The 144179-nt window shown below is 39.2% G+C and overlaps 1 protein-coding gene and 1 pseudogene across 12 annotated transcripts; one reads left to right on the top strand and one right to left on the bottom strand.

Moving 5' to 3' along the window:
- Window positions 1–74720: 74720 nt before the first annotated feature.
- On the top strand, window positions 74721–135823 carry TRIQK (triple QxxK/R motif containing). 12 transcript variants are annotated; one of them, XM_085053189.1, is made up of 7 exons: window positions 74892–74913; window positions 75715–76010; window positions 77035–77126; window positions 93051–93156; window positions 93649–93729; window positions 122696–122781; window positions 132716–135823. In XM_085053189.1, exons 4-7 carry the CDS (start codon window positions 93108–93110, stop codon window positions 132827–132829), a joined length of 330 nt encoding a protein of 109 aa, XP_084909315.1. In that variant the 5' UTR covers window positions 74892–74913; window positions 75715–76010; window positions 77035–77126; window positions 93051–93107; the 3' UTR covers window positions 132830–135823. The 12 variants fall into 12 exon arrangements, with proteins under 12 accessions (XP_084909323.1, XP_084909325.1, XP_084909322.1 ...); XM_085053190.1 differs by lacking the exon at window positions 74892–74913 and adding an exon at window positions 75163–75315 and having other exon boundaries at window positions 75715–75806; XM_085053187.1 differs by lacking the exon at window positions 74892–74913 and adding an exon at window positions 75163–75315.
- LOC146442226 (proto-oncogene tyrosine-protein kinase receptor Ret pseudogene) lies at window positions 83983–85952 on the bottom strand (annotated as a pseudogene).
- Window positions 135824–144179: the final 8356 nt, after the last annotated feature.

The following is a 144179-nucleotide window of genomic DNA, read 5'->3' as shown; positions in this document are numbered from 1 at the left end:
AAAACCCAAACCAACCAATATTTAATAAATGGAAAGGACACTATAGACTAGAAGCCTTGGAGCCTACAAATTTAATAAAGAGACCCAAAGAGGGGGAAAAAAATCTGTTTAGCAAGGCTAAGAACACTGGAGGTCTAATTTTTAAGTGGGGGCTGGTGTCATGCTAGAATGTTAACAACACAGAGAACTTGAATGGTAAAGACTGATAGAAGATTAGAATCAGTAATATTACAGGATTGGGATCACTAGGCCCCACCTCTGTGTATTTATGACCAGCAAGTCTCTGCTCAGAACCACTTTCATCACTGCAGCTCTCATGACTTTAGCCTGTGAGTTCAATTGACAATACACAGAAATTTTACAGAGATTTTGTCTTAATATTGGGCTGTGTTGTAATTGAAAAATGAGACCCTGAGAGAGCAATTGCAAGGGTCACAGAGGTCCTGAGAAGTCATATACAGGGAAGTTGTCATGTTAATGAGCCATTTTGAGTCATCCTGTGTTCAGAGCATTCATAAATAATTGGGATGTAAGTACAAAATGAATATAAACATATATAAAATAGCTTCTAATCTGTAAGTATATTTATTTGAATTTCAATGCTCATTTTATACTCGTGAAATGACTACTGGCAACTTTTCCTGGTAATGGAAAAGTAGACAGAAAAAGAAACACAAGGGTGAGAAAGTCAGACAGAGTGATACACAAGGCTTGGCAAACTGGTCAAGACAAAGAAACCACATTTCAATATAGAAAAATGTGGAGAGACAAGCAGGGATAAGAAAGGTGGCAAACTTTCACAGCAGTGGATCTGGCAAGTGATGCCTCCAAAAGTAGTGGTCTTAGGCATAAACAGTTCAAAGTGAGCTCCAAATCTCAAGCTGTTGCAAAACAGTGAATGTAATCACTGAATCGCAAAGTAAGCAGTATCTACAGCACTGGCTTTATGATGGACACATTTCAAAAAATATGTTTGAAAATTCAAACAGAAATTAAATACATTTGTATGCATGTGTATATGGAAATATACATACATGTTTCTCAAGCTAGACAGCAAACAATTTGCATTTGCAAGCTTCGACAGATCTAAATTATTCTCTTGAGAAAGAGACTGAAAGATCACATGAATTCTCTAGATTCATCTTCAGCCTGACAACATATTGGGGACTCTTCAGGAAGGAATCTGGGATCTCTAAGTTTCAAGAAAATAAAAGGTAAGGGACAAAAAATTATCATTGGAATAAACTGAAAATTGAGAATTTTCTGTGTCTTGACATACTTTTGGTCATTACCACTGTTCAGGAAAGTATCAGAGCAAAGGGTTTCCCTGCTCTGAGTCCAGGTAAATTATTGAAGTCAGAATAGGAGTAACTGGATGTGGGGCAGGGGAAGTAAAGCAAGGCTCTCAGCAGAGCCTGTAGCAGATGAGTTAAGTGCAGCAGTGGTTACTTCTTCCTTTGGGGTAAGGTGTGAGATTACAGAGGAAGCACAAAAAGAGGGAACAAGTAAGCTGTTACCACCACTAACATGAATAAATGTAGTGTGTGTACCTGGGGCTGCAGAGCCTCCAGTTCTGTGCCACTGGTCTGGCTCCACTAACCCAGCCAAGAATGGAAATAGAGTTCATAAAGAGGAGGACAGGAGGGTGTTACTGTCATCAATATGGAAACAGCTGGATTAAACTGGGGAGGTTTTGCCCTTTAGCCTCTAAATATATGTGGGGTAACAGGAACTAATTTCTACTTTTGGTCCTCCCCAGCTGTGAGGAGAGTTACATTTGAACAGATCTTGGCTGTGGAAAATCATGCTGCCTGTAAAGGCAGGGAGTCTTACACACAGTCAAAGAGGAGGCAAGAGGAGACTCATAGAGGACTAGTACTAAAATCCAATTTCAGACAGTGAGCATGAATTTTGTTCAGAGCAGGACTCCCACAGGAACTGCCCAGATGCAGTTGGGGTGGGGACATCCCTTGATCCAAAAAGAACAGCCAGCATTCAGCAAACACTGTGCCGTGTTTCCTTTATTTTAAGTTTAAATTAGTTTGTCTCACTTCTTTTGATCTGTGATTGTGACTGTCAAAAGAAATCCCAGTGGTAAAGCTCACCTTGTGCTCCTACATGCTGTGTGTCTCTGAAACCATCCCAAAGCTCAGTTCAGGAGAGACATCAAAGGTGTCCCTGCTTGAACTGAAGCAGGAGTGTTGTGTTAGAGCTCTTGTGAGTTGGAGTCTGTAAAGTTTACCAGTCACCTTCAGCAGGTGTTATCAGTGCAAAATTTTTGGGTTAGATGTAGCTTTGTCCCTAAGATCACTAGCAGAGTCTTCTCTTAGTTTTTTTCCTAGAATATCAAAATATATTTCATAGGGTGTTGGGGTATAAGCCCTGCTGTCAACTAAGCACCACAGAGCTGCTTGCTTGCTCAGCCTCCCCAGGGAGATGGGGGATACATTCAGAAGAGTAAAAGTGAGAAAACTTGTGGGTTGAAATAAAGATAGTTTAATAGGTCAAATAAAAGCCCCATGCACAAGCAAAGCTAAAGAATGAATTCATTCACCACTTCCCATGGGCAGGCAGGTGTTCAGCCCTCTCCAGGACAGCAAAGCTCCATCAGGCCAGGTTACTTGGGAAGAAAAACACTGTAATTTCAAACATTCTCTCCTTCCTACTTTTTCTGCCTGCTTTATATACTGAGCATAATACCATAGATTATGGACAACCCTTTTGGTCATTTGGGGTCAGCTGTCCAAGATATGTCCCCTGCCTTGTGCACCCCCAGCCTGCTCACTACTGGAGTGGGGTGAGCAGCAGAGAAGGCCTTAACTCTGTGTAAGCCCTGCTTGGAAATAGCTAAAGCATCCCTGTGATCATCAACACTGTTTCCAGCACAAATCCAAAACACAGCCCTACATTAGCTGCTATGAAGAAAACTAACTCTACTCCAGCCAAAACCAGCACATAAGAAAAGTAAATGGTGTTATGTAAATGACTTAGACCTAGGAGGAAAATACTATCAGAGGTTTTGTTTCAGCATAGTGTGAAAAAACGTCAGAAGCATTCCCATCAACACTTGTCACACAGGAACAGGAAGAAGTTATCAGGTCTGAGACAGACAATACAAATTGGTACATATACCAGCAAATTCCCTGACTTTCTTTTTAACAATTTCTGGCTGTTAAATTATCTAAAAGCTGCTTTACAAATCAAAGACTGCAAGATGCCAATAGCAGGGCACCTTGACATTTGTTTAAACTTGCACTGGGAATGTTACATAGAATCCTTCAAGAAATATCATTTAAATACATCTTCTGTTCATTTAAGTGGAAGAACACTCACTAAATTTCTAGCATAACACTATATTTTGTGTTAGCTCATAAGCTTTAAAACCATAAAGGAAATAGTTCAAAACTGTCAAATATTTACTCTCACCTATGGAATTAGCTAATTTTTGTATTCTCTTGTTTATTCTGTGAAATTCAGACAGTCAATTTCACTTTGATTTGGAATTATTTTCACGTTTTGATTTTAGCAAAGCTAGCAATATCTGTTTTCCTTACTGAGCTTTTCTTAAGCTGTTAAACCCTCAGCACACATTAGCTAGAAGGTCATCTTTGCATTAACATCACTTACTTAATATTGTCTCTGATATCTCTTTTTAGACCTGGAACTCCCATATGCTTTTACTTGATTATGTATAGTTTCTCTTGAATAAGAAACCATCACATGAGATGTTTTGACAGAATTGGGCACCTGGTTCCTTAAATTATAATTTAGCTCTTTAATCTGTCAGTGGAGGAGAAAGAGGTGTCTTCTGCCACTCCAGAGGCTGTGTCACACAGATAATAGCCCATTACAGCTACCAGTAAAATAATAGCTCAGTGAAAAGAGATCTGTGTTATGGAGCTAACCTCAGCTGACAGAGCATGTAGGAGCCTGCCATTTGGGTGGAGAGAGATGGGGAAGAGGAATGTTCCATTTCTCCCTTTTAAAGGAAGTAAGAAATATCAGCCAGAAAAACTTACCCTAATTCCAACGAGGACAAATAAACTCACCTTTTGGCCAGTTCTGTGGGTCTGTTATTGTAGTGGAACCTTGTAATTACAATATACATTATGCCACTTTCGCTAAACTGTGGTTATATTTTGGCTTGAGGTCTGCAGCTCCAGATTTAGCTGCAGACTATAATATAAGGTTGCTGAGGGGTTTTTTGTGCATGCATGTGTGTTTTTGTTTTCCCTCAAGCAAGAGATTTCCTTTCTTTTAATGGATACCGTTGTGCTCTTATAAAAAGGTCTGCATGAAAGTGCTGTGATCTGGCTCCCACTGCATACCCCAACAATGAATCAGGGCATAGATATTTAGGATCACAAAGGCAAGTGGGAGGTATGCTGCTACACAGTAGATGGCACAGAAACTGGTGTAAGGCATTAAAACCAAAGGGGAAAAGTGTTGTTTTAAACCTTCCTAAGGGGAGCTCTTTGACCCTGCTAATTGATAATAATAAAGTGTGAGAGAAAGCAGACATCAGTAGTTGTAAAACATGCTTCTGTTAAGAAAGCTGAGAAAAAAAAAAAGACGTTAAGTTTCAAAGCAACTGTTTACATCTATACTTGCAATGGGTTTGGAGTGCAGTGAAACCAACCAGTGCACCATAGAATTTCTGATTTATCACAGCATCATGAGGCAAGCATGAGTTGACAAAAGATAAATGCTGCAGACTACATCAATCAGAGTTCTTTGGACACGAAAGAATTGTTTTTCAGAGAAGCTCATCAAGTCACTGGGAGAGATTGGCACTCATGAGTGGTGCTACAAATTTCTCAGTGGACCTGCAGTAGGAGCTGGTTTTGCTGAGGTCTATGAGACCACTCTGCTCAGAGCCAAGGCAGTGCAAGAAATGTACCACAAGGCATTCTGAGTCAACAGTTCTGCAGAGACAAAAATGACATTCCCCTGCTTAGAGAGTGCTTGCTGCTTGCACAAGCAGCCAGTGTATTGGGACAGTGGACTGTGTATTGAAATGCTGATCAATCCATATGATATCCAGCCATTAATGCCTTGTATGATGGTGCAAGAGAGCAATGTGCTCAGAAGTTCCAATGAGTGTGTATGACATCTGCTCAGTAGGTCCCAATGGACTTTATGCTTACCAGCCAAAGAGCTTTTTTGGGAGGTCATACATGTGGTGAGTGACCTGAGCTTTTCTGTTCTGAGGCAGATTGCTACTCTGATTTGTTTTAGGGTCACTTTGAAACATCCACAACTGCTGAACAAACCTTTGGGATGTACATTTGACAGAGGCCAGTTTGCCATGAACATATTCAACATGGTCAGAGTCTTCCTACATACTTTTAAACTCTGAAAGTATGAAACCTATGAAACCTCTGAAACCTTTTTTTAAAGGTTTAATACCTGGCACTGTACAAGGGTGTAAAGTGTGTGCTAAGAAATAACTAAAGCAAGTAGTTCAGCTGTAACTGTAAATGAAAATCATTGAATCATGTCAAGCAGGTTACTAATCAGAGATACAGGAAGGGCATTCTTCTTAATTTGCACTGGGAGATAGACAAGGGAGCACCAACAAGTCAGAAGAATTTACTCCATTCTGAATTACTGATGAATTAGCCCACTGGCAGTATATCTTGAAGCTAATGCTATTGAGTATTGACTTTGAACCCTACTACTGTGACTCAGTCTGGGGGAGGCTTGCAGAGAAGTGTGGGCTGACATCATCAGATATGTTACAGATTTCATGTTTCAGGCTGGTTCCAGTTGCTCTGAACAAAGGTCATAATAAACTTCTTTCTTGAAGGCAAAATAACTGTGACTGAAAAGACTGAAATGCTGGGCAGGATAGATGGAGCTGCAGGAGCCCAAAATTCCTTTCATGGGTGTTACTCTGACATCCATGAGGTTCTCATCTAGCCAGGCAGCATCAAGGGTCCCACCACCTAGCCAGATGATACCACGCTGGGGGTGGAGACACTGGAAAATCACAGAGGAAGCCAAGATCTGCCTCGCAGATCTGCAGTCACAGCTTTCATGGCTTTGACATACGCCTTGCTAGATGAAGAAAGCCCTTGTTTGCCAATGGAATGATGTAAGGCAATTTCACAGCTTAATTTCTCACCCTCCCGGTGGAAGGTGGAGACCAATCCTCCCGTGGTTAATCGAGGGGCCATGATTTGCCAAGACTGCCTTTATAGTGAGTCTAGGCAAGGGGCTGAGAGTGCCCTCTGCTTCACCTTGCAAGCTGCTGGGAGGAAATCATGGAGGAAATCTCTCCCAGGAGCCTCCATAGCCACTCTTCTTGCTGCTTTTTGACATAAGTTGCTTTTAACAAGGTAAACACTGTTATGTTTCCAGCAACACATGTGCTCAGGGAGCTAGAAAGCATCAGGGGTTCCTGAGCAACATCACAGTAAAATCCATGTCTGAATAGGGCCTATCTCAAGCCCTCAGCCAAATTCAACTTCTTTCTGAAGAGTGCCTTCAAACACTTTAATTGAGGTTTCTACCTTTTTGCTCCAGTGAGCTGGAACAGCAGGAATGATTTGCTGTGCAGAGATAAAGAGGAATAGAGGTAAAATATAGTGACCCAATCCCAGCACCACCAGGAGGTGCCTCTTCAGTCAAGCAGCTCTTTCACAGATCTCATCCTTCTCTTCTGTAGCTGGACTTCACCAGGGGTCAGTCCCCTCCCATGACTCCTGGTCTCACAGTCACACAACACATTTGTAATGCCTTAGTTTTGTGTAAAGTAGGTAATTTCTCTTGGCAAGGATGTGATGAGTAATAGAATCCTTGGCCATGGGGAAGGGAGTCAGCCTTGGGCGCTGGGGATGCAGTGGGGATTCTTTGGCAGTGGTGTGAGTTGATTTGGGACACTGAAACTATACTGGAATAGATGACTTTGAGCAGCAGAAAAAAGTAGAAAAGGAAGGAGAACCTGGATTTTTTTGGGGCTTCTCACCTGCTAATTTTTTTTAAATAATGGCCACTTTCCAATCTTGAGTGGCAATAAAATCAAAATGAAGAAAAGAGGGATAGAGGAGAGGATAAGTCTTGGAAAGTTGCTCAGGAAATTCAGTCAGGAATCCAGCTTTGGGACAGTATCATTAATTTGCACAAGTGACAGAAAACTTGTGTGAGATTCTGCCTTTTTTAGTTAAAGAGATCAATCCTGAAAAGAAAAATGTAAAAGCTCAAAGATCTTTGAACTTTAAAGCCCACACTTATTTTGCTATCTAAAAGCTCTTAGAGGTTTTGCAGTCGTGAATGGATGCACATATTTCCATAAGTGCTGGATGCTTCTGAGGTGCCTCCCAATCCCAGCAGTAAGGATACACACCCGTCCTCCTCTCACTGAAACACCAAGATCTTCTCCAAGCTGCACTATTTATCCCTGTTTTCCTCCTAAGCAAACTCAATCTTCTTGCAGGTTCAGGTGGAGACAGAGTGACCTCCAAGGGCTGAGAGGAAGTGAATCTTTGGCGGTTAGGATATGTAGTGTCCTTGGAAAATTTTAGGTGCAAACCATAATACAGCCCAAGGCTGTGTTGTGTTTCTCATGTAGTCTCCGACTTTGGGGATTATGCTGGCTGCCATAGCTGGGGGGTGCCCCCAGAGTGTGTTTTGGCAAAGCTGTGCTGCCAAGAAGTGTGAGCGCAGTCCTAAAGACTGGCTGCTGGGCACAGAGCCAGGCTGGAGGCCTGGCTCCCTGCACATCCTCCCAGAGTGAGAAAAGGAAAGACTTTTAAACAAATCAAGTACTTTGATCAAAATCAAGAAATTTTGTGCTTTCAAATTTTGTTTTATTAAGCCATGTTTCTGATTTTAGGCCAGCGTCCCTCATGATCCAAAGGATTACATTTTGCACTCTTAATTCCTTTATTCAGACAGGTTTATTTTGCGAGCAATTAAAATTGGAAAATTATTTTGAACAAAGGGAAGCAGAGGGAGAGAGAAAATGAAACCATTTCAAACCTTTAGAGATGGAAACATTTTTTTTTCTGCTAGGAACTCTGCTTGGACTCCACCAGATGTGAGGGCTGGCCCCCAGTGGAGAACAAACCTTGCCCTTTGATGGGATGCACTGAGGTCTCAAGGAGGGACTGTGAGATTTTCTGCCTCTGAGCCCCAGCTGTCACTTTTTCTGCCACTGGGATGAGTTGGGCCAATGGCAGCTTTGCTTTTGCTGTGGATTTTGTGTAGGGGGTGTTCCAAAAACCTGCTGATGGTAGCAGGTTTAAAATCCCTGGACTCATGGATAGAAATGACTGCTGGAGCAAACTGAGCACATTAACCATCTATTCCCTTTTCCATAGGAGGAAGCCCCTCACACTACAATAGTTCTAATTGTTGCCCTGATTATTTACTCAAGACACCATTTTGTTCTATTTTGTGCCTTGTTTATGTTTCATAGCTCAGTACTGGGCATTTCCTTTTCTTTCTAAAATTAAAATCTTAGCATTCACATGCTTATTCTGTGACATATAAATCTATATCTCTTTTTTACACAGAATATGCACTGGAACTCCATCTCCAGATTCAGTGGTATTTATTAATAGCAGAGAGGCAACTCAAATCTCTAGGACTTCTCCAGTGAGGGAAAGGTAACAGCCCTTTGCATCGTGGTGCTTCTCCTCTAATTCTAAACACATGTAGGATGTCCTCTCTTCCTCTGTGAAATGAGTGAGGAAGCTTTTTCTTTTTCTTTTTTTTTTTTTTTTAACTTTACTGAGATAAGCAATTTGCATTGGCACAGACAATCTGCTCTGTTAAGAATCTGGCACCATTTACAGTAGCTGGAGCAAGAGACTCAGCAGTAGATTAGTGCTAATTTCTCTTCACACAAATAATGGCACTGATGACTCTTGACCATGTGACAGGTTTGTGAGTGATGAGCCTTGAGACTCCAGTAGTGACACTTTTCTTTCTCCACACTGGTAAATTATTCATTATTGGTGCAGCCCTGGGAAAACATAAAAAAGAAAGAGCGGGAGAGAGGAGGGATTATGTTGCTAATGATAGAAACTGCTGACAAGTCCATTGGGGTTGGGGCTGGGGTTGGAAAGAAAGATTGCAGTATGTGGGCAGGTTGAGGCGTTGTGTTATACCCATTTCAGAATATAATATTCAAGGTTCATTTCAATAATATTCCTCAGAAATGAAAGCAAGGATAAGTGTTAACTGGGTAATTTGGGGTCTATGTGTGTGTGTGTGCATGCAATAAAAGTGCAGGTGCTGCTGCTTTGCACCTTGATTCAATTCTGCTCATTCTAAGGTTTTTCACTCTATTTATGTGAAAATCCCTCTGTGCTTTCAGTACACTCGTTATTTGTAGTGCTTCTGAATGAACACTGTTAAACATTTTCTTCATTCCAGCCCAGGACTGGATGTAACTGAAGCAGGACAAAGAATTTCCCAGATAGAGAATTGGTGAGAGACTGAGTTAGGGTTTGCTGAGACCTATCTGAATGAAAGAGCATTGTTCATGTGGAATCCCATGGCTGCTCCAGCTGATATGTATTGTGCTGCTTGTGAATCACCACGGGTTTGAGGTGTGTGTCACTCCTGCACAGCTTAGCTGCTGAGGCACTGATTAATCAGTACCAGACCTGTCCAAGTAAGACAATGTGGCATTTTACTAGTCTTTAATTCCTAGCTGCTAATTTGCCATGTTCTTCCTTTTCTTTTGGAAAAGTACAACACTGGGTGCCATTTTTCCCACCAGCCTATGTGCAGTGCTGACTGTTTTCAACAAACCCCTATCTGAAGCATCTTTACTGCACCTAAAGTTATTCTGCTTCCTCTTTGCTCCCATGGGCACAGATAAAAAGTAACCAAACCAGGGGCAGTGGCAGCCCAAAACCTGGTCCTACAAATCTTTGTATGCAGGAAAAGAAAGGCCCACACTTCAAACAGAAAGGGATGATTGAATGGAAGGAAAATTCCTAATCTATTTGTCTAGAGCACCACTCCAGTGCTCAATCCCTCGATGCTGTTATTAAGTCAACCTGAACACCCATTTCAATAACTGATTTGTGCATGATTCACAGAAGACATGTGATGTGCTCCTGTATTTCAAGGAGTGTTGAAGTTGCCCTTTCACAGTGGGTAGGTAGCAGCACCTGGGGTTCCCTGAAGCAGTGGTGAAGACCACCCAAATCTGGATGTGGAAAAAGGATATCAAATTCCCAACTGCTTTCAGCTGCTCCATGAGAGCAGAGGAGTTGGCTAAGCAGCTTCAGGTGCTCCCAGCCTGGAGAAGACACCTCTTTTCAGGATGTGCTAAGATATTTTCTGAAGGAGACAGAGTTTCTTCCACATTACCCACCCCCTCACATTGAGCCACGGCAGTTTTTACCCACATTTCTGTGAAGTGTCCATCTCCAGTGCAGCTCTCTGAATGTCAGGAGCTATTTCAATCCTCTCTAGGAAGAATTCCTACATCTCCCATCTGTGTCTGCACCTGATGGCTGTCTGTCATGTTGAAGTCTAACCAAGAGAGTGCTTGGAGCACAGAGAGCAGCCTCGCCAACCCTCCACACTGCATATAAATGCACAGCTTCACTCTCCTGACTATAGCACTGTTCTCTGGGCACAAGAGCTCCTTTCAGATGAATTTATTCTGTTCGTGTTTTGCATCCCATCCCCAGAAGGTGATTCAATGCCAGATCCCACACTGCAGGTGAAATGGTCCCACTCCATCTCTGAGCTTCCTCATGGCAAGATCAGAGGAGAAAAGGCAGTTGTCTTCAGTACCTCCAGACCCTAATCTATATCAAAGCACCCCGGGGGATATTGCAGTCTCTCAGTATCCCACAGGGCCCTCACTGCCTCTGCCCAGCTCTGCAGAGATGTTCAAGGCCAGCACAGCTGCTCTCAGACCTGGAAGGGCTCAAAAACAGCAGCAAAGCAGGCAGTGGGCTGATGAAGGGGAAAGTTTTATGAAAACAAATTAGAACAGGAAGCCAGGAAGTAACAAACAAAATCATCAATGGGATGCTTTCCCTCCCTGTATTCCCATCCTTTGTGTCCTTGGTAGTTCCTCGATTCTTGCTGTGCTTGCAAGGGAAAAGAGGAAATAAAATCTCAATATTGAGTCCTTGTTGACTGGAAAACAGAAAATACTTCCATACTTGAACATATTCTGATGCTAAATACAGCCCTGGTGGGTTTTTTCACTGCTCTCTTTCCTTTCTTTTTTTTCCCTTGCAATGAATTTTTGCAAAGAATTGCTAAATTCACTCTTTTTTTTTGTTTGTTTCAATCGTTGTTTTAAGATAGTGACTTCAGAAAAATAACCAATCCCTCATTCCAAACTTTGCTTTTTAAATATAATAGATGGTTCATGACTCAAAATAAATCCTTCGCCACTACTCTAGTAGAAGCAAGATGAAAAGAAAAGAGAACCAGGGTTGGCTCGGTGTCCAAGGGAGTGAGACAGGCACACAGGAGCCTCCTTTCTGCTGCAGGCTGCCTTTATTGGCAACAGCAGCAGTAAATAAACCCACCAAACAGCCGTGAGCATGATGGGGGCAACTGAGAAGGAATCTTGTCCATCCACTCCGAGTTATCAGCTTTTACCTGTGCCGTGGGAAAAGGTGACATGGTGCTGCCATACCCCACATTCCCATCTGCTTCCAGGAGAAGTGTGAAGCAATGGTCCCTGTATATTTTTCTGGGGTCCTAGCTAGCAGCTTGCACAGCTCAAAGCAATATTTTTTAATATAGTTGAAAGATAAGCACTTGAAAAAAGGAGGCAGATGAAACAAGTGCTTAGAGCTCCTTGCTACTGTGTCATCATAACTATGCAAATCTGCAAAAGAATTGATTGCTAAGCAGAGCAAAGGACAAGTTATAAACATGTTGTTCTGTTTAATCGTGCAGGTGCTTTTGTACACAAATATTTGTCAGCCAAACCCTGGGAAATGTTTATTCCTTAAGTCTATAAACTAGAATAAGAAGAAAAAGAAAGCGATGACACTGTTCTTAGATAGTGGAAGCCAGAAGGAACTCCATTTTTCATTTTTATTACAACAGTAGAGAGTTTTTTTCTTTTTCTCTCTTTTTTTTGTTTTTAAGAAGTTCTTCAAGGTGATTCATAGTGTTGGTACTTAAAGAGATATATGAGCCCAAGGCTACCCATCTAAAAAGCCTGAGAAACTAACTTCAAGGAGAGATCTCTGAACAATCCATTTACACAGATATGCTGCTACATCTGGGTGGGTTTGCTTATTTATTTATTTTATGGTCAAAGTGATATGAAAATGCAGGATTGGCTGAGTGCTGCTTAAAGTTTGAGCTGATGTCAGAAAGTGCCAGGGAAAATGACAGGGGAAAGTGCATCCCTTATTCATCTCATGCAATGATGGCTGTTTTGTTTGGAACCACTGAAATGATGCAAATAGAGCTATTTTTTTAATGTTTCACAGCAGTCTCTTCCCACGCTCTGATGCTCAAAAGGGCACCCCACAGACAAAATTTGATTTATGCTATTTTTGATTTATATATGTGTTTTTGTTTACTTAGATTATGTAGCATTTTTTTAATATCTTTGCAATTCCCTTACCCATGCAGTATCTTTGTGCTATTAGTATGTATAGCAGACAAATATTTATCTACTATATGACCAGCCATTCTGTCCAATTTCTGAAACATTTAAAATATACCAAACTGCTTCAACACCAAAAGCATTCTAAAAAAACAGCATCAGCAAAACATCAAGTTGGTTTGGCCAATAATTCAATAGCAGCCGTTTATTTGCTTTGGATTTGTTTTGTTCTGTGTGTGTTGTGTGTGTGTAAGTAGGATGAGGTGTTTTAGTCAAGAAATAGGGGGGGAAGCAGGGCTGAGGTTCTTTATCCCCTTCTATGCCTGGCCCAGGATTTACACCACATATCTGAGACACTGGAGGGCAATTGCTGTATGAGGCACTGGACCCTGGATATTCCCCCAGGCAAAGGGCTGATGCAAAATGTGGGGATTGCTTGATCTGCCCTGCTGGCACTTTGCTAATGAGGATAAAAAATATTCACTATACTGGGCTCTGAAAATCAGATACCTCATCTCCCTGCTGTTTCTCAAACATCTCTGTGGGGTGGGTTAGCAGGGGTAATATTTGATGTAGGAGCTGCATGTAGCATCAACAGGAAGGGTGAAGCAAAATTCTGCCTAGGAGAACTTGGTAGACTGTTGCTGCTGATCATTCCCTGAAAAAAATATGCTCAGGTACATCCCAGGAAAGAAGGGGACAGATCCTGAATCTGCCATCTCTCATGTTCTTGGATCTCAGATATGTACCAAAGGGAGAACAGGGGAGGAACTGGCATTTCTGTGGTTCCTTGGTCTCCTTTTCTTAGAGACAGCAAAACAAAATGTGCATTTTTTATGTACTTAGAAGTGAACCTTACACTCAAGTCAGTGTGAAGTGATTTGGTGAGACTTGTATTCAGAAGGACATATGAACCAAGGGTCAGTCAGTAATCAGCCCCATCATATAATATCAGGTCAGCAGAGAGAAAACAGCGAGGGAAAATACAAATCCAAAGAGTGTTCAAACTGCCAAACTGACCAGCAGTGTCTGTAATCTGCCTTCTGTGGGTAAGGGATATTTAATGATGCACTTACAGCAAGGGAGCAAGTTGGACCAGACTGGCTTCCAGGCAGGCCCTAAGAAATGGAAAAGCAGAACATGCTTCCAAAAACTTCACCTTTAAAATTACATTTCCATGGACTGTGAGGCAAAAGATGTATATTGTTCCTTTTCAACACTCTTCATACCTTCTGTGAGATTAAATATTCTATGGTCACAACATACAGGCAACTTGGGGTGGCCGATTAAGTATTTCAGTTATTGCTCCATACATGCCCCTGTTATTTTTCTCTCTTGCCAGCTCGAGGTAATATCTTGATCGCCACCAGTTTGTTTGATGTCAGGACCAGCACAGTGCTGGCTTGACATGTGCACTAAGCACTCTGACAGCAGCTAAGGAAGTTCATTGACGCTGGTATGGCAAGAAATGAATGGACTCCAGAAGCAGTAAAATGCACTCTTAGTACATCACAGTAGAGGCTTCACTTTCCCGTGAGATACTGGGCTATTACTTGTCTGTGAGACACACTTCAACACATCGTGTCAAACGGCAGAATCATGAGAAAACTTGCAAAGTATTCCCATTAAGGCTAATTGATTTTTAAATACTCTATTATCCAAAGTTGGCATCTAATTATTTCTTTCAAGATCCTGACACGTTCCTGGTAGTCACAAGAAGCAATGATTGTTCAGGATGTAGCGCTGTGGTGGGCAGCAGAGCATCCGTCTGAAAGGGAAAGATGAGGCTTTTTATTTTTTTTTTACTGACTTGTCTGAGGCTGCTGCAAGAGGAATTGTGGTGCAGTAAAAGATGTGTGAGATGAACGGATGGGAAGCTTGGGGATGTAGTCAGGCTCCAGCTGGACTAAGATTTCTATACAGAGATCAAACTGTTCTGGCAGATAATTTATTACCTTTCTCAAACAAATCAGGTTGGCCTTAGGGTCGTTAATGTTTATAGTAAAGTCCTAATTAAGCAAATATAAACCTTATGCTCAGCAGAGATCACATTAAAAAAGAAAATAACCACAGACCCTTTCTTGTACTATCCTCTCCCTCTCATGATGACAATATTAATTGACTAACAGCAACAGAAATTAGATCAAATGGTGGAGATACATCAGGGCCAACCAGGGTTGCTGTCTACAGCAAGTACAGATTAAATATGGTGAGACACCCAGCCTGACTCTCCTCTGGGTTTTATTTTGAGCAGTTGTCTCTGTCTGCAAAAGAATGGTGTGAAATGCCATTAAATGAAGAAGCTGCATTTCACGTTCTGCAAATGACTTCCCAAGGTGTCTGTGCTCTGGGACCAGCGAGTGGGAGCTGCTCCCTTCTGCTCCTCCCAGTGCTTGTGTCCCAGGCAGCTTGCCATTGGGAACTCCTTCTGGTTTTAAGAAAGTGATAAAGGAAGAACAAAAGCAAGTATTCTGCAATGATTTCGCCCCCATATGACCATACATGAATACACCGCTCTAAAAACGGACAGTGCATGTGTGCTCTGTAGAGAGAAGTGACACAACATGTCAGCTTTGTAGCAGATGGAAGACTTCTCCCTATTAAAACACAGAAAAATCAAAATATTCTATCTACATAGACCATTGCTGTAAAATATGGTCATGTAGCTCATATTTAATTGCAGAAAAAGGCAAACAAGCTGAAATTGCTCAGATTTTAACAATTTGTTCTTTGGGATAGTACAATTTCTTCTCAATATCCTGACTTGCCATACTTGTTGCTCAATGTTCACTCATGCAGGCCAGCCAAAAAGAAAGTATTTCCACAGATTAAAACTGCCTCAAACACATATGGGTTTGGTTTAAAAGAAATAGATGGAGTTTGAAAGTATAACTGTTTCAGGAAATGAAATACAGTTTTGCGTTTTTGTAAGGTCTTTAAATATTTTATGAAGTACCAATGTTTGCTTGTATTTTTTTTTTTAAATACCCTCTTATGTATTTTATTATGTACTTTAGTTGGAAAGACCCCAAAAGGAGGGGGAGAAAGAATCTTACACCTATGTACAGAACTGAGTTACCAACCTGTACAATTATAAGAGGAATATAAGGACACAATAGCAAATACTGTTAATTTATTGTCTTTATTTGTTACACACATTTCTTTGATTAAAAATATACAAATAGTTGGTAAGGGAACATTGCCCTGAACAAAATGAAGTAACTGTGTTGTCTAGGTATATGATAAATGTTCTGTAACAGTGTCTTTTAGTCAAATTGCCTAATTACCTTTGCTCTTTATCTGGAGACACTCAAAAGAATGTCTTCAGGACAAGTGACTATGTTGGGCTCATTACAAGTCTTCTGTACCACATGAAGGTAAGTAAACAGGTAAGCCCAAACCAATTTTGGCATCCACATGCAGAAGCACACACTGTAACTACAAAACAGCATGTTCTGAGTCTGTGTTTTCTCTGGGTAGTAGTAGCAAGAACACTGTGTTCATTTAAATTAAACCAGTTCCTTGGATAATAACAAAGTAATTAAAGAAGCCACTGAGGAAAAAGAGCCAATTTATTTGAATCATGTTCATAAAAACTACAACATGAGCCTGAAGGTAGAATATAATGTAGTTAAGATGGCAGATTGATGATTTTTAAAAATGCATCTTGATATTAATTTAAATTATTGTCTCTAGTCCGAGAATAGTAATGGATGTGAATATTTAATTTTATGATAGGAATGATTCCTTCAGTTAAGCCAAACTCAGATAAAAAAGCTGTGATGCTTGTTGTAAGTCCACTTGGTCTCCAAAACAATATATTAAAATCTGATCATTTTAATGCATTCCTATTTCCATAACTCTCACCACAATTGCAAGAAATGCAGGCACTTCACTAGATGAGCTCAAATCAATATTGTTTGATCCTGCGATATGTTAAATGGAGAGCAAGAAAAATTGCACTTGAAATCATGGGGAACCTTCTATTCTGTAAAAGGTCCCCTGTGCCGAATTTAAGGTTCTCCTATCAACCATAACTACAGGCTTACACAAGGGAGAAAGGAAAGGTTTAACATTTTGCAGCTCTCCAAAGTTTCACTGGTGCTCCTCACGTTCATTTTTGTTATTCATTCATTGAATCATGGATGATAAAACATTTTTGCTAGCCATTTCTTAACAGGCTGCCTAAAGAATGGGCCAACCATAATAGCCTAACATCAAAACACAAATCAGGCTGACTTATTTAATTTTCTGTAACCAGGACAAGGTGGTCTTACATGTCTGTTCCTTCTACCTATGCTATCCAACCTCAACATGGGAGTGATGTACTTTTGTTCAGGGAAACCTCTTACTTTGGGAATAGCAGGCTTCATCTCCACCAGAGATCTGTAGCCTTTGGTAAAATGTTTATTTTTATTATTTTTAATGGTAAAAAACCAAGTTTTGAGAGAGTACCAAGGTGCAAAAGAGCCACAGAGACAACCATAACAAGTGGTAACCTGTGAGTGACTCTGTAACCATCTCCTGTGTGCTTCTTTGGGGCTCACCCTGAATTGCAACATGTAAAAAAATTCTGTTGATTTTTAAAAAATTTTGCTAATGAAATTTTAGCAATTTTGTTAGCAAAACGTCTCCTGTGCCCATGTGCCTGTGCAGTAGCACTCTTATGGAGATTTCCCTTGCTACCCCCAAGCTTGGTGGTCCCAGTGCAACTGAGGGGATTCCTGGGCTCTAGCAAATTAGATAGCTTGCTAATTTAAATTAACATTACACCCATGTGACAAGGAGTCAAGGATCTGAGGATTTATATCAGTACTATATCGCTGCTTTATCATTTAGGCAGAAATAACTAATGCTTAATTCAGGGAGGGAATCTCAGTATTTCTAGCAGTACCCAAACTCCGTTTTTTTTGCCCTCAATAATCTGTCCTGAATACATTATTTCAGTTCATCTGCCACCTACCATCAAACCTGGTATTCTAAGGCAAGCTCATACAAAATCCACTTACAAGTTTATTCATGTTAATCCAGGGTCACAGGCGGCACAGACACAGGCCAGGGCAGGATGCTGAATCTGTCTCACTGGCACTGATGGATGACTGGCACAGAAGGTCTGCTGCTGTCAATGGATACAAGGGAGAAATCCATTCTTATTCTCCTTAATATCTTTGCAGTATTTGGCACTGTTGACCTTATGTCAAGTCTGACAGGTGGCATGAATCCAAAGTGAGTCTTCAAGCAGACAAAGACCCATTCTTTCTCTAGTCCCTTTCAATGTCTACATGAATCCAGCTACAAAGTGAACTGGATTTAAAAGCCAGTGATATACAGATGGCACAGAACTGTACTTCACCTTCCCTACATATAAATTCTTTGTTATCACTGAGGTTTCTGAGTGCCTGGATATGGTCCAATGCCTTGATTTTCTAAAATAATGACAATCTCTGCAGCAGGAATAACTTATTACAATGCAGGACACAAAGCTTATCCATGCAGCAGAAAGCCAGACACAAATAGTATTTTAGCCATGGAAAATTCTTTTAGGTTTCTGATTATGAAACCAAAAAGAAAAAAATAGTTTTGTGTAAAATGTTACAAAGAAGATATTGGAATGACACATGCAGTAATTTTTGAGGATAAAATAAGACATAGATTTATTGTCCTGAATATTTAGGGTATAAATGGATGCTTCAGTATTGCATTTGTGTTTCCTTATGGACAGCAAACAGAAATGTACATGCCCAAATCTACACATGCTCAAACAGGGGTCACAGACCCAAGCATGTCAGAGTTCAAGAAGTGTTTGGACAATGCTCTCAGGCACATGGTGTGATTCTTGGGGTGTCCTGTGCAGGGCCAGCAGTTGGATTTCAATGGTTGGGATGGGTCCCTTCCAAGTCAGCATACTCTATGATTCTATGGTAAATACTTTCACCATATTGCAAATCACACTCTGATGAGCTGCTTTATTACACTCCACCACTAAGCATTACATACTGATTGACGACAGTTAAAAGCTGGCCCCAAAATCTCATCTGCCTGCCCAAAGCAAAGTCAGTGAACATTTCATAATAAAGTTCTGCCTTGCATCATATACGTTTTAATCCAAAATAGCAAGCAAAGGGGAATATGAAACCAAAGAAGTGCTCTGGGTCACTGCTACTCTGTCTTACCTCCTTGCATTTCAAACCATAGGTGTCCCACACTGAGCAAAACACAGTGTCAGATTTGTTGTCTAAATTTAGCTTGGTTCTGTTCAAGCCTGGGATTTGTTTTACAGTTGAACTGAAGTTAAATAGGTGAAGTTCTTTGTCCTTAACCCTGGCACTTGCTAGGTATGAACCAGTGTCCACAGAGCTTCTAGAACAGGGCACAAGTAAGTCATAGTTCTGAAAAGTTTTGCTCTTTGCCACATAATTAATTCTGGGCTAATTTTGACCTATTAGGCCCACCCCACTTTGAATTCTGTATATATTAATAAGCTCATTGCATTTCAACTTGACAGAACAAAGTATTTCAAGAGACAAGACTTGACGTGTGCATCTGGCTGGGGGTAAAGGCACATGGGATGGGCTTGCAACTGAGCAACTGCCAGCTCACCATCTGGTATGATCTGTAAGGGAGGGTGATGTCAAAGTGCACCCTCCTTGCCAGGTCCTCTGGAAATTTGCACCTGCGTCTCAGGACAGGACAACTTCAAGAAAAATAGTTTCATTATCTAGAACTGCTTTCTTACTCTCTGCTTAACAGAGCCCAGGCCTGTTTTTTCTCAAGACCTCTTTTAAGACTCATTTTCTTTCTCAGGTGTTGTTTTTCCTTTTTTTTTTTTTTTCCAGAGAAGGTTTTTGTGACAGACAAAGGCTTTCTTGCATTGATGAAGCAGGTTTGGCTACACCAGCTAACACAGGATTAGCATCTGTCTAGCAACAGGGATGCTCTGTGACATGTCTCAAGGGCAGCTGTAGAAAGAGTACCTTGTACAGGGATTTTATACATCTCTGCTTAAGAGTGCAACCTTCTGTATGTGCAGTCCATATATACACAGGGTGAATAGTGTCCCTTTGTAAAGTATTTCTGTAACTTTCTTTCTCTCACCTCTGCTACCTAATGGTTCTGCTGTTTTTCAGGCTCTCTATATCCATCCAAGTGAGACAGGATTTCCTGTAAAACTAACACATCTGGAGTTGCCTTTTTTTTCAATTTCAGTGGGGCAATTTATTTACATATTTTAAAATATTCCCTTCATTAAGCTCTTACACAGGGTCTACCATTAAAGTTCCTGCTACCTTTGGCAGGAGGTGGGTTTTACAAGTATGAAGAGCGCCATGAAAAGACAGTTTCTTTTCCAATAATTGCATCTAATTAAGGATTTCAAGTTTTCTGAAAGCCTTGCTGTTCCCTCATATTCTGTGAGCCTTTTCTTCTCTGCTAGTATCATCCACAGACTTTTAAGAGAGTAAGGGTGACTATGCTAGTCAAGGTACCTGGGCCCCAGGGGTGCATCCACAGCCCTCTCTGGCCCTGCCTCTCCTGGGGTCTTTCCCCACACCAGACCATGACCCAGGACCTCATTTCAGCTCAGCCCAGGGCTAGCAGACCCTGCCCTGTGCCATGTGGCAGCTCTGCCCTACCCAAATTTGCCTCTTCTTGTTTTGCCTTACCACTGATTTTTGCAAGATACTCCTTGGAAATCAATTAAGTTTTAAACCTTGCTGATATGATGTCAAATATTCTCATTATTCATAAATACTTCCAGTTCTCTTCTAGAAAGAGAAACCCAGTGCTACTATATACTTTATTTTATTTTTCTTCTGGTTTTAGATTTGTAGACTAGCTGTACTTTGTGATAGGTAAAATCAGGTAAAACACAATTAACACTTCAATTTCATGTGCAGTTATTATAATGCCCAAAACAGGATGGCGAATTATACAGGTAATGTACTGCAGTACACACCAATATTTCCCTCAGAATGCTTCTTCCCTACATGTGAACTTTCTTTTCCTATATGGGGTGCAACAAGCCTAGCATAGACATAGAAAACACAGGCAGGATAGACGCTGCAGCTAGCTCAGTCTCCAGTGCTAATAGATGTCTTGGTGTTTTGTTACACTGCATTTCAGAAACATTGTATGATCCCAGGCATTGGTTTTAAGGTGTCAGATAAGGGTTCTGCAGAATTGAGTTTTGCATTCACCCTTTGCAGCTATTGTTTCACTGTCATTGCCACGTGTGGGAGACTGAACAACACAATGGTGTGCTGGATTCTGTACTTCTTGACACTCACTGAAATCTCATTTCCAGAAATATATGTGTACTGCTTTTTGGTCTTTGGTAACAGGAAAACATGGTTTTCAGGACAGAGGAAATAAACAGCCAGCATACCAGGTGATCACAAGGAATACTAGCTTAACCTTTGATTTGCCAAGCCTTTACTAGTAGTGTTATTTCCAGTTAACTACTATTCCCTGATTTGCAAGCATTTATCAGTAGTATAATTTAATCTCATATTGTTTTAAGAATGTTCATTTTAACCTAATAGGTCTTTTTCTTTCTGTTATTGCCTATGCTTTTGTCATCTTCCTAGCTGATTCAGACTATTCAGTTTACCAAACAGCCAGCAGTAGCAGACAAAATGATGAATATAGCTTATAATCATTGCATGCAGTAAATAAATAATAACTGACAACAACTAATTAAAAACCCCAATAAATGATTAGCCCAGAGTTTATGTGGAGCAAACTCACATTTCCAGTCCAAAAACTTTGAGCTTCTCTTTGATAGTTCAGTGACTTTAGTTGCCAGTGATCACAATGAAAAATCAGGAATGTACTGGGCTGCAACTCAGTTGTGTTCACACTGTAAACTGCAGGCAGCATTGTGCAGTACTGAAATGGTCACCCCTTTCTGGGACAAAGTAGTGGAGCAAAATAACAAGAAACCTCATCAATAGGGAAGTGCCATGGGATTAAATGCTACCAAACTGTTTCACACACCCAGCCATTACTGATTTCACCTAAAAATACAAAATGGACAATGCTTTCCCCTCTGCAGAGTCTCTCAGAAGACTGATAATTGTATTTGGCTAGGTTTGAAACACAGTTTAAGTGAGAATGGATGCCTTTCTGTGTCCTTCAGGAGTAAGTGCCTGGGACCCAGACCAGTTGCTAACAACTGCTCATGTGTATGACTGAGAGACACATAGGTTATTTATAGATGCCAGAAAGCAGAATTTTAAGCTTGGAGGTAATTCTTACACTTCAAAGCACGTTTTGGAACTAAATATTTAAATTTCCTTTTCCCTAGAGAAAAAGAAAAGAAACTCAATAAATTTTCCCTGTGGAAATTTGATTTTGCAGAAACTGCTTTTCTGTCACAAAAGATTGTATTGAAAGGGCTCTTGAACTGCTCTGGGTGCTCACATGAAAGTAAGGAAGAGAATCTGTATCTGCTTAAGTATTTCACATGAATGGACAGAAAGCCTTAGATTATTTTTCAAGAACAGAACAATTCATTTTCAAGGGCATTTATTTCTCTGCATCAAACTAACATGAAATTAATTTATTCCTCTTTTTTTTCTTGTTTTTGCATAGTATTAATTTTTTTAAAAATTTAATATTAAAGTTTCTTTTAAAAACAAACAGTCTAATTGTTAAAATAACTGCTCAGAATTGTTCTGTGTAGTAATGTGTGAATAAGGAACTAACATGACACAGCTCACAAAGTTTGCTGTTGAGTATTTCGCGGTAAGGAAAACATATCAGGTTTCCCTTCACATAGGGTTAACACCATATGAACGAATCTCTAAGTGTAGCTGATTTCATTTATTGTAACATGTTTTAACTTTTGTCATTTGTTGCTTTTTCCATTGGCCATATGCAGTAAGTTTTTTCAGCTGTTTCACCTCCTTCTCCAGAACAGGTTTTTTAAAGGGCTGAAAATAGTGGCTTTTCCCTGTGACAGTAAAATCCTCATTTATTAACCTACAGCAACTAAATCACTCAAAGAATGTGGCCAGAATTTAGTAACATGAAGAACCCCTGCCAAGGAAAATTCAATGGAAGTATAATGATTTGATCATTATAAAGATGGTAACAACTACAGACACTCTCACAGCGCCACTTTACCTGTTTGGAGAGACTATGTAAGGCAGCTGTCTGCCCAGAATTTACCACTGACCCAAGGAACAACAAGGAATAAGGTGTCTTGCCCTCTCTCCACACTGATTTCTCCCACCATTCTTTGTCTGCTTGGCTTGTTAAAATAATTCACATTTTGTATTATGTGTTTGTGTAGCATCTTTTACACAGTTAAGTTCTGCTTACAGTTAGAGCTAGCAGGTGAAATCAATCTGTAATTAATGAAGGTAAGAGGTGTTCTTCAGAAACACCAAAAATTTAGAACCTTAAAAATGGCAATTGCCATTCTTAAAATATTAGTCTTCTTGCATGGGAAATGTGTACAGGAGAAATAAATCTGTGGGAATTGCTCTGAAGTCCGCAGACATTATACCTTGTTGTTACGCTATGTGCTATGGATTTTGTTCTAGTTTGAGTCTAACTTTGCCTCCTAATTCACCTACCATGCACATAACTGACCTCCACAGTTCAAAGCTGGCAGTCCTTTGCAGAAGGAGAGTCTGAGGAGATGTGGTTCACCATTGTGCTATGATTTGTTTGAATGGGATGGAGAGTCAGCTGACTGGATGCTCACGAGTTTTATTGCAATGTTCTTTTGCTTACTTTTCCAGTTTCTATGGAGAAGTATAGGGAAGACAAATGGGTGCCTCCTTCCTCTCAGGAGTCAAGGCAAGGCAGAGCACGTAGGCAGCAGACTTCCTTCTGCCTTCATTGCCACCTCCCACTTGAGAGCACCACTGGTTGTGGAGCACATTTCTTCCTCTCCATCTGTATCTGCTGTCACAGAGGTTGCTTTAGTGGCCTGAAGAACGGACCAATGTCAGAGGAGCTCATCTTGATCAGCTCTGCCTGATCAAAGAGGCAATCACTGCCTCTCACTTTTACTACATCTTGCCCACGTAAGCCATTCTTCATTTAAGATAAACTGATTGACTGATAGCAGTAATTTTGGTGGAGGCCTTGTGATTGCTAGAGCACAATTCTTTTCAGAGGTGACCAGCAGAGCATGGAGATCCTGGATTTGACTGAGGAGTGGCCATTTTGAGTGGTTCCTTCTCTGGTGAGATATGCCTTTAAAAACTTGCAGTATTAAATTTTCACAGATTGAAGAACTGCAGTGCAGCATATGCAGAGATCATGAACTCCTCCTGCTGTGGCCACAGACTTGCAGAGAATGGCTCAAGTGTTGCCAGTCTCACACTCACAGACTCAAATTAAAGATTGATTCTTTGAGCCTTCTGTCAGTCCTGCTTCCTGACACTGCACACAGAATAAATTACCTCCATGCTCTGTGGCTTGTTCCCAATCTCATTCTTTCTCCCATCTGAGAGGGTTTTTTAGAACCCCTTTTCCACAGCATATCATATTATAATGGAATAAATTCTTTTTGTTCCATTTTTTTTTTTAATGGACATGCTGGGAAGTGGATTTATGTTTGGTTTTGAATTACGGCTTTCTCGAGCCTAAATACATGGGAAATTCAAACATTGCTTATCAAAAAAGGAATAATTTCAAAGCAGTGTAAATACTCTGAGTTCATCTGCAACAAATCCGTGCAGCCAGAAAACTTGGGTATCACTCTTTCAGGCCTGTAACCCAGGATCCAGGCACAAGTAGATAGAAAATTTACTAATCGGCTGCACAGTGAGGCATGTCCTCTGCAGTGTTTCCATGTGCCTGATAGCACATATGAAAAGTAACTGTACCAAATCAGATGGGTTAGAACAAGACTTACGGGGTATTTAGTGAGCCAGTTTACCTCTTGGGAATGCTCTCCATGAGACACCCAGGGCAGAAAATCCATTTACAATTGTGCAGTTGCCCTGGAGTGATAACAGGATATCCATGATAACTCAGTTTGCCAACTTGTTACTGGGCAAAGCTTCAAGCTGCTCTCGATTCTGGCCTTCCCTTCAGTTTTGGTTACTCTGATGTCTATGGGAAGTGTCACAGCTGACATCTGGAAGTGCTGAGTGAAGAAACCAGGCTGAAGCAGCCACAAAATGGGAGCAATGAGAGGACTCTGTCCTGAAACAGCCTTCTAAGAGCTTCCTTTGGCCTGATAAAGTGTACAGCCTGAAGGGGCATTAGATTATCTCACTGGTTCTCCTAGTTCAAATGGTCTATTAACCCAGTCCTGCTCTATTCCCCAGTAACCCTGGTACTGAGAGTTGGAGAGTTGACCATTATTTATGACAGGGTGGCCAATCAAGCACCTTCCAGGCATCCAGTGTGGGCTAAGTTTCCAAGAGACAGAGGCTCTACCTCAGTGGTTTGATCATTCACAGTGTTAAATGTTACTTTATATTGTCAATATACTCGACTTCAGACATTATTTTCTGTTAGACTAAATTGGGACTTTAATGGATTCTTTGGGATTTATCATCCAATCATCACCCTAGTCTACATGCCATTAGTCAGTCTATGTCTTAATTAAGAATCTGAATGAGTCACAGTATTTTCTAGCATATCTTCTCTAGCCTTCACCTGAAGCTTAAGACTTTTTTCAAACTTTAAATTTCCAATTTAAAACTGTGTGCACAGGACCTGAACACATTTCCCATCATTAATCATTTCAGCGTTCTGGAACATAACACCTCTTTGGCCCATCTAGCTACAAAGCTGAAACTAGATTCCTCCTGGCATTGCACTGAAAGCTCTTGACTAATTTATCTTTGTTTTCTACCCTTGAATCTTCTTCTGAGTCCCTAGCTTCCAAGGTGTCATCTCTCCTCCTGCAGATGAATTCTTCCTTCTTCTTAAATGTAAAGAAGATGTAAAACAGTGGGTTCAAACAAGTAAGCAGTCCAGATAACTTTGAGTGTCTTATTCTCATAATCAAAGGAACTATGTAAAAAATGTCTTCTTTGGAGCATTAGAGAAGTGAAAAGTCTTCATTGCATAAGTGCACTCGGGATTGAAAAACTGAAACAAAAATATTTGTAGATATTCACAGATTCTCATCTGGCATCTTATCTCTGGATTTCCAAGGAGGTGTGGAGGTGACTCCTAAATATGTGGAACATTGCAAAGCCAAAAAAATTAGAAATTTAAAGGACTGTCTGACTAAAACCATAACCTCTTGTATTTAATGCACAGTTTATGGATAAAAAATAGATGTGATTTTGCTGATTTTCAAGCTATATATTTTCTTACCCCTTTTCTCCCTCCCCAGTTTGATAAAATTTACTGAAGTAACGCATGAACATTTCGACATTGTGACAACCATGGTTAAAAACATGCAAATTCAATGAGTGGTTGCAGAGAAAGAGAAATGGAACATTACTTTAAAAAAAATCCCAGACATCCCAGAAAGCAGTCAAATATTTATGCAAAATGAGTGTAGCTTTATACACTGGCACTGAACAACACAATGCTCTGTCTCACACAATACTGTCATTCATGTGCATACATACTGCCACAGGCAAAAGTCCCACACAATGTATTTTTATACAATTGCTAGCATATTTCATTACAAGTTGTTTTTTTAATTCCCTTATGCAGGGGATTCTCATGATAGAGACATTCTGTCTCCCTAGAGTTTCCTAAAAGGAAGAAGGGTTGCGATATAGAAACTAGAGAAAATTATGGAATGAAACATTAAATTTCAGTTTTAAATAGCATTAGCAATGAATAATGTTATAGCAATAACAAAGGAGATGAAAAGAAACTTTTTCTTCCCTTAAGAAAACACACTGAGTTCTATTGTGTGTTCTCAGAGCTATCATACAAGCAATTAAAAATACAATGCAAAGTAGAAGAATTGTTAGTATTAAATTTATAATACACGGCATATTAGGACTTTGAAATCCGTTAGTGTAAATAAGAACTGGAGCAAATTTCTGCAACTGAAACACAGAGCAGAATGACCTGTCTACCTCAAGAAGCAAGTACCTGGTATCACTTTACCTACCCAAGTAACAAGTGATATAATGAGAGGAAATGGCCTTAAGCTGCACCAAGGAGGTTTAGATTGAATATTAGGAAAGATTTCTTGACTCAAAGTGTTGTCAAGCATTGGAACCATCTACCCAGGGAAGTGGTGAAGTCACCATCAGTGGAGATATTTAAAAGATGCGTAAATGTCACGCTTGGGGACATGGTTTAGGGGTGGGCTTGGCAGTGCTAAGTTAATGGTTGGACTTGATCTTATAGGTTTTTTGCAACATAAATTATTCTACAATTCTACCCGAAAAGAATATCAAAAGGAAAGTTTCCAAAGACTTACAATTTGGGGAAGGCTAAAGAAAAGCGTATGAAATGCTTCACTTTAGCTGTCTTGAATGTAGTTGTGATGCAAAAGCCATGGCTGAACACACAACAATCATATGCATGAGCTGAATCTTGGACTGTGTGTTTTCTATTAAACTGAAGCCCTGTGCACATCGTGGGCAGTCTTTCCAGGTCACTGATAGTACTTGGCCTCAATGCTCCTTGTTGCAGCACTTAAAAGTCCTGTGAGTGAGGAAGGAATTACATATACCAGAAAATTATGTGGTTTTCCCTGTTTTACCCTCCCAAACTGGACTGCCGCTCTTCACTCAGCATGGCTTAGAAATCAGAAATATGGGAGCAGTGTCTGGTTCTTTCCTGTACAAGACTGATAATTTCCTTAGGAAAAAAAATAAAACAAATCCTCTGTGGAAGCATCTAGTGAGGAACCAGCTGTTTGTTCTTCTTTGAGATACCAGAGACAATGAAATGATGAAATCTGCACACAAGACAAAATCTGCTTCATAAATGAATAAAACATTGCTTTTAATTCCTCTGTGGGGGCTTTTCTGTGAAATCCAGGTGTCCTTTCCATTGAAATTCTCAGAAGAGGAAAAAATTACACTATTCATTACTCCAGGCACAGCATTTGCATAGAACACTTTTCACACCGTGGCTCTTGTCAAAATATCCATTGCTCTGCCACATCAGCTCTCTACCACTATGTACTACTTGTGACACCCTGACATGTGTTTCCTATGTCCACTACCCTCCAGCATGCTAAGCATCCTATACCATGCATCCTCTTCCCTGTGCAGGATGGTTGAGATTTTTCTTCCTTCCTCTTCCTGGAAGCCATTTTATCCTGCTTAAAATCTATAAATCTGTATGAAAATTTCAGGTCTTTATTAGAAGGGACAGACTGAATGATTTGAAAGTGGACTCCCTTCATAGCATATTTTTGTCAGATCATTTTTGTTTGACACTTTTCCCAGTGGTTCACAGATACTTGTTTTGGGGGGAGCCAGTTTGTTTTGTTAAATTACAGGGCCTTCACATGGATTTCAGTGCTACTGTGAAGCACAGAATAGGTAGGGTTTAAACAAGCCAGTTCCTGTAACTTCATGCCTTTTAAATGCGCTACTCCTCTTTTATATCCTCTTAAATCATTGATGTACACATCACTATTGAACATCCCATACTTTACATTCCTCATGTAGTGACACAGGACACTTACAACAGTGAGAGCTAATTAAAGCTACAGGGTAAATCTCTGACCCTGTTGAAGTCAAAGGGAGTTTTGCATCTTACTTCAATAGAGCAAGTATTTCACCCTGAGGCCCCTTCTGTCCCCCTATGTCTTTCTGGCTGTTTGTGCAAAAAGTCCTGGAGAGTATCAGGTCTCAGAGAGCCAATTAGACAGAGACAGCTGTATAACAAAGGTTCCTCATGCCAGTGTGGAGCAGGCAGCCCTCTGCCTCCAGGAATCAGACCCAGGCTGGAAGAGGTCTGAGCTGAGGTGGAACTGTGACTCCAAGTGGCAGCCCCATGAGCAGAAGGTAAGGGTAGACAAGCTGCTCTGCTGATGCAAGGACATAACTGGGCAAAAAGCTTCATGAAAGGCACTGAAGGTTAGGGGGAGAGGCAGGAAGCTGTGTTGCCAGGGCAAGTGATCTGAGCACTTGAAAGCCAAATGTTTCTCTAATTGCTATTTAAAGGGACTGTGCCTGACCAGGGGTCCCTAACCTTCCCCACCGTGTGGGACACACAGCTCCCCCCAGTCACCACTGAGGAGCAGTACACAATGGCATATCCCCTGGGAAGGACCAGATGTCCTACACATGCAGAGGACAGGGGATCTTTTGCTTTTATTTTCTACTTTCCCACGGGCTTCTCAACTCAGAAGAGAGAATAGGTTGCTGGCTGGAGAAATTATTCCTGCAGTGGCAATCCATTCCGAGTTGTTCTGTGTCCCATGGAGTCCTTCAGCCTCTCCCAGCTCACTTAACAGAAGTGCACTTTCCACATAACAGAAAACAGGGTCCCAGACATGGCTAGAGCAGTGGGTTGATCCATTTCCATCTCTGTATGACAGAAATTAGATGCCACTTGAGATCTCTAATCACCAACACCACTGGCCCCTGGTTTGTAAAGCTTTAAAATGTGACCTACAGAGATAGGTGCTTGCATGTGCAAACTGTCCAAGCAGATTGCTCCTGGGAAGATTGTGGACTGGTCTGAGTAGCCCAGTGGGATTAGCTGCTCCAAGTGTAAAGCTAGGTTTTGAAGAATGTAAGTATATTCTGATCTGAAATATTGAATTAAAGCAAAATTTCTTCTTGACATATTTTGTTTCAACACAAAAGATTTTGGCCTTAATATCAGACAGTACATTGCAGATCATGCAATGGGAGAATCATAAAATAATTACAAGCTATTGAAAGAGTGGGTGGAGATACTGGTACTCACAGAATAGTGCATTTGGACTACTGTTCTTGGACCATGGTCACACTTGCTGTAAAACTGAACCAAGAGAAGTAAAAGAATCCTTGAATGTGGTATTAGATCAAGGCTTTTTGGAGGTTTTTGAGATACTTAAGCCTTATGAAAACCTGAATCAGACATTGTTCACCTTCCAAATGACTATGCCGTTGCCTGAAGGCCTCCTTGGTGCTTGAAGTTCCTTGTCGATTTTCATACTTTACTTTTCTCTGTGGGAATTTAATGGGAATAAACAGTGTTCATTTTGGGACTCTTGTGTTTGAAAAGGTCAGGTCCAATTCTATGATTCTATGTATTCATCTTTACAAAGAAGTGTTGTGTTGAGTCTGGACACAGAAAGACAATGAAAGCTCTTAAAACTGGTCAAAGGAAGACATGGACTCATTTATCCAGTTAATTTTGTTGTTTTAAGAATGACAAAGTAGTGCTTTTGAAAAATCTTTGCTGAATTGCCTTGAGGAACCTTAGCAAAATCAAAATCAATATACTTGTAAATACTTAAAAAGCCGACCATGCCATGATGGCATGAAGTTTTTTGTCTCCATACTGCAATCATTGGAGAGGATGACATAGAAGAGGAGCTCCATTGTATTCTTATCAAACATTTGGATTTTTTTTCTGAAATGTTTTATCAACATAGGGGTATGTTAGTCAGAAAGCAGCTCAGGTTCAGAAAAATAAAGTTATCAAAATGAATGACTGCAAGTTTATCTCTCCTTGACAGTATTTTGGTGAAATGCTGGAGCATTCAGGAGCATTGGGTAAACTGGAAAGAAATAGGTCTATTCTAGGCCACATTAACTGCAGAAGAGTTGTTTAATAATCCCCTTACAAATACAGACCAAATCATGAGATTACGTAAACAGACCTTCCATTCATTTTCTTTCTAGTTCTATTGCTAGCTAAAAATATTAATACTCTTTTTTTATGATGATATGTTTTGGGATGCAGTAAGCATTAGTTTTTCTTCTAGACAAGCACAACTGGGACACTATCAGAACACCATGATAGATGGTCAGAGGTATCTATAGCTAGTACTACAACAGCCTTTATTCCTGGCTGTACAGGCAATAAGACTTTCAGAAAGGCATTTCAGGTGCATCCTGGTGAAAAGATTTTTAGCCAACAGGGCTAAAAATGGGCTAAACAGGGCTATTGGTCACCATTTTTCCTGTCAAAGTCACTCTTGATTACCTCTTGAATTTAGCAAGCATCTGAGTTGCAGAGCTCAGATAACTTGCAGTCATCATCAGCAGCAATGGGGTTAACTGAGTGTAACTCTAAGCAGAAACTGTTAGGCCAAACTCAGTCATCTTCCACAAAATATCACCACCATGCAAGGTATCTCATGGAATGGCCTTTTATTGTAGCAAATTATGATGCATTGAACCACATGGTTTCTTGCCAGTCTTAATTTCTGTCATGTGGTACTCTGCTTTATGGATGATAGAACCAACTTTCCAGAGATACCAGTCTCCACAAGTCCAGGAACCTGCTAGGTACAAGCTTTGTCAAACTAAGTATGTTCTGAATTTCTGAGACCACCACAGTCTTCAGACCACAGCCTTCAATCATGTGATTGTATTTTGTTCTTGTAAGGTGACAGTTATACCCATATGTGATTTTGATAAACAACGTGAACAGCATCTTGTTTTGCATACCTTGTTGGTGGCTTTTTAAAAGAAACTCTGAAATTATAATAATAGAGTCATCTACTGGGAAATGTAAAATCATATTTCCTTTCTCATATATTTCATACTTTTCTGATGAGCACCACCCAAAACCTGGTCTCCTCAACTTTTGAAAGGATTGATTTGCATCATTGGATAAAGATGGTTCTGCTGCCCAGAGTGCCATCTCCAAAACATTTGTTCTTTCCGCTCTTTCTAGGTATTATAATGAAGTGCTCTGGAGTAATCTAAATTATGTAAATACTCTTTCCTATCAAGTATTCTTCTCATCTATTCCCTTGGAGCTAGATTAAAACAGCATAGGAAGTGTGCTTGATATTCCCTCTAAAATTCTATGCACTTAAACTGTACTTTTTCATGGCTTTTCTACTGGAATGAATTAGGCAAAGCAGAATTAACCTTGTCAGTCACCAAGTCAGTTTCTATGACACAGAGTGCTGTAACTAAGAATACAGAAATAACAAGAGAGCCCCAATGCATTCACCCTCCACTGATTCCTGCATGGAGTATGTAAAGTGCTTTGGGGTGCTCTGAGGAGATAGACCCAATATAAATGTAAAGTAATAGTTAGCAAAGAAAAGCCTTTTTGCCTGGAAGTGAAGGGCAAGGGAAAGCATTCTCAGGCAAAAAAAAAGTTTCACGTCCAAACCTATGTATGGTGAGGGAAGCTCAGCACCAACCTCAGACACAAAAGAGAAGCACTGAGCTGCTGACTGAAGTGTGTGGACTGAGCAGGAGTCTGAGTGAAGGAAATAGGCTGCTTTAGCACTAGGCAGAAGAAAAGTGAGAGACCAGAAAGATGAAGTGACTTAGAAGGGAGTGAGTATGTACAGAAAGATGTGGAAACTGAGTCCATTTGATGGTAAACCAGCTCGAAACCCAGAGAACAGTTGCCAGATCTTCCTGTTCTGGCTAATTTAGTCTGGTAAAGGCAGATGATAAATGGGAGCAAGGCAACCATGTGCTTCTGAAAGTATGATATCTGCCTTTCTGCTGATATAAGACCATAGGAACACCCTCTGCATTAGAAAAGGAAACAATTCTAATTTTATATGCACCTTATCTCTTTCTCTCTTGGCTGTCCTAAAGTCTGAACATTTACCAGCCCCTCAAGCTGCAGTTGTTATTCCCGTCATATGTTCCTCAAAAAAGAGCAGGATGGATGCAGAAGACACTTGGGATGCTCCTGATGATGGTCTTGAAGTGGAGAAAGACTAACTACTTCTCAGACTGGGGCAATCAGAGAAAAGGGGAAGAATGAGATGAAACACCAAGTGTGAACTGTTGAACAATATTGTTAAACATCAGTGTGTGACAGAGTGCAAGGGGTTCTGTGTCAGAGACACTCTCCCAGCCTGGTCCATGCTGATATTGAGCACAGATGGCAGTTGAGATAACAAATTAGAAATCCTACAGTTGGCTTCAGCACACTGACTAGTCCCAGGACTACTATTTCATCTGGTACTAATTCAGGAACCTCTGCATCACACCTTGTTGCATGGTAAAGACAGGGCCATGGCTCACTGGCTACCAGGAGCTCTGCCAGTACAGTTCAGTGACACATTTGCTTTAGAAACTCATCTGAGTTCCTTATTAGTCAGGCTGTTCCTGGAGTAACTTGCTGAAAACTATTCCTGCAGCACACTTACAAGGGAAGACAGATTCTCTGAAGCAAGAGCTGAGGTTTTTGAATTTTTTTAAACTAAGCTAACAACAATTTCCAAAACTGTAGGGGTTTTAACATTATCAAACTTTCTTCTCCACCCTCAACTTTGTGTTTTGAATTGACTGTGTTCCTACTTGGTAACTGAAAAGATGATGCCCATTAGGCTTTGTAAAATTCATAGACTCATATCACCTACTATAGAGCTCTTTTGTGACAGGATGTTCCCCAGATTGAAGATAAAGTGGTAATGGTATAAACATTATGTTATCATTAGTAACTAACCATTTCAGTTTTGTGGTGTTGTTTTCTTGCCACATCTGATTAATGGAGAAAGGAAGTCCTGAACACCCTGAATGGGAGCTTGGGGGGAAATATTCCTCTTTTTAGGACATTTTTCTTGCAAAAAATTCAGTGTAACTCAAACAAAAAACTAAATATTAATGCAGAGCTGATTGGCATAAAAAAAAGGGCCTATAGTCAGATGAAGGGTCCAACAAGGCTCCACATATAATTGCTTCCAAAGCAAAATCTGATGACCAGAAGATCTGTCCTATAAAATTTATAAATTAAGTAGATACAACTTTTGTATCAGAGACCAAGTAGTCCCCATAAACACTGGAGCACAAGATGAACTCAAATATTTTTGGCAAACTTTTCTTAATTCTGTCTTTCTAATAATGACTAAAGCAATGAAAGAATCCTTTGGTGGAAGGAAAGGAGATTAACTTGAGCAAAGAAGAACCTTCAAGAAGAACATGTTGTTTCAAAAGGGCTTGCCTTCCTGAGCTTTAAGGGAATAGGCTAGTTTTCATTACAAAATGTTGCCAAATTAGATGAAAACATATCTCAAAATACTTTTTGTTCTGTGAATGCATGTTTGTGTAACAGCAGCAGCATTGTTATTCTGTGTCATCCCTTGTTGACAAGCCTGTTTGAGTTCCAATAATGGAAAACTATCATGTTGATTTGCTTCAGATTAACCTCATCTTCTTGTCATACTACAGGTATTTTCTATTGCAAGAAACAAATATATGGTGATAGGTAAATGATTTTGATAAATTCTGACAAATATTTTAAAACAGCTGCATAGCTCCTTATTTTATTTTAGAAAAAAATCCATAGCATCACAAAATGGCATCTGTCAGATGTCTTTGGTAATTTTATCATTAGGTGTTGTAATGACTTTCTACATCTGGCTAAAAGTTACAAATGCCTTTTTGTGTGTTATAATTTTGAATAGCTTACAATTCTAAACCAAACAGTAAGAAGAGCTAAAACTAGTGAAATCGCCAGCAAAACTAACATTAAGGACTGTAAATAATTGCATAAACCAATTATAATATGTTAGCTTCAGACTACAATAATTTTGTATCCCAGGCACAGAGCTGCTGATTGCTTCTTTTGTGTTTTTCCCTTCAGATGTAGGACCTGGGAAAAGTGAGTTATTCTGATTCTGTAAGGCCAGTACTAGTGTCACAGTGCAGAAAGTATCAAAGCATATAGAGGTACACACTTGTGTGGTGTTTACTTTATACTGAGCAGTTACCAGAAGAGACCCAAAGTCAGCACCATTTTTTGCTATAGCAAGACTTACCTCTTCAGTCCTTTCCAATGCAACAATAACTCGTGAAATTGGAACTTTGGAATTCTGTCTCAGAAGGTAAGCTCTGCACTTACTTAAAATGTGTAGATGTTGCAAGCCTCTATTTATCCACATCCGTACAGGTACTGTGGTGTGCACAGGAACAGCCTATTAGGCAAATAAAATACAAACCCACTCGTATTAAATGCTACCAGCACAGGGCTGAAACTTGAAGGCAGTCTGTGCTCTTTTCCTACAGATGTTTCCCTTTAATACCTTTTGTTTATCAAAGGATGGAGAATGCTTGACTGGTAACAAACTCTTGTGGTTTAACCCCTTTGGACTGCAATGTGAAGCAGAATGTTGTGTTATGTTTGTCTGAGTTGGAGTCAAATCACTGGGGAGAGATCTTGAACAAAAATGGGACTATGTGAAAAGCCTTGAGATGTCGTCTACATTCCATAATACTGAGTTTAGAGATGATTTTGAAACTACCGGGAAAACTTGTCAGGGAACCTGCAGGTCTTGGTCTGGTACAGAAAAATATACCCAAACAAGCAAAACTCATGTGCCTAAATGACAAACCTTATCTTTACTACAGACATAGAAAGAGCTGGTGGTTTAGTGCAGAGCCTTTTAGTCCTGAACCCTATTGCTGTCTGATGCCTAGTTGGACCATGTGATAACATTTTTTGGTCTCTTTCCAACCATGATCAGAGAAATGGTCCTAAAATTCCAGTACCATGGTTAGCACTTAATGGGCCACCCTCAGAAAACAGGAGAAGGGTTGAACAGCCAGCAAGGCAGAGCTGAGTCCTCTGAAATAAGATCTCCCTCTCAACAGAAAACAGGAAGAAAATTTTCCTTGTCTCCATCCTCTCCCTGTCAAGCAGTACCAGATGACGAGCTCATGGGATGTGAGACTGACAGCAGATTTCAGACCTCAGCAGCTGAGAATGGGACTCCTCTTGATCCCACCATGTCTGCAACCTCTGAGCACTGAGCCCAGCTTGCTCCTTCAGCTCATGAATGTTCTCTCACACATCCATGATCCCACTCTAGCATCCTTTTCCTTTGTCCTACCTGCATGAGGGAAGCACTTGGAACCAAGTGAGGGTTTCTATTATTTCCACCTTGGGAGATTTAGTGCATTTTCAGTAGCATTATCTGTCAGTCCAGGCACAAAAGTAAGGTCAGATCTATTTCTAGGGCCCTGTTGGCATCTATAACTGCCTGATTTGTGCTCTAACCATATGTGACACCCACCGAGTGAATTTATTGTAGTAATCACTTTGAGCATATCTCAAGGATTTCATCATGATATTTTCTTGCTTGCAATGCCAGAGAGAGAACAACAGCATGGAATGAAATGCACAGAACTTCCCCTCTTATGAAAGAAACGAAGGAACAGAAAACAGGCTGAATTTCTCCAGGGTAATTTTATGTAAAAGAAAGACCAGCAACATCCTTTAAGGCCTGAAATGTCAAGCTTGTAAAAATAGTATTCTTGGGAGTTGTATTTGATCATTTGTTAAATACTGTGATATAAAATGTAGAAATCCATGTGTAATGCTTCAAATCCCTAATCTGGTTTAAAAGGTCAGTTGAAGCCTAAAAGGACTTGACATTTTCCCTTTAAAAATCTGACTTTTTGACTCAGAGCTAACAACATTTGAGCCTGAATGACCTGAAGGATAAATACAAAAGCTGATTTCAATTGAACTATTTAGAAAGCAGGGGATCTTCTAATTTGTAAGATAGCATTCAGGGAGGTTTTTCCATTAAGAACTCAATCGACTGAAAAATTATTTCCTTGGGTATTCCACAATCTTTCAATGCTTGTGTAAATTTTACACAGGAGGGGGCAGCGAGTGAGGCTGAAGATACATAACACAATGCCAGGGGAGCAGAAAGCCTCTTATGAAACAGAGGTAACTGGTATTTGCCTCAAAAAGATACACCCTTTTCACCTCCTCCTTCACTGCCTTGGCAGACTGGCTCTGCCTCAAAATCTTTCATGTCCAGTGCAGATGAAGCTTGCATGTGAGTACTGATGTCTTGATAAGCATGAATATAGTCCCTTCCAGCAACATCCCTTCCCAGAGTGTTCATTTGGCTCACAGTGAGTGCTCCATGGGGGTTTGAAGGCTGCTTCCAGGGAGGTGTGCCCTAACCACCAGCCTGGCTGTGCTGGTGTGGCTCCACACAGAGCCCCTGGCTCTTCTGCTGGCTCCAGCTACACCAGAGGTTCTCTGTGGCAACTGAAAGCACAGTCTCTTTTCCTTCCCCAAGCCTCCACTGTTCTCTGATTGCCTCCCACCCTCATGCCCTGCAGTGCCAGACCTCCTCCTGCCTGCCTTGCACCCTCCCAGCCAATCTTACCAATGCAGTGATGGAGAAACTAGGGATTCCTGGTGGCAGGTCATCCCCACCCCCTGGGCTGCTCACACTCATGGGTGTTGGCCCTGCTGTGCACAGTGCTCCAAGAGCCCCATGAGGCAGAGGGTGATGGAAGGGTGACACTGTGTGACACCTCACAAATCCCCCATGGAGGCTCTGCTCTGACTGGGCAGGGTGTGAGGGTGTCTGCCTTCCCTGGACAATCACCACATGGCTCCCTGAGGTGTGGCACCGGGACCATTGTGCCACGCTGACACCTCAGACAGAGCACACCCATTGGTCACCCGCTGGAACAGAAATACCATTGATTTAACAGAATGTTGTCCCGGGATGAATGTCTCCCAGCTTCCCCTGGTGTTTGTTTCTGATAAATGCCTCGTTTCGGCTCACATCCACCCAGCAGCTGGGGACTATTATGCCGTGACAACCTTCTATTCCATTGTCACAATGTCAGATGCCTGAAAAGGATAATAGGTAGATATTTCTGCTCTTTGGATGTTAAGAAGAAAGTGGCATTCCTATTCCTTATTTAGTTACTTTTTAATTTTAATTAATGGCTTTAGTGATAATTACCAGATTCCTATATTGATAAAAACTGGCACATTCTGCACGTTAATAATAGCACAAATTTGATATTTATGAACTGCTGTTCTTTTGCAAATACAGACATTTGGTAATCATCATTATGATGATAAAATTCATTAGAATTTGAGAAACAACCTATTATCCCTTCTGCCCATCATCTTTTAATTAAGTAACACAAAAAGGTTTTATAAGACTTTTCTACTCACACTGCAGAGTATTGTTTCTGTATGGGAGTCTTTATGTATTAAAATACCTCCATCTCAGTTTTGATAGACTTAATGAAAAGACCAAAAGAAGACTGACAGTAGATTTACTCCAAAACGTATTTCAGATATTTCAAAAATTTTAGCCAAGCTTAGTTCAGCACATACTTGAATCTTGTTTAGATGTAGACTGGAGTTTGTGTGTAAACTGGAGACTATAACAACGTTAGAGTCTACAATACAATACGGAAATTTGCAACAGAGGAAACCTCTTATCATAAATTATTCTTCAGAAATTTCAAGCAGTATGAATGCTGGAAAAATTGTGAGGTCAGTCACTCACATTAAAAGTTCAGTTGTATCTAAAATGATAAGTAAGTCTCTCTGTCGCTGTTGAGCAGCTAGCAGAGTAATGAATGCATCAGTTCTCAGTGGCAAGAAGGAATGACCTTTATTGTTTTGATTTCATCACATATATAGAGTTCTCAAAAGTCACCCAGATTGGTCAGTCAGAAGCCTTTCCCCAGGCCTGATTGGCCAGGCCTGCACTGCCCAAGTTCTGGGACACTGTTCCAAAAACATCCAAACTTTATCTTTATTTACAAAACACAAGAAAACTTCTCATGGGAAAAACCTGTGCTAGCCACATCTCTCTTCTAATGTGGGTTTGGCCAAAAATCACAAAAGTATTGGGACAGATTACATTCAGACACATTCAAACGGGGCAGGAGTTTGATGAGGTTCAGCCAGAGCTTTCAGTCGTTATTTGCTTGTGATCTACATCATACTTAAAAATTTTAATCTGAATTTTGAACAAAAAAAATAAACAGCATTAAAATATATTTTTTAATGTCTTAATTATTAATATCTGGGCAGAACAGATTTCTTAAGTAATAGGAATGTTCTGTTATTATGACCGTGATGTTTAGGACTATGTCCACAACAGACACAGTTTGGATTATTTGATAATACAAACCATAAATCCTAAGTCCTAAATTCAAGTCTCATTGTGTCAACACACACCTGAAGTTACATTTTTAATGCATTTATTTACCTGACTTAATCAAAGACTTATACTAATTTCCTCTCATGCTACCTTCTGCAGTAATGAGTAGAACTGTCAAAAATACTGCTGAGAACTTATTTTAAAAGTTCTTTTGTATTTTCTTTTTATTCCTGATCACTTTGGCTCTGGAGAATACTCATGTGGGTAGCACAGCACAGGAAAATGTTTCAAGGAAAGACGCAGCCTGTGCCTACCCTATCTTTGCCTTTCATTCTTAACTAGGGCCTAATATACTAACACATCCTGGCAGATTCTCATGCATACTGTGATATATCATCACTGTGTTCAGCCAAGAGTGAAGGAAGCAATTTTTTGAGGTCACAGGATGGTCAATGCTCTTCTATTTGAGTTTTTCTTGGGTTCATCCAGGCAATTTTAATCTCAAAAGGTTGTTCCCCTTTACATAGTTAATTCCTTCCTCTAAAAATCTGACATAACTCATTTGAAGAAAGCTACACAGGAGTTTCTTCTTTCAGACACAACCTGGTGTCATACAGAGACTGTGATGACAGTAACAGGCAAACTAATGAAAAAACCTCATGAAAGAGAGGAACAAAATATTTCCTCTTGCTTAGTCCAAACTTCACTCTCATGTTTGTTTGGAAGTTCCTGAGGATAGCTGAGGTAGTAAAATTCTCAATAGAAAAAACAAACAAACAAACAAACAAACCACAACCGCCAACCCACCCAACAAAAAAAAAAAAAACAAACCCAAACCAGAGAAACAAAAAACCCCAAACAATAAACACTCCCCACCATTTTAATTAGGTAAAAACTGAAGAACTGAAATACTTTGTGCTAAATGCAAAGATTTAAAATTGAATATGATTCTGCATCTGGGATTTGCTTCCCTTCTGTTCCCACCATTTTCAGAGCGTTGACTTTCTCTGGCAAACTGGAGCATTCAGTGATGCATGAGAGCCACTTCTATTTTTGAAGAGGGATGGTATTTCATGGAAAATACCAGCCTGCCCATCCAAACACCAGAATGAGTGGTGGACTAGACTGCAACATTCAGGATGTGCTATAATTGTACCACAGAACTGGGATGGGAAAACAAAGCAAAACAGTTTGATCCCCAAACTGAGATATCTTCTGAAACATTTGCTTTAAAGGAAACAAATTAAAGCAGAGTTTTATTTTCTCAGCCTTTCTCTAAAAATCATGTGGAATCACAAATTTTGGATTAATTCTGTGATAATCTGCAAATAAGAGAATCCTGCTGGGTGAAAACTTTCCCATCCCTAAGTTTCAGAGTTTAAAATTACCTGGAATAATGCTGAATTTCTGTGCATTTTACACAATTCTTGGTAAATACACAATTTTTTGCTTTGAAATGGCAGATAAAACAAGCTATTTTAGCACAGACAGTCTGCTCAAGTACCGTCTTTCACTAATAAGAATAAAAAGTGATGGAAATATGATTTATATTTCCAGAAATTTCCAAGGGACTGCCAAATGTTGTCTTCAAGCACCCTGCTCGTAGGCAGCCACTATAGTGAACACATTCCCAACATCTTTCCAATGCAGCAAACAGGAATAATGTAATACTCTTCCTCCAGATGCATTACATTGTTAAGCACTTAATCTCAAGGACCTTTTTGAAGTTCAGATAGTCCTCCTTTATTCATCATCTAGTGTTTAGTTTAAAGTAACAAATGATTGAACTGAAAGTCTTTCAGAAACAAAATTCCTTTTTTCCCCATACATAAACAGAGTTGCAGCCTTTGCATTTTTCGCCATCTGGCCCGCAGTGTGAAATGACATTAGTAGCATGTCAGGTTTATTCCCTTTTCAAAGAGAGAAATAAAGAAAGCAAAAGAAAGAAAAAGCATAATCCTAATCTATAGTATGAAGAGTATTAAAATGAAACATCTGCCTTGCTGAAATGAGTGGATGAACTCTGAAGTCTACAAGCTGCTGGAGTTTGTCAAGTACATGTTTACATTGCTGACTGCTGTAAATTTGCAGGATGATGACAAGAAGTCCACAAACTAAAATACCTTATTCAAATGTTTTTAAACATCTGTTTCAAACAGAAAAGGCCAGAACAATGAAGTGGCAGAGTGATCACAGGCAGACTGGGGATGCAATAATATAACTTGGGTTACATAATAAAAGATGATGGCAACAGAGGCTTGTAACTGCAGTCACCAGCCTGTGCTCGAAAGTCAATTGACTGGAATGCTGAGAGGGCTTTGCCTGTCGTCCAGCTATGTGACTCTATCCAGAGTAAGGACAAAATATGGTCAAATGCTCCTCAGAAAGTTTGCTTGTGCTGCAGCACCTGCCGATTACAAAGCCAAATAAATTCTGTGCTCAGGAAAACAGCTTTGAACACCTTCAGGAATGAAAGATGTCAGATTTTCTCAAGAGCTTTGAACAACCAAGAAGCACTTGACCAATGAGATTATATTGTTTAGCAAACAGACATTGTCCTTGCAATTGAAGGGCTTTTGCTTCGCAGGACTTCAGATTAAAGTCCTAGGATACTGATCTTTTTTATCACCAACATGAACTTGAGATGTTGCCATGCGCTGAATAGAAATCTTATTTTCACCCTAAAAAATACAGAGAGGATTAATAAAAAGGTGTTTGATTTTTTTTGCTTCTCACTCTTTTGAGAGGCAGCCAAGAATGAAGCAAAAAACCCCAGTATCTTCCTGGTCAATGACTTTCTAAAAACCAATTTATTAAAAAAATATTATTACTTCTTAATTGCCTTTGTGATATAACATTCTTCTGAAAATCACCAAAGTCCTTTGGAGAGAGCTGAGACCTAAGCACTTTTGATATGAAGCAGGGATTGATATAAATCTTGGATTTTTATATAAATCTGGGATTTATGTAAGTCCTCAGCTCTCGCAAAATTAAAATATTTCACTGTTTTCAAAATAACTTTGAACTGATGGAGCACAGTGCCAGGAAGCTGGGCAGGGTGACCATGGCAAAGTATAGCCATGGCATAATTACGTCCAGGGCTGTCTGTAGTATTTATTGTTAGCACATTCTCCCATCCAGTTTTGGCACATGTCAGTCAGCAACTAGCATGCAGGTGTGCTGAGGGAGACTGAAAGGAGCTGGGATTGCTCCCAGAGGGACTATGTTGGACAAATCTGTTTCTGTTTTATATTTGGGAAATAGAAGGCAATGTGAATTAAATTTCATTATATGGATATGAGATGTGATTTCCTTTGAAAGTTAGCAAATAGTCCTCGGCCACTTTTATTTCCTAGTATATTTATGATAATTTATTTCAACTAGCATTATGACAAGGAAGAGAGTTTTACCATGTATTTGATTAATCTGAATGATACAATAGTATATTTGCCCCATTGCTCCCCCACATTATTTTGGGAGGATTAATTCCCAGCAACTTCATGTTTATGCACTGGGGGTAGGGACACTTACCTGTGTCTGTAAAGGACTGACAATATTACTGCCCTCATCAGTACAGAGCAGGGGGAACTGTCTACCTGCAAAGGAAGCTCCAGGAATCCTGTCCAGGCTGCTCCACCAGGATGTCTGACCTAGGTGCTAAAGCAGAGATACAGATGGAGTTTCCTGGGGCAGTCACACAGCAGCACGACCTAAATTGATGCTGTTCTTCAAGGAGAGGAAGTAAGATGAAAGCATGAAAGGGAAGAGGGGTGATTTATAAGCCAATGATAAAAGAATGAATAAGGCTCCCTCATCCATTGCCCACTACAGGGCAGTACAGGTCTTTGTTCTGGAGACATAAATTAAGATACAATTTATACCAAAGAAAACAGTCCAGCCTTGTAGTTGAGCTCATATTAATCTTTAACATAGTTATCTGATTGGTTTCAGATAGGTTTTAGTATTATCTTTTTAATATTAGTGCCTGTGCCTGATTTACTGTATCTCCACATTATCCCAGCCTTGCTAAACTTATAGTTAGCACTACTGATTACAGGTCTTATTCTTTATTTTCAGGGTTGTTGCCCTAGAATTCCTTTCAAGGGGAGGATCCCAGTAGCAAGTCTTCATTAGACACATCTATGTAAAATAAATTATTTTCTCGGGGACCTTGGATGACTAAAACTTTAAGAGTGTTGCTATCTGTTTAAAGTACATCTTCAGCTTCTTTGTGCTTGCTCATAGTCAGATCCAAGGCTAAGGATCTGGCTTCTGTAGCATTTCACTTCATCTTTCAGGGTGTCTACAAACTTTGGCTATATCACATGGAGACAGAATAGAAAAATAACAGCCCATATAGGAAATAACACAAGTCTTATAAGTGGTTTAGATAAAGTATATCTAAAGTAACTTAAATGAAGAAATGACTGGAACAAATAATAATTACTTCTGTAAAGAACTTTTTTGTCTAGGACATTCTTAATAGACTTAGAAGGCTTCTTCATAGACTTAAGACCATTCTTCATGCACTTAATACTATCCCATGTTCCTGTAAATACTTTTTTCAGCTCAGGTTGAACAGAGAGGTGGTGGTCATACAGTTGGGGAGGGAATTTCGGTGGAAAGCAAGCTAGGGTTTGACAGAGATACAGGAATGGATTGTTTATAAAGGCATTAGGGTCCAGCAGTCAGTTAGGCAACTTGTTTAAAAGAGTCTTCAGCAGCAGGTTTGTACTTTATGAAGCAAAGGACTGCCATTTTCAACACTTCTGGTTAGCTCCCCCAGGCTTGGCTCTGTTTCTGGTGAAATCATTGCACTTGAGCACATGATCCCAAGTTAATGAGCAAAAAATTTTCTCCATCAAAGTGAAATTTCCTCCATCTCTTTTTTAGTGTTTTTTATTTCACTTGAATGTAATACCCTCTTCTATCTCATTGTTCATTTATTGGGAAAGAGATTGTTATCACAAACTTACATTCTGGATTTTCTGACTCCTTGTCTGTCAGTGAGTAGTGTTCGTAATTCAGCCAAGAGTCCAGCTCAGCTAAAAACATTGGAGTGAAATCTTTCAGTCTGAAAATTTAAGAGCTTAAGGGATATATGGAATCCTCATTCACTTAGTAAATCTGCTGCTCAAAACCCCACAAAGCTTACACAATTACTGATGTGCTGGCATGCCTGATGATAGATGCATGTTTCTTAAACCTAGAAACAAATAATCACACTGTAGTTAATGATTTTAATGCTGTTTAGATGGGAAAGAGAAGCTAAATACCCACAAAGAATTTTCATTTTCTAGTTGGTTCTCACAGCTAATGTAGTCATATAAAAATAAAGCAGCCTTTACAAACAGAGCACAACTTGCTTTAATATGTCTTCTGGGTTCTCAGCTCATCAGATTGAAGTTCAAACAGAAGGCCAGAATAATTCACAAAGAGTAGAAAATGCACAATCACAGAATCTTCTTCTGTGGCCATAATTCCAACCAGTGGTAAAGTCCTGCCTCATTCTATATAGGGTTATAGGGATATAATAGGTAAATATAAATACATCTTGTGGAAATATGTGAATATATTGTGTGCAGAATAGGCTTAAGAAAAGGACATTTGTATTTATACTGAGGGGAAAATTCACAGGGAAAGAACAAACAAGTGACCTCACTAAAAATATGCTTCCAGCACACTGCCTAGGAGAGAGCATGACAAGCCCCCATGGTGCTGGTAGCCTAAACTGCATTTCATGAAGGGCTTTCTGCGAAGCTGCAGCAATGCTAACAAAGATTTGTCATTCTGAGCACTCAGGAGCTGTGTCAGCTCCACATAAATGCAAGTACAGCACAAAGCCCACTGGATCCTCTGTGGAAGTCAGTGGAGTTAAACAAATATATTATTTATTAAAATCTTTATCTAGACACAAGGTTTCTGTTGTACTGAGGCTGCCAGAAGCGTTGTTAGCTTCTCCACTGATAAAGTAAAAGGACTGATCAAGTATATCACATGCGTGGGTTCGCCTGCTATACTGCATGGTTACAAAAGAACAAAAAAAAATATTCATGACAAGATAATGCTGTTGGAGAGTTTGTTCTTCATCTGTGAACACAAAATTATTCCTCATCAGTGCTGAAATAAATAAATTGATATTTAACGTTAGAACTGTATTCTGTGTATGTGTTCAAACATATTTGAACACAATTTGCATCAATAGTAGCACATATTAGCATTAACTTGTTTGCTGCAAATTAAACAGAAAACATTTTTACACAAACAAATAGTAGAAGAAATTGTGAACATCAAGAAAAATTAAGAGAAGAAATCTTTCTTTCCTACTCACTGTTTTGATTTGGAACAGGGGAGTTTGAGGAAGGTGTCTTTGAAACCCAAACTCCAGACCACAATTTAAAATCCACAGACTTTTAATCTACAGAATTTTGACCAAAAGAAAGCAAGATGGCAATAGGACAGCCTTTCAAAAGGATGAGTATTTGCAAAGAAGTGAAATGTGCAGGGTTACTAAGGCTCCTGTAGATGACATTTTTCTCAATGAACAAGAATTTCAGACAACGGAAAAAAATTATAACAAAATATTTAAAGTGTAGTCAAAAATGAAAACTGAGTTATGACTAAATATTTTGGGAAATACTTCAATCTATATAAAAATATTGCAAAAGTTGAATAATATAATGTATATCACTACTGGCAGTGCTCTTGTTAAGGAAAATATCCAATTTGCCAAGTGTCTTTTACTGAACATAGAATCCTTCAGCTTGACTTTAACTCGATAAAACTGAATTTTCCTTCAGAGTGCTTAATACTTCCCTGGTGTACTCCTGAGCCCTTCTCAAATGCAAAATATTTCATGAAGGGACAAGCTTTTCTAATCAAGGTGCTTCTGCTTTCCAGTTTATCTAAAAAGTGCATTATTGAAAACCTTTTCTTTTCACAGGAATTTTGTCTATTGTTTATATAGGTATCACAGAGAGAGATGTTTGGTACAAATTGTTTCAGTTGGAAAGAGCTCTGCCAAAGAAAACAGACAGGCAGCTGTTTGCATTGCATATAAAAATTTTGTTAAATATGGCTGCACCTGTGTAAACACAAATTTATTTCCAAGAAGTACCCCTGCAGCTGCAAAAGCTTTCAGACGTTGCCAGACAAGTTATTTTTATTAAACCATGTAACGTACTAAATAGCTCTTTCAATGGCTGTCATGCTGTAAGAACATGTAGCATAAAAAAAATCTTGTCCATTTTTAGGGAAGATTTATTTTGTTTTTATTTTTCAAAATCTAACAGAGCAATGAATCCACTCTATAAATTAGCATTATGCTATATTAGTATGAAAATTTAAAGCAATGCATAGATGTATACACTTTATGAACACTATGTGTGTGTGTGCACATATATGTAGAATTTAACACTTTGTTAGGGCTTCAATACCTGCCTGATTCAGAGTTGGTCAGAGATGACAGAGAGATTTCTACTGCCTGCAGCAGACTATGAATCAGAGTTAACTTGAAATGCTGTATCTGGCATGGTACTGTAATTTCTGAGCTTCACCTCCAAAAAGCCTAAACAAGACATTCATTTAAAGATCAGGAGATGCTCAGATGCTCCATGATGGGTAGAGATGGAATCTGGGGATGGCACAGTGTCCCTCCTTTCTGGCACCCACCAAGACATGCTTCAGCGAGACAGGAGAGAGAGGTAAGAAACTCCTGGGTGCACTGGAAACCCACCTGGATTGCTGGAACCTGCAACCACATTAAATGGCAAAGAAAGCAGCATGTCCATGCAGGACAAAAACAAGATGGTGCTTTCTAGCCACAAGGCGGAATTTCTTCCCCAGCTCTGGTCGCCCTTGAAGACACAAAAACACCTTGCCAAAGTGCACACAAACGAGTCTCCAGGGACCACCTCTGTGACCAGAGGACACAGTCCATATTTACGAGTATGCATTCTTCAGCCTTTAGTAGCCTCTGGGGCAGGATTAATAGGCATGGTGTGCCTCAGCTCTGGGTTTCCCTATGCAGATGCATATTATGTAATTTGTCTGGGGTATTTGCACTCACTCTGAGGTCCATTCTGGTCCCATGCCAAACTTGGACTGAAAATACATGTATCATTATTTAAATCTATACATATACACTTTCAGTCTATGTGCAACACATCGAGAGGTCTACCTCTGCTTAATAAGTTCACAGATCTCCCGCTGACATTTATTTTAGTTATTTATACTAAATCATTTTCAGGGAGAATAGAAGCTCTTTTATACACTCTAGGCTGTATGAATGGCTTCTCTAGAAAGCTGAAATCAATAGTGTTTAGTGATTCAATCACTGTTAGGTGCAGCTCCAATTCAAGGGTTAGGGAACTTCACTGGATGGGGTAATATGGTGCCAATGAGCCCATCTGAGCTTAGCTCTCCTTTCTGTCTCTCCAGGAGGATGCAGGCTGCTAGAGGCACTGCTTCAATTATAAGGTGAAGTAAAGTCCAGTGTTTTAATTTATAAAGTGATCTAGCCACACATAATTATTTTTAAAGCATATTTCTGGTAATTAATTTATAAATGCAAACACACAGAGATGCACATATATATATAAACTTTTTAAAGTCATTTGCCAGTCATATCTTCCTTGACAGGTGTCTCTCTGCTACCAATTCAAGCACTAGCTAATGGATCTTCAGTAAATGCCACAATACTTCTCAGCAGCCTCAATCTCAAGACCCATGAAGATCCCAAAGGAAAACTAATTGGTTGGTAGGATATCATGGAGCTGCCACAGCAGAATTCAGTGAGAAATGTAAGCATCAGAGCAGGTTCTTATGCATTTTAACTAAAAAGCAACCTGAATCAGTGGCACTATGAATTAATCTTTGCAGAATGAACAAGCCTGAAATACTGAGAGAAGCAGGGTAGATAGAGCTGGTATGTACCTGCTTGACATAAAGCAGCCATACCTCACATGCTGCTCAACCTCTGATCACCAACTCTCAAACTACAGGGGTGATAGCGAACTCAGTTTGGAGAGGGGGAAAAAATGAAGCCTACAGATGTAGGGAAGAGAGAAAAAGCAAAACAAGTATGAAAAAACGTGATCACCAACATTTGCTTCAATTCCAAAGGGATGCTTTTTCTGCTCTTCACAAGAAAGTTGCCATTGGTTCCCACAAGCCTTTGCAGAATGATTCTTTGAACATGTCTGCAGTGACAAGCACTTGGATCTGCCATGCTAGGTCAGACAACCGCTGGCCTGTAGCTTGCAGATACCTAAGGAAGATGTATACAGAACCTACAACAGACAAAATTAGAAATAATTTGACTTTCAGAAGATCTCAGGAAAGTAAAAAATTAGGGATTACTGTAATTTTGAAGACTGAGCTTTCAGACGTCTGTAAGAATGAAGTGTTGAAATATTGTGATTCCGGAGAATCTTGCTATTAAAGTGAGTTGCACATATGCAACTCACTCAGAAGAACAAGCAAAATTTATTGTTCTCTACTGAGGAATTTTTTATTACTGTTTCAAAATTTCAACAGTTGGTCAAAGAAAATAAACTATGAAGCAAGTAATAAGAAGAAATTTCAAAGAAATAAATGTTGAAATAGGGTTCTGAATTCAGCCACAATTGAGAAATGAATATATAAAAATGATGAATCACACATTCACAAAAAAAGAGAAAAATCAAAACACAAAACCGCTAGGGGACAGGGAAAGGGAGGAAAAAGCCCTGATCCAAAGAAACAGCATTCCACATTCACATTTCTGCTGGTAGGGAGAAAATATGAACCTCAGACTGTATGGGCAGCTCTCCTACCTTGTAACAGATGAGTTCATGCAGTAAGTGTCCATCCCAGAATCAGACTGTACATAAAGGAGCACAAGATTGAATTGAATTGTGTCTAGATCCTGGGACCACGATGAGCAAAGAGTTACTGCTTTCTCTGCCTTCAGTGTATAAGTGAAACTTTGGACAATGGTCTAGAAATGGGTTACTCCATATCTGTGCTGATGACTATAATTTGAGATGTGTGACTTCCGTGAGCAGCATATTGTTTAATACTTTGCATGAGGCTGCCTAGTTGGAAAACAGCACAAAGCCAACAGAAAAATAAAAAAGACAAGGACAGTATGCTCCAGTATTCTTGGTAAGTAAGACTGAGGAAAGAGTCTTGTCTCAACTCATTGGACAAACATTCTCCTTCAGCAATAAAGACGTAATGCTGTGTCAGGAGGGAGCAGTGGGGTACAGTGCAGGACATATAGTTTCCTCAGTGGGAGGCATGATGGCATCTGTGATGGAGAAAACATGGCCATCAGTTTTTCTGCTGAATGGGTAAGGAAACTGATGACAGCCATCAATTTGGGGTTTTGCTATCCAAAAAATGGATATGATATTTTTCTAACTGTCTGCTGTGTCCAGAATGTACAGGAGTCATTCTGGGTTCCTTATTCCTGAGAGAAAGTGCAGCATGATTGCACAGCCAGCACTGTGCAAAGCAATCATGAAATGCATTGTCCATGTGGTAATTCATATTTTATTGAAAAAAGCCCTAAAATATAAAGTGTTATGTGATTATGGATAACCAAATCATGCTAGATGTCCATAAGCAATTATAATAAAATATTAAAATAGTTTTATAGTCTTGCAAAAAAGAGATAAGAATATAGAGCCACATATTTTTGATTTAGTTGCTTCAATTTCCTTTTTTGTACATTAAAAATGTATACAGGAGCTGCCATTTCAGTTGCATAGGATATCAAGCTACTTTATTTTTTGAGAAACACCAACCTAAGTACAGTTGATTTGCCAAGTCACAAAGATTTGCCCCCACTAAGCTGCACATAACTGAGTTATGCTCATGATCCCTCCTTAAATAATAAATTTAGAATCCTTATTAGAAAAAGTGTTGCTGTCTAGCAGTTGGAGATAAACTGTGCTGCAGAACTCTCTCGAAAAAGATAGAAATAAGTCGCTTAATAAAGTCTAAATCATTCCTTAGGTTAGCTAATAGAAGCACCCATGGTTATAAAATTAATCAGTCTCTGCTATTACAGCAAATTGGTGAAGATTGTATTGACACATCTTCATCTGCATGTCTCATCAGAGGTGTCCGTGCCATTTAGCTACAAAACCCTGGAGGCTTTACTCTGCACAGAATCTTATAATACTTCAATTAAGGGACACCAAGCTGCCAGCCAGACAGCAGAGCATTTATTTCTTGATGACTCCTTAAGTTGTGCCACAGGCCTATCATTAAGAGAATATTTTTCACAGCATGTTGCAAAGATCCTCATGTCATTAAAAGGAATTGAAAAAGCATCAATTTGTTGTTTCCACCTAACGCAGATATTTTTCATTGCTGGAACAGCCATTAAAAACAATCTGCTTTATTGCGTTCTGAAAAGATCACAGGAAGTACACATTGTGATTTATTTTAAGTATGACATTAGTATTAAAGGTATAGCAAATCTGAAGTATTTGCAATAAATACTTAAAACCCCAAAGTATTAAAAATACTTTCTTAAAAATTTTGCTAAAAAATCCTTTACCACAATTTCATATGAGACTTTCAGAGATTCTTAAATGACCTTGAGGGGATCTTTGTTTTTTTGAGAGAGGATAAGACTGTTTTGGACATGTGATATTCAGAGATAATGAACAACCCCATATAATGCATACAAAACTTAAAAGTGAATTTTTGGTCTCACATGCCTCCTATGGCTGTGACCTTTCCTTGAGGTGGGATAATACAGCCTCTAGACCAGGGCACAAGGAAACTTTCAATGGAGTAACTATATATATGTATATATATATACTCGTATGCACACACGTATATATAACAAATAAATTACACTTTCTTCAGCAATTTAGAACTCATCTGCAAAGGGACTCAAGCATTGCTCAGCCACTTGAAGTGCTTAATTTCAATAGCAGGAAAAACTGAGCTACTCAAAGGCAACTAAGTCCCCACGTGCCAACACTTCTTTAGACACCAAGGAGTCACCAGTATACCTGCTAGTATGAGAATGCAATTTAACTTTACTGACCAGCTCTGTGCCCAACACTTGGGTAATCTGGAGATCAGCAAGCCCACACTGATCTCTCAGCAAACCCTAATCTAGGGCTCATTCTCAGACCTGCCTCCTCAGAGGGCTCAAGGTGTTAGGGTCTAGCTGAGTAATATGGACTGCACTGAGCTCTGGGGCTCACAGCATAGGAAGGACTTGGACCTGCTGCTGCAAGTCCAGAGGAGGGTCACGAAGATGCTCAGAGGGCTGGAGCACCTCTCCTGTGAGGACAGGCTGAGAGAACAGGGGGTGCTCAGCCTGGAGAACAGAAGGCTCCAGAGAGACCTTATAGCACCTTCCAGTACCTAAAGGGGAGGCTGCAAGAAGGTTGGAGAGAGGTTTTTGACAAGGGCATGCAGTGGTAAGTCAAGAGGGAATGGCTTTAAAATAAAGGAGGGTAAGTACAGATTACACATTAGAAAGAAATTCTTTACTGTGAGGGTGGTGAGGCACTGGAAGAGGTTGCTCAGAGAAGCTGTGGAAAGCTCAGTCTGTGGAAATGTTCAAGGCTAGGTTGGGTGGGGCTTTGAGCAACCTGGTCTAGTGGAAGGTGTCCGTGCACAAGGTGGAGGGGATTGGAACAAGATAACCTTTGAGGTCACTTCCAACCCAAGCCATTCTATAATTCCACAGTTCTATAGGCTTGGTTTTACCAAATTGCTGGCTCTCCTCTTTCTGAAGGAGTTTTGCATCCCCAATGACTCAGCCATTGTGCTGTTGTCATGGGTTGATCCAGGCTCAATGACAGGTGACCATCAAAGCTGCTCCATCACTCTGCCTCTCAGCAGGACAGGGGAGAAAATATAATGAAAGGCTGATGGATTGGGATAAGGGCAGGGAAAGATCATTCACCAGCTACTCTCATGGACAAACCTTAGGACAAAAACTCATGGACAGAACTTGGGGAAGTTAACTGACATTATTACCTATCAAATCAGAGTAGGATAATGAGAAATAAAACTCTATCTTATAAACACCTTCAGCACATACCTCCCTTCTTCTTGGGCTTAACTTCACCCCCAGTTTTCTGTCTCTCCTTCCCCTTGGCAGTGCAAGGGGACAGGGACTGGAGGTTGCAGTCATTTCATCACAGGTTGTCTCTCCCGCTCCTTTCTCATCAGAGAAACAACTCCTCACACTCTGCTTCTGCTCCAGCATGGAATTCCTCCCATGGGTGGAAGTCCTCCACAGACTTCTCCAATGTGAATTTGTCCCACAGGCTACAGTTCTTCACAAACTGCTTCAGAGTGCTTCCACAGGGTGCGGTCCTTCAGGAACAGGCTGCTCCAGTGTGGGGCCCCTGTGTGGTCACAAGTTGTGCCAGCAAACCTGCTCCTCGTGGGCTTCTCTCTCCATGGGGCCACAGGTCCTGCCAGGTCCCTGCTCCAACATAGGCTTTCCATCGGGTCACAGTCTCCTTCAGGTATCCACTTGCTCTGGGGATCTCTGCCTCTCTGTAGACCTCCATGGGCTGCAGGGGCACAGCTGCTTCACCATGGTTTGCACCATGGGCTGCAGGGAAATCTCTGCTTTGGCACCTGGAGCACCTTCTCTCCCTCCTTCTCCACTGACCCTGGTGTCTGCAGAGATGTTGCTCTGACATATTCTCTCTCTGTCTCTCTCTCTGGATGCAGCTGTGCAGCAACTTTCCCTCCTTCTTAAATACATCATCCCAGAGGTGCTACCACTGTTGCTGATGGGCTCAGCCTTGGCCAGTTCTGGGTCTGTCTTCCATTAGCTCTGTTGAACATGGGAAAAGCTTCTGGCAGCTTCTCACAGCAGTCACCCCTGTAGCCCCTCTGCTACCAGAACCGTGCCAAGGTTCAAGAGCCATGCTGCACCTCTTTTTTGATCTTCACACTTTACCAGACAGTTTCTCAAATTTTAATCCTGACTGTCCAAGGTATAGAGAGGTAAGAGGATAAGAGCCTCTCAATAGCCCATACAATGCTTAAGTTGCCATTTTCTCTTGAATACCACCACTGCTACCTCTGTGTCCTGGGATATCTTTCTGAGACACCTCATTCTGCTTTTGTGTGAGGAAAAACTAACTCTCACTGAGTGTCAAAACCTTTCAAGTGCTCAGGTGCCTGGTGATCTCAGCCCTTGCACACTAATGCTGTAGTTTCATGGGCAATTTTGAAGGAAGTGGTTCCCCCATTTTGCAGTTTAAGAGGAGCATCACTCTCTCCCTGGCGCTGGCACAGCTATTTATACAGTCATGGACTTCAGCTGGACCATTAGTTCAGATAGAAGCTAAACTGGCCCAAAAAACCAGTTGGTTAGCTTTCAGCCAGATTGGTTCTTGACATGGTCAATGTATGGATCCACAACTGCATGGGTAGACGTAGGGCAGGGTGGGCTGAGAAGGCAGGAACAAACAATGTAGAGCGGAGCAGAGCAAGAATCCTTTCAACAGAAATAGTGACAAATTTTCTTACTCTCTCATGGAATATTACTGCTGGTATGTTGTTTAATTAGAGGTGATTAAGAAAAAAATAGCATGTCCTGAATCTTAAGAAAAGTTTGCTTCCTGAGCATCTCTAACACACAGAAATGGAAAGTAGAACTGAAAAGTGTTTGTCACTCAAATCTGATTCCTCAAATTGCTCTTTCTGTGTAAAATGCTTTCTTAATATGGACTGAAGAGCAATCAATTATATTAGTCACTTGTTTATCTGCCCTTGGTATCGATCCTGGAATCTCAACTCATGAGTGGTCCCACTGAATGAAATAAGATTCTTAACATGACTAAAATGTACTTCCTGAAGTAAAAATTTCTAGCATTAAGCCCGTTATTTATAGTAAGTTGTTTTGGGATGAGCCATTAACAAGAGACATCTTCATTTTAAATCAGCACTAAACTATTATGTTAATATATGAGAAAGAGAGAGAGATTAAATTATTTGGCCTCCTATCCTTATTCATATATGTAAATTTCTGAAAATATATTGAAAGAAGTAGCATTTGCAATTTCATCTCCTCTCCAATTAATTTATTTAAAAGTAACATGTATGGCAAGTGACAATTTTGTGGAGAAAAAAATACATTATATAATGAAGGACAGACTCTATAGCTCTAATTCATGTGAATAGCCTTGCTTGTGTGAATAGTCCCATTGGTTTCAATGGACTATTCACACCAGTTCAATGGGATTATTCATATACAGAATACACTATGTTTTTTGGGATGAAAGGAGCTCTATAAATTTAAACTGTTATAAAAATATTAATAGTATGCATTTTTACTTACAGCAAAACATGCGTTTATCCTGGTAGCCATTATAGCTGATAAGGTAAATCACGTTTGAGCTAAGAAACTCCTACTGTACATCCAAAACACTTATTTAACTGTGCTACTAATAAGTAGGTTTTTTGTAAAAATACAAATACATATTTACATGAACAAAAATACAGCATGTATTTATGAAAAAGCTTTTGAGAGCTTTCAGGTAAATACTATGTACGTTTTCTTATTCCATAAAGGCAATATATTTTCTTTTTTCTTTTTTAGAATAAACAAAATACAAGGGTCCAAATTCATCTCTGCAGTAGTTCTATTGACTTCAGTTGAGTTTACCAAAACCAGGAAGGCAATTTCACACAAAGGGTATCACAAAAAACCTCTATTGCCAACCATTCAAAGGAACAATTTGCAATGTGATGTGTGCAAGCAGTTCTTCCAAACCAGCATGTAACCCTTCAGCAACTTCAGAGGAGCTGAATTGCACATTAGGCAACATTCACATTTCTAATGCCAAAACCTAGAAATCCGTAGTTATCATAAATCCACAGAAATTCATAGATATCATTCATTGATTGCAGTAATAATAATAATTAGAGAAAAATTGACAGACAAGTTACATCAGAAGAACCTTTCCTTAATAAAATGGTGTATTAAAAAAACTCTGTGGGGGCACATCCACAGCCACTGTGACTCTGCAGTCTTCAATTCAAAGTCAGCCAACTCCTAAAGAATGAAAAAGGGGAGAGAAAGCATGTGAATGATGCACAGCCTTGTGTTTCCCAAACTAATAGCTGTGCAGTGAATTAATATCATATAGTCAAGGAAATCAGTCACTGTCATGGAAACAGTTTGCTAATTTATTGGTTTATCATTAGTCTATTTTCTTATTTATTTATTTCTTGCCAATTCTTCAGGATGCCCAGTAATGCAGTGAGTATAATACAAATCCCAGCAGTATCCCTTTGGCCTGAGAGGCAGACTTTGCAGGTAAACAGCACGGCAACCTAGTGCAATGAAACTCTATGTTTGTGCTAGATGAGGCAGCTCCTCAGCTCTCTTATTCATTCTGCATAGTAGACAAAATTGGTCAGAGGTAAGGAGGTGGTGGCTGAATCTTCAAACTTGTCCTCCAGAATGCTGAGCACTGTTACTTTCATTGGTGACACCACTTGGGCTCAGCATTTCTACCAGTGTATATTTCATCAATGTGGTGTTTTGGTCCCTCTGTGCTGTGTTCTGACCGTGGTGGATTTACAAAGACATGAAAGAGAGGGAGCTGGGCCTGTTCAGCCTTGGGAAGAGACAACTGAAAGGGGACCTCATCAATATATATATAAGTATTTCAAGGGAAGGTGTCAAGAGGATAGAGTCAGGCTCTTCTCAGTGGTGCCAAGAAACAGGACAAGAGGCAATGGGCAGAAACTGATGCACAGGAAGTTCCACCTGCATGTGAGGAACAGCTTCTATACTTTGTGGATGACTGAACAGTGGAACAGATTGTCCAGAGAGGCTGTGGAGTCTTCCTCACTGGAGATATTCAAGAACCATCTGGATGCAATCCTGTGTCATGTGCTCTGGGATGACCTTGCTTGGGCAGGGAGGTTGGATCAACCTGACCCATTCTGTGATTCTGTGATTGTCATCCATCAGTATGGCACAGAGTAGGATGGGCTGAGGTTTGATTTTCTGTCGCCTTGAGTGGCTCCAGTATTGCAAGTTCACATTATGGCTTCAGTGGTGAGGAGGTCTGGATGAAGCTCCAGTGCCAGGCACATACCGTCACACAGAAGATGAACTGGTGGAGCATTCTGAAGCCCCACTGTAGGTGGACCACATAGACTTTGTCACCCTGTGTCTTCAACAGATTCCATGAAAAAGGGAAACTTCAAGTGTAATAGTGTGTCTGAATGCATGTTGCATTGCTCCATGTGTAGGCACAAGGCAAATTTACATGCAGAAGAAGCCTCCAATCCACTACATTGACACTCTTCATAGAGACTTTAACCTTCTCCCTTCTTTATTCCCTATTCCTGGTGCTAGTGCTGGTGTGGCTGTGGAACCAGACAATTTTCACATGTTCTGCTCTAATTCTTTCTTAAATCCTTCATCCCATGTGTCAGACTACAGAAGACAGAGAGAAGCAATGCACAAGGGTGAGAAGAAAAAAGCAGAAGCTTCTCCCTGACAGAAGCCCTGCCGTGTAATCTAGGTCCTGTCACACTTACATTTTACAGGTACTAATTTTCCAAGCCGATTCAAACGATGCTGGACTTTCCAAAGTCAATAATAAATCCTTATCTGAATGACAGCTGCAGTGGAATGACTTCACAGTAACAGCTGAACTTGAACCTGAAGCATTGCTGATCCCTATCTCTCTATTTCCTCCTTTTCTTGTCTTGTCTTTGTTTTCTTCTTTCTCAGGTGAAGCATTTAATTTCATCTCTACAGGCTCTTTTTCAGTTTTCTATCCTATTTCTTAGTCTTAAAAAAAAAAAAAAAATCCAGAAATCCCAACCCCCCAAAGTAGTACCATATAAGTAATATATAATAGCAAGTATTCCACAGCAAAATTTACTGGTCCCTGGGACTCTTCTTTCTTCCCCTCCCCCAGTCTGCAGTGAGGAAAGATGACTGATCAACTAAAAAGAACAAAGTTAGTAGGAGGGCCAAAAGTGAATGGAGACAACAAGAAGCTGCGCAGTCCAGAGAAGAGAAGCAGATCTGATACAGTGATCTGAATCTCACAGAGTTTCAGTCCTGAGCTTAGTGACTGGGGAAAGGCAGGGGGATGCCTGAGCTCTATCAAGCCATGGGAAGATCTGAGAGGTTGAAAAGGAACTGTGCTTGGTCCTGTCAGATCCAGCTCAAAGGCTGGGCTTCAGTCTCTCTGAAAGATCAGGCAGAACCATACCAGTTGTTTCAAAATGGCCCTTGAAAGCCGGGTATTTTCACTGGCATCATAGAAAGACTGGTTTGTTCATCACCGTTGGTGACTCCTTTGCACAGGACTTCTGAAAACAAAGTAAGAAGCAGGTAACAAGAAAACAAATAATTAAACCCACCATTGTTTAGTGATTTAAGCTGAAGGTTCTGTTGGGTCAGTGATGTTTAATAGGTACGAATGAACCAATCTTACATAGAAGTCTAACCTCTTTTGAAAAAAAAACCAATAAAAAACCTGAACAAAAAATGCACCACTTTTTAGTCTTCACAGTCTTGTAGCAATGAGTTCCACAATTTAACTATGTATTTTGTTTTAATTCTGCTGCTTGATCTCCTCTAAGCCCTCCTAAGATAGTGGCCTCAGAGTCAATCTTACTCTCTGCTTTTGGTTAATCTTATCTTCCTCTTTCATCTGAATAAAACCCCAAATGTTTTTCCCATTTTATAAAAGACTGCTCTTCAACTGCTACTGTATTTCTTTCTTGTCTCTTCCATTTCAAAAATCTATTTTTTTCTGTTCAAAATATTTTCTGCATCCTCTTCAATCTGACTTCCACACCACTAAGGCTGTAAAATTGCACTTGAATTTCCCATGAGGCTATTCTGACCACTGAGGCACTGCATAAAAAAGAAGCAGGGGCATTAATTCCTCTTCCAGATGTGCTTTCTCTGGGAACAGCAAATTTTCACAAAGCTGCACCTTATTATTCTCTGCCCAGCCAGCCTAGAATTCTCCGTTTTGTTTTTTGGTTTTTGGTTTGTGGGTTTTTTTTGTGAAACCTACAGCAAACAATGCTAAGACTGCAGCTTGTTTTAATGTTCCATTTCACTTCCTTACATCCATCTGCCATATATTTTTTCATCCTCTGAAACTTACTGAAACATGTTTTTTTTTGTCCTATGCTTGTGCCTCTCCTTGTACACAGAACTCTGCTGTGTAGCTGAGACTCCCAGATGCTACCAAGCTGCAAGCAGTACTAATAACTTCACATCCTGCAATCAGTTTTTTGAATGTGGAACATGAACAAATTTCCTCTTCATATGCAATGTGAATGAAATTTTATCACAGGTAGAATGGTATACTCAAAAAAAGCCAGGTATCTACTGGAAGAATGTTAAGTACAAATGCCATCATTTTTAACAGAGGACTGGTGCCACATCTGGGTTTGGGCAATCCCCTGTATCAACACAGGCTGGGGATGAGCAGATGAAGAGCAGCCCTGTGAGATGGACTTGGGGATGCTGGTGGGTGAGAGGCTGGACATGAGCTGGCAATGTGCACTTGGAGTCCAGAAAGGTAATTGTGTCCTGGGCTGCAACCAAAGCAGTGTGGGCAGCAGGGCAAGGGAGAGGATTCTGCTCCTCTGCTCCACTCTGGTGTGATCCAACCTGGAGTGCTTCCTCCAGCTCTGGGGTTCCAGCACAGGAAGGACATGGACCTGTTGGAACTAATTCAGAGGAGGCCACCAAGATGAGGAGAGTAATGGAGCACCTCTCCTATGAGGGAAGGCGGAGAGAATTTAGGATTCTTCAGCCTAGAAAAGAGAAGGCTGTGGGGTGACCTAGTTGCAGCCTTCCAGTACTTTAAGGAAGCCACCAAGAAAGATGGAGAGAGACATTTTACAAGAGCATGACAGAATAAGCAGGAATAGGGTTCAAATGAAAGAGAAACAGAGTAGGGTTTAGATTAGATATGAAGAAAAGCTTCCTTACCGTGAGGGTGGTGAGGCACTGCAACAGATTGCCTGGAGAAGCTGTGAATGCCCCATCCTTGGAAGTGTTTAAGGCCAGGTTGGGTGCAGCTCTGAGCAACCTAATCTAGTGGAAGGTGTCTCTGTCAGAGGGGTTGAAACTGCATGATCTTTAAGGTCTCTTCCATCCCGAACCATTCCATGATTTTATGATTTTCTCCCATTCAATCACTCATTTCTACAATACTTTAGCCCTCTGTTCATGAAAGGGATGAAGCTGAGATATTTTTCCTCCTTTAATAATAGCTCTGGTGAGTACTAAATCCACTTTTCACTCTCGCTGAAAGTTAAGGTCATTGTGACTCCTTGGCTGGGGTTACCACCAAACTGGAGACTGAATTAGGGCATGTTGAGATGATCATCGTTCAGCTATTTATTTTCACGCACACAATGAAATACATGTATTAATCTCTGAAGCTCAAATTCTACCTAAGCACAGAAAGAGAGTAATAAAATTACACAATGAATAAATTAGGGAAAGAAAAATGTAAATACAGGTGAGTGTTTGGGAACTTTCGACACTGAAAGGAGAAAACACTATGAAGGCAGACGTAGATCCTGCAGACATTGGTTTGAGTAATTCAGGCCCTCTGTGCAAAAATTTGTTTCAGCATCTGAGGTTCTGAAACCAGAAATGTGTGAATTTTCAGCTGATTCTTTCCCTTAAGAAACCACTATAACTGAGTCATGAAAACTTCTCTGCAAAAATATGTTTTTAAGTAGAATAATACCATAAACATAGATGAATGCTCATTCATGCTGTACTTTTTGCAATAGACTTGCATGTCACTGTCAGATGATTTGTTTCCATAAGATATCTCATTTTTCTTACATAATTTAGGCAGCTTAAGGCCTGAGAATTATCTTGATCTAAAAGAAAAAAAAAATCTCCATATACAGAGTTTTGTCTCATTCTGGCAAAACTCCCCCATGAAAGAACTGATGTGCTTCAAACACCCCACTAATGGTACAGTAAATTACATTTTCACATTTGGAACATTGTAATAGATTTCTCTACAGAGTGATTTATCATGCAACAATTAGGAACCCCAGGGAATTAGATGACCATTTTAAATTTTATCAGCTTGTTTCAATAAACTGTTAATGTGACCCTAATGTTTGGGAAGCACTTTAATATAATCAGATTTCAGTTGTTCAATCTACTGACATTAATGGCTAACTCATTAATCATAGGATTCTCACTGAGACCTCAGAGGCTGTACTAAGTTCAGTGGACCAGTTCTTACAATAATAAAAACAGGCAATTTTCAACAGGGAGAAACTCTCACTTTAACTGCAAAACGTTGGGTTTTGTTGTCCTCCAGGAGTTGATAAGGTCATTTAATAATCCCTGAAAGCTTGGAAAAACATCATTTTCATGTAGTTCATCTTTATTTGTAAAGCAGTCAATTAAAAATTATAGTCATAAGAACTGCAATCTTATGCTATAAACAAATAGTGCAGCCTAAGATGTAAAATATGGGAGTAAGACTCTGTAAAAGCCTGTGTAAGATGGGGTCTTATGGTTGAGAATGTCTACCACACGTACCAAGGGACAGTGATGTTTCCTCACTGAAAGCATTTGTATCCCACTGTGGTGGCACTCACCTAGCCAGTTACACTACTAACTACTATAAAGACTAACAATCTGTAAGATATTACCAGAATATTGTAGTGGCTTCCTTACCATCACCATCAAAATATCTTGCTGTCCTGAGGAGTTTAATGGTGTTTAAAGTCTAAAAGCCTTTGTAGCAGATAGGATGTTAGAATTTGCATCTCAAGGTCTAGGGAAATTGTTTTGACTGTTCTTATAAAGGTCTTGACTGCAGGTGTCCTTGTGGAATATGAGGACACACACAGAGATATTTCAGTGCAAACCCTGTAGAAAGATGTGGGAGATATTAAAAAAAATTCTGAGAAATTAGAACTGCAGCAAAAATTACTCGTATCGTGAGAACTGTAAACTCAATTCAGTAGGAGTTTTTCCCATTCCAGTTGCACAAGCAGGTTAATCAGCTGATGATCTGTTTGCCAGCTTTTTTTGGAAAGCAGAATGGAGGAAACTCCCGTCGCCTCTGAAAGAAAATGTTTTTCCTAATGAAGTGTCTTCTGGAAATGCAGGAGCCAGTAATTGCTCTTAACTCTTAACACACAGTCGGAGAGTATGAAAGAGCAGTAAGCACTGAAACAGTTAATTTTAGAAGCTGATTTTAATAGGTCCTGGTTTCTTTATTGATAATGCAATTTATTTTTTGTATACATACTTACTAAGTTATTCACCTGACAATCAATACAGTTAGTGTGTACTTGCCTTATTTGCTGAATTAATCTGTCCAAAACAGGAACATGGTTGCAAGCCAAAGAGGGTATGTACAGTATTGACATATTTATCTAACAGTTTGTTGGGGCTTCAATAAAATTGGTTTTACCAAGTTAGAGTGTCAGTTCTTTAAGACATTAGCAAGGATCATGCATTTTGATTCCTACTTTCTTTAGTAATGTAGTTAAAGAAGAGACTAAATTAAGTCTATTTTTCTAATAGACTTGAAATATAAAAATATGACTTTGATCTTATCAGATAAATGTGTCCAGAGGATGAAATGTTAGCAGTATTTTGAGTAAACTGGAAAGCAGCAACATAAAGCCATACAGCAGAGGTAATTGTTTACAAAGCACCCAAGAAAGGGATGTTATCATTCACAGATACATTTTCAAGGTCAGTGAAAAAAAGCAAGGAACAGTAAAAACCCCTGGATCACTAAGTCTACATCCTGGCTATCCAAGCACCACACCAGACCCATTCCTTAATGCCTGTCTTAAAAAGGGTCAGATTTCTTGCTATAAATGCTTACATTGAAAGCTACTCCAGTCCTTCTGCTCTCAAATGGTTAGAAATCTTTTTAGTAACAAAACAGAAGTCATCCATGGTGACTTTTATCACTGTATTACTCTTTAAAAAAAGTATTACCATACTCCTTTTGCAATTTGACTAGCTTTATTATTTAGCTTAAATGTTTTCCTACCAGGCATTCCCATTCCCTGGGCATACACCCCACCAAACTCCAAGTCTTCTATTCCACTGCCATACAAAATATGTCTTATTTACATGAGCATCCAAAGCTTTTCCTTGTCTGTTCCATATTCACCTAATTCTTCTGGAACACAGCTGATGAATCTTGCAGAAGGGTCTCATCAGAAGGGAACCTAATATTGGTGTGTAGAGAGCTATGAAAAACATATAATAGTGGATTTGTAATTAGTATAGAAAAGAGGACTCAGTTTAGAGACTGAAAGCTGCTGTTCTGAACTAGTCAGATGCACATACATGTGGCTATAGGAGAAACTGTATGAGTACAACAATTAGAGAAAGTAAACTCACAAGGTAAGCTATTGTATGACTTCTCAAAAGCTTATCTTCTAGTTCTGTACAGATTTTTTACTTATCAGAAAAAGATCTTATAAAAACGCTGTGATATAATTTAAAAGGGACAATGTGGGAGAGTTGGGATTAGCGAGGGCAGAAGTAATACTGTGACAGCCAGTATTAGAAGTTTGAAAGGTTCTTTAATACAGAACCTTTCTATAATATGCAAATGCACGGACAAAGTGGTGGGAAATAATTTCATGGAGGTGACCAGGGAGAGGAAAAAGAACTAGCAGAGAACATAGCACAACGATGAAACAGGAGATCAGAATGAAGACACAGGAAATGAATGGCACTACAAAATTTGGAGCGAGTAAGTCATTTTAATTTTGACTAAAATCCTTGAAAAAATTTTCAAGCCACATTGTGTTAGTGATTATATATGTGGCCTTGGCTGATGGTCCAGTGCAGTAGGTACCTGACGTATGGCTTTAGCCTGAAATGTGACATTTTTAGTACGTTATTGGCAGTGATCCATCACAGGATAATATGTAAGATTACCCACTGGAACCTGGTCGTTTTGCTTCAGGTGACTTTATTTATAGTTTGTACAGATGCAGATGAAGCAGTGAATCTAGGCTAGCATTGGAAGACTTGAACAAATGAAACACCTTCCTTCTGGACCTTGCTTTGAGATAGTGAGGGTACTGTCAGTTGAACATTTCACAGTGAACAGCTATTGTAGGCTTTAAAGGGGCACTTAACTCCAGGACAGATCTGGCTGTTTGCTCTGGCTTTTGAGAGGGAGGGAGAGAATAAAGTAAAAGGGTTGGTGTTTCAAGGGAGGATGGTATTGCTTGTATTTAATTTATTTTGCTGTTTCTCACTGCTGTTTGGGAAGGAATGGCTTTGAACTCTTAATTGTGTATTTTGTTTTTATCAAAGTGCAGTCTCATCCTGTCCTTTCTCACTCCCCCTCCTTTTCTCCTGCACTCCTCACTTTACTGCTTTCTTCCTTCTCTCTTGCCTTTCATCTTCCACCCTGACAGTAAACAGTCTGGAGTTGAATCCAGAGAGCAGAAATAGCTCTGATTCCCTCCCCATCCAATACTGATCCCAATAAAACTTTAAAATGGCATCCAGATCTTGGCTGTGCAGAATAAGATGTCTCTAGCACAAAAGAAAGCACACATCACAAGTAGTCAAGGAGGGGGATTTTCCTCAAATAATCTTCCTCACTAAAGAAGGTGCTCCCACATTACCAGGAATGTTTTTGTATGAGGAAATGAGCACTAGGAATGGAAGCAGCAGCAGCTTGGGAAGAGGTGGAGCCTATGCAGAAAGGATGATGAAGATACTAAGGATTAAGAGCCTGGATGCCTCTTGATGCACCAGGTATTTATGTCAGTAATTCTCATTAGATTTAATGTGAATAACAGTCACAAATCCCCTGAGGACTGAGAGAAGAACAGATTCCTTAATGTTTCCATGAGGAATACTTTGAAACCTTCATAAAACATTCATATTTGATGGAACAGAAAACCTACTTTAATAAAACATGTTTACCACTATTACACAATCAGCAGTTGATATTTTATCTACTTGAGTATAATGTATAACATACTTGTATTGTTATCATATATTATTAGGTTAAGATTGCTTTTCTTTGTATTATTGGTTTGTTTACCTAACATTAACTGTTCATTTTACTGTAACCTCAAAATAAGCATTTGAACTAAGAAAGCCAGAATGAACCCAGCTTTACAGAACAGTTTCTTCTTCTTTCTCTAAGACCCCATTTCTGAATGTGGCTTCAAAGGCAGACACATGTACGACAGAACCGATGAGTTCAAAGCAATTGCTGTTTAAGGTTTATTTTACTGCCTGCCTTACAGAAAGGTGGAGTTAGGTTGGGGTCCCTTGTTCTGGACACGGAATAAATGCAGCAGATTTTCAGAGGGCTAGTTTGTTGACTACAAAGGTGTGTCACAAGACACCTGTTGTGCCCTAAGGTACTTCACTTGGTTGCTTCAGAAGGCAAAAAATGTCCTGCAGGCTCTGTGCCTTATGTGCTGGTCCTGGGGGGCAGGCTCTTAATACACCACAGCATGCAAAATAGCATTAGATGCCTAAGTTCAGGCATCTTAATCCCATTTTTAAAAGGTTTGGTGCTTCCAGAATACAACCAGGGACATTTTGCTTGTGACTGCACACCCTCAACGTCCTTTGGCTACAGAGTGGCACAAGACATTCATAAAACAATGCTCAATAGCTACTTAAAATACTCGGGGTTGCATATACACTGGTACCAAAATAGATACAAATAATTCTAAGGAGAGCAAAAAAAGCAAGCTCTGCTCCCTAAAAACCTTTCTCTGTCCCAATCACCTTTCCACAGTATTCCAATTCAAACTCATGAGAACTTTCTGTTGATGAAATTTACTTATCATAGGTTATTTTTAACTCCCGTGTACATTTTAAAAATGGAGGATAAAATCTGTTCAAGTTCCTGTGCAGCTGGGTAAGTACAGGTGTGTGATCCCCAGTGTTTTATATACCTTCTAATGGTTGCTGGCATTGCAACCATTGTGAAAATAAGAGCAGTACACACGTGAAGCTCACATATCATGAATAAAATCTGCAACACTTCTTGAGGAAATGTTAAAATGTTCAACATCCATGTTCTCAACAAGTAAATAACACATTATAGGGCTACATTATGACCAGATTATATCTATTAGTTACTGCTGTGCACCATGTAAATCTCCAGATTCCCCTGGGAAATGAGAAAAATCATTTCAGACTTCAATAACTAACAATCAGTTATTGCTCTGGGCAATAATAAAGCTGAATGCAATTACCTAAAGTGAAGTTAGCAGTGTAACAAATGAAATACAGATTTCTTTCTCTCCTAAAATAAATGTAGCATCTCCTCATCACACACTACTGCATTGTATAATAGGGTCTTCTAAACAGTGTTTTGTCTGAACAGCCTATTTGAGATTTGAAATATATGTGATTAAAACTTATATAAAAAGTTACTTTTTATGACACCACTTGCATGATTAGTACTAGAAAAAGACTAACGGCTATGAAAGTGAAAAAGTAAAGCAGTCATTCTAGGAAAACAGATTTCAAAACCAGATTCTCTGCTCCCAGTAGAACTCCTCTTTGCACAGTAAAGACAATTTACCCCAAAAGGAAAACAGAAAATTTCTGTTCATAAAATGCCTTTGATCAGATTTTTCTCAAAACACGTTAGAGCTGTAAATGCAGCATTTCATTCTTCATACTTACGCTATCTCCTGTCACATTAATTTATTATTTATTTTGCTAACATGAAAACGTTCAGTCTGTTAAGAAGGAAAAAATGTTTTTATTTTAAGCTGATTTCTAAAAGAAGTGTTTGAGAACTGAAGTCCCTAGAAGCTAAAACTTTTCTTAACACTGGATTGTATAATATAAAGCATATACATAAATGTTTGCAGGATGAGAATTTTTGCGTATCACTCTGGAATTAATAATATTTCAATAAGAATGAAGATATTAGATACTGGATGAAAGAATAATATCTCAAAAAATATTCATAACTAAGAATAATGGTGTTTTCAGCTATACTACCTTTTGCCTTACTATGCAAAGTATTAATTCTCCATGATGAATTATTTCTAATTAATTATTTGCATGTACTTTGTCACTACAGAATTCAATTATCCTGGAAAAGATTTCCCAGTAGAAAGTTAATCCTAATTCCTCATCTTTCGAGAAACCAGCTTTTTATTTATAAATATAGATTGGGCTTGAACCGTGAATGTTCCAGTTATTTCTAGCTACTCAAGACTTCTTTTATGCTTGATGTTGAAGAAATAGCTTCTTAGGAACTGGGTATTTTTTTCCTATTTTATCCTAAACCTGTGTTGACACCTTTTAACAGGTTCTTGGAAGGTAATGAACCCCTCTGAAACACTGTCCACTTTTTAGTTGTTGGAAGCTAGCTCATAGTGTTACATTTTCAGGTATTTTCAGGCAATTAATATCTTTCTTGTTGTACATTTATATGACACAAAGTTCAATATATCATTAGTACTATGTGTTAATAACAATATATTTACAAAATGCGTTGAAGCGATTCCAGTCAGATCTGTCTGCCCTTCACTTCAGTACATGTTTTATTTGAATAAAGATATTGAAAAGATGGCTCACTTAGGCTGAGCTAATCTTGAATATTCTTTTAAGGTAATTTTAGCTTATATTTAGATAGTTCTTATCATTCTGATGCAAATCTCATTTAAAAAAAATAATTTAAAATCCATGCAGCCATTTAAACAAGGCAGCATCAAGAAGAGCCTTGACATACAGCAGACAGGATAAAACATTACAGTCCAAAGCTGCATCATTTTGGCTCAGTATTGTCTCAGTTAACTGGAACAATGCTTGGCAATTATTTGTAGGATTTGAGAAATTCCAGATCTTTACTGCTCTAATCTTATTCTACCACTGCAAAACAAGGAGCAAAACAGGGATGCTCTCCAGGTATGCTGTCTACCACTATACTTTTAAGATTCAGTGCCCAAACTCTGGGTTTTATAACATTTAGACACAGGGGAGAACAACACTCACAAATCCACATCACAGTGCAGGGCAATTCAGGACCTAATTACCGAACATCTTTGGACTCATGGCCAGCCAGGAAACATGGGTTATGTCTGTACTTCAGTGGTTTGAAGTGATGACAGAAAAAGCCTCCACATTATTCTTGAATTCAGGCTGTGTAAAAATCCCATCTGTTTTTCCTCACAGGTGATGCCAGGATCTTTCTAGGAAGGATCCTTCTGTCTTGTGTCAATCATTACCAAAGGGAAAAGGTGTTGGGATGGGTGGCCTTGCCAGGAGCAGCATGCCAGACACACAGCGAGTGAGCTGGTGCCTGTGTGGCTGCAGAGCACTTGCCACCACTTGTGCTATCATCCCTCCCAACAGCGAAAAGCACCAGCAGCAAACACAGTCAAGAGGACAGTCTTGAATTTGCTCTCACTCTTCAGTGGCCTGTAGTCACAGCACATCCCATCAAATAGGCAAAGGCTGTCAAACTAAAAAACCTGCTTTCTAATTGTGAATTTGTTATTAAACTTAGGAGGGAATTTTGGTAGTCCACTGGTGTTTGTGGGAAGAAATGGTGAAGTGTGACTTTCCTAGTAACAAAACAATAAAGCACACATTGAAGATATGAAAAAATAGACTGTGAACCAAAAAAGCAGCTCTTATTGAAGACACTCTTCTAATAAGACTATTCTGGGAATGACAGTGGGCCACAGATGCTTTAAGATTTTTGCCAAAGCTCCAGCTAGGAACATAAACTCATTTTTGATAAAAAAATGAGAAGAAGGTTGGCAGATAGCAAATAACATTGAGGATGGAATTAAAAGAATGATCAGAATCTGTTGCTGGTCTGGAACCAGCAAACCATTTTTAAATGAAGCCAAACAAAGAATTACAAGTGATACTTAGAAAGGTGGAAAGCTTTATTCAGAAAACTAATGTTTTGAAACTATTATGGTCACTGCTTCCACATGATTCAGTGCAGTTTGCCAATGCCAAGCTTTGACAAAGCACATGCTTGGTTTTTGCACCTAAAATCGTGTAATAAAGTAATATCCAGTGTTAATGACATGTTTTAATTCTGAATTTGTCACTGACGGGATCAGTTTTAGAATAAATCATGCACCTCTATAATTTGTATTTTGGAAAGCATTTTGGTAAATTAGGCAGACCACAGCAGATAGCTGTAAAAACTATGTGAGAGCTGAAGGAAATGACTAGTGGTAAGAAATCTCAGCAAAACTTCCCAAATCTCAGTTTATTAAAAGGAGGGTTAGACTGTGGTCTGATTACAGTATATCAGCACTTTCACAGTGAAAAGATGCTGGAAACGTTTTTGATAGATAAAGGCAGAAGAAGAGCCAATGGCTGAAAAAGGGAATCAAACAGATTCAAATGAAATATTAGGAACAGCTTTTTTTGGCCATTTTTTTTAAATTATAAACGAGATTAATCAGAGCAAAACACTGCAGCAGAAAAATGTCTAATTCTCCATCTCTGGATTTCCACAGCTCCTTAGGAGACTGTGCAACACATTTTGTTCAGACGTGAGTCCCCATGCTCAGCAAAACTCAGCACAACAGTGAGTCAACAAGTTTTCATAGCACAGGACATACAGATCTGATCAAATGATCTAACCTTCACTTCTGATCGCAAACTATGAATCTGGGGAATACAGACACCATTTTTCAGCCATCTGTAACAAACTAAACTTTCTTTGATATACAAGTCATGAGGAGTGAGACAAACCTCTGCAGGAGCCATACTTACTTTGGTCTGTATCATGTAATCATTTAATTGAATAATTTTGTCAACCGTCCATAAAATTTATTAATTATATAAAATTTTAACATTGTCCACGTTAAACAAACATTAGGTGAGAAGAAATATTTCCAAGTAGCTTAACCACTGACTATAATATAAATGCTACTCTGATGGCAGTTACCTTAAAATAACAGAAAATCTTTTGTAAAAAGGAGATGAATGCCACATTTATCCACTCAAGATGCAAATTGATACATATGCAGAGTTTTACCATACACTAAGGTATGGAATTTCTGGCTAAATTAAAAATTTACCATCAGAAAGGAACAAAAGTAGGGTTCATCCACAAGGCACCTTGGCCAGGAGCTGGAGGGGGCTGCAGGGCAAGGATTGCCCTCACCAGCAGGACACAAATCCATAGCATCTATCATGATGGGCAGAGTGTGGGAGATAAATGAGTACACTGATCACTCCAGAGAAGGCAAAGCAAGAAAGAACATCCACAGTCCAGCAAAGACTGCTGTTTTTAACCTGCTGCCTATTTTTTTTTTCACTTGCTGTCCTTTTTTAGTTTTTGGGAAACAATTGCTCCTTATTTACACTCTGCAAGCAATTACTTTCTCATGTTATCTCTTTTCCAGGATGAAGTGTTCATCTCTTTATCTCTTTCACAGTAGCCAGATCTGATCATTCTTGTTACACTCCTCTGCAACGTTTTTAGGTTTTAGGTGTCTTTCCTGAGACAGGATGACAAGATATAATTATACATACTGTGGCATAATAAGGACTTCTGTTTTGTTCTGTCCTCTGTTCCTTTCTAAGCAATTATGATTATTCTATTTGGATTTTTTAATCTGTGCTAGGCTCTGAGCTGAAGTTTTCAGATAGCTATCTACAGTGACTTCAGGTTTTCTTTCTTGACAGGGACAGAATTACAATGAGCTTTGCCAAAGGCTGATCCTGGGCACTTGCATTTGATCACCTGTGCTTCTAAATAGCTACAAAATCACCAGCTGGTGATTTGTTTTGCCAGACTCTGCCAAACTATTCCCAAACGTGGCTCAAGGTTCCAGAAGCACCAGTCATCAACCACTAGGAATAGTAACTAACAGGTTGCTGGCACATGGACACACTGTTCTAGGGGTTTGAGGGCACGTGTCATGACCTCAGTGTCAACACACATCCTGAGCAAAACTAATATGCAAGTATATTTAGGTGACAAAAGGAAGACAGGGAGAATGTGGGCTCATTGCTCAGTGAGCTAGGGGTCCTGGTTACACAGGACATGGTAAAGTTTGAGGTACTGAAGAATACCTTTCCCTCAGTCTTTACTAGCAAAATAAGTGTCCATATTCACAGGTCCCAGAGAACAGGGAAAAACCTGGAGAAATGAAAGGCTGGAGCACTTCCCCTTCTTCTACTCCATTAGAAGCAAAGACTACATTTCAGGTCCCACCCTTGCTAGGAGAGGGTCCTAAGGACTCTGCTGTTGGATAACTGGGTGTAGGACAAAAAGGTCTCTGTTTATCCTGCTGATGTGTTCAACTCCCTATTAGCTGCTGGGATAGTACTGCAGAAAGAGTGACAGTGCATTCTTCACTTCAGGCACACATCTGCGATGGGAGAAAATTAAGTTCAAGTCTGACTTAATAGAATACTTTATTACTCATACAAACTGGAGGAGATTTCTGTGGGAAACTGAGGAGAATTGCATCAACCTAGTAATTTGGGGCACTATAATGCAATGCGCAGATTATGGGTCCCAAATTATATTGCAAATAAATCATAAAATTGTAAATAGGTTTTTGTTTCCTGGATGGCCACACTAATATTTGGAGGCAGAGCATTCCTTAGGTTAACTTTGTCATTGCAAAACCCACATTCGTTCTTTGATCCTGTAATAGATTAACTATATATGCTGATACTTAGTGGGTTAGCTTTTTAAAAATAAAATTAACCAAACTAATGTCACAGTAATTTTCAAAATATTGTATTTTCCCCAATATGAAATACATCATTGTAATTACCAAATTAAAACAGTAAATAAGAAAATCTTCTCCTGCAACAGAGTTGACAGTTGTTCATGTGTAAGAACTATATGTGTTACATGGAATAATATTTGCAAGTATTGCAGCAGAAAAAGATTTTATTATAATACTATCTATCTTCAGTTGGAATCAGGACATGCACATATAGATATGTGTTTGTCTATATATAGATATATAATTATCATTGAGGAGAGTGGGGATGTCTAAGTGCCCAAATTTGCTTCACAATAACAGAAAATCTCTATCATATAGGAAATCTGGTAATATTGTTGAATATAAATAAAGTTTTGTTCCTTTTTTATTCTTCAAGGCCTCCAAACAAATCACCCCTTATTTCTGTCTTGCAATACAGCCTGTTCCAAAGACCTTTGATGCTTCCAATTGCCTCAACAGGCTTTGGATCTGGCCCTAAAGTAGTAAAATCTTTGTGGAATGTTTATAGATAACCACTTAGTCAGTGCCAGCTTAAGGAAAGCAAAAGGAAATAAATTAAATGCATCTTCCAATGACATAAGTCTCATGAAGAATTAACTAGGATAAGCACTTACTCTAGTTGGCGCACTGTCGATCTGAACAAAGCAGACAAAAATAATAATTAAAACATAGCTTCATACTGAGATGAAACTTTCAAGAGTGTCTACTGTGTTAAGCTTATGATTTTTTCTGGTTTTGTATTTGCAAGCATAATTATTTCCCAGAGGCAACAGGAGCTAGAGCTTGTCAGTCCCCATTTCCCTCTCCGATAGGAGATTAATTTCTTTACACAGAAATCCAAAAGTTGATGCCAGAGCAATAATAATAATGTAAACAAGTCTTTTATTCTTTTAATCTGGAATGCATAATTTAATGGCATAGTTGTATAAATAATGAAAATATCACATCTACTTTAGACAATTAAGGGTAAACTGAAGGTAACATTTAATGTAGTATTGATTGACCACATCAACAAAACAACGGCAGACATCTGTATGGATGACAGCAGTTAGGAAAATGCTACCAAGTCTATCAATACAGATTAAGTAGGGCTGGGATGGAGCAGACTTGATGGCTCAGAGTCCTGGTAATGGAATATGAAGCCTTTCACCTCCAGCATGCTGACTTGAGCCAGCCTGGGTCAGTCTGTCACTGAAAGTCATTACCATCAGATAGTTCAGTGAAATGAGTTTGTCCTAATGGCAGGCTGTCTGTGTCACAAAATGCACCATCTATCATGACTGACATCATGTTGAGATTTTCAGCTGAAGGCTGGAAGGAGACAGGATGGGCTCCACAACCTTTCTACCGCTGTGGGAAGCATGGGTAAGGACAAGTCTGGGGTTGAGCTGCAGAGATTTCAGGAATGCCTGATTTTAGGAATTGTGGTGCCAACTACTAACCTAACATACAGCAAAAGGAAGGTATCTGTGCTGAAGAAATTGACACTGAAATGCAAGACTAGACATGAACTAACAGGCAGAAATAGTATGGGAGAAGAGTGATAGGAGTAAGTACAGCACACCAGAAGCACAAAGCTGCAGTAGCTATCCTGCTGTATCTCTCTTTTGGACGGATTTGAGAGAATCAGTGACACGTGGGGAAAGCAAAACAGGGTTTGTAAAAAAAATAAAATAGTGGAACCAGAATTCTTTATTAGGCAGAGGAGAGAAATGACATATAAAAGCTAAGTGAAAACAAGACAGGACAGGAATAAAGGATTTCAAAATGAAGGCATAGTGCGTACAGAGCCAGCATAGAAATGGGAGATATTGGGGAGATGCATAGTGAGAAATTACATGGATAAAGGGATGAGCTAAGGTGATTATTTCTTTCAGCAGCAGTTCTGGTTGGATATGAGAAGAGCAAGACTGTATCTGTCAAAGCCACCAGAAATTACATTGTTAGGAAGTGACAGGAGCATGAAGAGAGTTTTAGCTTTGTGGTTGTGTGGGGAATATAGTACCTTTTAGAAGTTCTGAAGCAAGGCATTAACTGAAATTTTCAAAGATAGCCTGAATAGCAGCCCAAACCAAGTAGGTGTTTTATTGGCAACATTCAGGCTACAGGTTAGGATAAGAGATGGGACAAAACTCTGACTCAGTGATGGCAAAATTCATAGTACAAAAATAATGTAGAACATTGTCTCACATCTTTGAGCTTAACTTGGTGGTTAGACATACATGAGGAGACATCAGGTTAGACAGTAGACAAGTTGTTGGACTTTAGAGAGATAGTTTCCTGAATGTTAATTTAATCTGTGTCGTCAACTTAGAACAAAGATGTTGAGCATAATTTCCCAAACTTTTACCTAAACTAACTGAACTTTAGAAGCTCAGGAACTGCTTCTCGAACCTTTGCAAAAGATAAACAAAAAAAGGAAACTTATGTTCAGTGGGCTTAACTACACTTCTCTTAAAAAAAGTTTCACAAATCATAAAATTAAAAATCACCGCAAATGGTGAGAACCAAAAGGGACAGATCCTTGTCAAATTGTCAGAACAAGCTGAAGACCTTGTGGAAGAATGAAAAACAGGAGCAAAACCTGGAAAACACAGTCACTGAAAACAATGGCTAATACATTTTCTTTAAAAAAATGCGAGATAAACCTATATAATTTAAAAATACATTTAGAGTTTTAAACTAATCTGATCCAGGGATAGGACACAAAATTGACGGGTGTGGCAAGATCAATAAAAATTCCTCTCTGATTGATATACATTTCAGTTTAATGATACCCCTGCTCCATTTACACCTCTAAGAAACAGATTAAAAATATTGTAGGACACATATACTCCACCCAGGCTGCTTCTTATCCCACAAAACACAGCAAGTTTGTCAGTAGCACTTCATCATCTAAATGTCAACTGCATTTCTGATCATCCAGTTCTGACTAGTGTGAATCCTTTCTTGCAGAAAAAAAAAAATGCAGTGGGAAACAAACAATTTTCCCATAAAACGAGGATTAAGAATGAAGACATGAAACACTGAAAGTAAAATGGCAAAAACATCTCGGTCCCTATAGAGCTCTTTTTCATGAAGTCATAATTCCTTATGGCTTCTTTACAGGTTAAGTGTCAAGGCTGCTGGGCATACACTAGTTTACTACTTGTAAGAACAACTCAGTAGTGAAATGAATATTGTGATTGGGTCAAACCACGTGAAACTGAACTAGAACCAGATGTATTTTGCTACTACAACTCACATAAGCAAACTCCTCAGCAGTGGTTCAGATAATACAAAATAATGCAGCCAAAGATACAGAATATGGTATTTCCCCATGGGATTTTTTTGGTTGCGATTCCACATTCAAAAACTACTTGTAATGTCTATTTGAATGTGATTGCTGTTTTTTATATAATACTATATTCAAATATCCATGAGCATAATCATGACTTGTGTTTAACTGAATCATATTAAAACAATCAAGGGATCAAAATGAAGTATTAAAGTATTTCACATGCACATGGCTCCTGCCCTACCATTAGAAGTATGAATGAAACAAAATTATTATTGAAAATTCTGAACACAGAAGTTAGAAAAATCAGAGGAGGTGCCCACAGTGGTTGTGGCAACTCCAGTCCCAGAGGTGCACAAGATTACTTGGTAAGAAAACACAAGGTTTTCCGTCCAGCAGCCTGCCATGTTCAAAGCAGCTAAATACCCTTAGTGTGAGGTTTCTTGGCAAAATAAAAGGGTACAAAAAAAGTACTTTGTCTCATCATTTGGAATCAGGACAGGCTATCCAGCTGAGAAAGCTGTATCATTTGAAGCATCTATTAAGCTTGCTCTAGAAATGACTGCAGAAAACTGTGCTTTGGTATGAATGCTAAACACAAATTCTGATTAATCAACTTTTCTGTAGGCTTGTTCTCTACTCGATATGCATGTCATCTAGAAAGATGGCAAAGTTCAGATGGGTATGGCTTTCACTTCCAAAGGTGCAGAGGTAAACAAATGGAAATATTTCTTTCTTTGTGTATCTTTCCTCACAGGGGAGTGTTACACTTGGTTATCAAGTGCCATTTTGCGAGAGCCAAGGCATGCACTTAAAATACTAATCAGTAAGCAGTTCTTAGAGTCAGTGGCTTGCGTCTTGCACAGAAGTAAAGGAATGATCTGTTTCAGAAGGCCCAGCATCATCTCTAAGTAGCCAAAAAATTACCTGTTAGAGCTCATAATTTGCCACGTATTTTGTTTTTAGGACTTTGAATGTAAGTTCCCACCGAAATGGGCTTGTGATGAGGATGATGGGGTGCTGCAAGTAGATGAAGTTTGCGGTCCCTTCCAACCCAAACCATTCTGTGATTCTACGATGTGTAGGCGGCTAATTGCTTTTTCCTCTGCAAGTCTGAAGCAACATTTCTGACCCAGGCAGGAAACACAGTGGCAAAAAGTGAGAGGAGGATGTGAGGGGGGGACCCTTAAACACTCCGCAGCTGAGCTTTCAGCCACGCCCAAACCATCTTCCCTGGAAAACCCTGCGAGACACCCGAGGGCCACAAGCCGCCAGGAGCCTCCCCGTTACCGCCAGTGCCGCGAGGCCGGGGCGGCGCAGGCGGGACCGGGAGGCGGGGACCGCTCGGGCAGGAGCTGGCGGGAGCCCCGCTGGCACAGGAAGTCGCCCCGCGGAGAGAGCAGGGAGGAGGCGGAGCTGTGCCGCTGGACCAAGGTACGGCGCCGCGTCCCGGGGTGGGCGAGAGGCCGCGGCCGGCGGGGCGAGCGGCGCTGCCCCAACCCTTCGCGCGGCGCGGCGCGGCGCCGCCATTGGCCCGCGGGCAGCCAGGACTCGGCCGGGAGCGCGCGGCCGGCCCGCTGCGGGCTCGCCCTGCCATTGGCCGGCGGGAAGCGCTCGTCCCCGCCATTGGCCGGAGCGCGCTGTCAATCGGGGCGGCCCCGCCCCCGGAGCGCGGGCTGGGGGGCTGCGGCGGGAGGGGGTCGGCGGTGCTGCCGCCATTTTGGGCGTGGGCGGGAAAAGCTGCTGTCCCGTGGTCCGGCTCGGGCTTGGCCCACGGCTCGTCGCACCGAGAGCCCGCGACTGCCGCGAAGCCAGCCCTTCTCCGTGCCCGTAGAAGTACGACCCTCGCTAGACTGCCAAATTGGAGGGATAGAAAACCCCTCACCAAGGTCTCGGCGGGGCCGTGTTCGAGGCCTGGCCCAGGCACGCCAGCGGGGCCGAACCGGCCGAAGCCTGCGATGCCTTCATGCGGGGATATCTCTCGATTTTCCTTTGTGAGCACGGCTGCTCACATGCTGCTGGCGAGTGCGGTGTGGTTGGGTGTGAGTGTGAAACCCCGTCTGGTGTGGGGTGTTAGGGTGTCTGGAGCTGGACAATCCGCTGCTCTGTGCGTGCTGACCCCCCACACAGTGAGACCCGGCCGTGTGGTGCTGCTGGATGTGTTTGGCCGGCTGCGGGTGTGCAGTAAATCTGATCCAACCCGGAGTTGTTGAGCTGGCTATGTTTGCTTTCCAGGCGTGATGTGTTCCGGGTACATTGGACTCCTTTGTGTTTGCTGCAGAGAGCCCTGGTCATACCACTGCTCAGAAAATCCTGGACAGAAATAAGTGAGAATATGTGAGCTGCAAAACTTCTAAATGTGAAGTGTTGGCAGGGGATTCTCTGCCACTCTGTTCATGTGGCTCGCAAGCTGCTCCACCTTCCATCAGCCCACAAAGTTGTAAGGACAGATCACAGTAGTGCCAGAAAGCCCCTTTGAAAGAACTTATGGTGTAACTGTGCTATATATACAGCACACACCTTCACACTTAGTAATTCAATTACATGTCACAGGTTTTGAATTTTTTCCTTTTGGGGCCCAGGCTCATTCCTAAAGAGCTAATCAGAATGGAAGGGTACCTGCAACATTGGGTTTTGATCTAGCTTTTGCTACTGATACATGGCTTCTATGGAAAGCTATATAAAGTGATGTTGAAGAGATCCACAAAATGCTGGAAATACAGTGAAATATGTAGGGAAAATGGAACCGTTTCTTAAATGCTGCTGTTTGGCATGTCATCCTTGGCCGAATCACTTTTTGGTACAAAAGGGGCTGGAGACAAACTTCGTTGTTCAGAAAATAGCTTAAAGAAAAATCTGGCTGATTGTTTTTTGGCATGATTGTCTTTAATCATTAATTAATACAATTTACTCTCTTAAGACTTCTGTCTTCATGGAAGTTAAGACATAAGTCTACTTCAGGTCAGTACTGTAAATGTGAGCACAGAGAAGACAAAGTGTTGATTTTGAAATAAATTAATCAGACCAATACAAATGTCACTTTTTTCTTTTTTGCTGGAAAAAGGGTGTTGCTCACTTTTTTGTAATTTTTTCAGCATGTAAATATCTTCTGTAATTTATTTTCTACTTTGTAATTCTATAACTTATGTATACTCTTCCAGCTAAACCTGGTTGAGTAAGAGCAGATGAGCATAAGTAGGTGACCTCAAGAGGCCCTTTTCGGTATCAACAACCCTGTGAATTTGATTTTATGTAGTCAAGAGGAGATTACAACAATGTTCTACAACTCACTTGTTACCATGCTTAAAATAGTATTTTGTAACTGCAAAAACAATGTAGACAGTACTCAGTTACTTTTTCAATGCATATATGGGAGCTCTTCAGACATCTAAGTTTTGAAAGATCATTTCAAGTCAGATTACTAAAGCAGAGATGCCTGTTAACAGCGGTAAAATTCCTTACATAATTGCCTTTAAGTCTTGCATGGAGTTATATACAAAGACATATATGTGTTTCTATTAAGTCATACAACCAGGACTGTGTCTTCCATTTCAGATACAAGCAACTGAGTTCCAGTGCTGAATTACTGCTTCACATTGAACTACCACAATTTTTTGTACATCTTTCCTTAAGAACATTAGCGAAAGGTAATATGCAAGGAGATACACACTTTCTTCATAAAATGGGGAGTAAAGGTAGTACCTTTGTTACTGCTTTTTGTTTGGTTGTCTCTGTTTTTTTATCCATTCATTTGAACTATGCAGAGTAAGTTTATATTTGTTGAAAGATGCCACATTCACTTCTGCCAGTTCTGTGATTTCATAGCTCGTGCTGTTACATTCTGCAGCCTCTTCACATAAGGAAGCTAGTTTGTGTGTCAGTTTGAAAATCTTCTAGATTACTATTGGTTGAAAATACAGAATGAAGTCTAGTCATGTAAGCTAATATATTAACATGTGGTGCTGCCCAGGGTATCTTTAGGATCTACTTAATTCAAATATTTCAGCCAAATCCCTGCAGTCCAGTCAAAAGGCCAACTGAAGCTCAGTGTACCTTATGGCAGTAGCTCCAAGAAACATCCAGTTTTAGTAGACGCTACATAGAAAACAAGACAAGGGTTTTCTTTGGGTTATTTTTTTGTAGTGCAGTGAAGATACCATGCTTGCATTTTTCTTTGAAATTGGTTTCTTGAGATCATGAATTAGTTTTGGTTAGATACTTCTAAATAACTTCCAAAATTAATCAATACCATCAAGATTAGTTACAGTTAATTGCAGTTAGAATTTTAGAGTTTCTGTGAGATTTTTACCAGAATTAGGAAGTTTTGGGGTTCTTTTTGTTTTTTTGGTTTTTTTGGGGATGTTCCGTATTAATCTAGATTTTTCAGTAGGCAAGGCTAGCTGTGAATTATAGGAGAGGATAGGAGTGGGCTAATGTTACAAAATTGGGTTGCCTGTTAACCTAAATCATTTTATTATCATCACGGGAAGCCAAGTTAGTCTCTTCTTAGGAAGAGTAAGTGAATTATTATATTTACGTGTTACGAGATATGTAAAGAGAATGCAAGGTTGTAAGGTGTAGACAAAGAAGCCAGTGATTTCCATTTGCAGTAGAAGTCTCCCTTAATCCTCTGACTCTCATACAATACTACTGTTGTAACGCAGCTACTCCTGGGAAACAGGAGTGTAAAAGTCAATGTTTTCTGATACAAACTTTGCCTTAAATTTTTCTGCTCTTGTGGATTTTTTTCATTTGCTTGCAGGTTTACTTTTGCTTGAGTAAAAAATGTGAAGAGATTTATGGAATAAATACTAGTTGATAATTTTTCAAAATAAAAAATGAAGTGCTTTTCAGTGAATGGCTATCCTCATTCCAAGTGAAGTCTGCAATGATTAAATTTTAAAATGATCCATGGTTTAAATTAATATAAAAACTTTTTGGGAGATTATTACGAAGATTAACATTTTTAATGTTTTAATACTCCCATAGTTTATCAATCACAGGCTCAGTGAAACTGCTTTTAGTTACCAAACCTAATGATCCCATATATCATTGCAGTATTATGTACAATGTAAACCTTGTGGCGTAGTTGGTAGAGGGTATGAAGAAACATGGTGTATCTTACAGCTCTTTAATAATCACATTTATTCTTGAAGTATTTTTTGACACACAAACAGGTAACAATTCCTTTTCTTTTTGAAAAAAAGAAGGGAAGAGAGTTCCAGAAAAACTCTGTTTGCTGTGGAGGAAGGTGCTCTTGTTTCATGTAATGACAAACATAGATGGTCACTGGTATGGCTACAGAAGAGTAAAAAGTTCTTGCCTGCATGTTTCCAAGTAGAACTTGCATTGTTGCTGCTTTAATATTCCAGAATTATCTGCAACATCTTAGGATTCCTGATACATTTTTATTCTTTAGAATTATGTTTGAAGGTCATGGGAAAATGTCATGGAATCCCAGGTGCTTTTATATCACTAGCTGCACATAGATACCCCTGTGATTCAGTGGACTGAGAAAATAGTTGAGGCATTCCTGACACAGACAGTGCTAATTCCTTTGTTTCTCATGTTTTGCATTTTTTAGCTGCAGGGCTAAAAATCAGCATTAGTGATTTTTTAAGTTTGATTCTGCCTCTCTAAACACAAGCTGCGATGATACAGTGGAGCTTTGCCCAATATAGGTTGTTGTGTCCTGAGATTTTTTTTAGTTTTAAATATGATCATTCATACATCATCAAAATATTGTTTGTTCATGTGCAGTGATTGTTCTTGTCGTTATCCTTCACTCAGTATGTTTTACAATCAAAAATGAGGCAGAATTGAGAAGAAAGGCTGATGAATTAGTCAATGTAAACCCAGTAATGTTTGTAAAGAGGGATGGGAGATAGGAGACGAAGGGTGCAGTAGAAATCCAGGACTAGATGTTGAGCTGGTAAGGTGAATAAATGGGGAAAGACTGTTCTGAAAGCAGAAACTTACGGTGGAAGAGTCACTTAGCACAACAAGCACAAGTGTGAGAGGGGAAAAGAGCAAACGCTGGCAGGTTAGTGCTGGGAGTAGTAGTGGGAAGGTGAAATCCAGAGGGCAAGCTGAAGACACCATTTTCTACCCAAGTTTGTCAACTATTAATGCTGTTGTTTTTAGTCTTAGGTAAGACAAAGAAATAAATATGGCGTTGCATTGTCTGTAGTTGGTTGCCTCTAGCCAGAAACCTAAATTAAACCTCATGTATATCTACTGAAATAAATAGTGGAACAAAATAATAACCTTTTATGTCATGAGCTGTTTTTTATATTGGGGAAACAGATTGGGTTGAAAATGTAGTAGATTCCGAAGTCTCAATTGTTTTCTCTCTGGCTGTGCTGTGTGGTATAAATGAAGAAAAGGTTAAGTTTACCCATGATAATTCCCTCTCACATTTACATTATCAATCAGCCTTTGTAGCTTTTTGTGCTTTTATCTATTGTGTTTTCATTGTAATCTTTACATATGAAGTTCTCAATTCTACAAACTCTTACGCTGAAATTTATTCACAAATGGCTCTGACAGATGTACTCTGGAAGCCTTAAATGCTGTGGTTTAAGATGCTGCCAGCTGGTTGCGTCTCCCCCCGCAGATTGCAGTCTGTACAGAAGGCAGTACCTGCACCTCAATTCACTTCCCTCATCTGAACTCACGCTTCTTTTAGGGTGCCTTGTGCTGATGCAGAGGCTGGGAATTGGGTCCTGAGTGCAGAACATATCCCCTTTTGTTGTCCCTTTCTACAGCCTGCTAAGCCCTGGCAGGAGATTAAGCACCTGGGTCAGCAACACCTTAAATCCTCTGAGACACCCTGAGCTTGTCGATGAGACTCCCCTGTAGTTTTAAGTTGAATATGTTTAAAACTTGCTTTTTTTAATTACCTATATTTTCAATTTGCCACTGTACCAAGTCAGTGTGGAGGACATTTCCTTACTTGGCTTTACCATATGACGCTCTCTACTTAAACTCTGACCCCATGGTTTTGTCTACTTGTAAAAGTGATCATGCCTAAAAGCTTACATTAAAAAGCCTATGTCTTTCTTTCACGCATATGTATGCCATCGAAATTGTACAGTAGGCAGTGTGTTGCTCTCATTGTATGTGGAGCTGATTACACTGCCTCCAGTTAAGATTGCATCACTTACTTTACTGCTAGACCAGTTTTGTATTAGGCTCTTGCCAAAAGGAAATGGTTAACCTGAAGTAGTATATTACTTGTTTTTGCGTCTTGGCTGTCAAACTGAAAGCACACTGTTTATATAGCTAACATTTAAATTTGGTTAGATCTTTGATTTACTGTTACTCAACTAAGATTAATTTTAAAATTAGGACTGTACAGTAACAATAAAATTGATAAAGAGTTGGTGAGCTGCCAGTACTCAGAAGTGAGTAATCTGAGTGGCTGGAGGCCACTGTCAATGGTTGAGAGCTTGTGGGGACTTCCTGCAGCATTTGCATCAGGTATGACTTTGCCACTTTGGTCAATTGTCTGTGTGTAAACGTAAAGCAGTAGTGGCAAATGATGAATAGTTAAGTGATTGCTGGATTGGTGAAGACAAGAAGTTCAAAGCATGGCTGAGATCATGATGACATGAGTCTGTTAGAATGCAGTTTGTGTGCATGTGTCGAGGAACAAGGAATGCCGGATGTGTGTGCAGAATGGAAAATTTTTATCTTGTTTTAAAGCTGTGGCTGGGGGAAGACTTGGAGGTTTGTGAGGAAGGTGTTTAAGACAAAAGCGCGGGGAAGTGGCAAGAAGGGTGGATGCTGCCTAGGAGAAGAGAGGTAGGAGTGTGGTTTAAATAAAAAGACTGGTGCTGGAATGTTGCATCTAGTTTTATTTCTATGGAAAACGTGTCCTGAAAAGTTTGAAAGCATAAAGGTCCTGAAAGATACAGATTTGGTTCTGTTAGTAGAACTGCTCTTTTTAGGTGGGTTTGAGATTGGGTTCAAGCTTGCCGTGGTGATTCTGACCACACATTTGCCTTACCTCAGCAACCTCTGTTAGCTCTCCCTCCCATCTGGTTGCTTCAGAGGCCCTCCTGCATACATACTGTTGAGTGTCCCAGGCAAGGCTATGCTGACTCTGTGTGAATTTGTCATTTCTTCTCTTTGCAGAGGACATGAAGCCATTGTTTCTATTTTGTTGTATATATATGCAGCATAGAAAGCTTTCTAGAATATATTTTTTTTTACAAATTTGAGTATTATTTTAATAGAACAGCTAAGAATTGCAGCAGCTAATAGTGTACTGAAATCATAAAATGGTCAAAGCAAGGGTGGATGTTGCTTTCCTTGGAATTTTTTGACATGGTATTTAATTTATGAATGAATCTTTCTGTAATTTGGAGTGAAAAGGTTAATAAAGCATTCTTAGATTGCTGCTTACTTTTTTATTGTGAAAGATTATAGAATTTGAAAGCCTGGGTTATTTTGGTATCCTTCTATGTATACAAAGCCAGAGACCAACAGGCTAAATAGGAAGGGTATTCTGGAAAAAATATTATGAGACAAAACCTATTGAAAGGAACTTGAAACTATTTTCATTTTAAGTACACCAGTGGGGTTAAATAATGTTAATAAACTCTGTTAGAGTAACAGATCATGATAATTTAAAGGTAAAGTTCCCAGTACACTTGCTAATATCTTTTATGGCTTCATTAAAATACATCTGAAATAATTTACAAAGCAATGCTTCTGAGTGAATTCTTCCAGTTCTGCATGAGAAGAGTGCCTGTTTGTCTTCACGCATGTTTATATAGTCCCGTGGAAATTATGATGTACATGTGGGTGCTGTACTAAAACATAGCCATATATGCAGAGTAAGGAATTCAAAGCACTTGTATTCTGTCATTTATTGCACACAAGTAATGTATATTGTATAGGCTTGGTTCAGTTCTGTGTCCTGACCATAGAAGGACACTCTAGAATATGTACTGTACCTTGAGGGGACCTTGAAGGGGAGGGAATAATGTGTGTAGCAAAAAGCTCAGGGCAGTGACTCTCTGACCATACTTGCCTCTCTTCTGGTTTTGAGCTTTCAGACTTAAGCACTGTCATTGCTGGAAATAGTGAAGAGCTGTAAAGGTGTTTCCCCTGTACTATCCTGTTACACATTTTTACTTACCTCATTAAAATAAATATATAGGTCAATGTGGAAACAGTAGAAGATCTGCATCTGGATGCAGTCCTGTGCCATGTGTTCTAGGAAGACCCTGCTTGAGCAGGGAGGTTGGACCAGATGACCCACTGTGGTCCCTTGCACCTGACCAATTCTGGGACAGCTGTAAAGCTGAGTGCATGGAATAAAGTCTTTTAAAGGTAAAAGTGGAAGCAATTTGCTAAAGTAATTTTCAGGGTTGACCCAGCTCTCCTTAATCTTTTAAGCTTAGTTAAGAGCTGTACAGCTCTTGGTACAGTAGTGGCCAGACTGGGCAATTGTAGCAGGAAGAGAACAGACCTGCAGTTTCTTATGATGTTGGTGTGTTTTTGAGAAAACCAATCTGAGCTCATTTTACTGTATGGTGTTGAAGGTTTTTTGTTGGTGTATGTAATCTACAAGGCTAGATTTCAGGCAGTGCATCTACCTTCTCCTAATAAAACTTCTCTGTCTCCTAAAGCAGCCACCCATCAAAATGTGTTAAATTTTGTATTTCAATAGTATTTTTATAGTAAATAAAATTTCACTTGTACTGAATGACTCAAAGCATCCAAGGGAATGCTTTTTTTTAATGTATTTTTCTTGGTTAGTGTCATCCTTTCTTTTGGCATTCGTCCGGACAATGAACCCTGAAGCAAAATCTTTTCCTTATGACACCTACACGCTATTCAGGAGCAGAGGAAATAGATGGGGATGCAGTCTGCTCCCACCCCGTTCCCATTAGTGGGAAGAGCCATGAAAAGAGCCCAAACAGACATTTGCACAAATGGTTGCATCCAAAACCTTCAGATGTGTTCACATAACATTCTGCTATTTCAACTGATACTTTTCTGCTGGTTTATGATTTTTCATTTTGCTGCCTTTCTTCCCAGCTGCTCTCTGCACTTTTCTCTGCCTTAAAATGGGGCAAGGAAACAATTTACCAGATTTTCTGATGGTTATCAAAGCCTGCTTTTTCATTTGATGCATATAAAGGTTTTAGTCTGATTTTGATCCATTCCTTTAATTCAAACTTTGTTAAAGGTTCAGATTGTAGATAGATATCAGTGATCTTATATTCCTCTTTTTGCCCAAATACAACATAAAGCTCCCAAAGAGATGGTATCATGTAAGCTATTACTTTATTCTTTATCTTAAAAATCATTCACTTTAATGGGATCTCTAGGTAGTTTTCAGGAGAGCCAAGTCTTGAGCAATTTAGATAAGATCTGCGGAGAGTGTGCTTGGCCTATTGTTTTGAACTACTTTGGAAACTACTGAGCTGATGTTATTTAAGCCACATTAAACTTTTCACCCAATTATGGACTTGTGGGAGATGGCTGTTAGGTCCACCCAAACGCCTGCTGTGAGAGGTAGTGATTCCATAGCAGAACTCCAAATGACCATACATCACTTTGTGTTGTATAAATATGGTCAAATAGGGACTCTATGGCCATCCATTTCACAGGGATTCGACCCTTGCTCCTCTTTACGTATGAATCTTCGCCATATACATCATGCTAGAGGCCAAAATCAGAAATCTTCATTTTGTGCCCTTCTGCTATCAACACATTCCTGGCTGCTAAATCCCGATGCACAAGCTTCATCTCTGCAAGGTACTGCATCCCTTGGCATATCTGCCATGCAAATGATATCAGGTCTCCCATTGTTAAGGCTCTCTCATTGGGGTTATCCAAATAACTGGAATCACTGCCCATGTAGCTCGGGCCTACTTTTCAACTTTCCCTGAGGAAACTGCACAAGGAACCATATTTGGCGTATTCCACAATTAAATACAGTGGGCTATCTTGACTGTAGGCTCTGTAAAGTTTGATGACATGAAGAAGGTTGACTTGTTTCAAAAGACTGAACTCTGACAGGAGACCTCACAGCTTGTTGTGGGTCTGTGAGGATGCCATGCACAAAAAACTCACGACACACTCAGAATTGCAAAGCGAATTAATTTTATTAGTTGTGTTAGCGATAAATTCATACTGACCCCTGGATTTTGAAGAAGCTGTCAAGCAGGAGAAGGAGATGGAGCATGGCTTCTGAGCTGGAGGGGTAGGAAGGCAGAGCACCCACAGGGTGTCCCCTGGATCAAAACAGTGTGCATCATGGTGTCCGTCCCCTCCACGCAAGGACCACACCTTATATCTTGTCCTCAGGAGTGGCCAGTTTCAACATCACCTCACACAGGGCCAAAGCATGAGATGAGGTCGTAACAGCCCATGATAACACCTCCATGCCAACAACAGCTTATGTATTGTTCCCCTCTAGCAGGATGGATCCTACTAGGTGACCAATACATAGTTGCACTCCTGAAGGTTAAAATCCTATGAACTAGCAATAAGATCTTGTACGGTATGTTGTGGAAGAGGTGCACAACAGGGGACCAATTATGGCAGGGCCTTAGACACGTCTTTGGTCCTTGACAGACAGCTCAGTCTGGGGAGTATTTTCTTTTAACGTTTTCACTGCCACGGTGGTATGGCCAGCCCTTCCCTTGAGTTGGAGTGCTGTTGCCTTGATGACCTTTCTGAATTCTCCAAGAACTAGGTTCTTCCGAGGGAATTCCCACTTTGGATCTTCTGGTATTTTAAAGGTAAAACTGATAATAGCCCAGCTTGAAAACAAAAGAAGGGGGTGTCGGGGCCTAATGACAGATTATGAACAGGGGGCAGAGGTTCACCACAGGTCACCATGTGAAATGAGTTTCATCACGGTGTGTGCGAATTGATATTGTTGATGTTGGTGTTTTTAAAGGGTTGTTGCTTTATTATTTTTTCAGATTTCCAAAATAACCTCAGTTTTGGGATACGGTTTGTGTTTTCATGGAATAAACAAAGAAGGGGAGATGTGGGAGATGGCTGTTAGGTCTGCCCAAATGCCTGCTGTGAGAGGCAGTGATTGGTCAGCAAGACTCTTTATACTTCATGTTAATTTTGCCTGGTGACTAGAATAGATGGTTGGTTTTTAGCTGAGTTGCTTTCCAGAATGCCTAATAGAGCATGTGAAACAAAAAAAAAAGCATAAAACTATTTTTCTTCATTTATAGATCAGCCTATTTAATACTTACTGAGCTGCGGTATCTTAAAAGAGAGGAAAAAATGTGCATTTGTTCTGAATGCTGGATAGAAAGATTACCCTGTAAGTCCTTTTGAACACCAGGTTTAGTAATGGAAGTAATAATTAAGTTTTGCTGAAATGTTACAATTAAGTTTACATGGACTGAAGTATTATTTGCTGCTGTCATTTGTAGTGTGCTTTCAACTTTTGCAAGCTTGCTCAGGGTAAGAAGTGAAGCAGTCATTAGGCCGTAAACATGATGACCAGTTTTAGCAGTTTCTATGACTTGAAGTCATGTGATGGGACACTGTATTACGCTACAGTGAAATATGTTACAGAAGGGCACATTTGTTTGTCTCCCAGCTTTGTGCCTATGTGGCTTATTTGTGGCTGTTTTCTCTTCTGGTTTTCTGTTAATTTTATTTGCTGAGAGTTGGGTTTCTGCTTGAATGATAGACAAATTAAAGGAAAATGTATGTCAATGTTAGAATTAATGGAGAAAAATTAATCTGAGACCTAGCCTTGCATACTTTAAAAAGGGGTTTTTTTAATAAACAGTGTGAGACAGAGAAGAAAGAAGAATTTCCAGCAGTTTCAAACTGTCTTGTTTTGATATATCACTTCAAAAAAACCATTTCAGTTTTTAAATAATTCACTCAGAAATCTTGTAATTTTGGTAGTCTAAGATAAGGCAAGTAAAAAGACAGGCACCGTAGAAACAAAAGTATGATCAATATGAAATTACTACCTGTTCCAGTTTTTGTGTGTGGGTGCACAACTTTAGAAGTTACAAGATTTATTCTCACTGAAGGTCATTATCCCATTTTGCAATATTGAAATTTGTGAAACACTGTCCTCTGGATGGTTGAGAACTGTAGTTTAAGATGGATAAACTAAAGGGAAGGATAATCCCTAAGTATTTCTTCTCACTTGAGGAAGAAATCAGAATTTCATTTCCATCAAAAATTAGCCTAAACTTAAAAATTTACAAATGAGAAATTAACAAATGTATATAATTAAAGCATTCAGGCTTACAGTAGCAAGCTATGGCTTGTGGCAATGCCAGGAAAGAAGTAACATTTAGGAAAAACAGAATTTTTGTTAGTTCCCAGAACTAAAGACGGGAGAATAGAGGGCTTAATTTCTCATTTAAAGAAGGGAAAGAAATCACTCTTTCCCGTGTTGTAACACCTAGGGGGGCAAAACAGAGCCTCTGAGGTTTTAGAGTAAGACTTCAGTAAAACCACACGGGACTCTATTAAATTCACGAATGCAAACTTCATAACATATTAGAAGTGAAGTGCTTAGGCAGACTTAGCTGATTTTGAAATTTAAGGTTTGTGACCTTTAGCTTTATACCTGTTATTTAAGTTATTCCCTACTTCATCAAAGGAAATGAGTGCTGAAGGGGAGTTTAGTGGGGATCAAAGAGGGAGTAAAATTGCCTGGATTTAAGTGAACTGCAGAAGTGTTCACTGCTGACACTCTGTCAAAAGATAGAGCAAATAATTGTTTCTTCTTGTTGCTCTTGACTCAATGAACTTTTAACTCTTGAGGCAGAGAGCACGTGCTTCTCTCTGTTTTATGTGGTGATGTCCTCACTGCTGCTCCTCATGCCACAGAGGTGTCTGTACAGCAACTGCAGGTGTCCCCATGAGAAGAGTATCCATCCTTGATGGAATTGCCTCTGGGCATTGCGGTGGTCTGGATGTCTGTTCTCTTTATAGTCTTTTTAGCTTGGGTTTCTACCATGGTCCCATGTCCTTCCCACTTCACCCTAAAAATGTTTAGACAGATTATTATTTTGAAGAACGTTACTCTGAAATATTGCATATGGTGTCATTTTTTGTGTCGTTTCCCCTTTAGCAGAGATTACTCTTTCTTCTGGAAAGTACTACACTTTGAACTGTCTGGCAAGGCAGAAATTAACCACATGTATGCTTTTTTCCTTCATGAACTATTGCAAGGATATTTTCTTGATGCATCAGTGCCATCAAAGATTCATAAAAATGGGGCAAAAAATTCCTCTTTGAACATTTTGAATTTTAAATTTGTTCAGATGAAGATCTGTCTTCATATTAAATTGAATATATGTTTCACACGTGCTATAGCTCTGCTCATCTCTGAAGTGAGTAGGGAGTCTTGTTCTGAAGACATAACATCCTAATAATGAACATTAAATGCAAGGTGCATAGAATCACTACAGCTAGGAATATTCTGCAAAATGTCATACTTTTTTATAACAAGTATAACACCAATTACTAAACAGATCTCTTCTGAGTATGTAGTGTTTTTATAAGTGAGTTTTGGCCTACTAGGTTTTCATTCTTCCTGCAGAAACAGAGACAAACTGTACTCTATCGGGAATGGAAGGAACCTTTTAACATTTTTAATAGCCTATTTTTACTTAAGAAAGCAATTTTACATAAATACAAAGTCCTTTAAAAAATCTTATTCAGGTTTTGCAACCCTTGAAATTTGCACTGTTTTCATAGCTGTGAGTATATTTAATGATAATCTTTTCAGCTCTTTAGATGTTTAAAAACATTTTATATTTAGCAGAAGTATGTAGATTTCACTAAAGGAGAAAATGAAAATACGTGGGCGTAAGTAATCCCACCAATTTTTAGGCATTTTGAGGAGGTTTAGGAGTTTCTTAACAAGAAAGTAAGATTGCCAGGGGTGATTTGGATTCCTTACCATTAGATTTGTTTCTTCACCCATGGCAGAGGGAGTGGAGATCGCCTTCTGTGTAGCCTGTGTGTCTCATGTATGTTCCTGAAATTTAGTTCCTGAAACATTTATTGCCTTAGGATTTTGAAACATTCATGAGAATATGCTGGAAATTCCTGTGAACTACTACCTGTTTATTACTTACGTTAAATAAATACAGAGCTAATTTCATGAGTTTTGTGGGTACTGTGTGGCTAACCAACAACAGAGCAGCTCCTTGTCCTAGAGTGCAGAGGGCAGTTTCTGGAAGTCACAAGGTGTGTTTTGTTCCTAGTGCTTACATGAAGCTATGAAACAGCCTGAAATATGTCTGAGTAAAAGTTGGACTTCCAGTATGGTTTGAATCTTGGGATGTGTTACAGTGTTTGTTGTCCTTGTGTAGAAAGTTGGAATTATTTTAATATCTGTTCTGACTGGAGTTGTGGATCTTGTGCTTTTGATTAATTTTCCTAAACTTAATTAAATTTAAATCACCTCTGCTGCTTTCAAGATTAAATTAAGAAATATTGCATTCCTTTTATTAAAAGAAAAATAAATAAACCCCCAAGTAAAGCAGAGATAGAGTCTGCAAGAAGCACCATAGGCAGCGTACTCTTTCCTTTCAAATAATAGTCTCATCCTTTGAGAGAGGTTTTCCAGAGGAATGGAAAACTACTGTAAGACTTACCAAAAGAACATTGATGTATTTTGTTCTCAGTTTTTTTTGTTTGTAAAAGTTTTTAAGTATCAGTAGTAGTAATGGTTTTTGAATTCTTTCTCTTGGCTACAGTATGGTTGAATAATTCATCTACATTATTTTGGCAATTTTGGCTGCAGGCTTCTTCCACTGCTATGTAGACAGACCTTAGTTACTGTACTTCAACAGTACAACAAAAAAGGCCAATTAAAATAACCAGCAGCAATGATTTCCAAAATACCTACATGCAGATGGCTTCCCGCTTTAAGTGTAGTTCTTTGGAATAACTTGATGTTTGCAGAGGATCTGATGTGCTCCTTGAATTTTACCTGAGGTGGATAAAGGCTATTTTTGCTCTCTTGTAATTGTAAATATTTTAACATCCATTAGTTATTAAATAGTCAGCTATGGAGTTAACTGGGAGAAGACCAGTTCCTTCAATGATATCAGCAAGTTTTCATGGAATCTTTGAATCATATTAAAAACTACATGGTTTATGAGTTCAGATGATCAACCTGCATTACATCCAGCAAAGCAAACAAAAAAGGAGTTATTTTTAAGGTAGATATCTATTTGCTATTAAAGATGTGGAACTCCTGCATATATATACAGATGCTGAAGACTTGGTCGAGTAGCTTTATATTCCATAGTGGTTCTTTTCTATCCTGAAGTTTTACTTGCTTTTCTCTCAGCTGACTTAACTGTGCTTTCAGCTATAAAAGCAGTAGTTTCATGATTTTTTTTAATGTGCCCCCTGTTAATATTTAGGCAATCGACTCTTGGAAGAGTGCAGATATACTATCAAATATCACTGCTAAGAAAGTTTATACACATGCATATATGCATGTCTTTTGAGTGTTCACTGGTTTACATTTTAAGACATTTCACTCATTAATCATTTGTATTGCACTTATAATGTACAAAATGCAATATCTGTATACATATAGTATTCTTATTTTATTAGTATTGCTAAAGTCATTTATAGTAAGTTTCTATTTCATTAAATTAATTGCTTCATTTGTTTTAATTGGTGTAGAAAATGCTATGTATACATCAAGAACAGAGAATTGGGATTTATAGTATAGCCAGACCTTGAACAGACATTCAGGACTGGTTTTAATCTCACAAAATGCTATTGATTGTTAGAGGTGATAATAGGCAATTTATTATGTGTTTTAATTGTTATCAGCCACTGCTTAGGAGTAAAAGAAGAGAAGAATAAAATCGTGTGCTTTTCCTGAGTGTGTAATTTTCAAAGGTGAATTACTAGAGGGGAAGCCAAAAGGGGTGAAAAAACAGTGAAGTATACCACAAAAACAAAGATGTCTTTTAATCTTGTAGTATCTCTGAAGTAAAAATAGACAAAAAATCATTAACTGGGGCCTCACTTTGTTTTCTTAAAATTGTCTTTTATAAAAGCTTGAAAGTTGAGGTTGGCCGCCATTGCTTTCATGTTACCCAAAATTACTTCTGAAGTATTTTCAGTAGCCAATAAAAGGAGCAGTGACGAGCTTCTTCACATGGTTTTTTAGGTGGTTATGTGGTCAGTAAAACTCCAGGGACTTGAAGGTTGCTTGGGATTCATGCAGCACAGTGTGCTGCCTGTCCCTTTGGTTTGGGAGAGAAATATAGGAGAAGCCAGATCCTCCATTTGCTGATGTCAAAATGGTCAAAGACCTGAGTGCAATTTTTTTACAGTAGAGATAACCAATTATTGTATGATAACCACTGCTGTTTTAGATGGGGAGAATTAGTTTTGTGACTCACTAATCTTTCAGGCTTTTTCATTATTGAGAAATGGTCAGAAAGTTGCATTGAAAATCACTCCTACAGCAAGGTTCATAAATAATAAATATTACATCTTATTAATCCATATTTTAGTTTAAGTCTGGCTCATGGCAAGTTGCTTCCTTGGGGAGTGTGAGATTCTTTACAAGAGAAGGTGATGAGCCATAGTCCCCAAGGAATTAAATTGTGAAAACAATCTCAGTTTCGTACATGCTAATATAGATCTGTTATTCCCTTTCCACATCTATCACAAAGCATTCTAAATTGTGGCTGATCTTCTATGCAAATATCTGTCTTATTAGACACTGGGCTCTGTGTGCCAATGTCTCCATGGGTTTCTCAGGCATTTGCTATCTAACCATCAAAGCAGTGGAAAGGAATGATGATTATTGCATCCCTTTGAAGAACAAAGAGCAGTCAAGGTCCTAGATGCGAGAGTCGGTGACACTGAGCCATGTGGGCAAATGTGAGTATCTGTGACTCATATTAGGTCAGGAAATAATTTTTGCCTGTGCTTTCTTCTTGTGTTTTATTGGCATTACTAAAACTGGAAACATCTTTCACAGCTGATGTTTTGTTATAAACCATTAGTAGACTATGGAAATTGCAAAATGCAAGTCAAAACAGTCTCTTTAACAGTGGCATAGAAAAGCCAAGCGCTAGTTTTGCCGTGTGAAAATGTATCTGTTACCTCCTCAATTAGCTGAAAGTTCAAACGGTACTTTTATTTTTCCACTCTAATTATTATGATGTGAATGTTATGTGAGAAATATAACCCAGTCTCGAGAATTTCTGTGAAGCAGAATAGACGGGAAAAGAAATGCAACCAAGTGGATTACAGTGTTTTACATAAAACAGGGAGTATTCTCTGAATTCACCCAAGTCATGTATGGAAACATTAGAACACTTTAATTGAATTTTCAGTTCAGATTAAAAATTAGTGGCACTCTTCTATACCTTGCTATTGTTCCTGAGTACATTCAAAAAATGTTGCTGACTTTGGAGCATCCAAGCTCACTTGATGCTGTGTGTCCCACACATGAAATAAGGGAGCTTGGATTTGTCACTTGATATTAAATGTCAATAATTCCTGTAAAATAGATACATATAGAATAATAAACTTTGTGGTTTAAAAATGCACAAATAACTGGTGGGGGTCATTCCTGCAGCTGTATTTTATATCGTGTTCGAAGCTATGGAGAAAATAATGGGGAATGCTTTAAGTTTGGGATGCTGGCAGTAGCCAGTTCAGCAGTGCTGTGGCATGTTTTTGGGTCGTGATTTGGCATCTCAGTGCCTTCCAAGGGCTGCACTTCCCAGAAAGCGTGCCTTGGCAGCAACCAGGGAAGCTCTTCTTGCTGTAGCACAGCTGGTTATGCCTAACAGAAAAGTACAGCTCTTGCAGATACTCCACAGCCATATGTGCACAATCTGCACATGGTTTGTGGCTACCCAGGATGATTCAGCCAAGGTTTGCCCTTGGCACAGTGCTTGCCAGGGCCAGTTGGGAAAAGGCAGGGGTTGGCTGCTGAGTTTCTTCTGTGCTTGAAAAGTAGATCTGACACTTCTGGAAAACGTCACTCCTCTATTGAATGTGGGTGTTGATGTTGGGACTCTTGGGTCATAGAGGCAGTCAGATGGTGAGGCTTATCATCACTGTAGTGAGTAATGTCTTCAGCCCAGCCAAAGTGGTTCAATCCCAGTGTTTTGAACAATAAGAATGACTGTAAGAGCCAGTTATTTCTTAACTAGGGAAAAAGAGGTGAAATGAGCATGTTTGTAGAATCTGCCACTTGAGTGGCAGCCCTGTGAGGGGATGAAATGAAACCATAAGGTTTTTCATGTTAAAAGATGCATCAGGAATTTGCTTGAGCACTATTCAGATGATGCTTGTTCAGTTACATGAATGGATTGGAAGCACCAATATAACAGAAAGAACATCTTTGTATGGCTGGCAGTGCAGCTTGCTGTGCAATCCTAGTGTCACTTGCTTGTACTGTGTGACGTGAGAAGCCCATTTAAGAGTCAGGATGGTTGTTAAATGCATTTAAGGTGATTTAAACTGTCAATACCATGGCTGAGAGGTGTAAAATGCACACAGCCCCAGCTCTCAGTTTTTGTTCTCCACTTCCTTTTCATTGACAGGTATCTAGAGCCCATGGCAGGAAGAAGGTAGGAGAGCATGGGGTTGCTGTGTTTTAGATGTCTGCTCCTCTGTTTTCTCAAGGTGGCTGGAGTGCTGTGTCTGCAGGTGGGTTCCCAAGCAATTACACCTGTGGATGCACACATGCCTAGTCCTGCCTCCAGCTCCTGTGTGTGGTGTAAATGTATTTGCCAATAATGGATGCAGCTCACAATACTACATTCATTCCCTGGTTTACTAAAGAAATAAATTATATTGGAATGTAATTCAGTGGTACCAAATGCTGAATTACAGTGCAATCAGTTTAAATCCTTTATTTTTTCTTATTTTTATTCAAACTAACAGGCATTCTCTAATGTTAATAACCCATGCAATGGAGAAAAAGGTATGTTTAGAATGTATCTAATAGTCTTCAGAATAGTGATGATTAACTCCAGTGTCTCATTGTACTCTGGGAAGGCTTATGTCTTTGTGTATAATCATGCAAATGTTGCTTGTTACCATTTTTCTGATGTTATTAGGAATTGATTTCGTTAGTAATTTATTTAAGAATAATGTTGTTGTTTTGGGTTTTTGTTTTTTTTTTTCTGATACTGACAGTGACTTTTGGATTGAAAACAATGGGTAGAAAAGATGCCTCTACATCGAGGACTCCTGTTGACCAGTACAGAAAACAAATAGGTAAGAGTTTGAAAGAAAAGTTTGTGTGCTTAAAAAAAAAAGTCAAACTTTTTTTTTTTTTCCAGCAAGGCTAGTGTAGTGTAGTGTAACAAAATGTAGCATTCCTCTTCAAAAACTTCATTTTGTATTTGCTGTTGACTAATTCATCCAGTTTTATGAAGACAGTATTTTGAATTACTTTAGATAAAGTATATTCTCTGTGTTTGGAAACATTAGTGAAATACTGCAGTGCACTGGCTTCACACTACACAATGGTTCTGAACTGTTAGAACTTTCCTGATTTTCCTGTTTGTCTCTAATTTCATATATGGGCATTTCTAACAAAATACTTTTCCTTATTCATAACAAGTTTTGATAATGAATGTTACAGACCTTTACATTGTATAACTGTGTTTATTCTCACACCAATGGATGTTTTAAATGTGTTAATGTCTTTTCTTAGGCCTTTTCTGTCCTGGCCTACTACATATGTAGGTAACATGCATACAGAGTATGTACATGCACACATGTACATTCATATAGATACTTGCATAGCAAACACTGATCCCTCTTTCTTTGCTTAAATGCAAAGGTGACTTATTTTTAAAATGCATAGATGAGGATTCTGTCTCTGTATGTTGAATAATATTATAAAACAGTCACAGTATTTCAAAAGTTTATATATGAAGTACCTTAATCTGTATTCAGTTATTTAAGTAAATGACTTTGTTTTACAGTTGCTAAGCACCCACATCTGTTTAAATATGCAGAAAACAACAAGTGTCTGGGAAAAAAAGTTGTTTACAGCGTGCATTCTCATGGTGAAAGAGCTAGGGTTACGTGAACAGTCTTATCATGCCTTAATTTTTTTAGTGCTGCCTTATTATTTTAATATAACTGTTTTAGTGGTCTTTTCAACTTCTCATCAAGTTATAAGTAAGGGATTATTTTGTTTCTTATTAGTTTTAGATAGCTATGGAGTTGTCTGTGTTTCCTAGTCTTGGACAGTTTGTGTGGCTGATTTCCTTGGCTCCTTCTATGAGAAACATGGCTGAAAGCTTTTGAGTGCCTCTATAAATGAGAAACAGATACAATAGAAAAACGTTTAAAAAGGTGAACTCTGCTTTTGCGCTATTTAGGTTTTGTGTAGAAAACCTTGCAAGGAAACTATTGCTCAGTAGAAGATGACCTCACAAATATTTCACCCAAATGTGTTTGGTGAGAAATGGGAGCCCTGCAGCTTGTTTTCGGGGCAACTCATCCTACGTAACTGGGTACGTGGATAGAGGATGATTGTATCAGCTTTTTGGCATTTTATCCACTTGTTTTTCATTATGGTCACTTGCTTTTCAGCCTCTACCTTTAGGATTACTTTTTTTTTGGTTTTTTCGTGAACACTTTCAGGTGACCATGGTTGGACTTGTTTTTTGAAATCCTCTGCAGGGTGAAAGAGTAGTGATCAGCAAGATCCCTGGAGAGATCAGGGCAGATGTAAAGCTTTATTTAAGTAGGAGGCTCAGATAGCTACCTCCCACGCTTTCACAGCTTGGCCTGTTTCTTGCACATGGCTACCCCGTGGTGCAGTGGTTGAACTTCTCAAACCTGTGAGATGCCAGGACTGATCAGCTGCGCTTTGAGCAGGGGAGAGGACAATGATATAGCAAGGAGCTAGGAGTATTTGTACTGGGGCCCAGCACTCAGAGAGACCCTGTTATGTTGCTGACTCACCAGTTTTGGCTTGGTGTGTTGTCTGAACAATTTGGCACTTTCCCTGTTAAACAGTACAGTGGCAGCATCCACTGAGTACTGCACAATACAGAGAGGGGTCATAATAAACGCCTTTTATTTAGACACAACACATTGGTCTTAACTTGGCCAAAGCAGGTGTTAAAAATTATTGTAGGGAAGAGCACTGGCAGGCAAATAGATTATATAACCTAGAAGGTGTTTCTGTGTTTGTGATGTTCCTTAGAGGACAGAGAGCAAGAACTAAAATAGACTGTGCTCTGCCTTTTGCTCTGATGATGGTTCTTTCAGCTCCCACTCTGGTCATTCATTGATACAGCTATAGCGTTTGCCAATGCAAATTAGTTCTCTGAACTTAATGAATGTGAGAGGCAGAGTTTGAAAGTTTATGTATATGGTTTTATACTTAAGTGTTGCAGGTGTGTTTGAGTTTTACGTGTAAGCATTTTGGGCTATCTTTTGGCCTGGTAGCTGACCTTGGTCGAGTGAGCCCTCTAGTCTCATTATGCCTTTAGGTGTATTATAGGACAAATAGGTATATTATTGACAAATATTGTCCAATATTGCTCTAATTAATATGAATTGGGATGGTTGACACAGACCAGTGGTGGTCATCTCATCCATCTGCCCTGCTCAAGCGCGGCCACCAAGAGCGGGTTGCCCAGAACAATGTTGAGATGGCTTTTAAGTATCTCCGAGGGTAGAAACTCCACAACCTGTCCTCCTGTGTTTGCCTATCCTCAAAGTTTTTTTAAAAAGGTGTTTTCCTTATGTGTTTCGAAGTGTGCCCATTGCTTCTAGTCCTTTGACAGAGCACCACTAAGAAGAGCCTGACTCTCTCCTCTTTTCATCCTCTCTTCAAGTATTTATGTACACTGATGAAGTCCTCCTTGAGCCTACTCTTCTCCTAGGTAAACACTCCCAGATCTCCTAGTCTTTCCTCATAGGAGAGATGCTCTAGATTATTCATTTTAACTCCTCTTGATTCTTCTTGGCCTGATTTCGTTCAGATACTTATTAGTAATTATACAGAAAGATTTTTTTTTTGTTTTAGTGCAGTCATCTAATAAAACCTAGATTTGATGACTTAGCTAGTTTTACAGGGATGTTTTAGTGTGAAGCTGTTCAACAGCTGATCCCTCAGAATACAGAATGCCCTAATGCTCCAGGGTCATCTGTTTTGGAGATGGATATTTGATCAACCTTTTCGGGGTAGACTATATCTAGAAACAGTAAACAAAGTGAGGCTGCGCAGGGCCTGTCTTTAAAAAAATTAATTTATCAAATGCATTGAAAGTTCAAAATATGTGCTTGGAGTGATTGCCGTCCTTCTTTTCCAGGCATTTGGTATCTATGGATTATTGAAAACATTATGATAGATGCTGGCTGAACAGCTATTTCTTGCTGACTAACGGTGTGATGTTATTTTTTAGTGCACAACTTCATGTTTTCTAGCCTTGCTGGAAAGAAGGTAACCAGATTGAAACATTTTTCATACCTTTTTTTTTGATGGAAAATGGCAGCCTTCAAGGAACAACATGTCACAAAGTCATATCAACTTCAACATGATTTTCAGTTAGATGTTTAGTGGAGTAATTTGAAATAAAAGCAGATTTTTAATTTCATTTTGTTCCAAGCTTTCTGTTTTGTTCTGAGTTTCCATACGGCATGCCACATGTTTGCCCTGTGCCATGGTTCAAGTTCATGTTGATTACTTCAGTTCAGCCGTTTGCCTTTTTTCTCTTCTCCACAAGAACAGGATCACTCATGTCTTGTTTGCCTCTGTGCCGCTAGCGGTTGCTGTTTGCTTCAGTAGCATTTTCAGAGGATTCCCCCAGCAGAGAGATTGATACTGCTCTTCTCTGTCAGCTGGCTTTCAGCCATCTCTCCTGCCACCAGCCAAAATTTGTCTGTAATGCCACTTAAGCTGGTGCTCCAGTATCTGACAGTGGCACTGCCTTCTCGGTGGGGAACAGAGGCAGTCTTTTAGTTACCAGACCAAACTGGCACTGGCTTCGTGAAGCCTATCCTCCTGTGGGCAGGGGACAACCACAGCAACCTTTTCAAACTGGCTTGGCTGTGCCTGGAGGAGGGAGGATGGCACCAAGGGAATCTCTCCCTTTTCAAATCTCCATGAGCAGCCAAGGCTGTGGAAGAGACACGAGAAAAAGTACTTTTAACACTTCTTATTCATCTCTTTCTCATGCACCCAAACATATACCTGTAGTGCAGCAGCAAACAGGGCAGCTCTTCTGCAGAGTGTTTTTTTCTCCCTGCTGCTGTTTGTGCTGCTGTGCTTAATTTGCTGGAATCTGAGGAAAGGTGTGAGGCAGTATGCATCCTTCTGCATTTATGCAGCTTTGCTCCACAAATGCTGTGAAAATAGCAGCAGGTTTTGTACCATATTTGCTTTGTTTACTGTTATGTGTGCTTTAAGTTCCCAGAACAATTCCACATGTATATTTTCCATCCTTCTTCATCTGGTGTGTCGCTTGCTCGGCATGGAAGCCGCAGGATTTGTGGGTAGTGTTCATGACTTGTGTGATTGTGGGATCCTAAGCAGGCATACTGAGAGGATTATAGCATAACTAAAACCTGGTCTACAAATCAGGAATAGACATACTTTTGGCTCCCGTTACTATTGTGTTGCTGTAGCATAATTTTTCATGAGGAGAAGTTGTTTGCCAATCATTCCACCTTCAATTTGTAGACTCAGAGGTCTGCCTATTGTCTGCTTTATATCTCCTGACTTGCCAGCTTGATCTTCTAGGGGCTAGAGCTTAGAGGGGTTCTCTGGAGTAAGTAAGACTCCTCACATCCCCTGGGAAGTAGTAAAAGTTATGAATGAAAATATGTTCTCTTTTTGTTTTGGAAAGCCCAAGATTGTAGAGTGAGTGTGGTGATTTGGTGATGGAGGTTGAGTTTGTTGGCACTGCACAATGGGGCAGGGAAGGGGACTGGGTCCTCAGTCCTGCTGTGGCAGCACAGGAGTGTGGAGAGCACTGCACACCTGAGCTAGCAGATAAAACTTCGTGGGTAGAGTTGGGCCTTTTTAAAATTCCTTGGTGTGTAGACTGGTGACTTGTCAAGAACAAAGGCACATCATCCTAGGGCTGAGGTTATTGTCTCACTGTAGCCCTGAGATGGAGAAGAGCTTGAGGACTAGTGGCAGCAAGAACATCTCTGGGATTCCCACCTCCAGCTACCAGCTAGTGCATGGACTTGTTGCCTTCCTGTCTCCAGAGAGAAGCCCTCCTTGTGGCAGACTGCCATCTCCACCTCCCCTACTGCTAAGAGTTGTCTTTACTTTCTTCCACCTCACCTTTTCTATGTTTTCTGTTACTGTTTACCTTCTCTGTGTTTTTCGAGTGCCTCCACCTTCCTTGTCCTGAGTAGTGCCATTGCATACTCAAAACAAACTGGCCACTATAAGCCTTCGTTTTCAGCTTAAAAAGAGAGAAAATGTTACATTTCAGTACTTTTCTTTTAAATACATTGCATACTTTGAAGTGATATTCGGTTGTTTTGGGTCAGGAAATGCTTGTTATCAGCATGACAAATTTACATATAATTTCTGAAATAACAGCAACAGGACCAACAACAAAAAATGTTTGGACTGAAATTGTGCTGAAAATTTCAAGATCTCACCATTTGTCACAGAAGAGCAATTCCTCTATCTTTTGTCTATTAAGAAAAGGCACGGAACCAGAAGGCAACATCTTACATCATTGAGATTCCTGTCCTCTGCCATAAGCAAAGATCTAGCAGGACAGATATCAATGGAATAAAGATCCTCCAGTCTATTTTTTTAACTAGTCATATTTTTTCCCCTGTTTTAATGTCAGTCATCTATTTACTGTGGGAAAGGAAGGGAGTGGAAAAGTACAGAAACAAATACTAACTACTCTGAGACAAAAGGATAGAGTCTTCTCCTACTGTTTATTTATAACAAAAAAGAAAAACCAAGAAACAGGCAGTTCCAGTGTACCCTTTTTTCTTTGCATATGGAGCCTTACGTTTGCTCTCTTGGATTTTTCTAATAAAAATTTTCTATTAAGCACGTAATAAAGGGAATAAGAAAAAAAACCCCACCTTTTGCTATTATGTGTGACTGTTGGCAAGTTTTGGAATCTGAGTCTCATGCTTCACAGCGTAGGCCACTGATACCATGTGTAGTCTCTTTTCTTTGGGTGGAGGTTTTATGAAGAATGAATTTTGGTGTCACAAAAAAAGTCAGCTACGTCCTTTGGTCAGTAAGTGCTGTTTTGATTTTAATTTTGTGCCAGTGGAATCACTTCTTGGTAACTAAAGCAGGAGCAGCTGAGGAAAACGCTGCTGTGAAGTAAAGCGTAGTCTGGCTATACTAATTTAATCCACATTTTCTGACGATTGGGATGTTTTTAAATATGTTCTGTGAAGACTGATGATGGATTTTAAACACATGCAGTTTGTGATCATGTATTTTTTTACATCCAAAGCAGCAGAGCTATATTTTATTGCCTTGGCTTAGAGCATAAAAGGTGATGGTGGATCTGGATATGTACTTAGGTTTGTGTGGATATTACTTAGTTTTCATTTGTTGAGCAGACATTGACTCAGAGTGAGAAAAAATGAGAGGGTTGGCTGCAGACCCAGAGGGCTGCGGGAGTGTGTACACACACCTTGAAGAGAAGCTAAGGAGAAAAGTTGTATATCTAAACCCTTGGCTCCCATCCCCTCTCCACAGCAAAAGTTTCTTTGAGCTTGTTTGATTATACTACTTTTACTATACATTCATAGTACACTTGTTTAGTACTGATATACAGATGGAGGCTCGTAGTCTATTCTTATTTTAATCTGATCAACAATATCACCATTTCACTCTGTGGAATCGCTACAAATTCGTTATAGGTGTAAATGAGAGTGAAATTTGACATGTTTCCAGTTGCTGAACTGCCTTTCAGTATGGTGTTATTTCAAGCACTTGCAATTCCTGAAAGGTATCCTGTGTGTACAGGGCTGTTGCAGTGTTACATATTTGTGTTTACACTTACTCTCAGCTTCTGATCAAGTCTTCAATGAATTCATTTCTGCATTCAAAATCAACTGAGAAAAAACCCTTACAGTCCTTTACAAAATACGTAAAATTTTCACTATAGACACATATAAGTATGTATATATTACATTCAGAGGCAGAGCAGTTTAACATTTTTAGAAATTCTTTCACCAGGCTTTGGAAATCTTAGCTTATGTGTGAAAGCTGGACTTCAAAGTACTCATCTCAATGTGAGTATGTAAATTTAACTTTAGACATCCATTTTTAAAACATCTTAAGACATAATTCTTCTATGTGTACAGTGTTCATATGTACACACTCTCTGTGTGGTGTATGTGCTTTTATTTGTAGGTAATAATGCATCAATATAAATGCAAGGAGAGTTGGGCAGTGAACTACAAATCTGATTTCCTCTCATTTCATCATAACAGGAAAGTGGAGCAGGCATAAGAATGAAATGCCCAGTGCAGCTGCCATCTCTCAAGATGTGCTTGATAGATATTTAAGGTGAACATAATTGATAGTTGTAACTGCATTTCTTTAGCTACAATGCTATGAGAGATAAAGCTGGATTTTTGGGTGCAGTGAAGATTTGTCCAGCCATTGTCCTGCCATGGAAAGTGGCAGTTTGTTAAACTTCTGCTGCTCCTCCCCTGTCTGGGCTAGCAGGAATGAAGGCAGCAAGGAGTCTGGTGGGGTTTCTCGCTCTGGGAAAAGCGGCAAACGCAGAAATCCCACGAAAGGAGGCTGCCGCGGCGAAACCTCCACGCGAGTCCTGACCGGGCGCCGCCGGACACCGCGGGCACGGGAGCGGATTGGCTCCGCGAAGGAGAAAAACAGGAGACAAGGCGATTAAGAAGATGTAGTCGCTGTGTTCTCGAAATCCAGGGTTTATTGAGGAGCAGCGGGGCGGCGCGGGGTGCATGGAGTCCGGATGGGTCACAGCGCTCTGCATTCGGAGCGTGCAAAGCGCAGCACGGAAGCGAACACGGGGTTAACAGGGGGATGCAGGATGGGAGGAGTTTGCAAGGGAGAGCCAACCGGGACGCGAGGGATGCAGGATTGACAGGGAAGCCAGGGAATGGGGGTACAAGGGGGGAGGGTACAGAACTTTGAAAACCAATAGAAACTTCGGGTAGAAGGAACAGAGTAGAACATTCTAGCCCTTAACTCAAAATGGGATAGGGGAAGGGTGATATGTAGTGCCAATCATCTCTGACTGTAGTGGCTGCTTCCACTAAAATCTGCAGGCACGTTGCTACAGTCTGGCAAGCATTGCAGGGGCAGTGGTCTAAGAAGAAAGACTTAAGAGTCACCTTGGATCAGTTCAAGAGGTTTAACTGAAGGGATTTTTGTATTTCATGCTTCAGGTTGTGACCACGTGCGTTATGTAGTTCATCGGGTATTGCACCCATTTATGGTCTTAAAAGAATGTGTTAGATGTTCATGTTCAGGGTAAGCATGACCATAGAATAGTTATCTGCCTTTTGTAGTGAATTGAATGTAATGAATTACATTGGTGATTGCTGTCATGCAGTCCATTAATGGCATGTTGTCATGGTTTTCTGTAACTGGATTGTATTAAAAATATTCTTCTTTTCAGTGGAAGCTTTTGCTTCTATTATGCCTTATTTTGGAAGAAAGCTAGAAACTTGTTACATTTTTGTTTTCAAGGTCTTGAACTATTTATGGGATTGTCTGCTCATCTTTACATATTGCTTACAGGCTTTAAGGGTTGGATAAGAAAAGAACTTGCAGGGCAGAAGGAGAATGATCTTAGGAAGCTCAAACTGTTAGAATGAAAGTAAGAAAAGGCAGTTGCTTGGTTTTAATCAGTTGCAGAAATATCAAACATCACGTGACTAGCTTTTGCTTTTACTTGATGAGAAAGACTGATTAAAATAAGCACTATTGAAAGTGTTCACACATTCAAAGTTATGTTGGAATTTTTTTATTCGTGTAGCAGTTGAATCAGTACAGAAAAGCACCATGAAGTGAACAAGGAGCTCTACAGTAAGTGGAATGTGAGAAAACAAATAATTTGCCCTGATTGAGCACTCTGGTTTCAGTTAGTAAATTTACAGATAATATAAGGCAAGTCACTAATCTGTTCCTTAATTTCTGAAATACTTTACTTGAAATCTGGTCCTTGTCATTATCTCAGTTACATAGATACCCTGTTTACTGTGGGACCAATAGAGGAAATTTTGCTCAGCTAAGCTATTGATATTGTCCTAGAATAACTCACAGTAAACAATAACATTTTCAAGAATTTTGACTGCCTGTTGAACAGGAAAGGTGGAAAAGTCTGGCTATTCCTTCATTTATTTTCTGTGAATGTCTTATTATCAGCATGTTTGGGTTGGTACTGTAAGATTTGTAGCAAAACTGATATCCTCAGTTGCAATATTTGATTTTTCATTAACAAAGTAACAGTAATTTTATAATGCATGGGGGGTTTTTTGTTAGAAATAATTTTTCTGTGATATTTTAAGTAAATACCTGTGGGCAATTCATAAGCATTGGTGTTTGGATGATCTAGGGTGTGATAGGTAAGAGGATGTGATACAGATTGTCAGTAAATCACTTGCTCAGGTTCAGCCTAGGTGATAGTCATGGGAAGATGGTAACTGCCTGGCAGATGTTGGGTGGCATTTATGATGCGATGTTTGTGCATTCAGTTCCTAGTGGAGAAGTGTTGAAAAACATCATTATTTGTTGGCAGTCACAACAGAGAGGAGCTGGATAATGAACTAGCATATGGAGTGAAACAGTGTCACAGCATTAGACATGGTCCTTTCAGCTCAAGGTTACAGCATACTGATGAGAGCGTGGCCCAGATTTACTGAAGCTGTTTTGAGTAAGTCTGAGTTCACAGTGTCTGTTAAACCCTTCAGCTTGGGGCCTTTAGAGCACAGTGCTTTTGTTGACCTGTCTCTTACCAGCACTAATTAACATGGCCATGGTGCTGTGTACTATGCCAATGCATCTCCTGCTTGCACCGTACCAGTTCACATCACAGGCAGAATGAGTCTGCAGCTGTCAGTTTAGACCTGGCCTCAGGGATCTGTGGTCACTGTGACCTGAAGAACAGGGAGAAGTTTTAAGTTAAAGTAGAATGTAAGTGGAACCTTTTGCAGGCATTGAGTGGAGATGTGTAAGAATAGTCTCTCCAGGCTTCTGTTCTAACAGGTAAAGGATGAGAATTTGGGCTGGTGATTCATGTCTGCACTTGTAGGTTAAGCAAGGGTTGTACTGATTTTTGGCACAGAGGTCAGCTGGCATCAAATAACCCTGATCATACTGTTAAACTCTTTTATCCCTAAAGAGTGTCTGCTTGCACACTGCTTATGAAAAATTGCTCCAGGCAATTTTCAGTTCCCTCTTGAGCCATCTGTAGGAATTACTTGGGAGAGAGCTGCAGTGGGCACAGACTGTATCAGACACTGTTGTAACAGTTGGAGTGAGCATACCATTGAATTGCAGTTCTGATTCGTGTTGCCTAATATATTGATGCACCTGCAACCAGATATCCAGAGGGTACAGTTCAACATTACAAAGTGACCTTTAACAACACCGACATATCTCTCCTGTTTCCTGCCACCATGTCACAGTGTGTATTGTACCATCCTCTGGGATGGCACAGCTGCTTGTGGGCCATTTTGATCCAGCTTGAAGTAAAAGATGTGCTAAGCAGTTTGTGAGTTGAATAAACTCCCTGATCTGCTTCATCATCTGGCTGCATGCGCAAACTGAACTAATAGTCATCAAAGCCAGGACAGCACACTGCAGGCACTGAAATATGTGGCAAAACTCAGGCCAGCAAGTGCCAAAAGCCACTGTTGCTGTTGAACACTTTGCAAAGCCAATCCACACGTTGTCTGAGTTTAGGAAGAGTCTTTATTCCATATAACATGCAGATTGATCAGATGCAGAAGTGTAAGAAGGATTCGTGCCCTATGTAGGTTTTCCTCAGCTTCTCAGGATCAGTTTTGATTTCAATCCAGTGGCCTCTGTAGCTCAGATCAGGCCTGCAGGCTGAGGTACTTTATGAATTATAACTACAGTAGTTTAAATCCATGTATTTTTAGAGGTATTTTACACTGTCTGCAGTGAGCAATGATATTGCCTTTCATATGTGTGGAAGGCACAACAAAACCTTAATGCAGTTCTTTTTTTGTCACAGCCTTTTCCATAATATTCAGGTATAGTACAGTGGTGTTTTGCCTACTGCACAGTGGAAAGAAGTGGAATGAAATGACTAGTGGGGTTGTCTCTGAAGAAATACTTGTTCAGAAAAGGTAGGCTGCAGCCCGCTCTGTCTTTTCTGGAATAGATGAGGACTGTGCAAACTAGAATGCACAGAGAGAAACATTGAATAAATTGGAAATCAAATAGAACTGAAGGTACAATCCTTAACATACTTCATAGTGTGAAGTGTCTCAGAAAATCCACCTGTTAAGTACAATACCAGATGGAAACGATTGGTAGAGTTACAAGAAAGTCAGACTCATGTCTGTAACACAGGAGGCTCTGTGTGTCTTGATGGGCAGCTTGGAAAACCACAGACCTCACAGCATATATATTCTATGAAAGAGCTTCTATCCAAATTGTTTAATGGAAGAAGGAAATAAAACTCATCGTGTTTGTTTAGAGCAAATTATCAAATTCTAACGAGTAATCATCGTGGAAAGGACAAAGAGGGAAGTGCTTCCATGTATTCCTCGGAGAGGGAGAATAAAATGTTTTGGCTCTTACAAAAGCAGAAAATTGTACCTCACAGAGGATTATCTTCCTTATCTTATTTCTGCCACTGATGAAAAAAGAGAAATTAAAAACATAGTTTAGTGATAAGTTTTCACTTTATTCAGCTACCTTTCAGGTAATTTTTAGTCTGAAAAGAAACACTTCCTACAAGCGACCATGAGTAGGAGGGTTGGATTTTCTTCCAGTGGAAATTTGGGATAGGTATCACACTCCTGAATTTAGCAGGTATTTCAGATGCTCATCCTTGTAACTGGGAACAAAATCCAATCCATAAGTGTGAAGATAAAATGAATAACATTTAGATGCTGGAAAAGTTAATTATGTTTCTTCACCATTTGTTGTCTCCATGGTCAAAGTGGTATCAAAGAACTGTGCATGTTGATGACCAGCTAGTTCACAACCAGTGCTGTCAATTCATCAGCTAGAAATCTTAGTGGAAAGATTCCCTTGTTTCTAGTGATTACTCATGGTCATGAAAAAAGTGTACTTTATCCCTGTATGTATTTTAAGTAATGATAAAAATATTAAAGCCATTAAATAGGGCACTGGGGACAATGAGTTTGAAAGCACTGTTTTGCTCATCCATGTTTAAGAAGGATGAATTGAACGTGAAAGAAACGCTGAAAGAACTACTAGGGAAGACCAAGAAAAGCCTTGTTTAGCACAGCTGAACATGAATTAAGATAAATATGGCTCCCTGTGGAACTTCCCAAGCAAACACATGGGAAAGACACAGTCCATATATATCCTGTATAAATTGTCCATAAAGAAACATAACAGGAAATAGTAGGCAGTTTCTTACCAATAGGAGATTGAGCTTCTTGGGTAATGTCCTACTGGTAGGCTAAAAAAAAAAAAACCCTAAAAAACCAAACTGAAAGCTCTAACTTGTTTTCCAACTGATCGTCTTCTATAATCAGTTTTAAAGAAAACAGAATGATACATATGCCTTCTCTAGCAAAGCACTGGATTTCAGTAGTTCACAAAGTCCTTCCTAGTCATATGTTCCATATGGACAAAGTTTCACTGTGAAGTGGAGCAGCTTTCTGAGATATTTATAGCTAGAAAATGCATTTGGAAGGATTACCATAACTTTTTGACTGAAGTTTTACTTGTGGAAAAATTAATACTGAGTATTTTTACCAAAATCAAGATTTCAGGAGAACTGACAACATAATCTTGAATTTCACAGGCTTTTTCCTTTTTCTTTTTTGGAGAGAACATGAAATTCATGCTGAAAGGAGAGAGATAAAGGAAAAGGAGCACATTTTGATCATAACATTGAACTTTGTTTTTCAGTGCCTGCGCCCTCAACGCTGTGTGGAGATGCTATCACAATATTTCCACAGCATTATTTTTTTCTCATTGTTTTAAGGAATTTTTAATAAATTGTTGAGTGTATATTTGGTGTTGCTGCACTTTTTGTTCTTTGTATTATAGAAGTGCAGCGCTTAACAGTCTAATAGTAAGAATAGTGTGCAATTTATCAGAGGATCCCCAGTTGTACATCTTTGACAGGACTTTCTTATGTTACCCATTGACTCTAGCTGTTACAGCATGTCCCACTGGTAGGAATAGTATATGACAAAGGCATTTTGTCATCAAAAACTCTCAATAGGAAACTAAAAAGAGTTCATACTGCATACTTCTAGCAATTAGCTCATCTCCAGGGAGTGACAGAAAAGAAAAACACATAGTGTCTGCAGGTTGACAAGGAACCTGGGAATATATTTTATTTAGTAAGTAAAAAGGAAGATTTGAAAACAGTTTACAGCAGGTACCAAAGGAGGTGGCATAAGGGCATGGTAATATGGTCTGTCTCCATGGCATACATCACTGACTAAAGTGCTTTCTTTAGGTGGAGTTTTCCTTCTCCACCTATTTATTTATTACACAGGATGTGCAAAATCAGTCCTTTCCCAAGTATTATTTTAACCTAGCTTATCACATTTTGAAAGAAATTCATGCAGGTGTGCAGCAGTTACTGAAATCTTCCCCTCAGATTTGCTCAGATCTTAGAAGTGTACACCAGTATGGGGGACATTGAAAGAGCTCAGTTCTCAGTAAATCTTGAAATAGGTCGATGTATTGGCTAGAGTGGGTTATAGCAGAGTAAACACCTGGACTGGAAAGTGATGAAGGCACATGTATTTCTGTGGACTGTTGGTCACTAACATATCACACTGATGTGTCAACTACGGCTGCCATTTGAGCAGTGTTTGAACTCAAATGTTGTAGTAATACTGTTCTAATAATTTAGTGTCCTCTGTTTGCATTTGCAAAAACCCTTTGCTAAATTCTTCAAACTTGGCGTAGTGAGATTCACTGGCTTATTTTTTTTCTCTAGGAAAAGCATGTCTGTCACAAGGACCATGTTACTGAAGGAGACATGTCTGAGGAATGGAACTGTTGAAAAACAGGCCATAGGGAGGGTGTGTGGCTTTTTTTGTTGTTGTTCTGTGTTCATCTATCTATCTGTCTGTCTGTCTATCTATCAGATGAGACGTTCAGAAAAATGTTTCGCTCCAAATGTGAGACAAACCTCTAGGCTGCAAGGAACTGAAAAATTACTCTGAGAAAGAAATGTATTGACTATTTTTCCCTCTGCATATTATGTATACTGAAAGTGTCCTTTCTGGTGCGTTTAAAGAACAGATTTAATCAGATTGAGAAATGTCAATAGAGGACCCTTCAGAGAGTTTACCAATTAACTCTCATCTGTGCATTTCAATGCCTGTCCTGTCTTCTGGGAGCCCACCATAGGTGATGGGGGATTCTCTGTGCTGATGGTTTGATCAGGACCTTCTCACAGGAGATGAACTAAGACCAAGTCAGTGGTCACCTAATGGTGCATAGCTGGTGTTCTGTGTCCTGTGTCAACTGCTGGACCACACTAAGGAACTCTAGACTGAGGGACTTCATTGCGGGAAGGCAGAGGTGGCACATAGGACCTTTGTCATCAGAGCAATGTCCACATACAGCTTGCAAGGAACAAAGGATAGCTAAAAGTTAGTTTTCTTTTTAATTCTGTTTAATTTTGCATGCTTTTATTTCCAGAAGCTGAGATTGCTTTGTCCATGGGTTTATAAATATTTAACACACATTTTTAATGAATAAAAAATTGACTTTAAGGGTCAGTAGCAGATTCAGTTAACGTTTTCAGGTACTTGTTTAATTATTTCTCATTATATTTGTAAATGTAATTTTAAAATCTTTAAAAAGAAATTAATATAGGCCATCAGAGAATCATCTCTAGTAGATGACATTCATGAGTGTTTTTTACTTCTTTTATACCATTAGACCAGAATCTCAAGAGTTTTTGATGAGTACCAAAGTCTTGCAAGGAAAAGAGATTTCCCAAGGTCATACAGTAATTTTATGGAAGATTCAGGAATAGAAGGCAGCTCCATGCTTTATCTGATCTAATAAAATTGTTTTCCAGATGGTAGAATTTTTTCCTTAGCAGTGTCTCCATCTTTTGTATGATTCCTACAAGAGACATCATACTTGAAAGATTGTCCTGTGGAATAAAGATTTGGAAAAAATTATACTGGGATATAACGCTTGATTCCTTGAATAGATTGCCCTAATATACATGTCTTTCCCTATTTAAATAATTCATAATATACTGATGTTCAAAGTAAGGCTATTACAGAAACCAAATTATTTTATTCATTAAAATATCAACAAAGCAGTGATGCTAATGCAAATGGTGAAATAAAATCAAAGGGTCTCATAAAATCATTACCATCACTCTGATGTCAGTTATTGTAAAAAAGTGCAGCATATAAGTTACTTGACAAATTTTTATTTCTAAAGAGAAGATTTGAAGTAAAGCCTAGCTATTTTCCCCAAGCTATTTCAGATTCCAGTATTTGTGAAGGATTCCAGACACTCACCTGTCAGACAGTAAGTCCAGTCCCAAAGTCGGGAGTAAGATGCCATTATTTTACTGTGCACACATGTGTAGTTCCTTTTCTGTGAGCTTTCAGAAAGGGAAAAGGATGGAGTAGTAGGTCTGAAAAATTAAATTTAAAAGTTACCCATGCTCCTCTATTCTATTATCTTAACACCCATCTCATCACTGACAGAAGCTAGTTTGGGTCTTGAAGGTAAAATTGTGTCTCCTAATTTGCCTTCAAGACATTATTACACCTTTAGTTCTCAGGTTCATAAACCATTACTCTGGGTGCTCATAAATATGCATTTCCTTTACACTTTTAAGTAAGCTGCTATTGCTGTCATTCACTTTTAGTTAAGACCTGTCAGGTGGTGTTTCTGTTGAAGGAAAGAAGTTTAAATTACGGGCGAACTGAAGATATGTAGTTCTTAGGCATGCTAAAATTATGAGTGAGTTGGAGAGATTATTCCTCACAAGTAATTTTAGGATCCCAAGGGATAATGGTGATGTGTACAAGAGATGTTCCCTTCTTGGCTAATTCCATTAAAAGCTTCTGATTTCTGCATTACTGGAGTGAGACTCCAAAAATCTGCTTTTCTATCTTACATAATCACTTGCACAGTATCCTGTAACATCCACCTCTGCTAAGACTGTCAGTGCATTGACTTCTGGAGTGACAGTGATATGTAGGTCTGACGAAGCATCCTTTGCAATGTGCTTCATTGAAGTGAGAAAGGCAAATGCTGTCAGTATTACTGGAAACCTTTTACTTAGGCAGAATTAATAAATTACAACTTGTATTTTGGATGGCCTTTTTATACAGCTGGTCCAGAGTGACATGACTTACTAGTAAGAAATTACTGCATGATGGCAGACAGCATTCTATTTATTTACAGTTCTGAGAAAAACATTATCCACTGGATAAGATGTTGGATCAGAAGTTAAGGCATTCAGGATCACAGTTGTGCCATTCTTATGGTGCCTGACTTCATGCAGGTGTCCTCACTCAGATATATTCTTCCTTTCACTTTCCAAACATGGTTGTGATTATTCATAGGATATCCCCCTCAGTCCTTGCAGTTCTTCTGCTCCTAGGTGAACAACGTGAATCCCATACTTGAACTAAATCCATAAATTTACTCTGTTCTGCACAAGTTCTAGTTACAGTCCAGGCTTTGTTTGGTTTAGATGTGGGAAGCTTTTCCTTAGCAAGTTGTGACCAGTGGTGAATTAACATAAACTTGGCAGCAAAATTTCAGGTTAATGTTAAAAGGGATTTCAGCTCAACAAAGCAGGTGTTACAGAGAAGTGATCCTTGCTTCTCCAGGGTTTTGTCTCTGAGGCTCTGTCCCTGGTTCATCATGCGACTTTATTGATGCTCTTTCTTTACTGCAAGGCTGTAGCAATGTGGGGTTTTAGGATTCCATGCTCTCCCTTTGTTTCCCCGCTCGGTGTACTATTGGTTCATTTTGAATATGCATTCTGCTGTACCCAAAATCTATTGGTGGGTTCCCTATGCCTGTCTTCCCTTCAGACTCCCCGGGACTGGCTCTGGGGGGAGACAGTCCCTCCCCCTTCCTTTCCCTTTATAAGTCGATGTCTGGATCCGCTCGAGGTGTTCCATCTCTGAGCTGCTAGCATCTGCTCCCTGCCCTGTCTCCCTTCCCCCTTCTCCTTCCCTGCAACCCCCTTTTCCCCATTATCCCAAATAAACCTCCCTAGCAGAACAGAGATGGAGTCCAGTTCTTTCCTTCACCTTACTTAATTTCCTGCTTGAATTGACATGGTTTGGAGACTGACGCCATGCCGCAGAACCTCGGGGGCTGGGCGCCCCAGATCCGGTGGGATTACACGGACCAGGGACCCCGGACCGGGGGGGAGCCAGCTCGTGCAGCCCTCCCGGCCCCTGATACGTCACAAGGCTTTGTTCATTTTTCATAAAATCAGATATATGCTTTAATACTGTTCAAATAGTGCCATCCTATTGTGTGTGTGAACAGAAAACTGAAGCTGATAGAAACAGATGTGATGTGGTATTTGCAGTGAAAATCCTATACTGTGTTTCATATGGCCTCATCTGTTCCCCAAGTTGCTCAGGTTTTCTGTGCCACCTTCAAGGCCTCTCTGTTCCAGCTGGGGAAAAAGAAGCTGTGGGTGACAGGTTGTGTCATTCCCTCCCTGGACTAGTTGTCACCATCCCTCCTTTAAGCAAAGCCCCACAGCAGAAAGTTTGGTGCGGTTATTGTTGGGGATGTCTGTGGCTCCTTGGAGGGTGCTTGTGGAGAAGCATTAGACAGGGGAGAAGGGATGACTCCAGATTCATGTGGTGCTACAGTCCCACTGTGTCATCCCCCAGGGACTGGCCCCAGCCACCTAATAGGGTTAGACATGTCAGGTAGTGTGATGTTAACTTCAGCAGAGAGACAGACATTCTCCTCTCCTGAAACACCAGTGACTATCCAGAAGGTTTAATACTGTTGCTACAGTGCTTGGTGATACTGTGGTGCTTACTCAGCAATCATTTTCATGAATGAGTTAATGGAGTGTTCTGGCTGAAACATGATACACAGCAGAGTAATTAGGAATAAATTTCAAGTTACTGATATTGAAAACATTTTTCGGGCAGTGGTTGGTTTGGTCCTGCTTTAATGCCAGAGATGTGGTCTGGAAGAATTTCTTTATAGCTCAGATGGGCTAGGGCTGCTGCACAGATTTTCTTCAGTGAGGAAAGAAGGAAGGTGGCATCCTTTTGGCCAGGATCTTTTTGATCCTGGACTTGGAATCGTACACATGTGTGTTGAATTTTTTTCATAAAATCATACCCCAGTGCATACCTTGACTTCTCCTGTGATTTTAGTTGCTCCTGTTCTGTTCAAGGTCAGAAGACAGTAATTAATGTAAGACAATGGGAGAAATTTCTGGTTATGTAGTTGCAGAGATAAGAAGAGCAGAGAAGATATTTTGTGGAACATCTGTTACATGGATATGCTTTATTGTGGGCAACTGAATGGGATGACCTGGTCATCAGTCTCTATATTTTCCTATGTTGTCTTTAAGTGCTCTCAGTGGAGAACTATTAGTAGTATTTTCCTACCTTCCTGCCTAAGCACAGGCCAGTGTTTATTGAAGCTAACCTCTGGTAATTATAAAGTCAACATCACAATAGCAAGCAAACAGATGGAACATATAATATTCATAAATTATTGAATGCAGCCTCCTTATCCTTCACAGTAAGCTCTTCAGGATAGGGACAGTTTCTTGTAAGCACCACAGTCCAAGGAAATAAGCAACAGCCAATGTGTCTTGTCAAATCAGTTCAATTTTCTTCTCTAATAGAGTAGCAAACTTCCCATTGATGAGGAAGAGATGCCATTCACCTTGACCTTGTCAATGTATTCTGGCAAACAGATTAGAGATGTATGAAAATGAAGCTACTGTGAGATGGGTACCAAACTGATATGAAAGCTGTTCTCAGTAGTTATTAGTGGATCCTCAGTGGCCAGTCCTGGACCTGATATTTTAATTGCCAGTGGGATGATGGATTTAGTCTGCAAATTACACCTGTATGAGAGGCAACTTCAAACTAAATTTGAGAGATCAGTGAAATGGCTTGGAAAAATAGAATATAATCCAACAGAAAAAGGACGAGTTTCTTAACAATGGCATAAATATTCAATCTACAAATTAAATAAGTGTAAGGAATGCTTATGCAATAATCTTGGAGAAGGGGTTGTAACAGTGAGGAGAGTTACAGGCAGACTGAATGTGTAAGAAGAGTGTGTAGATAAAATATAACAATAAGATCTGTTTCCACTTTTTAGGGACTATATCACATTTACTCTATTTGCAGCCAACTGTTAATAAAATCAGTGTAAGCCAAATTGCAGCTGGGTGCAGCCTGAGTCAGATACAGAAAGACTCCTTGTGTTCTGTGTGTCTCTCTTACCACACCTTATGCTGCCTTTTTCACACCTCTTAGCATCAAAGAAATAGTATCATAGTTTCTCTTGCCCAAAAATTATCTCATCAAATGTTTGATAAAAATATGGCTTTTAGTTGCATTGATAGTGAGTACTTCACAGAATCATGGAATGGTTTGTGTTGGAAGGGATCTCATCTTGTTCCAACCCCCTGCCATGGGCAGGGACACCTCTCACCAGGTGAGGTTACTCAGTGCTCCATCCAACCTGGCCTTGAACACTTCAGGGATGGGGCATCCACAGCCTCTCTGGGCAACCTGTTCCAGTGTCTCACCACCCTCACAGCAGAGAATTTTTTTTCTAGTATCTATTCTAAACCTACTCTCTTCCATTTTGAAGCCATTCTCTCTTGTCCTGTTAGTGCATGCTCTTCTAAATAGTCTCTCTCTGCAGCAGTAGTTTTGGTTTGCTTTTTTAATTTTCAGAATTTATACTAAAATAGGGTTGTTTATATGAAAGTGTAACTGCAAGCAGTTGTTCCATGGCAAAGTAGTAAAAACGTACTCAAAACAACACATGCAAATTAATGTATGTATGTATTATGTAGGTGGAGAAGAAAGAAGCGAAACACCCACTCAGTGATCTGTTTCAAATTAATTGTGTTTTAGTTTATTTTTAAGAAAGGTATTTAGTGTTTTCATAGTTGTGTGTTTGAGTAGGAAATGCTAACAAGATTGTTGGAAAGGTTAATTGAAGAGCTGCTATTGTGTGTGGAAGCTATTCCTTTTACGTGGAGCCAGTACTTTTTAATGGCTTTAGGCATGCACCTGTTGGACTTCAGCACAGAATTGCAACACATAGCTTTGTGCTGAAAGGCATGGAAAAGGACTGCCTATCAAATAGGACCTAGTAAGCATCAATATTTTTAGTGCTGTTCTTCAGACCTTGTATTATAGTCTTGCAGTTAATTGAGTATATTCTGCAGGTATTGAAAACAAATTACCTGAAAAATTAGCTGATTTAAGGTATTGTTGCTATTTTTTGTTCTGTACATTATTGATAAGTGGTTTCCTGAATTTATTTTCTTAAATGCTTATATAGATTTTAAAATATTCCTTAAAAGAAGTATCAGAAAAGGTGCTAACTTAAATATGTTCTTAATTACTTATTAGAATCAAAGTATGTCTAATACAACTTTCAAATGTAAACCATTTTTTAAAATGAAATGCTGCTTTTCATGGCAACTCATAGAAAATTCTGAGGGATTTTCTGCTTCCAGTCAGAATATTTTATTTAATAAATATTACCAGACTTCTGGTTTGGAATGAGAGAAAGATAGCAATAATTAAATGGGTATATTTTGGTGTACTTAAGAATGCATTATATTTTGGGTTTTTTAAATCTTGCATGCAGCATAAAATGAACTTATTCATTTTAATGCGTCCTTCTTGTTGGCTTAAAGCTGAAATATAGTTGCTTGAAAATTAATTTACCCCTCATGAATGACTGGTTGGATTATCTTTGTAGCATTAAATGTCAACCCTGAGCTCAGAGCACATTGTGTCTACAGGAAAAAGTTGTCCCTGAGCACTTAATGTTGTGTTAAATGATGATGTGTCCTTTGCAAATGTATTATTAGTGTCAAGCTGTTCCATCTCTCAAGATTGAAAAATGGTCAGTGATTTGAGCTGCCATTAAACCTGAATAAAATAGAGAGGCTGTGGGGGGTTTTCATGCCTTTTCTGAGTACAGACACACTCTTGTGTAAGTATAAGACATATAAAAATCTTTCTGTTAACCTAAGACTCCAAAGACTCCCTTTGGAATCACAGCAATTAAAAATAAGAAAATCTTGCTTCTGCTTCTTGGGAAAAGAATGGTCATTGAATTCATCTGTGTGATACTAATAGCACAAAACCCATTAATATATATTCTTGAGAGCTTGATCGTGTTTCCACAGATGTGAGCTAGGTCTGTGTTGCTGATTCTCAGACGTAGATTATAAAACTGTGTTACTGATGTGTGGTTTGCCAACTGATTTTTATTGAAGTTGGGCCTGAAATTCCTGTGGAATTTCATTTTTCTGAGTTTCCTCTACATGTTAAATAAATAGTTATTTCCAGAATGAAGCAGGCATGTTGAAGATGGGTTGTGTGTGAGCAGAGTTTCACAGAGTTTCACTGAGTTGAACTTCTGTTATTCAGTGAATATACAGTGACTGGTTTAAAAGCTCTCAAAGATCATAGAATTAAATACTTGTACATGCACCTTAGGAGGCAGGTATGTAGGTACTTCTGTGTTTTTCGATGATATTACAAAGCACTTTGGAAAACACTGCTTTCCCTATGCCAGACACCTAACCTGTTGGCACTTAGAAAGGCACTAGTGTATGAGATGATACAGCTCCGTTTTGGAGTCCCAGGGCATTTAAGAAAATAAATGCTTGTCTTCCCTCCTGCTAAAAACCAAAATACTCTAAAGTTAGGGAACTGCTGGTAATGCAAACTGATTTGAACCTTTTAGTCCATTGACTCTTTACAGATCCTACTGAATTCCTTTGGTGCACTTCAGTTCCATTATAATAGTGACATTAAGGTATTTCAGGCAATGTGATTTTATGGCTAACTTCTCCCTCAGTTGTCAGCCATTTAGCTGATTCCACAGAAGGGGTTCCCTGATGGTTGAAAAAGGAAAGTGCCATGGTCATCTACAAGAGAACAAGAAGGACATAGACATACTAGAGTGAGTCTAGTGAAGGGTCAGGATTTCCATCTGGAGCATAGGATGTACAAGAAGAGGCTGAGAGAGCTGTCTTTTCAGCTTTAAGTAGAGAAAGCTCATCTGAGATGTTCCTGCTGTCCACAAATATTTAATAGAGGGCTCCAGGCACCTTTTCTCAAAGGTGCACAATGGTAGGACAAAAGGCAAATTAGAACATGAAAATTCTCAGTAGGTGAAAAATATTTTTACCAGAGGAATAGTCAAATGTTGGGAAGGGTTTCATAGGGAGGTTGTGGAATCTCTACCTTTGGACATACTCAAAACTCAACTGAATAAGCTCAGCTAGACTAGCTCCCAGAGTCACTGGAGCTGACTTTCAGTTTGAATACAGTTTAAAAATCAGCTCTGTTCTGAGCGGAGGAGTGGGCTATCTGACCCCCAGAAATCTCTTCTAACCTAACCTAACCTGTCCCCTGAGACTGTAGCTTAAAGCAGGACCATAGCTGCTACACAGGAGCAGTTCTGAAGAAGCAGTGTGCTAACTATGGTGCATCTTCAGCACAGTGGCGCTTCAGCTCTGTAGCACAGGCATAGCTAACTGGCTTGGGAACCACCACATCAGAGCTGAGCAGGGGTAGAATTCAGGCTGTGGTTTTCAATGCAATTTACCGTCCTTTCTCATGGCTCTGTGATCTTCTTTTTATACTACTATTAATACTCAAGATAATTTCTTCAAAATAATTTGGCCATGTCTGCAAATGTCTTGAATCAAGGTAAAGTCACATAGGAACTGGTTCTTCTTTCCCACTTGTCCCTTAGAGCTATTTTCTTGGTTCATATTTATTCTGCTTAACCTTAGAGTTGAAGCCATCCCACCTAACTTGGGTTCTGAACATCTAGAGTTGTTGGTGACAGTAAAACAGGCAGTGCCAGGGAGCACTTTAGGCTATGCTAGGCTGCTGTCACTCACTCTTTGGAGAAGTCTCTCTATGGGAAGTAAAGAGAGACCTAAATGAGCAATCACCTAAAACTGAAATCAGGTGTAATGGGTGTGGCCTTCCATGTCTTGCATATAAGGAGGTTGTGGAGGATGGCATGAATGAACCTTCCTCCATTTTGGATATTTGTCTCTGCCAGTGATATCTAATTCTCTCTTACCCCTGTTACTGCAAGGAAAAGGACAGGGTGTTTGAAGTCAGGCTGTGGAAACCCTGAAAAGACCAGAGGCCCATTTTCTTGTTCTGTGTTTGTTCTGTGGGATTTTGTGAAGGATTCCTGGAACCTTCACTAATTCATTTCAATAATCATAATAAACAAATTGATTTCAGCTTAACTAGGTGTGTGATCTCACACTTGAAGTTTGTCAGTAAATCTTGCCACAATCTGTCTCTAGTTTCTAATTAGCTATGTATACATTTTAGTATGGTTTTCAGTATCAGTTACAGTAAGGTACTTTAAGTTAAACTGCTACTGGTAACTAAAATTTACCCTCTAGTTGTAGTTTTATTGCACCTTAAACAGTACATTAACATATGAAATGGATTGCTAATGTATGGAAAATATCTTACTAATGTTTTGAGTATTACTATAATACCAGCACAGAAAGATTCAGGACAGCAGTTTGTTGGTTGTTACAAATTATAGTGAAAGTATTGAAAGGAATTTTAAATCTGTAGTGTTGATTAAAAAATTTTACTATCTGTTAGGTTTTTTGGCGTGCTGTAAATAACTCATCTTCAAATTATTTGTCTGAGTAATTAAGTTTAGATTGCACATTTCTCATTTCAAATATTTTGACTCTTATCTATTTGGTTTTCCATTGTGGCTTAATTGGTGTGGTCTATATAAACGGACAATAAATTTATATACCTTTGTTATAAAGATCAGTCAGTGAATAGAACTTGGTATTCATCCCAGACAGAATTATGATTGAATGTATTTGCAAGATTAAAGAACTGAATTTACTTCTGTCTAATTAAAGGCAATTAAAGATTTGCAGACACAAATAAAAGACAATGAATTGAGGAATAAGTGTAGAAGCAAGTCCATTTGCAGGTGAAAAGAAGTGCCTTTGAAGCAGAACCAGCTGTATTTTCGTTGAAAGAATAACAGTTTAGGAAGCTTTTCTGCATGTGCTTGCTTGATAGCATAATGTACTCATAAGCAGCTTACGCAGTACAGTGTTCAGAAAATAGCAGTGCATTAATTTTTAAAGTAGCAAATGCAGGCGAAGAGCAATGCTGCCACATGATGATAATGAAGGTGGATATTGTAAAGTCTGCTGAGAGAAAAGAAAGCAGGGAGCTCCTGAAATGTGAACATTTATAAAACAATAACTAGATATTCATATGATAATAAGCTTGGACAGCAGCATCAACAAAGGCCAAAGATGCAGTCCTGTTTCTGCTTAAGCCTGGTGAATTGAAAAGCAGAGCGGCAGTCTTTAGTCTCTTATTCAATTCCAGTAATGAGTTATTGTTAGAATGAAAGAGTAAATATCTGGAAGGGTTGAAAATACAATTTTTTCTTTCTCCTTTCTCATGAAGTTATTCTGTAGTTTTTTTTGGGTTATGTCTTAAACAGCAGCATCTTTAAAAACAATCTTAAATGTAGTCAGTTTTCTTAAATACAGTGCTCAACATGCTGCATTCTCAGTTACATGTATAAAGGAGTTTGGTATGTGTGCAGAAGGACAGTGTTGTGCGTACTACCTGGCAATGTCACAGTATTTCTGTAGACTAAAAAAAAATTCACCCAGAACTTAATGAACTTGTCTAGCTCATACATATTATTTAGGTTAAGTTTTGCATTCGTCATCATGTCATTGGAGGTTTAGTTAAAAAGAATATCGAATACAAGATCAGGCCATCTCTAATATGTTATTAAAATTACTGAATAGAAGATGTATGGGATCTGAATTTCCCATGTAAGCAGATTTAAATTAAAAAAAAATTCTTGCAACATCCATGGATTTTTATTCCTAGTTACATGAAGAGAAACAAACTCATGTTTTATATTGTATGAATCCCTAATACCCATTCGGAAGGAGGCACCCTTTGTAATTTTTCACAATATAGCTGTTTTAGTAGCTAAAAAGCTCCCTGTATTTCACCCTTATTTTCACCCTTTTCTAATCTTACAGCTAGTAGAATAGTCTTCATTTCTGCCTGGGGAAAGTTTTCCAAGCAGGATCTGTAAACAGGGCGTGGCTCAGTTCAGGTGCTACTCAGGTTACTTTGCCACCAAAGGAGTGGAAAAAACTGTGCAAGCAGGGTAGGTTGAAGGAACAAGGTGCAAGGCAAGCTCTGTAGTGTTTCCAAAAGGTGAAGGCTACTGCAAGCACTGAATGGGAAGGTGGATGATCTTTGGAGGGACTGTCAGAAAGCAGGAAAAGCAGAGAATGGTAGTCAGTAAGAAAAGTTTCCTTATCATGGAATACTTCTTTGGCTTTAAAAACAGAAAGGAAGTGATGGATCTGAAAAAAGAAAGAAGTGGTACATTTATTTAAAAATTAATAAAGTGGGGTAGTTGTGAAAAATGTTAAGGAAAGCTGGCACTGGAGTTTAGAGTCTGGGAGAAGAAATGACAAATTGATAACAATAGTGAGTAGTCAAAAGGAAAGGATTTTGTTTAAGTAATATGAAAAGTAAGATTTGGTCTGGAAATTTTCCAGTTCTATCTTTTTGGCTTCTTCTTGCCTTCATATATTCCCTCAGAAAAACTTGGTGTCTCAGATAGGCGTTGGTAAAGCAGACAAATGGGGCTTTGTCTGATGAGTCTGTCTCAGCTGGCTTTGATGATCACTTCCTGAGAGGACGAAATAGCTTAAGCTGATGACTCTGACAGATAAATGTACAAGAAGGCTTGCAGGATGAGATAAAACTAGAAGACATTGAGAGTGTGAATATACTTATCCCAACTGGTTGAATTTGCAAGCCCAAAAGAAGGGAGGCTGTGGGAAGCCTGTATTATTTTTTTTTCTGCTTGTTTTCCAGGCGGTAATGATCAGTATTCACATGGCAGGAGCTTTTCATTTCATTGTTTTTTATAGTCCTGTAGTGCAGATGTCTTTCCCAAGGCCTCAGAAAGTTCACATGTTTTAAGAGTCTTTTAGTACAATTGCTAAATCTGGTTTTCATTACATAGAAGTCCACAGATGTCCTTTTTAAACTTTTGCACTTGGTGGACTCAGCCTGTTTCCCTACCATATTTTTTTTTCTTTTGGCTATTACATTTAGCAAGGAGAGTAGTAAATTAATGGCAGGTGCATGGATTTGGAGAACTACCAGCTCTAGAGCCATCATTGAAATAGCCTGTTTGTTATAGGAGGGGTAGTTGTTCATATCAGATTTAATATAAATCTGGAAGTATTCTTTAGATAAGTAGAATCCAGTCTTAGCTGTAGCCATGATACTGGAATAAAGAGTAGCAGGGTGCCTGAAACCAAGGGAAAGAGCACCAATAAGCTTTCTCATTTGGGTGAATAAACATGGTCCTGCCAATGGATGTATTTCACAGACTGGGTCTTCTATGCACTACTTACCCCTGCTCGTGTCACCTTCTCACTTGAGCTGTGGAGAAGAGGAGAGAGAATGGGCAATGGGAGGAAGGGGAGGTAGGTTTTACTAGCTGGCTTGTGTCCCATTCCTAATGGACCTTACCAAGCTTTCTAGTTTTCATTATCTAATGATGTTGCATCACTGGAAGGCAAATCTCTGGCTGTCATGTTTCATTTACCCCTGATGGAAGAGCAGCAAACCTGAATTATGAGAACTGAGATTGAACTTAGCCCTTGTCAGTTACATAGTTCTAAACGAAGACATTTTTCATGCTTAAAACATTTCAGATTGATAAATTTCTATAGTTTGTTCACAAGTAAGTAAGAACAGCTGCATCACTGAGGAAAGTTGGCTCCCAACTAACAAACAAAAAAATTCAAGGCTGGGGTGTATCTATGCCAAATTTCAGCCTGGAGTGTATTTTTATGAGTAATAAACTCCTGCCATTTGTAATGGAAATTCTGAAAAAAAACGTTTAACTGTTTAATGGCAAAAGTATGACTGTGGGACTTCAGGGAGAAGAAACACATTCTTTCTCTGTGACTGGCTTCATCTCATGACTTAGCCATTTTTATGGTTTCTGAATTTTTTCCATAATTGTTCAAAAATTTACCGTACTTCTCATGCATCCTATTATCAGGTATTACTGACTTCTGAAGAACAATTCTGCAGTGGTCCTGTCCTGCTAATAAGATGTATTGACTGGATGAACATATTGGAGCATCTGACATAGATCATCTTTCTGTCATCCTTTCTTCACTCTATCCTCTTAAGTTTCCTTGGATATATGCTGCTTTTTCTTTTGTTCCTAATACACATGATTTCAGTTATTTTTCCATTTGTCATTGAGTATTTTTAAGTTATTTCAAGTATTTTATGAATACTATCTGATCGAAGAACAGTATGGAGACCTTCACAGTATATAATCCATAGGACTGAGGAGAGATTATATAATGAAAGCAAATTTGTAATGCAAGTTCAGCATTCACAGTATGCTACACAGACGATCTCTGTATTGAGTATGAGCAGGCTGAGACAAAGAACAGACAAAGTCAAAGTGTTTCCATGAAACCAGTATATCACTGGAGAAGATTTTTCCAATTCGTGTTTCAGAATTTCATCATTACACTGTAATATACCAGCTTTGAAGCTAGCCATAAAATGGGAAGTTTGTATTATTGATTATGAATGTAAAATCATATCTGTTTGGGCAAATGGGATTTTTGTATACAAAACCAGAGGGAAGGTTAAATTATCTGACTGTAACAGTAATGAAAGCTGATGTACAAATGAGTAAACTTAGTAATTTGAAAAAGGCAAGACGCTGCTTTAAGTATTGTAGCTCAGCTTTGGAATTAGGCAGGAAGAACAAAAAAGGCATGTATGCATTAGGAGTGAAAAAATGAAAAGGACTTTTTAAAAAAGCCAGAGCATACTGAGGCTATGTCCCTCTGAGCAGTTTCTTTACAAATTCCTCTTTTCCTTCTCCTTTTGTGACTGTATCTGTACTTTGACTTCTGTTAACTTAAAGAAGCTATGGTTAGTAGTGCATAGTATAACACAGACATTTCAGACAGCAGAAATATCTCTGAGAGGTATCAAGTGTTTTATGCTTTGTTATTAAGTTGAGATAAATGATTTATACTATTTCTACCATTTCTAAATACTTACATGTCCTCCTCTGAACTCAGTTCATATGGACTCACAGTAATCAAGCCCTGCAGTCTTTGTGGCTGCAAGAGATAGTCCCTGTAATTTGTAAAAAGTTCATCTAGAAGATTTTGTGTGACATGTTTTTACAAGCAAATGGTGTCAAGCAATGGTTTTATTAGCATTTACTTGGACTGATCTCCATATTTGTGAATTGTGATACCTGCAAATAATGTTCCAGTTCAGAATTCTGCACATTTACATTTGCATTTCTATATGCATTAGAGATGACTAACCAAGAAAAATTCTGATGAAAATTTTTGTTTTGATTTCAATGAGAGGGAAAAACATCATCCACCTTTAATCTGCTTATTTGCTGTCTGATTCTTATTAAACTTATTAAACAATTTATTAAACATTATAGTAGAGGATATTTATCCATACATGCATTTTGATGTCACTCTGGAGTAATAGGTTCGACAGTGATTTGTTGGCTCTTGTTGCTATCACTGTCTATGTTAAGGATGATTGTTCCACAGATCCCTGTGTTATAGAGTAGCTCTTGTTTAAAATGTTGGACTGTGGGATTTTTTTAATATGTTAAATCTGACCTTTTGACTGAAATAAATGCTCACATTCTTTATATTCTTTTTGCATTGTTTTCATTAAATATGCTTTTTTACTCTAGGGAAACAAGATTATAAGAAAACCAGGCCTATGTTAAGAGCTACAAGATTAAAAGCAGAGGCCAAGAAAACTGCACTAGGCGTAAAGGTAGAAATATCTTTGATAGCTCAAACCACCTTTGTGTTTATGTTGTTTCTTTTCCCTATAGATGTACTGTGTGAATATTGATTTCTGAGAGATATTGTTTATGACACTTCAAAATCTAAGTAGAATGCTAGAATCTAAAATATTTATGATGAATTGCTTTTACTTAACCCTAAAGTAACTTGAATATTTGAAATGCTGGAAGATCTTACATAGTCTGTGTCCTTGTTAATTATAATGCTTACTTAATCATTGTTAATCCTAATGCATGCTTACTTTAAGGTTTCAAGTACTGTGTGCTTAGAAAATTGATAGTTTTGGGGAACCTCTCTGCACACAGAACAACTTCTTTAACTATTTCATATAGTTAGACAAATTGCAATAAACATCTCCCATATTCCTCTTCTGATCCTATAGCCATTAGTAATTTAAAGACTGGGTTTATTAAGTATTGTTAATTCTCAGCATTACTGTCTCAGTCTGCATCCTTGTGTATTGCCTCTGACTTGGAAAAAGAAGGCTTAACTAACAGCAAAACATATGGAAAGGTACTAAACTTTATTTTGAAAATGTCCCCTTTTCAGGCAGGTATGAAATATAATAATTACATCACAGCTCTGAATATGATCAAGGAGGACAATTAGAAATATTTTCTGGTATCTGCTACCCAATGTGTCATCAAAACAGGATCTATCTGGACACACATTATTTATCTTGCCTCTGGTATTTTTCCCTCAAACTTATTTTTTTAATCTAACTGTCCCACCGTCAACTTAGCAGCAAGGATAAAACCTGAGCAAAATAAGAAAGTGGATCCATTACCTGGGTATTCTAGTGAAATAAACTTCAGAAATGTTAAAAGGAGAACATTTTCTTGTTTCTGGCAGATGAGAAATCAATTTTTTCAAGTTATAGCTTATAGCAAATGCCAAGGTATTACTACCAAGCTGTAACAGCTGTTAGGCTGCCAGATGATGTATTTGGTTGTCTTCCAGAATTTGCTATTATAATCACGAAACAGTGCTTTCTTTTTGCTCCTGATTGCTGATCTCGATCAAGCATTACCGTGTGATGCAGTATGTTTTCACAACATAATCTCCTCAGTTAGTGCTGTGTGTCAGGTTTTAATGAGAAAAAGTAGATTGCCTTTTTTGTTTAAAGGATAGATTATTAACCTTTTGAGTTCCTTTTCCTTCCTTTCTTAATAAATTTTACTTTTTCTTTTCATTTTACTTGCAATGACATGACCTTTTAAAAGTGATGTTCTACTTGGAGACTTAGTGTACAGCCTAATTCTTTTAAAATGTACAAGTTTGTTGCATGTATTTCATGTGTGAGAAGAATATGAAATTTGGTTCTTCAAAACCTGTTTTATTTCCTTATTTTCTTAAGTAATTCTTTCTAAAAATAAGGGGGAGTGGGAAAGCATATGTATAGTCATATATACAATGAAGAATTGAGTATGAGTGAATAAAAGACTTTTGCCATAAAGGTGCACATGTGCTCTCCAGGTCATGAGAGGTTGTGTTTCTGGAGTTCTGCTATTTGCAGTGTGTGATGTCTCAAGTTTGCAATTATGCCTCTGCCTTAAAAAAAAAAAATTTCTTTAAAATATTTTGTTCTGGATGTAATTTTTTTTTCTGCTTCTGGACCTCAAAATATAACTGAATCATCCCCAAATAGATCACAGTAATTTGCTTTGCTTCCAAATTGCTGAGAAAAGCTGACAGAGCTGAAGCAAAAAGGAAGGCAAGTTGGGCACCTTTCCCATCAGGGATTTGTTTGTAGGGGAAGGAAAGCAGGGCCTTTAATTGCATGCTTTTCACTGAGCCTGCTTAACACCAACAGTCTCAGGCTTACTCAGTTACAATACTTCTAGCAGAGAACATGGGCAATATCTGTAGAATAAACTCTGCACTTCTGCTGACAGACCCTGGAGTGCTCAGCACAGAAGTGGGGCATAGTTAATGTCTTGGGGTAAAGGTGCACCTCTTCCCATCTCACAGTGACAGCTCTTCACCCTGCTCAGTCCCTCCAGCAGCAGAGCTTGACTTCAGGGCAAGAGATGCTCCTGAAGTGTCTGCGGGGAAATCTCCTTCCCTGCCCCTGGAGAGGTTTGCTTGGTTGTGAAGCCCCATAACTTATACCCTTCTCTAAGCAGGGCTTGTTTTGCTCAGTCCAGTATTAAAATCCTCCAGCTGTCCAAGTGCCATCTTTTTACATTCAGCCTCCACACTTACCTTAAATACTCCTCTGTTGTCTTCTGGATAGTTTTTGAAATAAAAATTTCTTGACAGCTCCTGTTTGGTATACAGCAAGTGTCAGGACAGAAGGGAACACAATTTGTGCTCCAGATGCCTTGACCAGTTGTTCCAAGGCCCTGAGGTCCCTCTTGATCAGCCACAGTCTTGCTGAGCCCTTGTCTGTGCCTACCTGGAAAACCAGTGGGCAATAGTCAGTGGGTTATGCCAAGCTGGGAAGTTTCTTCGTGATTTCCCTTATGTGGGCCCCAGGGAGGCAACACACCTCCCTATGGGCTAGGTCCAGTTGGCGTATTGGGCCCTCCATTCCTCTCAAAAGGTAGTCACCAATGACTACTACCCTTCTTTTTTTCTTAATTGAATAGGTTTTGATGTGAAGGGTAGGTTGCCCTGTCCTAGGCAAGCTCTCCAACCTGGTTGGACCTTCCTCCACATTCTCATTTCCCTGGTCCTCAGATTCCAGGGCCTCATACCTGTTGTTTAAGGGAACCTGGAGAGGTGAGGTAGGTCAGGAGGGGATTTGCCTGCCACCCCGAGCAGAAACCCGTTTCCACTCCCCTCTGTCTCTAATATCTCCTCCTTTTGCCTGTGAGGAGTGATGGTAGTAAGCAGCATGATTCACCTTCCAGAGACTGGGATTTTAGTCTTTTTTTATTATGTAGGCCCTAATTCTGTGCTGTTGCAGTTGATCAACTTCAGTCTATGTTGAGAGAAAAAAAAGTGATATAACTACAATGTAATATAATAAGTAGGCACTTTTAAAAGAAATGTCCAAAGTTCTTGTAAATCTTTGAGAAGAAACCAGACACATACATGTATTTGGAATGTATTTCATTTGTTTATATAGGTATCTATTGAGTACATGATGCAGTATGCAGCATTTAAAAATAAATTAACCTTTTATTGTAAAAAGCTAAGTTGAAATTAATAAAAATATTGTAGTGGAAGGATAAATGTAAAAGTGTGAACTCTCTGGGAAAGGGGAATATTTTTGTAGTCCTGTGAAATACCTAACACAATAAGCACCATACAGCCACTTAAAACAATAGGCTTTTTATTGTCATTGATAACTCTAGAGCTGTTTTGCACAAGTGTTCTGAAGAACTTATATGCCTGGCTGTAAACTAAGACCTGATGTAGTATTTGGGGTGGAAAAAAGGGGACTAGAAAATAGTGAAGGGATTTTAGTCCTTAATTTCTATGAGGATAATGAAATTCAACTGTTGTGTATTTCACCACTGGAACTGACAACATTAGCTTAAAAAAAAGGCCTCATAAATGACATAAAACGTTTCAGAACCAATTCCCTGGAGATTGTTCACATTTCATCACCGGCATGCTAATTAGCTTGTCTTGTCAAACTTTGATTGCCGTGTCATTTTAATGTAAGGTTTAAAGTAACAAAGTTTCTTTCAGTCACTGGCATTTAGTACTTTTTAATTTCCCCAATGAGGGATTTTTATCTGTGTTGATAATGGCAGAGGAGCAGCTGAGCACTAATAACTATCAAAAGTTAGTTCAAGCAGGGTGACCATGCTAGTACTTGGTGTGTAATATTTGCTCTTTAAACAAGTTTAAAGATTAAATATTGTAGCAGAGCTATTGTACTGGCTCTGTTAGTATATGTGACACTAATGTAGAAAGTGCCAAAATACATTGTCTCTTGGAAAAGCAGGACCCCTATCTTGAGAAACAACTCCAAGAGAAAGCAGTATGCTATATGTCTCCTGGTGTTTGGATGACAAAATTCTTTGTAGCAGTACCGAAAAGCGAGCCTCTGAACTTTCTGTGTGTCATTTCGTTGTCTCCCAACATGAGACCCATGCTAGTGGAAGTGCAGCTCCTCATCCTTACCAAGTAGAGCAAGAAAGCCTTTGCACCATTGGTGCTAACTGTGCTCTCAATGGATGAGGAAGAGGTGTCAGCAGGAAGGTGACAAGCAGAAAAGGGTTTGAGAAGTGTGGAAGCTCGGTCCTCAGCTGGAATTTGGTACGAGGAGGCTGAAAGTAAGGGGAGTTCTTGGGCAGAGATTCTTTTTCAGGCTGCAAGAGCAAATCAGTGGTCTGTGGGGCAGGTGATGAAGTTTTCACTCTCCTTGAAAGGTAGGCACAAATCTGAGCAGTAGTATTTGCAGAGTACTTGGAAAGACATAATTGACTGCAGAATACCACTCCGTAGAGAATTATTAGCAACATTCAGAACATTGATCCAGCTAAGGAAAAAATGTTTCCTAAACAAAGTAAGAGCTTACTGTCTGTCATTCTTTTGCATAGCTGCTTAATCTGTTATGTAGTTAGCTACCTCACTATGGAGAGTTTATCTCATCTGGAACAAGTTAGATACAAATAGATAACAAGACATTCCTAGTGTATTTTGGCAAAGAATATTCTTTGATTTCATGCTGTTCATAATCTGCTAAATTAGTGAACTACATTTGCCAAGATACAGTTTCATAGCTTTGCAGAAATTAGGGCCACAAGAGACTATTAGATCATTTGATCTGCACTTCTATATGTTACAGATCATAAAATTTCATGCAAATACTTTCTACAAAGTCCAAATACTTTGTAATGGCCAAAATACGGGGTCTTCAAACCAATTTACGTGCTTCACAAAGTGGAGAGCATCTTAATGTGCCACCAGTGAATAAAGTGTGATATTCCCAGTGATCCCAGTAGTCCAGCTTTGATCCCTGACCTTGAAATGAAAGGGAGGGGAAACAACACATACAAAGAGAACAAAATCAGCCCCTTGCCTGACCTGAACACATAAGTATCATAATCATAGTGATTTGAGCATGTGAGCAAGATGCACCAAGCAAGATCTTAGGAGGAGTTTCTTTGCCTTCTTGGAGCAGTAGCCCATCTTTCTCAAGCCTCCTTATGTTTCTACTTAGGACCAGTCTATAACACTTCAAAGAATAATCGAGAACAGCAAAACCTCAAATCTCAGGAATGAAATCAATACACTTGGAGGAAAATTTCAACATCAGGAAACTTCTGATGCTATATAGAGAAGTCTGAGCAGTTAAGCATTGGGTGCTATTACTTTTAATAACCTGATGCTTCAGATGTTCAGAATATAGCATTGATCATGGAAGTAATCTGAGTTTTCCTAGGGCCCTGAAGGAGAGTAACAGCTGGGAGGGCTGAATTTTGCACCTCCAGGGCTGGCAGCCAAGACCTCCTTTTCCCTCAAGCCCAAGCTGAAGTATTCTTCCCAATTGCTAAATAAAAATGTACTTTTTTGAGAGAAATCAGATCATAAAAGGCTCACAACTATGGAAGCCCATATTTTCCTGAAGAGTGCTCAGTCACTCTTGCTCCTAGAAAATGGCATCTTAGTTCAAGGCTGAGCTTATCTAAGTGCAGCTGGGCCTTGAAAGGCTCTTGTAAACAGGATGGATGGACCCCACACTGTGAAATGCCTTATTTAAATACAGGTGTATGTAATTATATGCTGTAACCAAACTACCTCTCATTATTCTCTATGGTAAAATAAATAGCAGTCATCTCCCTACTGGAAATCCCTCCACCTTTGTACATCCAGAAATCACACTGAGGGAATAGTTATCCCAGAAATCTAAAGACCTTCTTAGAGTCCTAGTTTTTCAAGACTGAGTACTCCACTTTGTAAGTACTGTCTGCATCTTTGATACCTGCATATGTTATTTTGCATTTAGCTGTATTAAAATGAATCCTGTTGCTTTGTAGGCATGTAGCCAGGTCTCTTTGATGACTCAGTAATAGTACCTTGTTTTCATTATTAGAGCCAACAATGATCTTTCTTCCATCTGAAATTTTTGCAATAAAAAATTAGAGCATAAAAAGTGCGTATAAAAGTTCATAATTTACTGCCTTCTGTTGGCTGTAGAATGTCCTGCATTAAGGAAGTAAACATTCAGTTTAAAATATGATTTTGTTGAAACACTAAAAAATGGTCATAGTGAATGTCCAGCTAAAGTCTTCAGTTGCAAACTATAGGAGATAAAAAGATTGTCAAGTTCATGTATATATTTGTTTTCTTTTTACAGATATCCTTGAACAGTATGATTTTCTTTTCATCTTTTCAGAAAGAGCTAGGGAGCAAAGAGAGCAATTTGTGGTACTCTTTCACTTAGTTTTTAAGCAAGTTTCAGGTACAAAAATATGTAAAAACCCCCTGAAATTTCTTGCAAGTATGGTATTTCCTATATGTGTACGATATGATGCTGCCATATGCAATATCCAGATTTGTGTTATCATTGCCAACATTTTTTCCTCATTCCATCTCCTGATTAATCTTGTTTAGTTCCCAGCTCTGCCACTTGTTCCATTGGGGTGAATTTGAGGACATAATCCAAGTATTTTGGCATGAGGGATATAAAACAGACAAAAAATGATAGGAGAATTAAATCTACATTGTGCTGTAATGATACGCGTTTCCTTTAGGAAAAGTTTCTGAACAACTTAACCAAACCGAAATCAGTAGGGTTCTACATACATTATTCTAAATGTAAGAGAATAAAATAGAAAATTCTGTTTCTTTTTAAAGGCTTCTTTGATTGTCCTTTGGGATTTGAGAGCAGGGATGTTGTTTCCTGGTGTTCTCTACCATGATACAAAAGAAAAAAAAAAAGGAGAAAAAACCCTCTGATCACTTTAAGTTTATTTCTATAGGACTTTTTCTATATTCTTTAATTATTCATGGTGACATCCTCTGAGTAAATGGATTTTGCAGAGGATGATGGGGATGATCCATAAAATGCAAGAGAAAGGGAGCTATATATGCCAAGCAGGGAGTATTTTAACATTTCATTTCTATGCATGACTTAAAATACAAATAGCAAAGCTTGAAAAGTATAAAACAAATTAAAATGACAATATATACTGTTGTTGCAAATACATTATAGTGGTGTAGCATCTCATTTGCTGTTTACCTTGCAAAATTTATGTTTATTAAAGTTCATAAACTGGATGCAATTCTTAAGAGACTACATATTTCTAGCTGAGAGACAGATGTCCTTTGTTAGGCCACTTATTTTAGATTTTTGTTAGTCTTCCTTTTTCAATAACTCAAAGTTCTTGCATAATTCTCAAACCTGGAGTTTCAGTAAGACTTTTTATTCCCAGGAATAATAAATACTGATCCAGCCACCCAGTTCCTAATGGCTATGCAAGGAAAGTAGTATTGTTATCACAGTGTTATTCATTGTGAAACTCAGGCAGAGGAATTAAAGAGCGGCTTCTGTCAAGCAGTTACTGGGCAGCCTGAGAATAAAACTCAAGGTTTTCCCAATTCCACTTCCTTAGAAAAAATCTTTAATGCAAAGGTTCCTTAAAAGTTTGCTGTTGCTACCATAGCATTAAATAAGGGAGATGGGGGAGGAGAGGAAAGGTAAACCTACTGTAAAGCAGAAAGCGTGGGAAGTGTGGCATCAAAACAAGGGAAAAAACTTTTTAATACTGGAATGAATTTGCTCTCTGTGTCAAGTGTGAACGGTGCCTGCATTGTACGGTTTTGTTGTCCACTCTCCTGAGCAGATGGAGCCTGCAGTTGTATGTCACTTGTTTATTACATCCTCTTAAGATTAGTAGCTGTGTGGCCAGATGGGGCTGGGAGCACAGCTGTGGATACAAGGAAATAAATGAAACCTGTCTGATGCTGCCATGCCCTTTTGTGAGATACTGACGTGTTGCAACTGCAACAAAGCAAAAATCACTTTCCTTTAATATATTAGTGAATTAGATGTAGTGTTTGTTTTTTTTTTTAAATCAAATCATATGAAATCAGGAGGATGAAGTTCAAAGAATGATACAATTCTAATGAAATCTCTAGCCAACAGCCTCAGCAAATTTGCAGGAGCAATTTTAATGTGGTAAAACAAATTTAAAGTACATCTCAATTAATCATCCATATAAAATATAAAGCAAAGGTTTCTATAGAATAAAGAATATGTTCTTATAGAACGTACGCCAACTAGGCAGAAGTATTTCAAAATTTATTAGATGGCATATGTTGAATTATTGATCCAACATTCTGATAAACTATATAATGCATTCATGTAAATGCAAATGAAATGCTGTTCTATAGAAGAATGCCAGATTATGGGCCAGCCTTTAAAAAATGAAATGCACAATTTTAACTGCTTCGTGTCAGTGGACACACAGTGCTAGTCACAAAGCCACCACCAGCCTAGAGATACTGGGTAGGATTAATCCTACAGTGCACACCAGAGACACCATCTGCACTCCCTTCTAGTCTAAGGGGAATATGGTCTTTTTCGGGAAGAATTCACCTGGCCTCTCTTAGAGGACACAGTGAATCTTGCACCAAAGAGGGCCAGATTCTGTCCTTGGACAGTAAAGTATGTCTTATTGTCTCAGTGCACTATAGGCATCTCCTATCAGTCCCATTGACAGAGTAGGTTTGATATGACATCTTCTGTACCAATTCAGATCAATTGTTACAAAATCACTGAACTTTTTTTCTTCTTTCCTTTTAAATGCACATCGGGATGGTTCTGATGTAGTTGTTTTGTAGCATAACATGAAGCTGAGAATTGGAGGGGAAGTTTTGTTTGTTTCTTTAGAGGGAAGGTGGGGTTTGGAGGTACAAAGTAACCTGTTCCTTTGGAGCATCTCTAGTACACAGTTTTAAAAATACATCATGATGATAAGGAGTGAAGCAGTAGATGTTGTTAACTGTAGAATCGCACTTTCTGTGAGCTGAAGGGCCATAAGGATTGTTCTCCAAATTTATCTTTCATCTTTCATTGTCTAGCGAAATGAGACTCAATACTATAGAAGTGTGCTGTGCCTCACAGAAAAATAAAAACTTAAAAATGTGAAATACTGTGACTTTGAAAGAAATAGTGTTATAAAGAGGATGATCATATAATAATTTATTATATGTTAACAGAGTTCAGCCTTAAGATGACAGGCCATCAAGTAATGAGTATAATGTGTAGTACAAAAACATTTTTCTGCTCCTGAAAGCTGATATAAATCATGTATACTTTGGAAGTCTCTTTTATGTTAATTAAGGAAGATACAGCAAGTTGCAATATTTTGTGGGAAGAGAGGCAAGTGCAAGTACAAATTGTTGTGCTTTTCGCCTTATTGCAGAGCGGAAGAAAGAAAAGTTTCATCCAATTCTGAAGGATTTTGTAGTTCCATATTGTACTGCATGCCAGGAGGTTGGGAGGTAGAGGTAGCAATTTTCATTGACTTCTACCATACTGTGTTTGCTTCATTAAAAAATTACAAATTTGTTGGCAAAAAGCAGTAACATATTGCTAGAAAACATCAAAATTCACAGTGTAAATTCATAACTTAAATTTGTGTTCAAAACTGTGGTTTGTGAATTCTGTCTTTTCTTTTAAAAAGGAAGGAATGGGATAATAAAAAGATAAAAAGCTCCTATTTCTAAGTCAGACTAAAGATATTTAAGCCAAATATCCTCTTTCTGATGGTATATCAGACTCACCAAAATCTTTATTAAGTGAATGGGTTCTACAACATTTGAAATGGTAACCACAATAGAGAAATCATTAAAGCATCAATGCCTTACACAATTATATATGTCTGGTGTTATTTTGATGTGCATTATAGAAGGGAAATATTTATTCCTGATTAATCTGAAAATATGGTATTATTTCTAACAGGTTTTGTTTTTGCTTTCTTTTATTTCTACAGGAAGTTGCCCTTGTCCTTGCAGCTATACTGCTATTTTTGTTGGCTTTCTATGCTTTTTTTTATCTTAATGTTTCCAATGAAGTTGACCTTGATCTGGATCCAGATGAAAACTAGCAGATGCAATGAATCTATCATCAAGATTTCTTCAACTTCAACAAGACTACATAGGAACACACAGTCCCTTCACTGTAAGACAGTAACCACTGCCATTTCTTGCAGTCCAAATTCATAAGAAAGTTTTTCAATATGTCAGTCATATTCCCAATCTCCAAAATAAGAACACTTATGCCTGGCTCAGTGTATTTGTTTAACACCAAAGCCAGAAGCAACAGTACAATACATGAAGTTTATTGTTTACATTATTTTTTTCTCAGGCAGAGAACTTTGATGTCAAAAGACAGGTGCTATTATTATCATGGGTATTGATGCTGACTTCACAGGAGGAATGTCTGCCTTGACCAAATTTAGGAATCAAAGCATCCTAATAACCAAATTAGTTTCCTTTTCCTTTCCCAAAAGAAAGCAGAAATACCAAATTTAAAGTCTTTTCTTCATTTGTGTTTAACATATATCAAAAACCCCTCATCCTTTCTCTCCCTTTTAATCTTTCTGGTGCATGTGTGCACATGCATACATATGAAGAAGGAAGAAATTGTAGGAAAAAAATATCTTTTTACAAGCAGTCTGTCACCTCCTATATGGACTTAATTTTCTGTCATTCCAGATTCTGTGTGCCCATATATCTGCAGTAATCTTTTTCATTCTTTTGCCAACTGTTCAGCACACATGTGTTCTGTTAGAAATGGCACCTGGATGACAGAAGCTCTAACATTCACATATGCTTCTGAAACACAGTTCTTTGCCTCCTGTGCTGTCTGAACTAGTGTAAATAGAAAGTTTAGTCGATGTTGGTTTTAATTAGTGTATTGGTCTACTATTAATATAAAGTCAAAATTGTATTTTAATTATGCTCTTCCTGATGGTTTTGGTATCAACTTGCTCTACCTGTTAGGGGCATGTTCTATAAAAACATTCCTTTCCAGCTATACAATCATTTTGATCATCAAACTAATGTGAGAGCTTGTAAGTAATAAGAAGACACTCTTTTTTCTGGTGTACTAATAATTGGTAAGTCTTGGCTCCATTACAACCTTCAGTTCTTGCAATCTACCTTTCAAATTAGGCATTGTAGATAGCATTTTTGTTACTTTTGATAGCCACAAACCACTTGAAGAATTTGATGTGTCAGAGCAGCTGCAGGGAGCTTTAAAACTCTGGCTTTATCCTGTTCTGCTTTGAGTTTGACATGTAACTGAGCTTGTGGATGTAAAGACTCAGTTTTGATCCTCTTAAAAATGTGGTCAGTCTTTCTCTGACTGAGATTCAGTTCCAATTCAGTTCTGTATCAAGGAAAGCATAGAGCCATTGGTGTTGAATGTGGCAACAAAGTTTAGGCAGACTGACTTCCAGGAAAGTTTTTGTAATTCTGAAGTTAGTGAACTAGCTTGACTTTGCCTTTGATAGCAGTTTCAGAGCTAAATTTTAGGTTTAATTGTAGCTAAGGTATTTACTGTCTTGTTCCTGAGGTGCCTAAGATTTCTTGCAGTAATTTTAAAGACAAAGGGGATACAAATCACAGCAAATATTATAATGGAAAATATATTTCTTTTAAATTGACGCAGTCCCATTATCACCACTTAAGAAACTCAGATCAATACAGTTAATTTTTAAAACATGCAGTAACTATGATCATATACATTATGAGTCTCTAAGGACCAACTTCATATGTGTCACAGTCCTCATTCACTTTATGCAGTGCAAAACAACTCTAGAAAGTCACAGTACAACAGTCTTCCAAAAATAGATGAAAGAGAAACATATATGTGCAAATATATCTCATTTTCTAATTATGACTGTTACAGACACAAAATCCTAATATTTATGCATTCATATGACTTCTAACCCGCTACTACTCGCACACATGACCAAACACCTCACATGTTGAATTTATGGTGAAGCATTATCTGACACATGGCCCAACTTTCAGTGGAGGGAAGAGCATATCACAGGCTGTCTCCTTGGATGTGACATGCCTTTCACTTCACCAGCACCTAACCACATGTCTCAGAATCTACAGACCTCTTCTGTTACTTTGCATTAGCAATTTTCATGTTCTATAGCGTGCTGGAAGGATTGCTTTCTTAATGTCAGCAGATGGCTCTGTGGGTCATGTGTGGTCTGGGAAAGATGTGTAGTTACTCTCTTCATGCAGCTCATCTCATAACCTGCTCTCTCAATTGGTTGCACTAAAAAGAAAGCAATTCTTACTGACAAATGTATGAAGTTCCTAGTACAGGAATATTCCATTTCCCATAGTTATGAATCAGACCAAATCTGAAGTGCATATATAGGTGATTCTATCAGCTTTCCTGATGTGTGGCTTATGAATGCATATAGCCCACAGTTTGCAGTTTGTCTTTTGGCTTTGTTTGGATTAGGCCTTTTCATTTGCATGAAAGATCATAGAATCAAGAAATCATTTAATGGTTTGGGTTAGAAGGGACCTGAAAGATCATCTAGTTCCAAAACACCTGCTATGGGCGGAGACAACTTCTACTAGACCAGGCTGCTCAAATCCCTGTCCAGCCTGGCCTTGAACACCACCAGGGATGGGGGATCCACAGTGTCTCTGGGCAACCTGTGCCAGTGCCTCACCACCCTCAGAATAAAGAATTTTTTCTAAATGTCTAACTTAAACCTACTCTCTTTTAGTATGAATCAATTCCCTCTTGTGCTGTCACTACATGCTCTTGTAAAAAATCCATCTTTCTGGTAGGGTCCCTTCAGGTACCAGAAGGATATTCTCATGTAACAGGAAAATTTCTTTTTGCTTAGACTGGGTAGACTTCTGTTCAGTGTATGTATAAATACATGGTAAATATTGCAGTAAATACACTTTCTTTTTTATCAGTACAATAATTCCTAATGGGTCATGTGGCTTATTTTGCCCTTAATTATATCTGAGATTGAAATACACCTTTTGGATTTTGGACCATCTGCCTTTGTATGAGTTGCTCAGTGTCTATTTTATTAATAAAACATTTTTTTTCCATTTTGGTTCTCTTGTTAATGTTGAACACAACTGAATTATATATACATTTGAAAGGACATTAAAGCAATCTAAACAGCACAATATTCAGAAGTGAGCATTGATGTCAGTTTTAGAATATCTGGATTATTTTCAGCAGTTCTAGCCCCTAAGCTCATATTAAAACTAAATGTGGCCTATGAATACTTAAAAGACAATGAAGAGAACTTCCTTTGGCATCCTACCCAATGCTAATAGATCAGATCTCTTTCTGCAGTTGATCCACGCAGCTCTATCACTTCAGTCTTAAAAGACTTTTTTATTATAAAATTAATAATATTTATGCTTGTTTCAAAGAAAGGTTGCTGATCAAATCGTTTACATGGCAAACCTGGCTTAATGGTTATTTTCAAATATATTCACCTGTAGGAAAAAGCTAGACATCAGTAGCGTTGTTGCTCCTGGAGTAAACTGAATTTCTTTCTAGCAGAGGTTGTGGAGGAGATGCCTATACTGAGTCCTTGTTCTGTGGATAGAAGCAGATGTCCTGTCTGGAAGAGTCTCTGGCTAGGAAGGCACAACAGTCTTCAAGCAGTGATTTTGCTCAGTAAATCTTTCCTAGCCAGTTTTCCTTTTCTCTTTGATCGTACAAAAGCAGAACCAGAATGTAGATAATCTCAGGACAGAAGCCTCAGTATAGTAGTTTTAGTAGTGCTTCTAGTGAACATTGCCAAGCAAAGGCTCTAGCTCTACTGGAGTCCATAAACATATTTTACTGGGAGCTTAGGAGGCATGTTAAGCATTTCCCTAATAGACGCTAGAGGTACATTTAAACTTTTCTTGAAGAACGCTTTAGTTAAAGTTCACTGTTGCACATCATGTAGACATCATGTGATTCAGAATCTGAAGTAGCTCCTTCCATGCATGAGACCAGCTGTAGCAGCGACAACATATAGACTGGGAGATTGTGCTGCAACACGTAACTGCAGATAGCTGCAACACAAGCAGAACTCATCTGTTCACTTAAGTGTCCTCTAGAGCAGCTGACCTAAAAGTTGTGTTGGAAAACATAGGTTCTAAACAACCTTACTAAAGTAAAGCACAGTGAAAGCCCTGCAAAACTGTTCATGCTGCTTCCATGAAAGTTACTACCATGGAAGAGGCTTATCTGCTGACTTAGGGCCAAGTTTTGAATGCTGCCCTTTCAAGAAGGAAAATGTTGCTAGCAGCTCCCAGTAGAGTGATAATTGATAAGGAATTGTGCCTGTAAGGCACAACTGAGCCAGTTGGTGAAGGTCAAATGCATTCAGGACGATTCTCTGTAGAGGACTGTACTTGAAAAGCAGAGTAGGCAAGTTAGAGTGCCAACAAAAAAATGCTACAGATCTTGATCACATTTCAAGTTCTACTTACAGTAGCATAGTAATTAGTGGTGCTTATGACTAAGAAAATAACAATATGGCACATCAATAAGACAGCAGAAATGTGATGTTGGAACTGCATCCTAAAAGATTTTATAGTGGATTATGCCTGCACTTTATGAAGTGAAGCCATGAGATGAATTAATTGGCAAAGATTGTGATCTTACGCTTATAATATTTTTCCCTGAAAGAGCCGGTGGAGATACTTTGCAGTACTTTTCCCCATCATCCTCTTAGTTTTCTGTAATGCATTTTTTGTGGATGTATTTCTACACATTTCCAAGAGTGACAAAAAAATTTTTTTGCAGTTGATCAATTCATTTAATTGACAGAATCCTCTACTCATCCTTTTATCCCCCCTTAATCACAATCACATTAGTGGGGAGACAGCCAAAATGTTAGGTACCAGTGTCTCTCAAGCAGATGTCACACCACTATTTTTTAGCTCGTTTAAATGAATAAACATGTTAAACTGTGAAGTATTACATTTTAGATTTTTTCATTAAAAAAATGGGACAATCTGTTTACTGTCCTTAATTGAGACAACAATCCTGGTGGTTGCCAGTTTTGGCAGTTGTAATGATGAACTATAAATATTGGGACAGACTAACTGATGATTGTGGAGGATAGTTCAAGTATAATACTCATTCTGCATGAATACTTCTTTCAGTGCTACATTTTTTCTAATTTATGTGATTGTTTGATTGAATTATGTGATTGTTATACTGGTTGTGGATGTTAAAACCACATATGAATCCTGCCTAGCCAATCAATAGGCTTGATTCTGTTGTCATATTCTCCATAGCTACAAACAGTATGTAAAACTGTCTACCCTGGACCACAATTCATGCCTTGCCCAAATTCTCCCTAAAAGGTGGATGTCCACATCAGTTACAAATGTGAGCTACAAAGAGCTTCATTTTGCTGAACCATGGAACAACTGAGCAACATAAAGATCTTTAGTACTCTTTTTGCCATTTCACCAAGGTATTGTAGGAATTCAAAATAGCACAGCTGCAGGAGGTGAGTATGGAGTTTGGTGGAAAACTGATGTCATTGTTCTATTGCACTTCCTCCAGAAACAAGACTGGGGAAAATCGAAGTAAAATGGCCAGTTCTTCCAGGAGCCAGCCACCTTACAACTCACCATGTTGCTCAAGAAGATCTAATTCTGATATCAAATCAGAGCCTCCACAACTTCTTTTTCAGAGGACAGTCCAAAAGACCATATGCAGATAAAGGTGTCTGGAGCAAAGCAGCTTCTTCTTGGACCAATGGCTCATTTATTTAAAGTAAGAAAGAAACAGGGTTTGGGGATTTACACAAAGCTTAAGTCAGGGTAGTTGCTGCTTCCTTCATGTGTAAAAAAGGTCACATTATGCCAAGCTAGAGTAGCTTTGTGTGTCTGTTACAGTTAAATGTAAACGTTCTGATACTGGCAATGTCTGCATTTCTCTAGAGGCACCTTCTCCTGTGATACTATTAGCAGAGAGGAGGGACTTGGAGGGAAGTGGCAGGGGAGCCCTTTTGCTGATTCTGCACTCCTAAAGCATCTCTCTTGCTCAGTGGGGAGCTGCTGGTGTTTAGAGTAGGGCTACACTCCTGGATTGCTTTGGACAGGCTACAAAAAGAGCAGAGCAGAGCTTAACCTACAGGGTGAGTCTCCTACCATTACTGGTGCCTGATTTGTTACCACAAATAAATAGAAGATGAGATGTTCAGTCTTTTCACTTTTATTTATTAGCTTCTCAGGGAGGTGCCAGAAAAATTGTCTGTTGTCCTTTTGAATCGCTGCTGCATAGTTTCCCTTACTGTCTGTGGGACTCCAGTCAAAGAATGCCATACTCATTCCTACTGCTTCTCGGTAGTGTGAGGTCTGCTGCCTTATCCTTTTGCAAGGAGGGGCTGGAGAGTGAGCTGCTGTCTCCCCTGCTCTCACCCAGCTGAAGCTGAAGAGGTCTCAAGTCGCTATTACTGTGTAATGTAGTAAGACTTTCTCTGTTTTGGTGAGGATGGCAAATTGTGAATTCGGGGCAGCTTTATTTAGTCTTTCCTGCCTGAGGAACCTTCAGAGCCACTAGCGTGGTGAAAGTCAGGTTTTTGTCTACTTCCCTTTGGATGACTTCCTTCAGCTTAAGATAAACTAAGGTACTATGCTTTTCTACTTGAGTCAGGGCTGTTTTAACAACAGTATCATGGGGTTTTGGTGCCCTAAAGAGCTCATGGCTGCAGGTGACCATGTTTATGTTTATCTGTTCATTTATCATAGCCTTTCTTGAGCTGCTCATCTCAGGCTATACTCTGCCTTTGTTCCATTCTATCTCTGCTGCTCCAGTAATAACAGGATGTGCTAAACAGAAAAGAGAGTAGAGCTGCTTTTTTAGATCATTACCAAAGCCACAAATTAATTTAAAGTTAGGAAATATATGTGGGGGCATTCGCCCACTACACTATATAGATTTTTATTTTGAAGAGCAACTTGTTCCTGTGAATTATATTTGACAATCCTTGCACTTATATTTGGAGGCTTCTGAGGTCACATTAAAATAAGACAAGTTATAAACATGACTGTGTTATTCATGAGAATACATCTGAATTTTTTATTTTGTCATAAACTGATTGTCAGCTACCTTTAATTAATAGAAAAGTGGCCTTTATTTGTCAGTGATACAGTTTGGTAAAATACAGCTTCTCATCTGAAATGTTACAGAATGATAATTACATCCCTCTGATTAAGTGTTTCCTCAAAATAAGAATTACTTTTAATATGTATGGCTTTTTCTGAAGACTGCCATGATGAAATTTGGTAAATTCTCCACAGAAATACCAGATGTATGACTCTAACAAGAGTAATGGTTTTGAAATTTTTCTTTGTCAGCAGGTTATACCTTCTGTATTAGGAAATTTTCAAGCTGATATCAGGATGGAGTGGGAGATGCCTGAGGACAAATGAAAGGACTAAAATAAATGCTCAAGAGACTGTTCACATGCATCATTTAACCTCTCAGAGCCCAGTGTTGTGACTGGGCTATGTCAGAATTATGGGATGATGGAGAGACAACACATCTAAGATAGCCCACTTTGCTTGTGAATGTAGCACCCTCAGACCCACAGTGGCAAGTCTTTCTTCTATATTATATTAGGCTCCTATACACAGAAGAGATGTCTCTTACTAAATTAATTCCTATCTACAGAAAAAGATAGATTCTGTTTTATACATCTTTACAGATAGAAAAAAAGAAAAAATGTTCCCCATGAGCAAGGGCATTTGGAAACAAGAATCATTGTCATGGCACAGGAGTTGTGCATAGGCATAAAACATGTTCAATTGAAAAGATAATACAAATACAGAAAGGAAGATTTGATTGATCCACTGTTCCTTACAGTACAAGTCTCTAGAATAATTTCCACAAAACTATTATTCCCCCTATTCCACCACTAGTTTGGGATCGTCATTGCCAACTCAGAATAAAAAATTATCTTGTATTTCCCACAACTTAAACAAGAAAATTAAAGTATCTTTGTTAAACACTGAGTTACTCACTTGCTTTGAAAGGATCTAGCTGAGGATCTTTACAATAATGTATAACTCAAAGTGATGTGGAATAACAGAAAAACAATTATTACTGACTTTCAACCAAACAGCTACGGAGCTGGCCTGGGGACCTTCAGCACTTCCTTGCTGCTTCCTTGCAAAGCCTTGAGGAACAGATCTGTCACATCCACTCATCTTAGTTACTGTTTTAGTTTTCCTGTAGATTTCTAAAACTCCTTGGTCATTGGTCTGGAGGAGGCTAGATTTGATCTTTGCACCTAGATCAGGCTTTCCAGCTTGCTCAGATCAAGACTCTTCTTCAAGTTCCTTCCGGAAAGCTGTAAGCAGATTGAGAAGTGTCTGAGTAGTCTTCCATGAGGTGAGCAATGAGGTAACACAGGATGAATGCGCTGAAAAACTGACACAGCCTCTCTTGGAGAGGAAGTATTTGCTGAGGTTGTCTGGCAGTGGGGTACCCAATGTGTCAAGTTCTGTATGATGGGAAGAGTGAGCCTGGGCAGACAGATCTTGGGATGTCAGCAGGGACTTGATGCAGATGTTCTGCCAGATGCTGCTGGTTATGAACTCCCTCCTCTAATGGCAGAAAACCAAGAAAACTTATGAGAGGACCCCAATGCAATCTTTTAATGAATAAGATCATGAGAAGTCTTTCTTATGCTAAGGAGGAGGAAAAGTTGTTCATTTCATTAACAACTCAGGATTATAGGAACTGCAAGTGGTACAATAAACCATTCTTAGCCTAATGGCAAAGGTTCCTTCATAAAGCTTCCCAAAAGTCTAGGCACATTACAGATAACTAAACAATTTAATTCTTGTCATGAGGAAATTGACGTGGCTGGATATGAGATAAAAAAACACATGCCACCAAAAAAAACCCAAACCCCAAAAACATTTCAGTAAGAAATATGCTAATTCTCTTCCAGAGAAACTACAGAGGCCCTAGCTCTGATGGAGTCTGTGCAACGAGTCATGCACATTTCTGATGTCTCGTTTCATCATATGCTAGTCACAGGGTAACACATCTTTCCACCCAGCCAACAGGAATACTTTAATTAAGTATAACAGGATTACAAAACACCAGGCTATCTAACTGCTCCAGTTTAGAGTGCTGCAGAAATAAAGCTCTCAGTTCATTAAAATATATCTTACATAGATACCCCACTATTACTTCCCTCACAGCTAAATATCAAAAACATACACCAGGAACATATTCATGCTCTGTCAAGTTATTCCATGTCTCAGACGTCTTGAGGAATACAGAGACTCTGTGAGAGATTTTGTATTATGTTGGTCCTCTCACAAGGTGTTCCTTGACCTTAGCATAGGCTGAGGGATGAAGTTGGCAGAATTCTCCTAATGAGGAGAAAAAAGAAAATACTCTGGAAAACCTCTACTTTATGCTAGTCTTAATTATTTGGAGGCAGATATCAAAGCTGTCTTTGGAGGTGGAACTGGGATAAAGTATTTTGAGAAAGACACTGTTGTTCCTCTTTGGAAAGCACAGTGAAAAAAGCTTTGGGCCATCTATGTCCCAGTGGCGGAATAATCAGGGATGTGGAAGGCTGAATAGGTGGTACTGAAATGAAAGCAACCAGCTCGTAGAGCAGGCCTTTTGTCCAGAGCCTCAAATCCACAGCAGTGCCATGGCCTGGAGGAGCAGCACTTCCTCTCCATCTGAATCCCAAGCCTTTGGCCAGTTTGCTCTGCCTGGGAGCTTGGGAAAAACAAACCTTGTGTGACCTTCAACAGCAATTACGCAGGAGGTCTCTGCAAGAATGAGAATTTGCGCACATGGAAGAAAAGAGCTTGAAAAACTGCATAATACTCCCACCCACTGACACTTCCTACTTGTGAACTCCATCACTGGCTTTCATTACTCTGAAAAAACAGCAAATTTGATTTGACTAATACTGTTACGTTCCTAATGACTTGTTTTTTGGATATATGGCAGCTGCATTAAAGAGAAAAAAAGCCCACGCAGATAGTGGCTTGATTCACTGAGGCTGGCACAGAGATGGGTGCAATGTCTCTGGCAGGGCAGCTTGTTTTGGAGGAGGCAGGAGGCTGTTCATGGTTACACCATCATGACGCACTTCTCCCAGTGGTATTACTGGGCCTGGGAGTCTGGAGTCCCTGCAGGGCCAGTGCAGCTCATGTGCTCCCCGCTGCTGCAACAGCCTTCCAGGCAGTGTTAGTATTGACAGGGCTGGTACTCTGCAGTACACCTGAGCAAGCAGTACCCTGGAGGCAAAACCAAGTCAGGAATGAACATGACAGGATGAGCAGAAGCCACAGGGGACACAGAGCCTAGATATGCTGAATTGTCAGGAGGCTGGTGTCTAAATCCAACTCCAATCAGGAATTTAGAGGTTGGTTTGGTTTAGGGTTTAGTTGATTCTCAACTGAATGTACAGTGAACTGGGCACACCAGAAGTCTCTGTAGAGCAGAAGGAAGTCTGGAGTTGCAGATGTGTGAATATTCCACCAAAGGGATACCATCCTCTAGGATGTCTACTCCCTGTCCACAGTGGAACCACAGGTGAAGGATGAATCCACATGATTATGCATGAATGCTGTGTTGAGTAAGACTCTGTGGGCACATGCGTAGAATCATAGAATGGTTTGGTTTGGAAGGCACCTTAAAGAGGACCTGGTTCCAACCCTCCTGCCATGAGCAGGGATACCTCCCACTAGACCAGGCTGCTCAGAACTTCATCCAGCCTAGCCTTGAACACCTTCAGGGATGGGGCATCCGCAATTTCCCTGGGCAACATGTTCCAGTGCCTTACAGTGCCTCACAGTAAAGAATTTTTTCCTATTATCAGAATCTATCCTTTTCCAATTTAATGCCATTACCTCTTGTCCTAGCTCTAGTGGTATAAATGTTGTAAATTTTCTCTGGCATAATTATAACCTTTTTGTTTATGACTTGTGATTTGTTTTTTTCCAGTGTTTTTCCCACCGCTGTATCTAATCACCACTGAGATTTTAGTAGAGCTTTAGGAGACTTTCTTTCTTGTGTCACTTTCTTTCTCCCACATGCATGTGTCCTTTCTTGGGCCGCATTAAAAAAGATGTTTTGCACTCACTATATTTTGTAATATGCCAGTATAAGAGAATTGTAACTTCTGAACAGCAGTGAGTTGAAAATATGGGAAAAAGAATAAACCTATACCATTATTTGCAAAAAAATGAATTGAATAATATATATTATTAAGCCATGGATTAAAATACTTATTTCTAATTATTAAATCATTAATAATTTAAATACTTTAAATCTCTTTAATTAAATCCACTGTGCTGAATAATACCAAATTCATTAAGATGAAAGCGATAGGTTGGGATGAAAAGAGTCCTCTTAAAAAGCAGTTCACTCAGAGCATGGTGCCAACAGGCTTC

The sequence above is a fragment of the Lichenostomus cassidix genome, chromosome 2 (assembly GCF_008360975.1).
Source record: "Lichenostomus cassidix isolate B80296 chromosome 2, HeHo_3.0, whole genome shotgun sequence".
NCBI lineage: Eukaryota > Metazoa > Chordata > Aves > Passeriformes > Meliphagidae > Lichenostomus > Lichenostomus cassidix.
Note: the sequence above shows the minus strand (reverse complement) of the source record. Positions and strands in the feature narration are given on the sequence as shown.

Excerpts from the sequence above, each read along its gene's own strand:
- TRIQK (XM_085053189.1), top strand. The coding sequence starts at position 93,108 with ATGTCTGCTCCTCTGTTTTCTCAAGGTGGCTGGAGTGCTGTGTCTGCA. Across the intron at positions 93,730-122,695 it reads CCAGTACAGAAAACAAATAG|GGAAACAAGATTATAAGAAA; the intron begins GTAAGAGTTTGA and ends TTTTTACTCTAG. Across the intron at positions 122,782-132,715 it reads AAACTGCACTAGGCGTAAAG|GAAGTTGCCCTTGTCCTTGC; the intron begins GTAGAAATATCT and ends TTATTTCTACAG.